This window comes from Petaurus breviceps, unplaced genomic scaffold (genome assembly GCF_028583685.1).
Source record: "Petaurus breviceps papuanus isolate PSGF00001 unplaced genomic scaffold, PetGlider_PUasm1.0 90763, whole genome shotgun sequence".
NCBI lineage: Eukaryota > Metazoa > Chordata > Mammalia > Diprotodontia > Petauridae > Petaurus > Petaurus breviceps.
In genome coordinates this window covers 7171406-7303681 of record NW_027187340.1, presented here as the reverse complement: position 1 = coordinate 7303681, position 132276 = coordinate 7171406, and the positions used below count along the sequence as shown (strand labels likewise).

General features: G+C 38.8%; 4 protein-coding genes, 1 long non-coding RNA gene and 1 pseudogene across 12 annotated transcripts in view; 4 read left to right on the top strand and 2 right to left on the bottom strand.

Moving 5' to 3' along the window:
• Positions 1-10608: 10608 nt before the first annotated feature.
• On the bottom strand, positions 10609-36785 carry PLEKHA3 (pleckstrin homology domain containing A3). Of its 2 annotated transcripts, XM_069068499.1 has the most exons (8): positions 36393-36638; positions 29383-29499; positions 22376-22531; positions 21041-21177; positions 19515-19679; positions 18412-18455; positions 15973-16085; positions 10609-11554 (listed from the first exon to the last, which is right to left on the bottom strand). In XM_069068499.1, the coding sequence occupies exons 1-8, from the start codon at positions 36430-36432 to the stop codon at positions 11427-11429; spliced, it is 900 nt and encodes a 299-aa protein (XP_068924600.1). In that variant the 5' UTR covers positions 36433-36638; the 3' UTR covers positions 10609-11426. The 2 variants fall into 2 exon arrangements, with proteins under 2 accessions (XP_068924600.1, XP_068924601.1); XM_069068500.1 differs by lacking the exon at positions 22376-22531 and having other exon boundaries at positions 36393-36785.
• A 3420-nt stretch (positions 36786-40205) lies between these two features.
• Positions 40206-54204, top strand: FKBP7 (FKBP prolyl isomerase 7). Its single transcript, XM_069068498.1, has 4 exons — positions 40206-40521; positions 42138-42289; positions 47607-47740; positions 53880-54204. The coding sequence occupies exons 1-4, from the start codon at positions 40310-40312 to the stop codon at positions 54039-54041; spliced, it is 660 nt and encodes a 219-aa protein (XP_068924599.1). The 5' UTR covers positions 40206-40309; the 3' UTR covers positions 54042-54204.
• Positions 54205-56867: 2663 nt separating this feature from the next.
• Positions 56868-81496, bottom strand: PJVK (pejvakin). Of its 5 annotated transcripts, none has more exons than XM_069068492.1 (7): positions 73037-73418; positions 70017-70086; positions 67870-68065; positions 65808-65949; positions 64211-64328; positions 57490-57588; positions 56868-57189 (listed from the first exon to the last, which is right to left on the bottom strand). In XM_069068492.1, the coding sequence occupies exons 3-7, from the start codon at positions 67989-67991 to the stop codon at positions 56894-56896; spliced, it is 777 nt and encodes a 258-aa protein (XP_068924593.1). In that variant the 5' UTR covers positions 67992-68065; positions 70017-70086; positions 73037-73418; the 3' UTR covers positions 56868-56893. The 5 variants fall into 5 exon arrangements, with proteins under 5 accessions (XP_068924593.1, XP_068924591.1, XP_068924592.1 ...); XM_069068490.1 differs by lacking the exon at positions 73037-73418 and adding an exon at positions 71023-72157; XM_069068491.1 differs by lacking the exons at positions 70017-70086; positions 73037-73418 and adding an exon at positions 78281-81496.
• On the top strand, positions 61832-63344 carry LOC138146543 (dicarboxylate carrier SLC25A8 pseudogene; annotated as a pseudogene).
• PRKRA (protein activator of interferon induced protein kinase EIF2AK2) lies at positions 72535-91337 on the top strand. 3 transcript variants are annotated; one of them, XM_069068496.1, is made up of 8 exons: positions 72535-72688; positions 73425-73594; positions 77393-77474; positions 81695-81773; positions 82836-82953; positions 84342-84436; positions 88489-88663; positions 90584-91337. In XM_069068496.1, exons 1-8 carry the CDS (start codon positions 72612-72614, stop codon positions 90736-90738), a joined length of 951 nt encoding a protein of 316 aa, XP_068924597.1. In that variant the 5' UTR covers positions 72535-72611; the 3' UTR covers positions 90739-91337. The 3 variants fall into 3 exon arrangements, with proteins under 3 accessions (XP_068924597.1, XP_068924596.1, XP_068924598.1); XM_069068495.1 differs by having other exon boundaries at positions 90581-91337; XM_069068497.1 differs by lacking the exon at positions 72535-72688 and adding an exon at positions 72994-73105 and having other exon boundaries at positions 90581-91337.
• A 36352-nt stretch (positions 91338-127689) lies between these two features.
• LOC138146542 (uncharacterized) overlaps positions 127690-132276 on the top strand; it is an 83833-nt gene continuing 79246 nt past the window's right edge. The window contains exon 1 of the long non-coding RNA XR_011164519.1: positions 127690-127806. This is a non-coding gene — a long non-coding RNA (uncharacterized lncRNA). The remainder of the gene's footprint in view (positions 127807-132276) is intronic.

Genomic DNA, 132276 nt, shown 5'->3' with positions numbered 1-132276 from the left:
CACAAGCTATACTGCATGAAGATTTCAAGGATGACTCTAAGCCCAGGGAAGGAGGGAAAGTACAGATTAATTGACCATGGTGGGTGGGAAAGAGAAGAGACATCCCTTTCCTGGGATAGAAAGGAAAGAGAAGAGGGGTTTCCTCTTCCTCCCCAGCCTGGCATGAATTCCAGAAAAATCAAAGCTGATACCTGAAATGAGAGGCGGGGAATTGAAATTTGAAAAAGAGAAGCCTTTATTGTGCTCAGGAGTATGAGCTTGGGGCAGATCAACCTAGGAATAAACACATTAAGTGCCTACTATGTGTCAGGCACTGCTTGAGGAGAGACAAAAGAGAGGCAAAAGCCCAGGAAAACTTACCAGACCAAGTTTAAATGAGGTCAGGGCTCTCCTGACTGTCCTTACTACTGTCAGAGGGTGGCAGCAGATCACTGGACCAGGAATACTTAAAAATGCAGAGAGCACAGGGGTAGGGACCCTGCAGCCTGGAGGCCACATGTGGCCTTTTGACCAAGTCCAAGTTTTACAGAACAAATCCTTTTATTGAAGGGATCTGTTCTGTGAAGTTTGGATTCAGTCAAAGGGTCGCACTTGAGGACCTATGGCCTCAAGATCGCAGGTTCCCCACTCCTGGACTAGAACAATCTCATCAACTTTGGAGAAAGGGGGAAGGAATCCTTGTAAAATTAGCAAACTTGGGGTAGGGATCATAAAGGTAAAGAGGGAAGAGTATGAGAATCCTGTGGATCATTTCAGCTGAAGAAATATATCACAGGATCTGGCTTGAAAAGGACGTCAGAGCCCTTGTAGTCCAGTTCACACCTAAGCAATAATTTTGTCTATAATATCCCCACAGCATTTAAGGATATCATTGCGGGCAAAAGCAAGACCTCCCGAGGCAGCCCATGACACTCTCCCACTTTGGGAAGGCTACTCCTTGAGGACAGGGTCTTGGTTTTGGGGGTCTTTTGGGGGGTGTCCCTGTCCCTAAGACTGACCACTATGTGTGGCATATTAGGGGCATAATAAATGCTCCTGATTGATCTATGAGCTCTATTGTTGGAAAGTTTTTCCTTGTATCAAGTCTAAATCAGCCTCTCTGTGACTTCCAAACAAGGCTTTCCATATGCTGGGTCAGAGGTGGTTTCTAGAGCTGGGGAGCATAGGAAAGTTTGTTTTTCCAAAGAGCCCCTTTCAAAAAAGAGAACCTATAAGAAAAGGTCGTTTCATAAACAAAAGATTCTGTACTGGAGGTAGGGGATGAGGGGTAAGAAAAATAAGAGCAAGGAGGAGTAAGAAAAAAGAAAGTGGCAGTACTTGGACTTCCTATCACAAAAGAGTCTTCCTTGTATAGCTGCATTCCTGTTTTTCTCACTTGGAATACCACAGAGAAAATTATGCCAACTCAAATACTCCAGCTAGCCAGCCTACATGAACCTAGCTTCACTGTCCTTGCCAAATTGCCTTTTCCAAGCCTTGTTTTAGCCACACACAAAAATGCTGAGAAACACAAGTCTCAATATTCAAAACCTCCTAGAAAAACTGTCACTTGTAGGCAGTAAAATGATGCCTTTAAACTTTGAAAAACAGCCTGTCTTGAACCAGTGAGACACAAAGAACTTTCCTTTAAAGTGGCTGACTTTGTGTATTTTGGGGCTATGGATTAAATAATATTCATACCAACATCTTTTCTTGTATCAAAACAATTTTAATGTGTATCCGATGAAGTCCTTCACTAAAATGCATAGAGAAAGAGTGCATCTGTATTTAAAAAAAAGCTGAGTCGTTACTCCTTTTTGAGTCATAACAAATGTTATGACTTTTTTTATTCATGACACAGCAGATTTATTAAATATGTACCCTCTCCCGCAACACTTCACATGGCTCAGTCCTACTAGATTTACAAAATTACTAAAATGCTTAAACCAGCAGAATTCTTATAACAAAAATTCTTTTTTTGCATTTGGAAGAAAAAGGGAAATCCTTCAAATTAGGAATAATACATATTGTACACATATATTTGAGTTTTTCATCAAGGAATCTGTATAACTTTGTCATCCTTATGTTCTGAAGATATGTCAAAGTGAAGGTTTCTCTTCATATCAACAATTGTACTTTGGGGTGTTTTAAGTTCCAGAAGGTATATTAGTACAAGTTTGTTAACATGTAACTGAATACAGAGAAAAAATTCTATTTTCTTAAAAAGTCAAATAAATTTAAAATTTACTCAATTTCCATAGAGTTAAACTATGTATGTAGATATAAATATACTTATACATATACTTCATCTGCATGAAAACATGAATTATAACTAATCAGACAAAATGATGTGAAGCAAGAAGAGTGAGAAACAAGCTGATGCTTTTAATAATTTTAATGCACATCTAGGAAAAAAATAAGAGCTGTTTGGAAATATCCATTTGCAATATTTTCTTCTAATTCCTGCTTTTATATTAAAGTTAAAACAAAAATGAGTATGGATTAATGTGATGAATAAATATCAATTGATATTTGAAAAGGAAAAAAATAGGAATAATGTTGCATGGATTCAAGAATCTTTGAAAAACTGAAATGAGTTAATGTCACAAGGAAACATGTAGGAGGGAAAAGCATAGGTGTGAAAAGTGGAGTGGGTTTCAGATACATAAAAGCCAAGCTATAGTAGCAAATCAATGTACAAATGATCTAAAATTGAAGATACAATGTGCTTTGTCCCCGATGATTATTTTGTTAAAGCAAAAAAATCCATGTTTGCATTTATTTTAGTTTCCTAAAGGCATCAGACAACAAAGGAGGTAGAGGGGAGTGGGTTCTGAAAAAGCAACTTAAAAAAGAAAAATAGATGTGGGAGGAGGAAAAAGGGACAGAGACAGAGAGAGACAGTGAAAGACAGAGACAGAAAGAGAGAGGCAGACAGAGACAGAGAAAGACAAAGAAGGAGAGAAAGCAATAGACAGAGACGGGGAGAAAGGGGGGGGGAGAGATAGTGTAGTTGGAAAGGCTCAGTTTGGAAGACACTAGAATGCTATTAGAGATTTCATTCTTTTTTCCTCTCTCTCACACACATGCTCTCTCTCTCTCTCTCTCTCTCTCTCTCTCTCCCTCCCTCCACCCACTTCTCCCCCTTTTCCCCTCCCCCCCCCTCCCCCCCCCCTCTCCTGCAGCTCAGGTTGTCAGAAAGGAAACAGAGGAAATGTGCCCAGTTTTGCTTAAAAAACAAAAAAAAGAGAAAATTTTAAATGAGACCCACATAAGTCTGAAATCAGAGAAGGCAAGAAAAATGGATGATGTGGTCTAAGTCTTTCCGAGTCTCTGAGCAGGTCCCCAAACTGGTTTAAATTACAGAAACTCATTTAATCTGAGAGGCACCCAAAAAAAGTAGAACACTCAAGCCAAGAAACACAGACACAATCCAGGACAGGAAAAAAGGTTCATTGTTAAGCCATAAAGAAACATCATCATATGGCCAGTCTGTACACTGGGGTCATTTGTATGACTCATGCCAGAGTCCAAGACACTTCCATGGCAATCATTTCATGGCCCATCATTTCAAACAGTAACCATCACTTGGATATACATGACCTAAACTGGTAATACCTAATGAAATACAAAAAGAAGGGGCGGCCAGGTAGCACAGCGAGTAAGAGCACCGGCTCCAGTGTTGAGAAGACCTGGAGATCAAATCCCGGGCTCAGACACTTAGCACCCACCCAGAAACACCTGGCCATGTAACCTTGAGCAAGTTACTTAACCCCAATTGCTTAGGGGCAGCCAGGTGGCTCAGCGAGTAAGAGTACCAGCTCCAGTGTCGGGATGACCTGGATCAAATCCGGGCTCAGATACTCAGCACCACACCCAGAAATAACTGGCCATGTAACCTTGAGCAAGTTACTTAACCCCGATTGCTTAAAAAAAAAAAAAAAAGAAACTCAGTCTCCTTAATCCAGTGCTCAAGCAAATCCTCAAGGAATTTAAAACTCTCCCCTCCCTAGCAAAAACTAAAAGAAATTTCATTTCTGTTGAGGGGTCATCTATGTGACTGTCACTTCTACATCCTCTTTCCTGACAGTGTCCTTTCACTGGTTCCTCTAGAGCACCAAGTCAACAGCCAGGATAGAAAAAGGTCTTCAGAGTTACACAGAGTATATAAGAGAAGGCAAAGTCAGAGAGGAGATGAACAAGGTTATTTTCATTTCTACTTTTAAAAATATTCACAGTTCATTTTAAAAAACAAATGCTAAAAATTGTTTTTTTCACATTACTGGGGAAAAAAAAAAACCTAAATAAATACCAAAAAAATATTCACAGTTCACATCAGTGGGTTCTCAGCATCTGAAAAGCAGAGAACCAGTATTACTAGACTGTTCTAACTAATCAGTGATCTATATGGACTTTTATTCTAGTCCCTGTTTAAAATGCAGCCCAATACAGTTAAAAGAAATAAAGTCAGATTATCAGGTTATCTATTTTTAGACATTTACCCTCTAACTTCTTACTTTAGGACCAAGGACTGAAGGACAATGGTAAAGCACTGTAAGCCAAGCTTCCCTCACTGTCAGCACCGAAGCTATATCAAGCCTGAAGATACTACAGAATGTCAAGATGATCTATCAAAGCCTAGCACCAAAAAAGTGAATGTATTAAACAAGAAAGCTATTTTATAAGTGTGACATTTTAATCAAGCATATGACCATCAAAGCTGGCAATGAGATTTAAAAGACTGTCACATAAATATTTGATCAAATTATAAAGTGAGAAAGCCAATGAGCTAATTAAAGACTCATGCTGTACCTACACAATATGAAATTTGTATATTTAATCCTTATCTTCCCCAGGTACCATTCTTATAGTCTCAATCCCCACATTCTTCTATCCCACCACCAAAACCCAGTCAAAAAAAGGCAGAACCCTACCCACCCTAAATGACGTGATTTCGGTGGTGGACTTATTTCATTCTTTGGAGACACTTTTTTTATAAAATGCATTAAAAATACAACTCAAACATAAAGTTATATGTGAGAGAATATTTTACAAATCATGATGGCAATTTTTTCTATCCTAACTGGAAGCATCTATAACAGTTTGAGGGCTGGGTATTTATTTTTCCTTAAACATTCATGTTAGTTACTCTGAGACCATCTTCCACAAGAAGTTCTATGTCGGGGTGGCCAGGTGGCTCAGCGAGTAAGAGCACTGGCTCCAGTGTTGGGACAACCTGGAGATCAAATCCCGGGCTCAGACACTCAGCACCACACCCAGAAATAACTGGCCGTGTAACTTGAGCAAGTTACTTAACCCTGATTGCTTAAAAAAAAAAAAAGTAGTTCTATGTCATTCTATGTCACTCTGAATAGCATAGGTCACCATCCTACTGGGTGAAAGGCAACAAAGGAAGAAGAGAAAGACTGTAGTAGCCATTGGTGCCAGAGTAAAGGGTCCAAACCTGTTCCAGATGCACAATGAAAAAAAAAATACAGATATCAAAGGATGGAGACCCTAAAATGGTCCCACTGTACTATAGAGTCAGAAGAAAATCAATGTGAATATGAATAGGGCTACAAGACTTTTTGCCATCTGACTAGCTTTTGACTGATTCTACCAATCACCTTCTTTACCCTTATATTCCTGACTCTGTACTTAGGATCAGAGATTTAGAGCTGGAAGGGGCAATGGATATCACTGATTCTTACCTCTGCATTTTAGAAATTAGGACATGGAAATCCAAAGAGGAGAAGTGACTTACTCAAAATCACACAAGCACTTGTGGCCTTCAAAACAGCAATACAAGCTACTAATTCAATAAAGATCTAGGAAAGAAAGGATCTGATTCTTCATGCATAAGAATCTCTAAATCATGCTACATTGTTCTTATTTTGTTCTCATTTGTTTCCAGGTGACCAAATTTAATAAGCCATGACAACTTCATATTGAGTATACAGATGTTTAAACAATCTCTACCCTGTTCTCTGCCCCAACTCCCCTCAAAAGTAAAGTGGGAAAGGATATCAATGACACTTTCCTTCCACCTTGAGGGAACTAATAAAAATTCAGGGAGAGTAGGAATTCATTAGATAGTCACAGATTTTGCAGTTCATCCACAATAACCATAGAAGTAGCTAGAATATATTACCATAGAAAACCCTCCCTTATTAAAAGCCACAGGAATTGCTTAATGCATTAAAAGAGCTGCTCTTTAGTTCATTAGTTTTATCTTCAGCAATTAACCTGACTTTTATTTCCCTCATCAATTCTGATTTTTGAAGGTAGGTGAATGCTGTCATTACTCATGTTAGCTCACACACACACAAACACACACCCCTAGAGTATGCATTAAAGTATTCATAAAAAAATAATAGTAACTCCTATTTTGGAATATCTATGGTAACATTTTTATACTTTAGGTCAATTTTCATTAGTAAAAATTGTCAACAAAGTTTTGGGTTTAAGAAAATCACGCTTTGACAGACACCAAGCAAATTCCATCCCATGAGAATTGACTTGGGTAGCCATTTTGATCAATTAATCAATAATCAATCAATAAACACTTATCAAACTATATGCCTATATGCCAGGCTATCTTTGAAGTGCTGGGGATACAGAAGAGGCAAAAGATAGTCCCTGCTCTCAAGAAGCTTACAATCTAATGGGGGAAAAAACATGCAAACAAATGCACATACACACACACACACACAGAGCAGGCCACATACAAGAGAAACAGCAAACACCTGACAGAGGGGAGTAACTAGAATTAAGAAAAGTTGGAGGGGCAGCCAGGTTGCGCAGTAAGAGCACCGGCCTTAGAGTCGGGATGACCTGGGATCGAATCCAGACTCCGATACTTAGCACCCACCCAGAAATAACAGGCTGTGTAACCTTGAGCAAGTTACTTAACCCCAATTGCTTTTATAGAAAAAAAAAAGTTGGGCTTCTTATAGAAGGCAAGATTTTAGCTGGAACTTAAAGTCAGGAAGGTCAGTAGTCAGAGCAGAGGAGAGAGAGTGTTCCAGGTATTGAGAACAGCCAAGAGGCCAGTTTCACTCGACAGAAGAGCATATGACAGGGAGTAAGGTCTAAGAAGTCTGGCAAGATAGGATGGGGCTAGGTTATGAACAGATGCCAAAGAGGACTTTACATTTACTCCTGGAGATGACAGGAGGCTACTGGAGTTTAGTGAGTATGAGGTAACACAGTCAGACCTGAACTTTAGGAAAATCACTTCAGTGGCTGAATGGAAGGTGGACTGGAGTGAGGACAGGCTTGAGACAGGCAGATCCACCAGCAGGCTAATGTAACAGTCCAGGCGTGAAATGATAAGGGCCTGCATCCAGGTGGTGGCAGTGTCAGAGAAGAGAAGGGGGTGTATTCGAGAGATGTTGCAAAAGTGAAAATGAGAGACCTTGACAACAGCTTGGATATGGGGGATGAAGACGAGTTCTGTTTTGGACAGATTGAGTTTTGGATGTCTACTGGACACCCAGTCTGAACTGTTTGAAAAGCAGCTGGAGATATGAAATAGGGGGTAAGCAGAGAGACTGGGGCAGGACAGGTAGATTTATAAATCACCAAAATAAAGATGGTAATTAAAATCATGGAAAAGAAGAGGGTCTAGGACATACCCTGAAAGACATCCACAGTTAAGGGTCTGTGCCAGAGCTACACTAAAGGAGACAGGGAAAAAATGAACTGTATTCCAGACAAAGAGGATAGTAATTGCAAAGGCACAGAGAGAATAGGTGGAATACTTTGTGTGAAGAATAGAGAGAAGGGCTACATTAGAAACTGTGAGGGACAGTAATGTACAATGAAACTGGGAAGAAAAAAAGCAAGATTAGGTTGTATAGTGCTTTAAAAGCTAAACAGAAGAGTTTCTGTCTTTTCCTATAGGCAACAGGGAAAGTCCATTGAGTAGAGGAATCATATGCTCAGACTGATGCTTAAGGAAAACTATTTTGCCAATGGTATGTAGGGTGGATTGGAATGGTGAGAGATTTGAGGTAGGGAGACCACTGAGGAGACCAACTGCTTGCAAAAATCTAAGAGAGACTTAGACTTAAGGTGGTAGCTGTGAAACCGGAGGCAGCATTGGATGTGAGAGATGTTGAAGTTAGAAATGGCAAGATCTGTCAGCAGACTGTGTATGTGGGCTGAGGGGAGTCCAGGATAATGATGAGACTATATGATCCATGATAAAATAAAGGCAAAAGAAGATACGGTATCCGTGTGGTAAAAGTTGAATTGATTGTATATGGAAATAACTAATACAATGCAGCACATTACTAGCCTATCACACAGCTATTTTTTTCAGTACCTTTTGGAAACTTATATTCAAAGTGCTAAGTGTAAAAACATTCAAGATGAATAAATGGAACTATAGATAATTTAAAGGTTCCAAGGCATCTGTTGAAGAATAATTTAGTATCCTTTTGCCTTAGAAATTCAACTTTATGAGTCACATGCGCTTTTTTTTTTTATACAAGTCCTATTTTAAGATAATACAGCATGGAAAAATTAACAAACTAAAGGCATTTACAAAAAGATTTGAAGTAGGGGTTCCTTTACCAACAGGCTAAGAGCTTCAGAGTTAACCCCTCCAGGGCTCTCAAAAAGCACCATTCCTAGGAAAAGCAAAAGATTACTGTGCCTGGCACCCATCTCCATGTTCTCCACTTGTATTGTCCTGGGAAGCAGTGTGGATTTGGAGACAGTGAACAAGGTTAAGTTTAAACCCTTGGTCCTGCCCCACCTTAAATAGCTTTGTGACCCAGAGTATATCATTCTTAAATGTCTCTGGGCCATGATTTTCTCATGTCTAAAGCAAGGAGCTCCTTTCTTCCAAGGTCCTTTCTAGTCCTACATCCAAGATCTTATGGTTTGGAATCACATGTGGTGGTTATAAAGTGTAAAGAAATCTGGCAGGTTTCAAAGAAGCAAGCCCTGACATGGAATCTACAGGAAACAAAAGTAATTAAGAACTCAAAATGGAAAAGAGTGGTGTGTGAACTATGGGGCAATGACATTACTTTTTACCTGGAAAAGGGGGGAGGTGGGGGCAGGAATCTGAAAAATGCCCAGTCCATTCCTCCAACCCAAAGGAATATGAAGCTTTTCAAGGGGCTACTCAAAATGCTGCTTCACTGGTAACAGCAGATGAAAAGTCCATGTAGAGAACACAGGACTGCTTTTTATGTGTCACCTAAGACTTCTAATTTCAGAGAACAAAAAAAGCCTCCCATCACAACAAAAAAAGCATATTTAAGAATTCAGCAAATATTTTAATAATAACTATTTGAAAGAAAAATGTAACAATCTAAAAAAGCTGGCTGAACAAACTTTTTTCTTGAACAAGCTTTTTTAGGAATTTACCTACCTGTAAAAATACAGGGTATCCCAAAAGTCTTAGTGCAGTTTTAAATTTTGTGGGTTTTTTTTTTTTAGCTTCAAATTGTACTAAGATTTTGGGGATGGCTGGTGGTGGAGGTGAGAAGAGAGAGAAAGAAGAAAAAAAATTTAAAAGTCAAAAGACATTTTACCACTTCAGCCTTTATGATTTTATTTATTACTGTCCAAGTATTTTGTTAAAAACTGATGTTAGTTTAACAGAGGACTTGTTTTCACATTTGAGGCATTAAGTGATACTTCGAAGATAAATGAATGAGCCTTCTCATACTGACCAGGGGAGTTTATCTACTGTTACTATTTGTGAAAAAATGTATGTAGACGAAAAACTGTCCTAACAGGAGAGACACTGTAAGTAGAGCAGAGAGAACCTAGACCAAGAAGTATCTCTGAGTTTCAATACTAGCAAGCATGCTCTTTGGGAACCCAAGTTTACAGAGAAATATTCAAACTTCACACACTAGAGCAGAAGGCAACTTTTAAATAGTACCGAAGCTAGGATACTGCCATACATAGATTACTGAGGTCCATTTTAAACCACAGAAAAGAAATGCAAATGACCTGCAAATATATTTAAGTATAGCTGACATAAACTCACTTAGAAAAAAAGCCTCACATAAAATTTAAAGGGAAATGTGCTAATCCATTCTCAGATCCTTAAAAAGGATGTGCACCATTTACATGTACCCTGTGATGCCCAAATAAAGGAAATAAAACTTAAAAATATCCAATAACTGTTCTCTTGGTTTAAAAAAAAAATGTTTTAGGGCAGCAAGGTGGCACAGTGAATAGAGCACTGCTAGAGTCAAGAGGACCTGAGTTCAAATCTGACCTTGGAAACTTAACACTTACCAGCCATTGTGACCTTGGGCAAGTCACTTAACCCCAATTGCCCTGCGTTCCCCCTCCAAAAAGACAAAAAAAAAAAAGTGTTACACGTCCAACACTCTAGTTAATAATTGTCTCCCCAAAGTTAATTGAAAAAACAGATAACAAAGCAAACACTGACAACATGAACAGTATGCATGAGCAGGCACTGCAAAAAAAAAGTATTTGTTTACTGATTCAATACCATTCCAAAGTAGTAACGTTAGAGAAGACCTTTTTCTATAAAAACTTCACAAATAAAAAACTTTTCTAAATAGTTTTTAGAGTTGAACACCTTACATAGCGACTCAGTGAGCTTAGAAACAAGCACAAAAACTCATTCCACAAAAAAAAAAAAAGAATTTTATTTCTGTTTTAAAATGAGCAAATTCACTGCAACATTAACCTCTTTTCTGGTACAATGCAAGTAACAATAAATGCACATCTTAAATCTGGTTGGTCACAAATCAGAATGCTATCCTCTCTTTCTGATGCAGCAGAAAGTAATAAATAAGTGAATATTAAATACTTCATATCAACAGTTTGGTATCAACAATTCAGCAGCGCCATTCCCACATCTGAAGAACAGCACAATCTGGTTTTATAAAAAAATACTTGATATGTCATGTCACTTGGGCTAAAGATATGTTAAGATATTATTAGTTGTTCCTTTTTTTCTTCAAGGAAGACAATGTGATCACTGTCCACCAGTGCAGTAACACATTTTCAATGGGGGTAAGTGACCAGTTGGTCCATGGCACAATCAAATATTTCACACCTCTGTCAAAATGAAACCTGTGCAAAAGGTTCCATGTTTATAAGCGACAATACAAACTGACGATGCCGTCAGTCCTTCACACTTTTTAAAAAAATATCTACATTTATCCTCATAAATGCCTGTCAAACCATTATTTGTTCAAAGAAAGAGATGCACATTCATATTGTGAAGTTATTAGGAAAATACTCTCGCAAATAAACTATATAAAGATAAAATACACTTCAAAGGTTTTTTTTTGTAATTGTTGGGGTTTTTTTAACATTATTCTATAAAGTGCAGAGAAATCCTTCTAAGTAAAGGGAAAAAACTACTCCCTATAACAACAATATAATTACAGCAGCTTTTGCATAGCAATACTTAGAGAAAGTTGGACACTTCAGTTTCCTCAGGAAGAGAAGGATGGAAGAACATCTTCCAATTCAGATCTTTTTTTGGACAAGGTTCTATTTTCTTCAGGAATGGTTGCTGATGCCAAATCTCCATTGAGAATATTTCTCGAACAGTGAACAGGTCCTATTAAGAAAGGGATTAATGCTTTAAAACTTCCCTTCAAAGACAGACCAAGATTAAGTTCATTTTTTTATTACTTAATGCTTCCAAAATGGTTCTTTCTAGACCACTGTAAAGATGGTTAGTCTCTTAGACAAATGTATGAAGTTACTTTTATTCTAAAGACATTTTTTTTAAAAACAACTTTTGTGCACATTTCCTAGTGAAATAACAGAATTTTAGAATTGAAAAGAACTTCAGACATCTAGTCCAACTCTATTTTACAAATGAGGAAGCTTAGGTCCAAAAAAGGTCAAATGGACCATATGGTAAAATGGTAAACTTAAAACTAGACTTCAAGCCATATGATTACGGGACTCAGAGCTTGAAGGGAGTTTAGATCCTCAGTTTAAATCCTTTATCCATCAGTTAAGATTACTACATACCATTTACAGGAAAGCAGTGTGAAATAATGGAAAGAATACTGCCTCTGGAGTAAGTATACCTGGGTTCAAAACCTGCCTGTATGACTTTGGGAGTAAGTCACTTAATCTCCCTGGGCCACAGTTTCCTCATTTGTAAAATGGCTGTGCTGAACTAGATAGCCTCTAGTAGAGTTCTAGATTATAATCCCCATAACAAGGTCTTTCACTGATGCTCCCAATGAATCCTGCCAGTGAACCCAATAGAGCACAATACAAAAGCTGTTATACACCACAAGAAGTGCAAATCCTTCTGGGCAAGAAGCTTTATGACAGTGGCTCTCCACCAATCACTCAGAAGTTCTGATAACTAAGAAGAGCCACTGGTGTGGTGTCCATTCTAACTGCAACCTACTGAGTCATTAATCAATTGTTAGCTAAAGTAGGTGCCCATGGCTAAGAGCTTCATCTCCTCTTCGACTACAGAGAAGTCTCAAGCTAGGCCTATATGGAGTCTGATATACCCAGGACTTCAGGAAAATGGATCTCAAAAATTTTAGAATTAGGATAGGAATGATCCCATCACTGAAGAAAAAAAATGGACTGCAACTCAAAGGTCACTGGGATACACAAGTAATGAAATCGTGACTACACAATCACAAATTATGCCATTGTGGAATGAAAATAAGGTTGCAGAGGGAAGTTCCATGGTAATTTTAGATTTTACAAATGTACAAAAAAAATGAAAGGACATATATTTTAAAAAGTGGCAAAAAAAGTAGAAACAAAGTTTAAAGTCAGGAAGGAGCTAAGGTTCCCATTAAGTACAAAGAAAAAGGGGTAAAAACATAAAATAGATTGGTATTAAAAATAGTAGGGATGGCACTGGAAGTAGTCCAAAAGAAACTGAACGGTAACCCACTTCAGGGATGATAAAGGAAGAATGCTTGCACATCTGAAGGCAGCTAGATAAGTACAGTAGATAAGAGTGCTGGGCTTGGAGTCAAGAAAACCGAACTTTAAAGCATTCCTCAGACACTTACTAGCCATACAAATCACTTAACTTCTTTCCACCTTAGTCTCTTCAATCTGGTAAATAAGGGGAACTGAACTAAGTGAGATCTAAGCTCCCTTTTAGCTCTGAGTCTCTCATCCTATGACCTGTAAAATTCTGTCTATACCATGAGTGAAGTACCTGAACTACACACAATGATTCAATAGACTCTTTTCATAGAACTGAACCATAGTTTCAGTGCCCTTACCAAACTCCTTAAAACTGACAGAAAATACTCAGCTTCGTGGCAATCATACAAAGACTAATGTCTATAGATTGGATGGACCAAGGTTATACTGTATGGTAACTGGATCATAAAACTTTAGTACCACTTAATGCTAAACAGCTGACATTAAGAGCAGAGTCATTTGGGGTCAATAAAACTTAAAGACTTGAAAGACAAACTATTTGATAAAGATCTTAAAGCCCAATCATGAGCTGACAGGACTAGATGTACTATTAGGATGTGCCTGAATTAGCAGGAGCAAATTCAGCTGTGTACCTACTAAACACGTCCATAGCAAAGACATCATGGTTTCCTTTTAGAGCTAAGAAAAGGAGGAAGCACAGTAAAAAAGAGGCAGGAATCAACAAGCTTTGATTTTTATGCTGACTCCACAACTAATATTGTCTATGTGGCTTCCGGCAAATACTTTTCTCCCTGTGATAACCTGGTGACGAGCATGGGCAGAGCTACCTCACGCAAGTGCTCTCCCTTACTATCACCACCTACCTGCTCTCTTGGAGACCGTACAAATATTGTGCTTCTTAGGGGCAGCCAGGTGGCTCAGCGAGTAAGAGCACCGGCCCCAGTGTCGGGATGACCTGGGGGATCGAATCCGGGCTCAGACACTCAGCATTCACCCAGAAACACCTGGACGTGTAACCTTGAGCAAGTTACTTAACCCCAATTGCTTAAAAAAAAAAAAATGTGCTTCTTTCCTTTCTCCATTCTTCACCGCTCACAGCACAACCCATTTCTGACCACTTATCCTCTCAACTCTTCTTCCTCCAGTTTTTATTTCTAATTCAGAAACTTAGAGATAGAACCATCTTGCTCTCCAATTCTACTCCCCACCCCGAACCTCACGATGTCCAATCTCCAGGGCCATCTAGTCCAATCCGTACTTGACTAAGAATTCCATCCATTATTACCAAAGAAATGGTCATACAACCTTTACTTAAAGGTTACTGGTGAATGAATCCCATTACTTTACAAGGCAAACCATTCCACACTGGGGAAGCTCTAATTGTTAAAGAAGTTTTACATCAAGCCTAAAATTTGCCTCTTTGCAACTTATGATCACTACTTCTCGATTTGCCATCTAGAACCAAGCAGGCCACTTTTAACTACTCACCTACATGATGGTCCTTCAAATACTTGAGGACAGTTATCATATCCCCAGGAAGTCATAATTCCTCAGGATAAATACACCCAGCTCCTCCCACTGGGCTTCATATGGCATGACACCAAGGTTCTTAACCATTCTGGTTACCTACCTCTGAATGCTATGCAGTTTATCCAAGTCCTTCCTAAAATACAGCTTCCAGAAATGAGCACAAGATTCCCAATGTGGTCTCATTAGGAAGAATACAAATTAGAGCTAGTCCATCTCTAGTCTTTGATGCTATGCCTCTCCAATGTAGCCTAAAATCAACCTAACTTTTTTGATTCACTGATTTTGCATTCAATTAAAACCCAAAGTTCTTTTTGGGACAATGTTACCCGACCATCTCTCCTCCACATTTTGTTTGTGGAATTAATTTTTTGTATTCCAAAGATGACTATATTTCTCCTGATTAAATTTTAGTCAATGAGTTAGCAATTCCTTCTATCTTTGTATCATTCTGCAAATTTAATAAGTGGACCATTAGTGCCTTTATCCCAGTCACTGGTAAAAGTGAAAAACAGTAAAAAGTCAACCACAGCTCTCTGAGCCACTCTAATTGAACCCTCTTTCCAAGGTGACAGTGAACATTAATGGATGTAACCTTTCCAACAGATGTGAATCCACCTAGACGTACCATTTTCTGGAACGAGTCCTGCTGAACTTCCCAAGCTGCACTAAGGAAATCACTCAAGTCCTCTACACATGAAATATGGAAGTGAGGGGCTCAAAATATGCTAAAAATTTTGGGAAAGGGCAACAACAACTGCTCTTCCAATTCACCAGGAGAGACATACTTTTTATATGGTACGATCAGAACTAAGAGGTATGCAGTATGGCATAACAGATAGATCTTGGAGCCAGAATGTCCTGGGTTCACAAAGTTCTGCCTCAGACACATATTGAATGAGAGAAGCTAGACAGCACAATGGAGAGCTCTGGACCCGGAATCAGCAAAGCCTAAAGTCAAGTCTGTCCTTAAACACTTACTAGCTGAGTAATTCTGGACATGTCACATTTTCTTCATCTGCTAAACAGGAATAATAATAATAGCACTAGTTCCCAGGGCTGTTGTAGGGATCAAATGATACAATATTTGTAAACTGCTATGTAAATTTTAAAGCTCACAGATAAAAACTTTAAAGTCACTGATAAAAGTGAGAAAACCACTCTGACTGAACCCTCCTTCCAAGACGGCAGCGAACAATCAATTAATAAAGACAGACTAAGATAATAAATCTCAGAGAAGATGCTGACCTGCCTTGGTAGAGGGAGACTCCTCATCAGGAAGTTTCCAATGAAATTACAAGCCACTTGGTCCCTCCCCTGTCAGCGTATTATGCTACGAACAGAGACGTTTTCCTCTAGACTTGGAATGCTCATTAGCTTAGTTCAGAGACTCACTTATGACTCATTCTTTTTCTTTCTTTCCCCCCAAATATTTTCATTTTTAAAAAATATTTGTATATGCAAAGTTCTATGACAATAAGTATCTTCACTTAACAGCATCAATCTGGGAGACCCAAAATGAGAATGCTAATAAAATCCAAAGGCAGTTACAGCTGCCTTCAAACTTACTATCTGTGTCTTCAGGGGGGATGTCATTGTAGTCTGTATCTGAGTAGGTCCTTCTGCGCCGTTGGGAGATTCGGTGAAGTGAAGGCCCTGGTTCTTTTACAGTGTGACTACTCCTACAAGGAAAGTAAGTTCATTCCCTTTAAAATTAAACAAATTCAAATCTCTCCAAGCTGACTTGAAGTCTTAAATCATTTCTGTTTAAGTGAAAGAGAAATCTCTTTTATATCAACACAGTTAACAAAAACAGCTTTCTGAGCTGAACTGGGTGGAAAATAGCCATCACAAAATCCAAGAACTTTTCTCTGAAAGAAGGCACTGTAGCCCTTTGGAAACCTTCAACCATAGCCTTCTGGTTTAGAATTCTATGTGAAATAAAGCTCTTAACTGAACAAGGTCTGTGGTCTAATTTCCCAATCACAGACAGGAAGATCTAACAGTAAATAAGAAGCAACAGTAAAGAAGGGATGGGAAGTGTCGAGATATCAGTGAAAGATGCTGGTGACAACCAACGTAGAGACAAAAGCATAAATCAAAGAAGAGGCTTCTAAACTTAGAGTTGAAAGGTCCCTGAGGCCAACATGAGGAAAGCGAGGCCTAGACAGACCAAATGACTCACGCAAGGTCACAGAGGCAGAGAATGGGAGGGCCAGGACCCAAACCCAAGGCCTCTGTCTCCAGATCTGACGATACCCTTCCCACTGCACTGTGACAATGGGGACACTGAGCCTGCATAGCTCAGAAGCTTCAGGAAATCACTCCGTTAAAGTATGATTATTAATATTCATAATGACCCTAAGTCATTAGAGATGAGTTATATTTCATAAATTTTGCCTAGTAAGAATGAAAATAGATTTTAGAAATAATCCCATCAAAATGTTTATTCAATTAAAATTCCCATCAGATACATTCAAAATAAAAGGAAGTGTTGGCACTTAAAAGTGAGAGGTGCACATAACAGCTGACTTTTTTAAATATTAATTTAAGTTGCTGAATTTCTCTTTCTCTTTTTCTTTTTTTAAAAAATTATTTTCTTAAAGGTTGGTTCTCTGGAAAGGCTTAGGGGAAGGATATAGGTGGAAACAAAGGTGATATAAAAACAAAAATTCAATAAAAATTTATTTTAAAATAATAAAAGGCAGAGGCTTCAGTTTTCTACAAAATGTACTTATATGGAACTACCCATTTCTTAACAATGCTGGCAAATAAAGCTTTAATTAGCATACTTGTTTTAGAATTTCAATTCTACACAGCTGACCCAGAGAAAGATCATTTTAAGCCAAAAATGTTACAATAATGGAACACCTAACAACTTACATTTTTGAGGGATAAATTTTACTAGGAGCAATCAAATTAGAAAAACCTAATGTTAAAAGCCTACATTCCTCTGCTGCACAGACCAATTTAAAAACCTGGAATAGGCTATTCAAGAAGGCTAAACTTCTAAAAAGAAATTTGCTGACAACTATTTAAACTAGTGTTTATTTTTAAACATACTTGAATTTTTCTCTCATTTTGCAGTTTTTCACCATGATCATTACTTCTTTTTTTTTTTTTTTTTGCTTTTTTTTGGAAGGCAGTTGGGGTTAAGTGACTTGCCCAAGGTTACATGGCTAGTTTTTGTGTTAAGTGTTTGAGGTCACACTTGAACTCGGGTCCTCCTGACTCCAGGGCCAGTGCTCTATTCACTTACCACCTAGCCACACCCATGGTCATTACTTTTTTACCTCTTAAGATGAAATACAATAAGCTACACCTCAGCTTTAGAGACCAGAAGCTCCAACCAAATTCCCACTGATCAATGCTTGGGATACTTGCAAGCACTTGATGAATTGTATAAAGCCATCAGCTGATAAATGGCATGGCTTCTCTGACATTTTACATACCAAATCTTATCAATGTCAAAAGAAGCAGGTGATGTAATGGACAGGACACTAGCCTTTGAAGTCAAGCTGACTTGGGCTTGACTCCTGTCTAGGACTCTAAGTTTTTAAAAATCTTTTCCTGGGCAACTTCACCTCCATGAACCTCAATTTCCTCATCTATAAAATAAGGTTGTATTTGATGACTTTTCAGGTCCCTTTTAGGATAGCTAGGCTGTGCAGTGGATAAGAGTGCTGGGCCTGGAGTCAGGAAGAGCTGAGTACAAATCTGGACTCAGCACTTAGTAATAGCATGACCCTGGGCAAGTCACTTTATTCTCTGTGCCTATTTCTTCATCCGTAAAAATAAGCTAGAGAAGGAAATGGAAAACTATTCTAGTATCTTTGCTAAGAAAACCCCCAAAAAGGGATTAAAAAGAGCTGGGCACAACTGAAAACGACTAAACAGTACAACAATAAGGTCTCTCACAACACTAAACCTATGTTCCTGTAGGCTTTCCCTGTACAGGTAATAGGGGGTGAGAATGAGTATGCAGGGAGGCAAAAAAGATAATTTTACCTCTCTGAGCTGTAAGAACCAGGGTGGCTGATGGAACGCTTCATCTAGAAATTAAAAGGAAAATTAAACAACATATAAATTAAAGATGCACAAAATAGGTCCAAAAAAGTAAATACCATAAATGTATCATTCGATTTAATTTTATTAAACCAACTTAGTTTAGAGACTGCTTGGGAAAGATTTTTAAAAATTAAATACTCCAAGGGAGCTATGATTTTATGAGGGTGGGTATTCTTTCCAATGATTCATGTTACAACCCAACTGTGCCTGCTCATTCTGTGCAACTCTTGTCTGTAGCCTGTCCTGGTATAAAGTATTTCGTCATCTGGGCATTGCCTACACCAGTGAAGTCATAGGTCCAGTCTCCATCCATATAAAATCTCCAAATAATTACCCTGGGTTGATAAAAATTAGGGGGACAATCTTAGTGCTATAATAGCATTGCTTTAACTGTGCTTATAGATTTCATTTTCGAAAGTATATTTCTAAAGCTGTACTGTACATTTAACATAAACCTGACAAGTAGTAGGTGTTTAATAAATACTTCTTGATTGAATAAAGAATAACTCACTACACAGGCCATTTTGGGGACTAAATCTCCAACTTAGCCAACTATGCAATATACTGGTCTGAAACATCATAGACTTTGGTTAAAATCCTTGCAAAATCTCTCCAAATCTCTTTTTCCAGGGGATTCTCAAAATGGCAGCAATGGACATTGTGAATGTTACCTTCTTTCCTTCGTGAAAATTATCTTGTACTATTTGGTGCAAAATTAAAGGTCCCCTTCTGATTTTATCTTACCTACTGGGACCAACTTTCAAATGACACCAAGTTTATCAACCCTGAAAGGACAACAAACCAACTGACCCTGCCAAACAATGTACTTTTTGTTCCAGAGATTCTAGATAATTTCAAACTGCAAGCTCACATCACTTGACACTTCCCCCAAGAAGTTTGTTTTTCATTTCTTTCTTAGTTGTACTTATGCAGAATATAGAACTCGTGCACATGACAATAAACTATGCCAAGAAAACTGACTGTTTTTTACCCCTCTAACTCTAAACAGTGAAATAATTCCATTGGGGGAAAAATGCTCCAACCATTTGAACAGGTGAAGGTGATACAGGAGAAACTAAAGGATCAGGATGAGGCAATTGAAACATCTCTGGTTTAAACTTGGCATTTGCTATCTTCACACATTCTTCGAGTGTGGTGATGAATGTGTTACATGTGGCACTAAGCAGAGATGAAGCTTCATTCATATTCTGAAAAAAAATCGACACACAAAGGTCAAAGTCAGTAAAGTCACAGACACATAAATTAATCTTGTTCAAAGGGGCAACGTTACAATCGAGGAGGAAAACATTACCTTCAATTAATACATTTAAAAAACTGCTTTGAGGGAACATTTTACTTCCAAGTACAGGGTGTCAGAAAATTGCAGCAACCTGTGGATAGGTAAGTAATAGCTGTCTCTTCTTGAATAAATAATATATGAATGAAACTAAATTCACAAATTTTAAAAACATGCTTTTCCTGTCTAGATAGTGGTGATCTGAAAAAGCATTAGGTAATAATTTCTATACTTCTACATAAAACTGATATAAACAAAAATAATTTTATAATTTCTACTGCATACAATCAAAAAAAAAATCTCAAATCAATTTTGACAACGAATCTTTATCGACAAACTGGTTCTGAGGCTGTTACGTGCAATGGCTTGGAAAGCCACTTGGGCCTACCAAGTCAAATACACAAACAAAATAAGCAAACAATCAAACACCTTCTTTATTTCTTGAGCCTTAAACCTGGTAGGTGCTTAACAATATTTTTAATTGAACTGAGTTGGGAAAAAAAAGATAAAACTCTCCTTTTCTTTAATCCTTGCTTTTTCCACTCCTACTTACAACAAATACAGAGGTAAACAAAAGCCACTCCTCCCTCCTCCCCCCCCATCCCTCTACTTAGAGAATAGTATGTGGATCCCAGTATTGGTCACATCATTAGCACATAATTATCATGTGCTAATTAACAAAAATAATAAATGTGTTTATTCAGTCATTAATTTAGTAGCCAGACCCTACATATTTAAATTCTGACACTTTTCTAACAATATTGTGAGGGGGACACATAAACGTTTATTAGAGTCATTTTCAGGAATATTCTCAGAAGCCACACAGAAAAATATTTTTTACCCAAATTATCAGATCATCTCTATGGGCAGATCTGCCTTCACCACAGAAACATGTTACCCCATGGATCCTGCTTTACTTTGGCTATGGAAGTAAAGTCTAAAACAATGGTTCCAACCTGGAGTCCACAGTTTTTGTATGATATCAACATACCAAGCTTTGTCATTCTGCTTTCTATTTAGCTCCAACAAAATATGCAATGTGAATGCAGTTACCACCATGTGGGGAACATGAATTATTTTTATAACTTAATTAAAAAGGATTCCCAATGGGGAATGAGTACCCAATGGGGATGAGAACCATGGCATTAGATGACTATATAGATGCCTTGCTACTCTGCTGTAGATTTGACCCAGAATTTCTTATTGGAAGGATCTCACCCACAAGGTGAGTCCAAATTTGATCAGACCTGCATAGAACATTACACTTAATACCTCTACACTGGGGGATGAATGACTGTCATCATGATGGACGAATTCTTGTATGGTATGAACTTGCTGCATTAAGAGGTCACAATAGAGGCGAAGTTCGGACATTTTGGTTTTCAGAGATTCATTGGTTTCACTTATTTCTGAAAGAAAAAGGCATATACATTAGCCTGAACCATTTTAACATTGTTGTTAATATTCTTTAGGAAACAGAATGATACAGCATCATAAAAATGACACTAGGCATGAATACTATAGCAAAAGGATTCTGAGATGCTGGAAATGGGGTACAGAGGGGAACTATTCCCTGATGATCTTTAAATACAAAACAGATAACCACTTTTCTGTCTGGAATACAATTTAGGCAAACTACCTTCAAAAGGCAAGAGAATGAACTACAAGAATGGTGGATATGTCTCTTGAGATAATTTACAATGGCACTCTCAGAAACCCACTCAAATCCTCATAACTTCTACATTCAATAGTCTCCTTCATTTCGACAGGGCCCTGCAAGCCCACCACCCAGTTACAACCACTGCTTACTCACCTGCTCATACCCCCCAAACCAGGAGCATAATATAAGAAGGAGAGGATGTTTGGGGAAGTATACATCCAGTCAAACTGGATGGTGCTGCTACAGAATTACTGGGAGGGGCCAAAATTAAGTAGAGGGAGCCAGGAGCAGCTGCAGGTTGGACTTCCCTTCTCTGGCAGCAGCCCCAAGCAGAGATGATAAGAACAGGTTTTGTGGAATCTGCCCATCTGATCTAATCTAAATCCCTCCTGATGAAATTCAAGCCCATTTCCTCATGTTCTGTTCTCAGTGAAAACAGAGAACAGTGACTAGTCACCAATCTCTGTAGAATTAATTAGTCCTTTCCCATTTCCAAAAGCCATTAATAATTCATCCCTTGGCTGTCTCCTTACCAGAGTTTTAAGAAATAACTTAAAAATGGACTTATAAGACTTCAAGAATCTGGGATTTTATTGGTGAGGGGAGATTCCTTCTACCTATAGGGGTTTCCTCCATACCTTGGCAAGACAGTTTTCATGAACTGCCATGGCCAAAATAAAAATTCATCCCTGTGGAAGTCAGCCTTCAGGCAATGGCCCTCTCTGCACTTATCTAGGCTGGGAGTCTGTCCATGAGACAACATTTGAAACTTTTCTAACTTAGCAGAAACTTAGCAGTGGTTACCTCCGCCCACCCTGGCTGGTACATCCTGCCTGCAAGAACATAGACACCACCAAGCCACAAGACTCAATTCTCTTGGAGGGGTGGGGGAATAGACAGACACAGACAGAGATAAATAGACAGAACCCATATTTATCTTTTGATACCTTTTTCCTTTTTTGCTCTGGTGTCTGTCAAACAAGCTTTCGCACTGCCCAGAGCGACTAGCCACCTCTGCCTCTCGGCAGCATTCACAGCTTTCATGTAGAAATGCTGCTCTCCCGGAATGATTAATTCCATTCTTGTATTGTCTGCCGGGTGGACTGTGAATGAGAACAAGAAACACTGGAAGCTGAAATAAATGAGAATACAGTTGTGCCTCCAGGAACAAACACTGAGGTGGCACAAAGCTCTTACAAGAGAACAGGGAGAAAGTACTGAGGAAATCTCCCCACCACACATGGCCACCCTTCAGCCAGCCTGGTCAACCTGAGGTGAGGAGAGAACTACTTAGAAGGATGAACCGAGAGGAAAAAGGAGAATGAGGAAGAGGCATTCTTGTCCTACCCTACACCACTTCTCCTTCCCTCTAACCTCTTTGGCTTCATTTCCTCATTTTCTAGATCTGGTCCCTAAGGATTAGTGAACAACAATAATAAAAGTCATGTTGACAACTGACATTTATATTGTGTTATTAGGTTTAGCAAGTGTTTTGCCTGTATTATTATCTCATCTGGTCTTCCCACAGCTCATCTGGTTTAATGGATCTCTGGCCTCCCTGAAGGTGAGAAGGGTAAGATGCTTCCCTCAATGTTGCAGGATTCATCCCATGTGGGAATGTCCCTACCCCTTACGATCACAGATCTATAGTTGGAAAGGAAGCCAATTACTTCAATTTACAAATAAGGAAACTGAAGCCCAGAGATGAAAAATGACTTCCCAAGGTCACCTAGGTACTAAGCATGAGAGGCAAGATTTGAACCCACATCTTCTGACTCCACAGTCAGTTCTCTTTCCACTTATCATGCCTTCTCATCCTATGGAGCTCTTGTCCACATCTTCCAAAGGGTCCAACCAACATGCTGGAGCCCCCTCTTCACATCACATGGGTCAACACGCTGTCAGTTAACCCTCCTCATCACGATGAGTGGTAACCTTCCTTGTCACAATACGAGAGGCCCACCTCCTTTTGCACCCATCCCTTTGATGACAGCTTTCACATTGTTCTTCAAGCATGCAATTTGTCATTCTTACTGTGCTGCAGCCTATGTACACCCAGGATGCATCTTTCCACTGCCCTCTGGCAGTCATCTTTTCATTTTCCACCAGCTGTACTCCTCTGCCTTCTCCATCATGCCCCTGGGGACTCATCATTGGGAAACTCATCATTCTGCAATATCAAGTTAGCACTGATACTCACATAGAATCAGTACCCTCTGCCCCTCTGACTGGAAAGCAGGGTGCTGAGCTCCAAAACCTCCACATACAGAGGGCCCAGGCCAGCTACTTCTTAATTTCCCCCCAGATACACTCTCCTTCAGATTTCTCCACCATGTTCTTCATCTTCCTTTTGAGTATTATCTTACTCCCATTAGATTGTGAGTTCTTTGAGGGAAGGTACTGCCTTTCCTTTCTATATTTGTTTCCCCAGAGCTCAGCACAGTGCCTGGCACACAGGTACTTAATAAATGCTCACTGATTGCCTCAGAGATTATGAAATTCCATGAGTCAGAGATACTGACTCGTACTGATAATATGACCCAAAACATTGCTGTGAAAAGGCAAAGATCTGATTCAAGTAGAAACCTGGGGTCACTGAAACCAACACGCAGATTCCCAAGTGCAATACAGCTCCCCATATTTTCTTCTTAATCAATTATGGGTCTAATTGACCAATATAGCTACAGGAGCTGTCCAAAGATATATATATAAGGATGTGATCAGCTCTGAGTTGTCCCTCTAACTGCCTATCATAGCCCTGACAGTGGGCATTCAATATCCACTTGGTTTCTCTTATATGGATACTTAGGCCATATTCTTTTGAATAACTTTTCATTTCATTTAGGAAATTTTACAATATTCCAGGGCTTGACATAATCAGTACAAAGTTAGTCACAAGCAGAAGAATCTAGATGGTCTCACCATCTATCAGGAAATAAACACTACCATTTATATTATCCCCACATTATAAGTAAGGGAGTCAGAAAGGTCAAGTGGAATCAAAAGATTTGGGTTCAAATTCTGACTCTGCCACTTACAATTCATATGACCCTGGAGAGTTCATTTTATTTCAGTTTCCTCTTCCATGAAATAAGGGTGTTTGGAGTAAATGATCTCTGTCTCCAAGTGCTACATCTGTGATTCTAAGCATCAGAAATCATTTCAAGCCCAGGAGCTGCCTAAGTCCAAACTCAATATTCTTTCCCCTAGGCCACACAGCCTTTCTTAGAATCCTTCCTGGGTCGCTGCATGAAAACAGCTTTAATACTTTGACTGGAAAACTGATGCTATGTCTCATATGCTATTTAGGCAACAAGTATTTCTTCTCTGCTGTGTGCTTAGCATTGCATTAACTTTAGGGTCAAGTACAAAAACTAGCAAAAACCAAAACATGTTCTGCCTTCAAAGCACTAACCATATACATATATATATATATATATATATATATATATATATATATGTGTGTGTATATAGTTAGTGCTTTGAAATATATATATATTTGGGGGGGGCGGCAATTGGGGTTAAGTTACTTGCCCAAAGTCACACGGCTAGTAAGTGTGTCAAGCATCTGAGGCCAGATTTGAACTCAGGTCCTCCTGACTCCAGGGCTGGTGCTCTATTCACTGAGCCACCTAGCTGCCCCCTAACCATATATTTTTAAGGAAAAAAAAAAACTATAACTCTTGAAACCATTATTCAAAATCATAGGTGGAACATATACTGCGAGAAGGAAGAAAGAAGAACGAATCCAAAGGGTTAGAAATGGCTTGGAAGGGGGTAAAGCTGACTTGACCTGCCTTGTTATGATAGTATCTATTGTAGTGACTCCTGAAAAAATTATCATTCTTAAAGTAGGTCAGTCACAACCATAGATCAATAAGCATTTATTAAGGGTCTCCTATATGTCAAGGCACTGGGGATACAAAAACAAAACAGTCTCTGCCCTCAAAGAGTTGACATTCTATCAGGGAAACAACATGTATACATACTGGCTGTCCTCCAGGTCTGAAGTTCTGTCCCTCCTTATCTCTGGACTTCTTATTTTTACATAAAAATGCCTCCTGGACTTGCTTCAGATCCAAGCTAAAATGATGATGATGATGATACACACCCAGCACTGATACAGTTTTAAAGTTGCAAAGCACTTTACATATATTAACTAGTCAGAGCCTCACAACAACCCTGGGAGGTGGGTGCTATTATTATCCCCATTTCACAGATGAAGAAACTGAGACACCAAGAAGTTAAGTGACTTGACTAGGATCAGCTAGTATCTGAGGCAGGATTTGAACCCAGTCTTCCTGAATTGTAATCCTGAGCTCAAAAATCCCACCTTCTGCAAAAAGCCTTTCTTAATTCCCATAAATACTAGAGCTTCCCCTCTGAGATTACGGCCAAATTTATCCTGTATCTATCTTGCTTGTACGTAGTTTTGTTTGCAAATTGTGTCCCCCATTAAACCATGAGCTCTTTGACAGCATGGGCTGTTTTTCTCTTTTCTTTGAAACCACAACACCTGGCACAGGGTCTGGCACATAGTAAGCACTTAATAAGAGCCCATAGAATTGAATCAACACATATGTAAATAGAAAACGTATGCAAAATTGGCATTAGGTGAGGTGAGAGACAGAAAAGGGAGAAGCAGAAGCCTGGAGATTAGAAAAGTCCTCATGTAGAAGGTGGTATCTGAACTGATCTCTGAAAGCTGTTAGCAGCTTTGGGAGGTCGAGGTGAGGGAGGAGTGTATTCCAGGCCCTGGTGGCAGCTGGGGCAGAGATAGAGATAGGGTATCCTGTATGAGGAACAGAAAGTGTGCATGCCATTATGACGAAACTAAGGATCCTTAGGGTACATTCTGGCTTCCAGAGTTGCAATCATGAGATTAAAACTCGATTCTATTCTCTAAAATTCCAAGAGAAGCCCACACATACATTGATGGTGCTGGAGAACAAGCTAAAACCTGTCTCATAGTCTAACAGTTATATTCTGTATTCACTTCCCAGTACATGGTGCATTAAGGTAAGGGAGATTTTTAAAAATAAGATTATTTAGTAAGGTTTTTCATAAGATGCAAAGTAGAATGTACACCTCCAGCGAGAATAGCACTTCTTTTTGCAATACTTCTTTTGAAGATACCCTCATAGTATAACTTTTTTAATATCCTCAATGGTAACAAGTTTTTACCTCTTTGGAACTGTTTGTGACACAAAGACATGACATGAACCATGCTATTGGAAAAATGGCACCAAGAGACCTGCTCGATGCAGAGTTGCCACAAACTTTCAATTTGTAAAAAAAATGCAATATCTATGAAGTGCAATTAAACAAGGCATGCTTGTAATTACTGTATAGTAAAGAAAGTACTTGACTCTAGTCAAGAGGGTTTGAATTTCAATTCTGCTACTTACCCTATCCAAGTGTGACCTGGACAAGTCATTTAACTCTTTGGGCCTCAGTTTCTTCATCTGTAAAATGAGGGAATTATACTAACCAATCTCCAACTTCCCTAGTTCTAGCTCCAAATTTATGATGCTCTATACAAATCCATGTAATAAAAAGCTCTCTGCTATAAAGGGTTTCTTCTATACTTTACCTTATAATTTTAGATGCCACCCTTTCAAAGGATTAACTTCAGTGTATGCAAGAACCTGTTCTTCCTTTCTTCCCTTCACCTATCCCCCCAATACTCCTCCACATCAAACAATCCATTTTTCTCCAACACCTCCGTAGTCACTACTATGAATACACTCTAGATATACTTACCCAATCACAGAGTGGACAGCCCAGGCAAGTGTCTAAGGCTCTTACCCCAAGCTTTTTATTAGTTGCTTTTTATTTACCAGAGACATTTAAGTAGTGAAGTGAATAGAGCCCTAGGTTTTTGAGTTCAAATCTGTCCTCAGACACGCACTAAATGGGCAAGTCACATAACCCTCTGTCTGACGCAGTTTCCTCACCTGTTAAAATGGTGGCACTAAGAGCACCTACCTCCAGGGGTTGTTGTGAGTGTCCAATACAATAAAATTTGTAAACCATTCAGCACAGTGCCCGGCACATACTGGCACAAAAAGCTTGTTTCCTTTCTTATTTCTTCCACTTATTCAGCCTCTGCTACCAATCACATGACATAGCCCATTCTGCCTCTAAAACTTACTACCTTGTGTGATCATGAGCAACTCACGGAAACCCTCATCTGTGCTTTAGTTTCCTCCTCTATGACACAGGGAGGAATAATGCCCAGAGGACATGGCTACTGTGGGACTCAAATAAGAGAATATATACAAAGCAGTGGTCAAACTTCCCAGTGTTCTATAAAAGGAAGTTAATATTAGTATGAACAGATCCCCGATCCAATGCCTCACTGGGGCATGGAAGTCCCTAAGGCTCTCAAAGACTACTCCAGCAGGGTTCAAGCTCAGGCAGCTTCAGCCACACTGGAAAGCGTTGTGAGTGCCTGCTTTCCCAGAAGAGCCTAGTTGAGTACAGAGGGGCTTATCCCGTGAAAGAGACACACACAAAGTGAGGTCACCTTCCCCTTGGCACTGAAAGTGGCAGAGCAGAGGAAAAGGGGGCAGAGGCTACTCAGAGTCACACAATGTTAGATCATCTATAAACATTAACTTAACTAGCTAAATGCACACAGGGTTTTTTAAATGGCCCCAAGCTTCTCATTGCAACAAAAGCCCATCTTTTTGACATCAATATTCTTTTGTTTGATGTTGGGAGTCATACAACACCACAGCCTTTCAAAGTTACAGGTCACTCAAAGGGCAATGGAGAGTCACAGAGTGGTTGTGGGAGGATGTAGTACACCACCAAGCAAGGATTACATAAAAGAGACCAACAACATCAGAGAAATCTGTGACTGAAGGAGGCGGTGGGCTGGTCACATGAGAGTGAGGGATAACTAAAAGAAAGACCTCCATTCACACTGGTATCCACTATATGTCAAGAGATCACAAGATCAGAGATCTAGAGCTGGAAAGAGGCTGAGAGGTCATCGAATCCAAGCTTCTCTTTCTACATATAAGGAAACTAAAGTTCATGAGGTTAAGTGACTTATGAAAGGTCAAAAGCCTAGTAAGAGTCAGAAGTGGGATCTTAATCCAGGTCTTCCCTAGTCTAACCTGAACACTCGGATCAGTCTGGCCATTTAACTGCCTCTATAAATCTACAGGAAGGCTCTTCGTGCTGGGTGGACTTGAGGAAGAACAAGGCAAAGGATGCATTACAGTGATGACAAGGGCATGGATGAGATGCGGTCTGCACCACTGGAAAGAGGACCCCATCTAGGGGATTACATATCCATCAAAGCATCCCAGCATCACCTATAATGTTAAGTTAATCTCTTGCTGATCTAGTTTTTCCTTCTCACTTTTCCAACAAGAATCCAATACTTTTCACAATCACTTACCTGATTTCAACCCTTTCACTTCTACACATCAAAATGAAGTGAATAACCCTTATTTTTTTTCCTCAGCACGATCAAATACATCATCTCTCCTCCAGAATGTGCACCATTCAAAAAAGTTTTTATTACTGCGTTCCAAGCAGGAACTCAGACTCTAGCTAACAGACCACTTCAAAACATGGGAAATTGTCCATTTCTTAGAGCTCAGCTTCTGATCTTTTTAGATGCCTATTGGCAATAAAAGAGAACTGCAGAATCTGAGTGGATGTAAAAATGTTACTTTATGAAGTTCTCCTCTGACAAAGCAACCAACTTTAATAGAAAGATTATACCATGCATTTTGAATTTCCATTCTAGATAAATGGAGAAGCAACAAAACCATGTTTAAGAATGCTTTTTTTGCTAGGGAAAAAAATGTTACAAGAATACTCCTTAAATGCCAAGTGAATTGGACAGTTTTCTCAACTTTTTGGATACACAGAAGCCCAATTCTTTCTCCACTTGTTGACTTAAATTTTCTTCTAATTTCAACTGTTCTCTTACCTTTAATTTCACAAACTGCCATCTTTATGCTTCCTTTGCTCCCTTTGCATACATCATCTTGTGAATCATAATAGGATAATATCCCATTATCTAAAACAAACCACCGAGGTTGCCAACCTAGAGGGAGCACAAACAGAAGAATGTAAGTGGGGGGCGAGGAGGGGGGAAGCATTTTCACCTTGGAAAGATACTGCTGGCAATCATTTGGTTTTAAATCAATCAATTTTTTTGCCTGTTAACATAGTTTTGCCCATTATATTTTACAGGATCCAGTTCTGCTTAGGTGTATACACCCATTTCCCCTTTCCCCTAGGTTGAAAAGATTTCTGTGAAATCTCAGGATGAATACGGGAATACATGTTGGTAAATTTTTTTAACAACAGTCTCCAAGTCTGTTGCTTACTGATATATTTATTTGAACAATATGCCTTTTCTCACAGCATAGCCTCTAGTGACATGTCCACACCTAAAATACAGCAAGGTTAGGATATTCTTTTATTCATTCATTCAACAAATATATTAAGTACTAATATATGAGAGGCAGGAAACTGCTATGTAGTGAACAGTGAGCTGGCCTGGGAGTCAAGAAGACCTGTGTTCATGTCCAATCTCTGACATATCCTGATTTTGTGGTCTTGAACAACTTAGTCTCTCAGAGTCCCAAGAAACACTTTAAGACAATTAAGACAACTATGGTAAAGGAAGCTCCCTCCTGATACTGATGAAATCACAGGACCAGTTAAAAAAATTAAATCACAGTGTGTTCAAAAATTTGTGTCATGCACTCACTATATTGGCGCTTAAGACACACAAAAATGAAATAATTCTTGCCCTCAAGAACCCTAGGGGGAAAGGAATACCTAGATGAATAGAAAACAGTAATCTGGGAGGTTAGGGCTCAACAACTAAGCAGACCAGAAAGATCATACATATGGAAAGTATTGTCTAAGAAGGCAGGAAAAGGAGACTGAGGCCAGGCTGTGAAGGGCTTTAGATGCCAAAGAGAAGAGATTGTACTGGATTCTAGAGGTAATAAGGAGCCACTGATAAGTGAACCCAGGAGAGCTGATGACAGTTTCAAGAGGAAAGAGAAGACCACCCTGGATAAGAGCCTTGAAGGACATCCATAGCTAGGGGATAAAAAATGCATGATGAACAAGCAAAGAAGACTGAGAAGGACCGTCCAGACAAGCAGGAGGAGAAACAGAGAAGTGTTACAAAAACACAAGAAAGAAGACAGGCTTCAGCAGCGTCAGAAGTTGCAGAGATGTCAAGGACAAAGACAGAAAAAAGGTCATCAGACCAAACAAATCAAGAGATCCCTGGTAAGCTGTGAGAGTGTTTTCAGTTGAGAGATGAGGTCAGAAGCCAGACTGCAAGAGACCGAGGAGTGATGGGAGAAGAAAAGGAAGCAAGAAGCATAAACAGCTCTTTCTAGTTTGTTGCAAAACGAAAGAAATATCTACAGGGTGCTCCAAAAGTCTTAGCGCAGTTTAAAGTTTTAGTGACCAGAATCAGAAAAACAAGTGAAAGTCTTTAAGGGAAGTAGAGGCTGGAGCATTAGCTAGAGGATGATTTAGGATATGACAGGGAGCGGAATGCCAGAGGACACAAAAGGGGATGGGATAAAGGATACGTGTAAAGGTGTTGGCCTTCATAAAGCAAACTGCCACCTCTTCAGGAGTAAAAGAGAGAACAGCTGATAATGTGAAGGGGTTTTGAATACAATGCGGGAAAGAGGGAATTCAAGGTGATGAATGGCTTATTTTCTCAATAAGGTGGCAAAGTCTTCTGCTGAAAGGAAGCAAGGAGGGCATAGTATAGGAGACTTAAGGAGACAAAGGAAGGATGGAAGAGCCTTGGTGAGAAGTGTGCAACGAGGACCCAGCTGAGATTAGATAACATTAATCTGTAGTCAATCCACTACAGGACTTTGGGTGACTTTCCTCAGTCCTGATTAGCAGCAAGTAAATAACAGGGAGAAAGTGAACAGATGCTATCAGATCTAAAATCCCAAATAAAAGACTAAGAATACCCCTTTCTTTCTCTCAAGCCAGATTCCTAATATATTCATTCAATTAATATTTATTGAGCACCTCCAGAGTACACAGCTACTAGATCCCAGGCCAGGAGGAAAAGCTGCTCAAGTGAAGCACAGTTTCCTTCTGCCCCCAACTCCCACCTGTTCCCATTCCAAATGAGAAAGTTGAGGTCACTGTGTTCCCTAGATGTTCTTCAAGCCCACTCTTAATCTACAGGCAGTTTGCCTGTTCCTGATCACTCTGTGACTATTAAATCAGAATACAATTCAGATCTTTCAAGTGTCCAGCAAAAAAAAATGCATCAATATGTAAAAAATGAAAGAAGTTCAAATCTTGGTTAGCTTAGCTACTGAAGTGCTAAACTGTTAGAACTTTTCCCTCCCAGGGCCAGTCAGAAACTAACAAAAAGTAAAAACAAACACTCCCAATCTCACCGCTAAATCTTTAGGCAAATGGTATCTCATCTCACTGATGGCTGGTAGTACCACATGAAAGAGTTGCAGATGCTACACTTTGTGCCTCATAAATCATACCAGCAGCAGGGAAGGTTCTTCTCAAGAGAAAAGTGAGGTGGTACCAACAAGATGCAAGCCGATTCAGGCTCTATGTCTGATTTTGCTTAATGCCGGTATAGTGGTAAGAACTGGGACAGCTAGGTAGTGAAGTGGATAGAGTGTCAGGCTTCCTGAGGTCAAATCTGGCCTCAAGACACTTACTAGCTGGGTGATCCTGGGTATATCATTTACCCTGTTTGCCTCAGTTCCTCATCTGTAAAATGAGCTGGAGAAGGAAATGGCAAACAACTCCAATATCTTTGCCAAAACTCCAAATGGGGTCACAAAGAGTCAGATATGACTGAAAAGTGGTTAGAATGTTGGCCTTGAAGTTAAGAAGAATTGGGTTCAAATCCTACCTCATTCACATGCTACTTTGTCAAGTCATTTAACCTCTCCTGGCCTCAATTCCTCCTCAATAAAATGAGGGGATTGAATTAGATAATGGCCTTTGAGATCCCTCCTTTCTACCTCTATAGGATTTATGACTTGTTATCCTTTTCACAGAGCAGAATTCAGAAGGTAGGGGTTGGTGTTTAGGTAAAATTACTTACATGTAAAAAAAAGTATCAAAAAACATTTTTCAAGGGGAGAGAAAACAGAGATAGTGACAAGATGGTAAACTCTGCCACTGTGCCAACCAACAAGTCCATAGGGCACAAATATAATTCTATAAAAACAAACATCTCTCTGTTCTTTTTCCTCATCTATAAAATAAGGGTGTTGAATCTAATGATCTTCAAAAGTTTTTTCTAGTTTCAAATCCTATCTAAAATCCTAAAAGTCATGCTCAGTGTAGCATTTTCCAAAATCCAGGCTATTTACATCTCTAGATACAACAAAGCTCATGTATTTCATTGCTAAAGCGGTCACTCCTACTCTCACATAAAATATTTGTTCATATTTTAGATAATATACTAAAAAAAAAAAAACCATACACACACACAAACAAACTTGGTTATCTAGTTTCCCAGAATACAGCAGACTCTAAAAAGACACAGGTGTCCTAGAAGTAGCAGTAGAAAAAAAAAATTAGGTGAAACCCAGAAATGAGATCTAAGTAGAAAAATTATAAAAATCAGAACACAGAGTTCAAAAAAGATACTAGTTACGTGCCATTTTAGTCTAGGAAGACTAGCTCACATCTCAATAGCTTCTTTTTTTTCCTCTCAATTGCTTCTAAGAGCAGAACAAAGCTGTAAGTCAATACAGTGATTGATGGTCATAATGGCTAACCTAGAGACATTCAGAAAAGGTTAATTTTGTGTTCCATGTATATATGCTACTTAAGAAATCAAGGAAGCTGGGGCAGCCAGGTAGCACAGCATAAGAGCACCAGCTCCAGTGTCCGGATGACCTGGGGGATCGAATCCGGGCTCAGACACTTAGCATCCCCCCAGAAACACCTGGCCCTGTAACCTTGAGCTAGCTACTTAACCCCAACTGCTTTTTTTTTTTTAAAGAAAGAAATCAAGGAAGCACATAAAAAAATTTCTATTGAGATAACACAAAAAGCTTAAATGCACAATCTTCAGTTATCCCAAATATGTTCAGTGAGGCACAGTCCAGTTCACAACAATATTATCATGTTGATACATGCATGCAGATATTAAGTGCTTAATAGATGTTTTTGGTTTGGAATGGACTGAAGGGATGCATTAAAGAATGCAAACATGTTCTGTGCTTTCAATTTACCTACTCAGTTTGAATAGCTATTCTCAGTGAGTCTTTGGTGGAAGTAAGCAGCAAAGGGCCCTAGGAAAAGAAGAGGGCAAACAATTGGAGCAGTACTAAAGTAAATCCATTTCTGTCCTGGGACACCGGAGTGTGTGTGCCGAAGAACACGTGCCTTTGAGCATACTATGTTACTAATGTACAGGTGCACTGTTTTACTAAAAGATATAGTCATCAAAGTGATTTCCTTAGACTTTACCGCAGATACAACTGTGGTCCTATTGAAACTACTAATCTCTAGAGTTCAGTGTATTGTGTATTAATTGTCCCTGTTAAGTATTTTAGGTAATACTCAATGTGACATTCCTATGAGCATCCGAAAGAGGATGATATCAATATGCAGATGGAAGAATGGATTCCCTATCTAGTCAATTTTTTAAAAAGAAGTTTTTTCAACTGGAGGAAACTTAAGAAACATTATCAAAATCCTACTCCATCAAAAAACATTTACAAATAACAATGTCAGTATATGAAATATTTTTAGTTATATACAGAATAGTCTGACAAAGGGTAACTTGAAATAATTTTTCAAAAAAAGAATCCTACTCTACCAAACAACAAATAAAGTTTCAGCAAATTTCCATGTTGTGTATTAGGATTTAACTAACTATTCTGGAATACATGATGAAAACATTAAAATATTTGTGGTTTTAAAAATCAACCAACAGACAAGACGAGAAAAATGACCAGTGAGAACATACTTACTGTCATTACTAAACTGTGTCTCATCTCAATTACAGAGTTTGCTAGGAAACTCTCCATTAAGTGGTTTCTAAAGCCTGGAGAATGTAACCAGCTCTGACACTTCAGGCCCCAGTACCAGATAACTCAGATTACAGCTGTGCTCTGCCATTCTGTTGCAAAGAAGTAAGCCTTTGCATCTTAACCACACAGTTACATCAAAACAGCCCAACTGTTCCATGGAGCTGTTTGGAAAATATCTGCTATTAAAAGAAACATTTCTTTTAGATGTTAATAGCTTGGCTCTTAAAGGAGAATAAAATACACACATACTTGGGTATAAATCCGGCCTTTACCTTCCAATAAATGGAATATGCCTATCTAATTTGGGGCAATCCTAGCTCAGTGTGGAGTTACACAGACAGACTTAACACAAGATTTGATGCAGAGGAGCTTAGGATGGCATAAGATTACCAAAGAACTTAATGCTTTTTTTTCCCCTGAAAGAAGAAATGGATGTTTGTCAAGATTCTAAAAGCCTTATCAAACTAACCTGAATAGCTGACAGCAAACTGAAACAACTGCAAACTTCAAATTCATTTCATTTTAAGGTTAGTCTAGATTATCTAGAAAATTCTTTAAATACCTAGAGACAATGCACACACCTGCTAGCCTCCCTGTTCTATTTAAAGGGCATTTCTAGGCATTTATTCAATTCAGTTTCATTCAGGAAAGACCCTCCCCTCCCCCAATCTCTCGTTAGAAACTAATCAGTTTGCTTTAGTACCTGGCCCTGATTCAAAGTCTAGCTAGTAGCCAGAATTAAAAGAATAAACCAAAGCCTCATTAAAAAGAGATCCTTATTTTAAAGGATGCTTAAGGAAACAACTCCAAATTCAAGGCTGCTGAAATCTTTAACTGAGGGAGGTTTATTTTTGTTGGGTTTTGGGTTTTGGGTTTTGTTTTTAGAAACACCGTTAATACTAAAAGCATTTCAAATGGTTTATCCAAAGTGGTCAAAAAAATTTTGTTTTTTTTTAATACAAACTTTAAAGAAACAAGGCGGCACACTACATCCAGATAATTCAAACATTACCAAAATGACAAATGTCAGTCATCCTTTGGAAGATGTAGAGAAGAGGAATAACAATTAAGACCGACCAGGTAGTGGTTACCTCCCTCCCAAAGAACTTCTAGCCCAGTTTCCTAGGAATTGACAAAACAAAGACCAACAGAAAAGGGGGGAGGGGGGAGGAGGCAAATAGGGGCTGACAAATGAGTTAGATAAGAATGACAAGAGGAAAAAACAGGCAAACAGATTCTAAGAGAGAAAAGAGTACCACCTACGATCTTCTACACTCCCATCTCCCCACCTCCACCACCTGCCCTAGTCAAGGACCGACACAAATAGGGGGGGGGGGGGGGGGTTCCTTGTTGCTTAAAGAAGCCTGAAGTTTTTTAAAGGCATGAACAATGGGGCTTGCATCATAACTGCAGGGAAGGGGAGAAGGGAAAGGAGGGGTTTGGGGAAAACCAAGGCAGGATGGCTTGGGGAGGTCCCGGATGAGAAGGATGGGCCCACAACTGAATCTGCTTTCCCCATGGGGCTTCCAAGACTGGCAGCACCTTTTCTCCTAAGAGCAACACACCTATCCTACACATACATGTGCTGGCTTCAAAACACCCTTTCTCCTAAGGCCATACTCATCTCACTCACAGTGTCCAGGCACGCTTCTCCTAACACCGTATCTCACATCCACACATGTCACAGCACCCTTCTAACACCATACTCCGCCATGCACACATATACACAAAACACACACACACACCACGCACTCCTCTCCCCGTCACACACGCACATTCACATGCCTGCTTCACAGCATCCTTCTCCTAAGCCCAAGCTTATCACGCACGTTACACAACGCTCTTCTAGAAGCACACACACACACACACACACACACACACACACACACACACACGCCCCGAGGCCCCTCGGTACCTGTGAGGTAATTGGTCCACTTGTACAGAACGCCCTCCATCCTTCAGAGCCCGGCGCCGCGCATCCTCCTCGCGGGCGCCCCGGGCTCGGCCTCCTCCTCTCCGGGCGCCGCTGCTCCCGCTCCGGCTGCCCCTCCCCGGGGCCTGCGCCTTCAGCCGGGGCGGGAGCGGCCGCGATCAGAGTCAGCCCCTGTGGAGGGGGCTCCCCGCTCCGGGAAGGTCTGCGCGGCCCCGGCCCCGGCGCCCGACAGCAGCGGCTGGGCAGCAGCGGGGCGCCGGCCTCGTCATTCCCCGCCGGGGCTCGGGGCTGTTGGCGAGCCGGAGCCTGAGCGTGCGCCGCCGGCAGCTGCCGCGTGCCCTGCTCCGGGCTTTCCTCGCCCCTTCCCGGCTCTCCCGCCTGCCTTCCCTCCCTCCTTCTTTCCTTCCCTCCCTCCCCTCGGGCTCCTCGTTTATTTTTCCTGACCCCGACGTGGCTTTTACTTCCTGGATGAAAGGGGCCGGCTCCGAGAGCGAAACCCCACCCCAGCGGCGGAGCCTGGGTGGAGGGGCCCCGCGGGGAGGGAGGGGTTCCCCATCCATCTCGCCGCCCTCCTCCCCTCCCCTCTCTCTCCTCCCCATCCCCCTGTTTTCTCTCTCCTTCCTTTGCCTCCTTCTCCTCCCTCTTCCTCCTCTACTTTTCCCCCTCCTCACCCCCTCCTCTCCTGTTCCCTCTCCCCTTCCTCCTCCTTTTTCCCCTCCTTCCCATCCCCTTCTTCTCTTCCTCCCTCCTCTTTCTCCTTTTTCCCATCCCAACTCCTCTTCCCTCTGATCCTTCCCCCTCTTCATTCCCCCCTTCCCTTCTCTTCCCCCTCCCTTTTCTCTTCCCATTCCTCTTCTCCTTTCCCTCTCCTCCTTCCCCTCCTCCTCTCTTCCCTCCTCTCCCCCTCTTCCCTCCCCTCCCCTCCCTCCTCTTCCTTCCCCCTCCTCCTGGTCCTTTCTCCCCCTCAAAAGAAAAGCAAAAAGCCCCAGGGAATTGGCATCTCGGCACTGCTGGCCCTCCCCGAAATCCCAAGGTCCCCGCTCCTGCACATCACTTCTGGCCCCAGCTTACCCAACCACAACCACAACAACAACACAACAATCTAGTATGCATGTAATGCTTTAAGGTTTGTAAAGCTACTTCACTTGGGCCACACCACAATCTTGGGAAACAAGTAGTATTTATCTTACCACCACCACTACCTCACCACCCCAGGTTAAGGGCAGCTAGGTTATCTTCCTGACTTCAAACGTGGCCTCAAACATTAGCAGAGTGACTCTGGGGAAGTCACTTAATTCTGCCTTAGTTTCCTCCTCTGTAAAATCTGCAGCATGAGCTGGAGAAGGAAATGGGCAAACCACTCCAGTATCTTTGCCAAGAAAACCCCCAAAATGGGATCACTGAGAGTAGAAAACAACTGAAACCGCTCAATAGTCTCAAATTAAGTGACTTGCCCAGGGTCACACAATTAGTGCCTGTATCAGAATTGGAAGTCAGGTCTTCCTTGGGACTGAAAAGGACCTCTAACTCCTTCATTTTATACATAAGAAAACAGGATGAATGTAAATGGCTTGCACAGGTTCACACTGCTATTAATACTTAGCAGTATTTGTGTCCCTGCACTTAGTACGATTGTGCATGGTCCCTAAATAAGCACTTAATATATGCCTGTTTTCTTCCTTCTTTAGAGCTGGAAGGGACCTCTGAGAATACAACCTCCTTGTTTCATAGATAAAGAAACGGAGCTTGAGAGATATGGTTTAGTTCCCAGAGACACAAGCTAGTGAGTGTCTGAGGCAGGATTCGATTCCAAATCTTCCTTAGAGAGGTGCTGGTCATCTCATTAAATTCCTTTTACTGATGAGGAAACCGTGGAAGAGAAAGGTTCTGTAGCTTTAAGAGGGTTCTCAGTTAGTGAGTGTCTGAAGCAGGACTCAAACCTTTCGCCACCTAGCGGCCTCTCTGAAGTATAATCTCTCTTCCATCCCAACTGCTTTCTCTACAATCAGGTTTGGGTTTCGATCAGACACTTATTACTGTGTGACGCTGGATAAATTACTTAACCGCTCTGGGCCAGTTTTCCCATCTATAAAACAACTCGATTACCTCCAAAATCCTTTCCAAGCTTTACTGCTCTTTTCCTAATTAATAGTGCTGACTTGCGAATTAGAGAGATGCCTTGAAGTGAACAAAAAATACTAGTGCCCTGAGCATTGATGCACGTTTCGTGTTCCTATCAAATAACTAGTTGCAAGCATTGAATAAGAACATTCTTACTGTCAGGTAATAAAAGCCTCTGGGAATGTGCCTGGATTTTATTTTGTTCTTTTCAAATGTCATTTAATACAAGTAAGCACCAAGTCACGATTTTGTTGCTTCTGTTGAATGAAATTGAAGATGTTTTCTTTATTCTCATTGTAAATTCCTCCTTTGTAACTTCCCTGCCTACTCTTGGGACCCTTAGGATTAGAGATTTAGAGCTGCCTAAATGGACCTGGGGCTCTGGGTCCTGGAGGAAGCGACCTCAGAGGCTATTTAATGCAAAACTTCTCATTTTACAGATGAAGAAACTAAGCGGCAGGTGTAGGTTAAGCCACTTGGCAAAGTCACTTAGGTAGTAATAAATCTTCGAAAGGTAGGATTATGAATCTAGGTCCTCCTTTGACTCCTTAACCAGTGCTCTTCCCAATCTAGACCTTTCAATTTTTTTTAACAGTGAGGAAATTGGGACCCAAAGAGAGTGATTTGCCCAAGATTACAGCACTATATATTATTATATACGTGGCATTATATGACTGGCACCTTTATTTTGACTTGTGAACGTTTCTGGGTAGGTGTCTTCTCTTCTCTCTACTAATTATATGGCTCCAGAACTGACTTTTGTATCTCTCTCTCCCAAGCCCCAGCAATAGCCATATAAGATATTAAGTGCTTGTTGGATTGGACCGAACTGAGAATTCCTCTCCATGCTCAGCAATTAGAGTCCAGTTCCTTTGCAAGGTGCTAGGTTTGTGACTTTATTCAACAGAAACCCACTGCTGGAGCCAGAGAAAATAAAGCAGCCTACCAGAGTGAACAAAACATTTAGTTTGGCTGGCATTCGAATGACCTCAAGTAACAAAGCTGAGATGTTTAATTGCACCCAGGTATCACCACTTATATGATAATACACCCAACCTCATTATTGGACTCGGAAAGGAACGGCTTAATGCTTGGTGGGGGGGAAAGCCCTTTAAGGAATGAGGTTCTGGTATCCGCTCATATCCCGCAATGAACAGGGTTCTTGCTTTCTTAAAAGCCTCCAGAAAATTACTAGAACCTTTCGCAATTCCATTCCCGGGCATAGCATTTTCAGTTGCTGCCCTTAAAGGGAGACTGAAACTAGGAAAATCAGACTGAAATAATTTCCCCTGGAGTCGTTATTTTCCTTTTAAGCTTTGAAATCAACGTCTGTAGCCAGCAACTGCACGGACCGCGGATCTCCAAGCACTTTCAAAATTTCACTTTCAGGGAGAGTAAAATTAATCAGAAGTCAGTCGGGTTAAGTCACACTTGGGAAAACTCTCCAAACTTGCAGCGTCTGTAACATTTTTCACACCCTCCTGGGACAATCCATACAAATGCATCCAATAAAAGGAAAGCGGAATTTAAGGGTGGTGAGACAATATTCTACTCTCTCGTGCCACCCAACCACGGTCAGACCAAGTTAGGAATGGGTTTACCCGGTACCCTGCGTCCGGCCCAGTCCAGACAAGCACCGCCCCCTTGGGGGTGTGACAAGACTCCGCCTCCAGCGCCCTTCTATGACGTAACAATGCCACGCGTCTAGATCCTCTTTAGAGGGGAGAAGAATAGAGGAAAGTGGTCCCGGGGATCTTTTGGAAGCAACTTCGGGAGTCATGCATTTTTCCTTTAAATGCGTTCTTTTTTTGCAGGCTTTAAGCTTCTTTTCTCTCCTTATTCAGGGACAAAAACTAGAGGAAGGTATGGATGAAGTGAAAATAGAAGTTTTGCACCTTCCAGAAAACTGTTCTCCCAAAAGCAAGAAGGGGGACCTGCTCAACGCCCATTATGATGGCTACTTGGCAAACGGCACCAAATTCTACTGCAGGTAGGGAACTCAGGCTGAACAACACCGTCGTCCAGATGTGTACCAAATCTGACCCTGCGCCCTCCGACATACTAATTATGTTCGGTAGACAGGGAGCAGGGAATGGAATCGTGCGTCCTTCTTATCAAATCAGACCAAGTTCTGCATTTATGCAAAGCCTGAAGATGTTACGACCAAGTGGTATCTAAAGAGCGAGATGATTCATTTTTCTTTATTTGATTAATTATTACTGTTAAAAAGTACTGAAAGATGGAGACGTAGGCCCAAGATGTAACCGTATCTGCTTTTTTTTTCTCTTTGTACGTTGAGGTCATTTCATCTGTACCAAAGAGTGTATATATTTATGTATATTGAACTATACATATATGTAGGTAGTGCACTATATGTGAGAGTGTTTTTCATAATACACATCCTTTTTTCCCCTGAAATGATTGTAGAGGATCTGAATACTAACAGTAGGAAGGTTCAGTGTTACTCCTTCAGCATTTCTTACTGGCGATTTCCGGAATTTTAGGAGGTATTTAGCAAGTTGTGCCCCTAGGGAGCACTATGCCCCAGACTAGGAGAATCTCTGTGGCTGCAACACAAGACTTGGGTATTATTTCTGTTTTTCCTTCGATAGGACCTCCCAGTCTCAATGTTATATCAATTAATGACTTGTTTTCTTATATTACTCAAAGTATTTTTTTTCCTCAAGTCATTCTTGAAATCTAAAAAAGGTGATGATAGGAGACAACAGGGGGGAAATCATGTTCTTCCTGTTTAGATGCTAACTGGAATTCTCTGAGGCCAATTATTATTCCATGAATTCAACCAATTAAATCCTGCAAGTATTTGTTAAGCACCTACTTAATATTTAAAAAGGTGCTTGGGAATATAAAAACATCAATGGCAGTTTCTGCTCTCTAGGAACTTAAATTATAAATGGAAAGATATGACAAATATAAAAATATAGGTGGTATTAAGAAAGGAGAAAACATAATAAATTGGGGGCTAGGGAAGATTAGGAAAAGTTTCACAGCTTCATTAGGAAAAAATTAAGTTGAGAATAAAAAGGTAGTTCCTTGCTACTAGTAGCTTTGGGCAAATTATATTCCTATTCTGACCCCATTTCTAAGGAAATTTAAGCTAAAACTATTTAGGAATACACAGTACTCCTATGTGCTCCCAGTGTACAAAATGGGTAACATAAGGGGTATGCTGGAGCCAGCTCAGTGTGGTTATCTAGAAAGCCAATTGTTAAATTTTTAATGTGAGCATATTTATTCCTTGGAAATGGCTAATGCAACCAATTATACTTCTTTTGTTGTTGTTGATTAGACTTTAAAAAGTGATGAATGGAGAAAATGTTAATGCAGATTAAACTTGAAAGTGTGTCCTGAGTACATTTTTAATTTTCCGTGAGACCTGGTTATTAAATATTAACCAGCACACCTCCAAGTATAGATTAACTAATGATACAGAGCTATTTAATATTTAAAATAGCATCTCAGTTCTGATATATATAGTTGATACTGTTAATTGTCTAACATTATCTCTATTATAGGTCTTTTACTTTCCATGGCATGACTTCACTACTTAAATATGTTCTTTTTTTCTTCTTTTTTTTACGATAGCCGGACACAAAATAAAGGTCATCCAAAATGGTTTGTTCTTGGTGTTGGGCAAGTAATAAAAGGCCTAGATATTGCTATGATGGGTATGTGTTCTGGAGAAAAAAGAAAAGTGACAATACCTCCTTCACTGGCCTATGGAAAGGAAGGCTATGGTAAAATACTTATTATTAAACTTGATAATCCTATTCTATTCTATTTCAGTTATATTTCAAAATGAATCATTAGAATAACTAATCATATAATTTTTCTGTTCTATAATGCTTAATTCTAGGTGCTTTATTATTTTTAATGTCCTCAGTACCTCATAGGTATGAATACTTCCACTCCTAGACAAAATTCATTTCTTCATGAGTGGCTTATGTGGTAACCAGCCTTCTGGATCTGAAGTCAGAGGTCCTAGGGTTCAAATTTCAGCTCTGAAGCTTGCTCCCCTTGTGACTTTGGACAAACTTAACTTCTCTGGGCCCTTAGTTTCCCAACCTGCAAAATGAAGGGAGTTGGTTGGATGAAAATCTTTAATGTCCCTCTGAATCTAGAGTCCTAATTTTATTTTTTTCAATGTCTATGCTGGTCCTCAGACAATAGACTTAAGTTGAGATTGTTTCATTCTTAGTCTGAATAAATGCTTAATTGATTGCTGAAAAAGCTTGGCTAGGACCTTGAGGTGCTTGCCACTTTTCCCTGGCAAAACCTTCAAGAACTAAGTGGGGTCACTGCTAGTCCACAGTGAGGCACTAGGGTTGGACCTTAGTGGAGGTGGAAATAATAACTTACATTTATGTAACCCTTAAGGTTAGCAAAATGCCGTTCCTACAACAGCCCTATGGGGTGGGAAACTATTATTATCCTCATTTTACATATAAGGAAACTGAGGCTCAGGAAGGTTGTGACTTGATTATGGTTGTCCACCTAGTGAAGGATAAGACAAGGATTCAGGCCTAAATATTCTTTTTCTTTCCATTACTCTTTCTTTGTACCATGCTGTCTTTCAAGATGAAAGTCAAACTTAAAAAATGAAGACAACCAAATATATAGGAGAGGATTCCCAGAGTCATTGTTATATCAGCAAGTCACTGACTTAACCACACACAAGAAATTGCTTTATAGAGTGCTGATTCAAATGGGCTAAAGTCTTCAGGGTCCATCTACATTTTTTTTTCTTTTTGGAGGGCAACTGGGGTTAAGTAACTTGACCAAGGTAACATGGCTAGTTATTTTGTGTGGGTGTTAAGGGTCTGAGGCCGGAACCAAACTTGGGTCCTCCTGACTCCCAGGGCCGGTGTTTTATTCACTGGGCCACCTAACCACCCCCATCTACTTCTTAATCCACCACAGAGAAGGGATGAAAAAGAGAAATGGACCTGATGCATGTAGACAAAATTCTAGCTCTCCCCAGTCAGGGAGAGGGCTGGTACAGTCCTAGAGCCATAGGGAACATAGTTCTTCCCTTCTGCCTTCTGAACTTCCAGAAGACTTGTCCAAGCTGGATTTGAAAGAAATGGTCTGCTGTGTGAGACAGCCATTGCTACATCCCTGGGGTGTTGACATTATGCAGTGTCCCAAAAGTCTTACTGCAGTTTGAGGTTATTAAAGCTTAAAATGGCACTAAGACTTTTGGGACAATCCTGTGTGACTACAAAAAAAGCAGTGACAGCCTAATAATCACAACCCCTGACACATAGGTGGTGTGCTGTCAACAAAGTTACTGAATTTTGAATAATAGTGTAGTTCACATGTATTAGAGAAGTGCTGGGACCTCATTCTGGTCACTTGTTTGTCCATTCTGTCTGTCAGTGAAAAAAGGTAGAGAATCATTTTCCTATTGCTATAGATTCATAGCAGAGACTTCAAGAAGTCAACTAACCTGTGTCTTGGATAGTCAAGACAAATGGACCTCTAAAGCACCTAGAGAGAAGTGTGTCAATATTTCTTCTCTCAGAATCTAATTGTCTATAGCTAACTCCAGCCATTCCAAATTTATCTTGGTTGTATTTGTCTATTATTTGGTCCCATCTGAACATTCAGCACCCCTTGAAAAAAAGGATTTATATACCAAGTTTTCAGTTTTGCAGAGACCTACAATGATGCACTTATTTAATATCATGTGAGGCTCGAAAAAAAGTAATTATGTTCGATAGGAATTTGAATCCTTTATCCAACAGAATCAAATTAAGTGATGCATTGTGCAAAAAATGAATGACGATACTAGATATTAGAGCCAAGTTACATCTAAGGAACAGTGAACTTAAAGGAGCAGAAGTGGAGGGGTGGCTTTAGTGCTTTATCCTTCAGGAGGAGCAATTACAGTAAGATACTCAGGGACTCTAGACACCTAGAAAAGGTGAGATAACTAGGAACTAACACTAAGTAGGTGACTGCCTCCTAACAGGCCTTTGGGCTACTGAGGAGTTGCACTCTGAGAAGCCTGACCCAAATACCACAGGTTTCCTTTATAGGTTAAAAAAATCCTTCCCCAGCCACATATGAGAACTTTATAGTTTCTTAATCTGACTCAGATACTCCCATAGTATGCTTCCATTTTGCCAGGCATTTCAATTAACTCATTCTTTGGATCCTGGGAGTTATAAAGGCTGGTGTCATTTTCTAATAAAATCTGTTCCCCTGGGGGCTAGTTAGGGTTTGGTTTGGGGGAGAAGTGGAAGAGTAGAATTTTTTGTGTGATCCAGTACTGTTTCTGTATCTGTGGACAAACTTAAGTAACCTAGATTCACCTGCTATAACCTGAGCACTTTGTATTCTTTGAATAAAAGGCTCTTTATAAATCTAACAGATAAACTTGAGTCCTTGTATTTAGTTCACAATGAAGAGGGGAAATAGCTAGCTTTCTTTAAAGTAATCTTTTTAATGACCTCTAAAGACTATTATTAACTTTCTCTCTTTTACTTTTCCTTCTTTTAATTATTTTTTAAAAAATAATCATTCTTAATTCAACATTTGTTAAGTGCTTACTGCATTTGAGGTTTTATGGTAGGAGCTAAAAGGGTCTACCGGGTGTCATCATGGCAGAATACATCTACTTCGAATGCAAAACAGCAGTATATGCAATCACTGCCTTTTCCCTAGGTTTGTTGAACTATTGTGGAACTTGCATTGAAAAGAGAAATAGCTTAGGAATCAGGACAGTGAGGTAGTCAATAAGTATTAAGTACCCATAGTGCCAGGCACTGTGTTAAGTGCTGGGGAAAGGCAAAAGGTGATCTCTTCCCTCAGGGAGCTCATAATCTAATGCAGAAGACTGAAAATAAATATGTACAAACTACATACAGGATAAACAAAATAATTAACAGAACTTCTGTTAATTAGAATTAACTAGAATTCAGTTTTGATCTTTGCTCTGCCACTAATTATCTTTGCTGACCCTTGAATAAATCACTTCTGGGCCTTAGTTTCCTTCTATAGAAGACTAAAAGTATACTTAGATAATCACATTGGTCCCTTTTGCCCCAAACATTGTATGCTTCTATGATATATAAGAAGATCACTGATAGAATTTAGATCTGGAAAGCTTAATTGACATTTTAAGGTTTGTACACTTAATAAAGTATGTTAAAACTTTGTAAACCATAAGAAACCATGTCTAAGGAGCAAGAAGTTTGTTCATAATTGTTTTGATTTATTTTTACAAAATTCATTACTATATATACCTAATCTCAGATAAAACTCTATGTTAAGGAAAAATTCAAAGGAAGCATTTTCTCTGCATTATCCTTGTCTTCTGCTATAGGGTATTCCAGCATGTCTTGAAATGCATGTGATTTTTTTTTAGGGCTTTATTTACCCTGTCTGTTCATGTGGTACATAGCATTTCTCAAAGTCTTCATGTTATAACACTACCATATGGACTTCATCTCCTAATGTCTGTCATCTGTACAGCAAATGCCCATAATCCTATATATATGTATTTATATATTCTTAAAATTTATTTAAAGAAAAACTCATTTTGGTAATACTTTACATGCTTGCAATTTTTATTCAGAAACTTGGCATGTTTGTGTATACACATGTGTGTATATGTATATATTTTTACATAATTAGCCTTGGAATTTGAGTTTTGAATTTTTTCTTTTGTTCTTATCAAGGAAGTTTTCTTCCTGTGACCAGGAGATGATAGCTGGACAAATTAGAAACATGAAAATGAGTTTTCCAGAAATCATCATTGACTATCTAGCTCTTTGCTTATAGGTCAGGTAAGCATGTTGTCACAACACTAACCTTTGCTATTAATTGCATGATGCATAAGTCAGATTTCTTTTGTACTGACTATGGCTCTCACTGCTCCCATTCTGTTTTTGTTTCTGGCTTTAATGTTCCTTTCTCTTCAGATTCCATAAACCTTTTAGCAAAAAAAATTTTTTTACAATAGAATACTTAACTTTCTCTACTATGCACATAATTACTAGTTCTTGCCGATAAGGAAGAGATATTTTGGCACAAGTGAATAGAAATGTCAGTTATTTCTTTGAATATGTTGTATTAATTAACTGAAATATATTGTCTCTTAGAAGAAACATGGTGAATGGAGTTCACTGGCCTTGTAGTCAGAAAGACCCAGATTTGAGTTTTGCCTCAGATACATACTAGCTGTATCTAATGATGGACAAGTTAACCTCTCAGTAACTCCAAGAAACTCTATGAATTATAGATATTCTGTAGGGCTTCTTAAACTTTTTCCATTCGAGACCCCTTCAGCACATCTTAAACTGTGGGTCACGACCTCATATGGGTAACTAGAGTATAGATTATAGTGACTAGAGTATAGCCCTTCTCCACTGGACTGAAGAAATTACCTTAATTCCCATTCTAATGGAATCACAGGTCCAGACCAGAAAAGAAAAGTCTGCTATCTAGGTGAAAACCTCATGTGCTATCAGTCAATAGATTGGTTCTTCATTAAGTAGTCACATTCCCTCCAAGATCTTTATAACATACATCATCACAAATGAAATCTCTTCATAAAATGTATAGATATTTTCTGGCACTCATTTTTTTTTCATTTTATATTGAGTCAGAGTCATGGCTAATGTTTATTTTATCCATATTTTTTAAGTAACTACGTAATAATTTAATTTCTAGGAAATGTCAATAATGCTGAATCTTTCTATGAATCTTATCTTGAGTTCTATATTTTTACATCTTTTTTTCTGCATTAGTTCTCTTTTAATTACCATGCTTATAACGATATTTAAAAATAACAGAGATGCCGCCAATAAGTACCAAATGAGTGGTGATTATTGGTTCTACCTTAATCAAAAATATTTGAAGTCTGTGATTCCTTTGAAATGTCATACTTTGGATAAAAATCATAAGGAAAATGCTTAAGAAATCATAAAAATACTAATGAAATATTTTAAAAAAAACATAAAGGCATCAATATTCATAATATTATTTGTTACTTCATCTTTAGCCAAAACCTCTGTTCACATTTACTTTTTTTGGTCATCTCCTTAGCACAAGGCTTGATTCCACCAGATACAACACTGATTTTCGAGATTGAACTCTATGCTGTGACCAAAGGACCCCGAAGCATTGAAACATTTAAACAGATAGATGTGGACAATGACAAGAAACTTTCTAAAATGGAGGTAACCCAAACAAAACCTAACGTCAGGTTTCACTTGTAAACCATTGTTTTAGCATGTTTGTCCCAAAGGGGGTTCCCTTTTGCATTTTAAACTCTAGCTTAGGCTTTCTTTCATATAACCTTCAATCCTGCATAAAGATTGATTTTGCATAATCCTACAAATTTCTTCCATTCCTTCTTTCTCTCTAGACTTGCTCTTGCCTGGTATCATGACTTCCAACTCCTTGATCCCTTGTTCTTATCTCAGGTCACCTCCTCTGCTCTTACTTCCCTTGTGTCTTGTGTTGACCACATGGCCTACCACTGTCAAGATTCCCTAGTAGCCATAATTCTAGAAGCCTCCATTCCCTTAACTTTCATTTTTTTAAAATTCTGAATAAACTATAAATGAGCATTTCATATATGTTGTAGAACAAGGAAAGGATTTTACATAAAACTGCAACTCTATTAATATAGACCTTTTTTTTTTCTTGCTATTTGGAGGGCAATTTGGGTTAAGTGACTTGCACAGCTAGTTTTTGTGTTGTGTCTGAGGCGGATTTGAACTCAGGTTCTCCTGACTCCAGGGCCGGTACTCTATTCACTGCGCCACCTAGCCGCCCCAGAGTTTTTTCTTGTTAAATATAATGAATTGAACATGTAACTTTCAGAGCTGTCCAGCTTGTTTGTGATTTTTTCTGATCTTCATCCTATTCTCTTCTTATTTGGGGAGCAGGGGGATCCCTATCTCCCTCTCATCTTCCCCTACTCCCTCATTATAAAAAAAAAATAGGGGGTGGCTAGGTGGTGCAGTGAATAGAGCACCAGCCCTGGAGTCAGGAGGACCTGAGTTCGGATCCGGCCTCAGACATGTAACACACACAAAAAAAACTAGCCGTGTGTCATTGGGCAAGTCACTTAACCCCAATTGCCCTCCAAAAAGAAAAAAAAATCCTTGTTATAAATAAGCAAAATAAGTTCCTACATAGGCCAAAAACATCCAAATCAAAAACAGTTCAATATGTGTTTTGATGAGTATCACTTCTATCAGGTTGTGGGTAACACGCCTCAATCAGTCTCTGGAATCGTGGCTATTTGTTTCATTGACCAGAGTTCTTCAATCTTCAAAGTTTTTTTTAATTTCAATGTGTGGTGGTTATTGTTACATAAATTGTTCTTCTGGTTCTGCTCACTTAACTCTGCACCATTTCATACAAGTCTCCCCGGTGTCTCCAGAGCCTTCTTTTTCACCATTTCTTATGACAGTAACATTCTTGTGTATTCATGTGCCATAATTTGTTCGGCCATTCCCCAGTTGTTGGGTATCCCCTCACTTCCTCAAATTCCCAACTTGATCATCCTCAAGCCTATTTTTGAAGTTGCTAAATCTGCTAATACCTCAGACATAGGGACCCCACCACCACCATGTTTCTTAGCTTTTACTCTAGGGATACTAACATTAGTGGAATAAGTCATAAAATTGTCTCATTCCCTTCCATATATATTTATGATATATAACTTCCTCATAGCATGCAGCAGTCTTTTCTTGTCAACTCTTAATGATTCCCTTATCTTATTCTTCACTCTGGACTTGTTGTATCCTCTTCCTCACCCCCCTCAAAGGTGGATACTTCCCAAATTGCTGTCCCACTCTTTTTCTCTCTTGCCTCTATATGTTCTCTCTGATCACAATCTTATTTGCTCACATAGATTCAAATTCTGCCTCTGTATAGATAATCCAAAATTTACATCTCCAAAGCTGCGCTTAACACTTGCATCTACAGTGTCGTTTATTATATCTCAGAGACCTGGATGTCTCAAAGGAACCTCAACTCAGCATGTCCAAAACCGAATATATCTTAACTTCAAAACTTGTCTTCCTTTTGATTTCACTATATCTGTCAGTAACACCATCACTTATCCAGGATCTCATATTTAAAATCTTAATGCTATCTTTTCCTCTCCAATATCCAAATAAATCAATGACATCTGTTGAGTCACCCCTCCAATATCCCTCTCACTGACTCCTTTCTCTCCATTCTTCCTGCTACCCCTCAAAGACAGGCCCCTGATTGCCACATAGACTATTACAATAATTTCCTAAATAGTCATCCTACCTGTGTTGTGCCCATTCCATTCCATTCTTGACAGCAATACCAGATTTGACTGATATTCATTTCTTTAGCCACCTCCTTTCTTTCTCTCACCCCCTTCTCCCACAGTCCTTTCATGATGTATCTAAGAAATCTCTTACCTTGGCCAATAGCAAATAGCAAGAAGGGAGTTAATTTCTCTCAACTACTTGGGTAGGGTAAGTTAGAACTTAATGGACACAGAATATGCCATGAATGGGACCACTGACCACTATGCTAGCTGTTTTTGTTAAATGGTTACTTTTATGCAAGCTTCTCTGATAATTCTATGCCATTCTCCTCAAGTCCTGTTTTAAAGGCTTAACACTGACAACTCTCCATCAAGAATCTTTACAGAGAAACTCCGATGGCCATTGGTCACCCATCATAATTCTCCATTGTTAGGGAAATAAAATATAGTAGTTTTCTAAAATGCATTAGCATCTCTTTGCCATGGAGTAGAAACAGGCTTCAGACATCTTAGGGGCCCCCACAATCCTTTTCTCCAAATTACAGTAGAGAGTCCCCAAAAGGTAACTGATTTAGCTGCAGTTTCCACAGATGTCATTGCCAAGCATAAAATAATATTGAAGAATGGTCTGAAATTAACAGTTAAGATTTCAAAAACTATCAGTAAATGAGTCATAGCATTAATAAGTAAGTGCATTTTAATTTGTGTGTATTATAAAATCAGGCCTAATAAAAATAATAAGTTAGCATTTAAGGTTTGCACAGTGTTTTATATTACTTTATTATATTATTTTATCCTACCCTGAAAAGTAGAAAAGCTGTTATTATCCCCATATTCTGAGACCTCTGCTCAGAATATTCATTTAAATCCAGTTATTTATATAGCCTCATAGGTTAAAAAAAATGCATTTGACCAGTTGTTATATAATGTTATAATCCAATATATGTAAAGCAGTTTGCAAACCTTAAAGCACTATATAAATTCTAGCTATTATGATTAATTATAATTGAATTAATTCAATAAATCTAATTGATTAATCCTAATGAAAAGCCTGATATAATGAATTTAATGAATTCAGGGCCTCTTTACTTACCCATATCTTTCTTTTCTTCCTAAAATATTATAGCAAAAATAAAACGGGATTTATTAATACGAGCCAGCAGGAAAGGGCATTCTTGCCTGTGGAAAGATTTGCTTGCTTTCTAAGAAATGACAATGTTATAAATTTTTTAGGACCTTGACCTTCTATTTCCTTAAAACAAACAAACAAGAAACTGTTCTCTCTGGTGTTCTAGGGTCACCCCAGAACATTCTCTTTCCTTCCTAAATGAGTTCAGTACCTGGCTCATAGTACCTCTCTCTACTTAAACTCCTGACTGCATATTAGGGGACTTAAACATACATGTCACTCACTGCTCCTTCAATACTCAACTTCCAAGTTTCTCATTTGGCTCATTTCCCTTGCCCTACTCCTCGACTTCACCTCAGCTATACGCAGAGATGGTCATACTCTTGATCTCGCCATCATTCAAATGTGTTCTGCTTCCATGATCAGGAACTCTGAAATGCCTTTATCTGATCATAATCTCTTATCACTTCATCTTTCCCTCTAACCTACCATCCTAATCCTGTTCCTTGCTTTCACTGTGACCTCTAATCCTCTCAGTTCTTGCCAAGGCCATCACCCCTGTACTGGCTCCATTCTCCTTCCTTTTCTAGACCCCTTGATGAATCAGTTCTAATCTGTAATATCCTCTACACTCTAATCTCTTGCCCCTTTGTCCTATCCCTGATCATGTCTTGCAAACCCCTAACCTTGGATTACTCCCACCAATCAATCTACCATTTTGTCTTCTGTTCACCTACTGCTGAACAGGGTTGGAAAAAAGTCATAACCATGTTGAGAGAGTCCATGATAAATTAATGTCACATAATCTCAACTTGGACCCTCATTGTAGCAAAGCAATTCTTTTATACCTCCTTAATACATAAACCCGCTTTTAACCTTCCCACAATTCTTCCTCCTACCCTCTCAATTGATGATTGAGATGATAATGAAATAATGATTAAAAAATGGTGATAAAAAAATAAGGTCACTCACTCCCTCTTCTCCCCTCCTAATCTCACATCACTCAGACATCTTCCACTGTCTCACATGAGGAAATAATGGCAGAGTTCGTGTTTTTTTTCTTTCTTTGTATACTTAGTGCTTAGCATAGTGTATGTATCTGATTAATAAGTGCTTGTTTGTAGATTAATACCCTTCACAACAACTTTATAAAACTATTCATAAAGAGGGGAAGGGAGACAAAGTCCTACCAATCCTTGGTAGGAGAAAAAAAAAAGAACACACCATTATTATGTGTGCCTGGTTGTTCAGCTGCTGCCTGAGAACAGCTGATGTAGCCCTCATAAAATCTTTATCTTACCACTGGATACCATACCCAGGACAAGTGGATGGACTGGCCACCTGTGCTGCTAAAACTGTCCTAGAGTTTCCCTGTAGCCTTCTGACAGTGCCCTCACAATTTTTCTTGCTCTCATTTCCTTCAGCCTTTACCACTCTTGCTTTCTAATAACTGCTACCTTTTCTTTAGTTGTGGCCTGAAGCATATGTGGATGACTTGCTCTCTATTTCACCTCCACCCAAAATAAAAGTTTATAGTTTTTAAAATAACTTATACAATGGTTTTTCATTCTATAATACTTCACAATAATCTGTCAGTTTCCTTGGGTTCTCTATTCCCACTCAGTGACTGATAATAGAAATTCCATATTCTAAAAGAAACTTGTTCTTGTTTGAAAAAATACTTTAAAGTGTTTACTCTTTATGACCCAGTGCTCACGATCACAATAAAAACTGTGACTATAAGTAAACCATTATGTTCAATCACAAAATATACCAAACTCTCCAGATAAAGGATAGAACTGAAGCATTTATTCAGACGCCAGAAAACTGAATCCCAAAACCAATATGCCAATTCCATCACAGTACCAGATATTAAGAAGCCATAATAACGCTGAGAGCCACAGCATCCTTCAGCCTTCCCACAAACCAATACAAGATCACTATCTACTCACAAACCTCTCCATCTCCTTGCCTGACCGTCCTTTCTCTTCCACCATCTGGCTAGCTCTGACTTATAGCTTCCTGTGGGCTCTGCTTCCCTTCAGCAAACACCTCCCACCACAAGCTCTATGTGACCACACTCAGTTTATTAGGGGGCAGAATTTATCTTCACAGCAGGGAAGCTTCCTGTGGGCTCTGCTCTACCCTTTAGCAAATTCCCTTCATCACAGGCTCCATGTGATTACATTCAGCCTATTAGGGGGGCAGAGTTAACTTTAAAAGCAGGGGAGGTCCTCAAACTCCCCTACAGGTCTATTAAAGGGGCAGGGAAGATCTTCAAATTCCCATTCTCATTACAATGACACATCCACAAGTAGGGAAATTGATAATGCCACCTACCGTGGCACTTGACAAATATGATGCAGATTCAAATTAATTTTACCACAAAGCCCAGATTGTGTTTTATTTATTGAATTTTGATTAACATTTTAAGTGTCAGAAGGATTGCAGTATATCTGCTTTGATAGCAGAGATTTTTCTAAAATGCTATCTTGAATTTTTAAAAAGCACTTTTAAGATGATTTTTTATTGTTGAAGTTGTATATGAATGTATATGAGATTTATCTTATTTGCCTACAATGCAGTTTTAACATAGAACATAGAAATTCAAGAAAAATATATAATACCATGAAATACATGTCATAAAAATCAACATCTTTGAAAAGTTCTAATATGAAGAGGTTTGGGGGATTTTCCCCAAACAAATTTCCTTTAAAGTTGACAACCTTAGGTTTCCTTTTTCGATGCTCCACATGGTAACTATCCTCTTATAGCAATGTAGTTTGGGACTTTGTAATGTCTACATTCCTCATTAAATTCTCCAAAGATGTAGTTTGGGGTTTCATAACGTCTACATTCCTCATTAAATTTGCCAAGATGCTTTACAAGATGTTTGTTTCAGCAAGTGTTCTTTTTTTTTTTAACATAGATCAATTATTACTTGAAAAAGGAATTTGAGAAAGATGATAAACCACGTGACCAGTCATATCATGATTCTGTGTTAGAAGATATTTTTAAGAAAAATGACCACGATCGAGATGGCTTCATTTCTTCCAAGGAGTATAATGTATATCAACATGATGAGCTATAGCATATCTTTCTAAATTTGACTGTCTTTTGTATTATCAACAAAAACATTTTTATCCAAATTTTGCTTACTTTTTTCCTATAGGCCACATTTTGATATCTTCAAAAATATTAATTTCTGAACATTATGTAAATTTTAATAATAAATTATAATGTACCCCCCAAAATAGTGGAAAAGGTAAGAATTCTATATTCTCTGTTTTATTTAGTAATGCCTGTGAACACAGATTTCATTATTTTGATGAAGCAGCCAACATCTCAGACTCAAAATTTCCAAAACTTTAACTCATCGTCTTTCTTTCTAAACTTGCGCTCCTTTCCAGCTTCCCTCTCTCTGTTGATGACAACACCATTCTTCTAGATATTAAATTTCAAAACTTTGGAATCATATTTGACTTTTTTTTCAAACTCTATATTCAATAATTTGCCAAAAACTATCATTTCTATCTCTGCCACATTTTTCATCTGTTCCCTCCTCCACTTCCACTACCACCCCCACCCCATCTCTTGTCCTATTTTACTGACTTCCTAACCGGTCTTTTCCCCTCCAGTTTCTTTCTCTTCCAACTCATCTTCACACAGTTGGTAAAGTAGCTCTAAATTGGCACATCACTCCCCTACTTAAAGACTTAGTGACTCCCATTTGCCTACAGAATAAAATATAGACTTGCATTTAAGGCTATCTACCCCCTCATACCGTGTATAATCAAGGACAAACAAAAATCTAGTATATACCAAAATATTCATTGCAATACTTTATGGTAACATAGAATTGGAAAGTGGTTGTCCATAGATTAGACAACGACTAAAAATACTGTGGTATATGAATGTAATGGAATACTGCTAAATATAAGTATTGTTAAGTGTTCTGTTCATTCATAATGAGCCTGAGGAATTCAGAGAAATATGGGAATATCCATAGGAACTGATGTAAACAAATGGAATCAAGAGGCTTAAGACTTAAGACAATGATTATAATAATATAAATGAAAAGATCACTAAAAAGAAACTGGACTCCAAATAACTGGGGGAAAAAAATGAAAGTCCAGGAAGACAGATAATGAAACCTTCTCCATCATGGTAGAGAAAGGGGGGACTAAGAGGACAAACATTGTACATGTCAGATTCATTTACTTTAGAAGAGATGTTTTCACTTAATTGTTGGTCTTTGCCACCAGGGGAGCTTCAGTCCCCTCACTGGGAAAGATTGAAATGATTGATGTAAAGACAAAAGGCATCAATAAAACCATTTTTAAGGACTCACTACCCTTTAAATTATGTTGACAAAAATCTAAAATATGAGTAAAATTTTCAGAAAATATAATTTTTGTGCTGCGCTCATTTTAAGATACTTCAGTATGCTTTTACTTCATGTCACCATCTTCAAGTAACTGGCTTTATACACTTTTCTAAATACTATGACAATAACCTCTCAAGAAATTGACTTACACTTATACATACTTTTATAAAATATAGTAAAAAAACAAACAACTGGATAACTTGTCATGTTGACTCTTACTTCAGCCTTCTACAATATATGGTATCTTCTGTGAAATGCCAAAAACAGTGTGATTATATAATCTTTCTTAATCTGAAGGATATGAAAATTGTATTGTTCCACAATGAATCACTCTAATTATCCAATACCTGCTGATAAAAATTAAAGTGGCTGAAATTACATTTAAAAGTTTTTAGTAAAGTAAAAAGGGCTATTTTGAAACCATGCTCTATATCCAAAGAAAGACGAAATTAAATTTTTTCTGCATAAACACAAGTACATTAATGTATTAGCACAGGTAATTGATATACAGTTGTTTTATGTCTCTCTACATATGGAGAACCTGTGGAGTAACTAATTTTGAATGTGTATTTTATAGTCAGTGTGGCATACTGAATAGAGAGCTGGCCTTGAAGCCAGGAAGAACTGGATTCGAGGCCTGTGTCTAACACCTACTGCTATGTGATCTTGCTCCATCCACCTGTACAAAATGCAGAGAAAGTGGTGACCTGCATCGGCAGAGGGAATTTCTTTACCTGGGAGTTGCTTATACCAATGAAATCACAGGGCCTGTCCTCATCCCTATGATTGTTTTTCATTTTGGTATTTTTCTTTTGTATGTCTTCTCTTCATATAGGTCAAGTGACAAAAAATTAGGGTCCGATAGATTTTGTTTGCAAATTCTGGATGCCTTGTAGTACAGAAAAATAAGACCTTCTAAACCCACATACATTAAAGCATTTTGTTCTTATGCATCTTCATGATAGAGGAAAAACAGAAGATTGGTCTTTGCAATAGTTTTGAAGTGGCAATAAGGAACCTTATAACCACAAAATTATAAAGCAGATACATATTCAATAGCAACAACCTACTTCCCAATCTCTAGTTCTTTTAATTCTGTTTATGAAAACTTATTCTTGGAGAATTCTTAATGTCCTTTCAATTGGATACTACAGTTAAACATATATGACTACGTTAAATTCTTAAAATTTTTCTCATTTTACCAGGCCATAAGTGGTGTATTTTTTTCAAAAAAAAGAAAACATTTCAACATTCAATTCATTAAAATGTTGAATTAATGTCATTAAAAATAAAACTGATATTCAGGGGAAAAAAATTTCAATTTTTGTAGAGTTTTCTTACCTTAAATGACAATACCACATTTTTGTAGTGACTATTCCAAATGTTTCTGAAACATGAAATATAAAGAATTTTGAGGAAAATTAAAATGCAAATATCACTGCAATTAATTTTTACCTTTCTTATATTTCTCATAATTAATCTACTCATTTGAATCCAGGTCATCTGAAAAAGGTTATGGCACAATTACACTTAAAAGTTCATCAAAGGCACTTATTTTATTTCATTCTCTTGTGCCAAATGTCAAAGCAGGGCACAGCGTGGAGCCTTACATACTTCTGTCCATTGAAAGAGCACTCAAAACATCCATAAACAGTTTCCCTCTTATAGTTCCCCATTCCACAGAGGACACAAGGCCCTTTTGGAATATTGTGATTGAGTAAATTAACTCGGACATGAGTCCCTTCTCTCAGAGAGAAATCAGTCATACTGAGGGGTTTATCATAGTAGTAATCTGAGAAGAGGTCATCCATGTAAAGTTCAGAGCGAGCAATGGCATCCATCACCCTTCTATCTGAAAAGGAAAGCACACAAAAATAAAGTGTTATTAAAGGTACAACAAGGAAAAAAGATAAAGCCACAAAAGACATCCTTTATAAATATGTCATCTAAAATTTAAAATACCTTAACAGTAAATTCAAGAGTTTTTATTATAATCAGGAATGAATCAAATTACAAAATTTTTAAATTTAGATTCTTCATTTTGATTAGAGACAACTGAATAGATAAGTTTATACATTAATGAAGAAGGGAAAATATGCATCCCAAATACCCTTTCAATTATGTCACAGATGATCAGTATCAAACGACATACTTCGTTCAAACAGAATATTTCTTAATCTGTAGAGTACTGCAAATGTTGTTGTTTCTTCTCTCTCAAATCCTCCTTTTGACACTGAAGTGACACAAAGGTCTATCAAAAAGAAAAAAAAAGCATAGCACAACACTATTAGGAAAAATAAATTGAAATTCAGCTTATCTGTAACTTGTTTGTATAGAGTTGTTTCCATGGTGTCTCCCCCATTCTATTGTAAGCTCTTTGGGAACAGGGACTGGGGTTTGTTTTTTCTTTTTTGCCTTTCTTTATAGCCCCAGCACTTAGAACAATGCCTCACATATAGAAGGCACTTAATAAACGCTTGGTGACTGACTTTCCAACTCTAATAAAAACATCCCCATCCTTTCTTATATCCATACTTACAGAAGTCCAAATCCAGCTCCCTGAGCAAGACTTCGTTATGTAAACAATAGGCTTTGGACTATTATTTGCTTCTCTGGTCTTCTGCCTATCACCTCCTCTCACACGATCTGTATAAGTCATTTATTGGTAATTGGGGAAAAAGAAAGCCACCAAAGAGCTAAAATAGATTCACCCATAATCTTATTCAGATGGTGTTGACAGACTATGATCACTAGGGGGCTCCCCTGCCTCAACCATTTGGATTTCATGGTTTTCTTTTTTTTTTTTTTAATCCAATTTAGGATTTTCTATAGCCCTAAAACTTTTGTAAAGTGAGCCCTGGCGGTCATTAAAAACAAAACAAAACAAAACTTCAGAGATTACAAAAATACACCACTTATTATAACCACAAATTTCTAATATTTATACACTGCTTCTTTCCTGGAGATAAATAATTCATATTTGACTATACAAATTTTTTCTTTTCAAAATGTTACATAGGATATGTAAAAAAAATGATCAAGCCAGGGAGAGCTACTTTAGAGGAGCAGGTGGATTAATACAGATTAAATGAGAAGCCAAACTGTGTATTAACTGAGTATCTACACAAGCACCCAAAAACTGTAAACTAGTAAACAAATGGTCAGGCAGCATTAGCAACAGACGTTTGGTAGAGTTCATCTGGCTATACCAGAGACTTTAAATATCATAATCTTTACATAATTTAAATATTATAATCTTTACATTTCTAAACAAAAATGACTAAGGAAAGTAATCAAAGAAAAGCTAGGAAACAGTTAAGGGAGAACCTATCTGCCCCTGAGGTGAATTTTCAATCCCATCTGATCCAAATGTACTCTTATCTTTGGGTCACTGAAGAACCAACACGTGGCTGATGAGACAAAAGATCATAGAAAATGGTAGGGGCATCTAGGTGGCAAACCAGCCCTGGAGTCAGGAGGACCTGAGTTCAAATTTCACCTCAGACGCTTAATTAATTAGCTGTGTGACCTTGGGCAAGTCACTTAACCCTAATTGCCTTGCCTTCCCCCCCTCCAAAAAAAAACAAAAACAAAAAAAGAAAATTGGAAAGATTCTACACAAGACTGGAGAACTACAAATGTCCCAGTTTTCAAAAAGGGGAAGAAAACAGAATCTATAAATAGGTCAGTGAGTTTGATGTTGATTCCTGGAAAAGTTCTAGAATGGATGATTAAAGAAGTGGTTGACAAATATCTAGAAAGGAAAGTAGTGATTACAAAAAGCCAGCATGGCTTCATTAAGTACAAGTCATGCCAGACTAATCTCAGTTCCTTTTTCAGCAGGATTACTAAATTAGTAGATGAAGGGACATAATCTACCTATGCTTCAGCAAAGCTTTTGAGAAAGCAGAGAGATATGGATCAGACAATAATATAATCAAAGAGATTCAGAACTAGGTGAATGGCCAGATTAATGGTTCAATGTCAAAGTGGCAGGAAGTCTCTAATAAAGACCCCATGGATCTGGGACTAGCCTTGTGCTGTTTAACATTTTTATCAATGATAAAGGTATAGATGGTATGCTTATCAAATCTGAAGATGACCCAAAGTTGTGAAGGATAGTTAATGTGTATCTTGACAGGCTAGAGCATTGGTTTCAATCCAACAAGGTGAAATTCAATAGGGATAAGATTCAAGCCTTAAGTACAAAAAAGAAATGAACCCCACAAAGACTGAGGCCTGGATAGAGAGTACGTGTTCTGAGAAAGATCTCAGGGTTTTAATGGACTGCAAGCTCAATGAGTCAGCAATGCAATGTGGCAAGCAAAAAGCCAATAGATCTTGAGTTTCATTAAGAAAGGCACAGCTTCCAAGAATAGGGAGGCTATAATCCCACTGTACCCTGCCTTCATCTGGGGTATTGTGTTCAGAGTTCTAGGCACTATAATTTTAAAAGGACATTGATAAACTAGAAAGTATCCAGAAGAGGGCAACTAGGTAGGTGAAGGGCCTTGAATCATGTTATATAGGGATCAACTAAAGGAATGAAGGAACTTAGCGGGGAAGGGCAGATGATAGCTGGATTAGAGTATTTGAAAGGGTGTCATGTGGATGGAAAATCAGACCTGTACTACTAACCCCAGCAGGCAGAACAGGAACAATGGGTAGAAATCACAAGGGGGCCAATTTGGGCTTGGTATTGGGAAAAACTTCCTAACACTTAGAGCTAGCTGTGCAAAAGTGAACAGGGTTCCCTAGAGAGGCAGTGCCCCCTCCTGGGGGGGGGGGGTCTTCAAGCAGAGGCTAAACAACCACTTGTCTGACATGTGATAATTGGGGCACTTCCTGTATGACTTGGACAAGATGATCACTGAGGTCCCTTCCAGCTCTCTGTAAAAGAGGTGGCTATCAGATGTACTTAGAGATGTTTAAAAAGGAGCAAAGGGGCTGCTTACAAGGTTCAATTCAATTCAATAAACAATCTAATGTGCAATTTATAGAAAGGATTGTACCGGGGTGGCTAGGTGGCACAGTGAATAGAGCACCAGTCCTAGAGTCAGGAGGACCTGAGTTCAAATCTGGCCTCAGACACTTAACACAAAAACTAGTCTGTGACCTTGGGCAAGTCACTTAACCCCAATTGCCCTCCAAAAAGCAAAAAATATTTAAATAAATAAAAATAAAAATAAGAAAGGATTGTACCAAGAAAGAAACAAAGATTACATAAAATGGCCCCTGATCTCAGTATCACTTGAAAGTACCTGAGAGGAAAAACCTGGACTTACATGAATTGATACAGAGTGAAGTGAGCAGAACCATTATACACAGTATCAGCAACATTGCACAATAATCAGTATGAACAATTTAGCTCTTCTCAGCAATGCAATGATCCAAGACAATTCCAAAAGACTCAATGATGGAAAATGCTATTCACAGCCAGAGAAAGAACTGATGGAGTCTGACTGCAGATCAAAGCATACTATCTCACTTTTTTTTCCCATGGTTCTTTTCTTTTGGTCTATTTCTTCTTTTACAACATGACTGATATGGAAATATGTTTTACATGATTGCACATACATAATCTATATTAAATTGGTAAGAGTCTTAGAGTGAGCATGATGAGGGAGGAAGGGAAATAATTTGGAACTCAATTTAAAAAAATGAATGTTAAAAATTATCTTTACATGTAAATTGGAAAAAAATAAAATACTATTTTTAAAAAGAAAGAAAGTACCTGAGCAGTGCAAGGTGCTATATGAGATTAGAAAGAACACTATTGACTAAGAAGTTCAAGGAAAGCATCCCGAAGAATGTGACATTTGAGCTAGGCTTTAACGAACACATAGGACTTCAATAGGAAGGGGTGAAGATAGCAATCTAGGATGTATAATAAAGCCCATATACAGAGGCAGGAAAAGACAGGATGGGTATAGATGTTGAGTAGTCTGGAGTACCTAAAGTGAAGAATATTTTGAGAAGATGGTAGTATAAATTAAGATTGAAAAAATTATAGCATTTAGAGCAGACCTAAGAGGCCATCTATCTCAATCCCTACATTTTGTAGATTTTAAAGAGCAATTTGGAGTAGGAAAAGGATGCTGAGCTAGAAGTTGTGATAGACCTGGATTTCTGGTTTTGATTAGCTGTTTTACCATGGGTAAATCACTTTCTCTCTCTAGACCTCAATTTAAATTGATATAACCATATATCTAGCTTACAGAATTATTGTAAGGAACAAATTAAATATATGCAGTCTGTAAACCTAGCTTTTTATCACATGGGAATATTTTATGCCACTATTGCTCTAAACTGAAGGAAAGCTGATTGACATATTTTTACCTTTTCATCCAAAACACTTAGGTCGTGACTAGCTCAGCACAGGAAGATTTAAACATTTATCAACAGTTTAAATTTAAACAATTAATGCGACTTTGTAGTGACCCAGCGGTGAGACCGCTAGGCAGCTCCCCAACCCGCTGGACAGGGACTCTGCTGCAGGCCTCGTGCCCCCGCCGCCTCCTCGTGTTTTCCTCTACGGCCCCGGGCACATAGTATGATCATTAGGTGTTCAGTTTCCCAACAACTTTCTATGGAAAATCAAGGGAAGTGGGCCATGGTTGCCGTGAGCAACTTTGAAGAGCGGGACACCTTTAGAGAAGCTTGATCAAGGTGCCATCATCGTGAGACCCTCCAGATCAGGACTCCGGCAGAGTTCTCTATCTCGTCTTGCTCAATCAGTGGAGGCTATCTTTCCATTTTTCCCCTGCCTCCTGGGAAGTAGCAGAAGGCTAGCATCGAATCATGGTTGGATTTAAGCCTACAGATGTGCCCCCAACAGCCACCGTAAAGTTCCTTGGGGCTGGCACTGCTGTCTGCATCGCTGACCTCATCACCTTCCCCCTGGACACAGCCAAAGTTCGACTGCAGATTCAAGGAGAGAGCCAGGGGGCTGTCCGAGCTTCTTCTACCACTGCCCAGTATCGGGGTGTCATGGGTACCATTCTGACCATGGTCAAGACTGAGGGCCCTGGCAGCCTGTACAATGGGCTGGTGGCTGGGTTGCAACGCCAGATGAGTTTTGCCTCTGTTCGAATTGGCCTCTATGACTCTGTCAAGCAGTTCTACACCAAGGGATCTGAGCATGCAGGCATTGGGAGCCGCCTCCTGGCAGGCTGCACCACAGGGGCTCTGGCAGTGGGCGTAGCCCAACCCACAGATGTGGTAAAGGTACGTTTCCAGGCCCAGGCTCGTGCAGGTGGCAGCCAGAGATACCAGGGTACAGTGGATGCCTATAAGACTATCGCCAGAGAAGAGGGCCTTCGAGGCTTATGGAAAGGAACTTCACCTAATGTTGCCCGCAATGCTATTGTCAACTGTGCTGAGCTGGTGACCTATGATCTCATCAAAGATGCCCTTCTGAAGGCCCACCTTATGACTGATGACCTTCCATGCCACTTCACATCAGCCTTTGGGGCTGGCTTCTGCACCACCATCATTGCTTCCCCTGTGGACGTGGTCAAGACGAGATACATGAACTCTGCCGCGGGCCAGTATGCCAGTGCTGGCCACTGCGCTCTCACCATGCTTCAGAAGGAGGGACCCCAAGCCTTCTACAAGGGGTTCATGCCTTCCTTCCTCCGCTTGGGCTCCTGGAATGTAGTGATGTTTGTCACCTATGAGCAACTGAAACGGGCCCTGATGGCCGCTCGCACTTCCCGGGAAGCTCCCTTCTGAGCCCTCTCCTGCTAGCTTTATGCCTTATTCCCCCCCTCCCCCCCACACACACACACTGAGTCCTACCCCATCCTGCCTCCTCCCCTCCCGTTTTATTTTCCCCTTATTCCTCTCCTCCCCTGCCTTAGCATTGAAGGAACTCCCCCCCCCCTTAGAGTTAGCCCCATTTAAACCTCCATCCAGCCTACTTCTGCCATTGTTGTCTCACTAAGTTCTTAAGCTCCTTACTTCTAATAAAGCCAGACCAGAACTCCCAAAAAAAAAAAAAAACAATTAATGCTTATTGGGTACCTATTTTGTGCAGAGCACCCACTTTGCTAGATATTATACAATAAAAGTACAGACTCACAGATACATCTGCCTAGTTTCATACCATGCTTAAGAAAAAGGAATATAAAAAGTAGATAAGCAGTTGTGTCAACCAACAAGTATTTTAAAATTATTTTTATAAAACTTTTAAAATATAAACCTGAGATTCACAGATTTAAGTTGAATAGCCACAAATGTCAAGGTTAGAAATAAATTTCCCTGAGAGTATTTATTTTATGTCCATTAAGTTGTTTGAAGTTGTTGGTTTTTTTAAAAATTGCTTTTTTGTTCTAGAAACCTGGAAATCAAAGCCAGCAGCCCTAGGCAAATATAACATAGTGTCTTTAAGGTTAGGAAAACCTCTCCTTTCTACATTTTCCCCTCATCTCTCCCTCCTACCCCAACAAACACACTTCCTATCCTTTAAGGTGCTCAGTTTTTTTTTTCTTACCTACCCACCCTCCCACCCCCTCCATCAAAATCTGCTTTTAGAAAAAGATTTTATAAAAGTCATTTGCATCCTAGTGTAACAGTTGTTCAACATGTTGCTTCTTCCAGTCATTTTTGACACTGACCTCTGATCGGAGGATGCAATACAATTGCTTTAAGATATAAAGCAAACAGGTGGCAGATTTTATGAGGAATGGGGGGTCCCCATACTAGCTAAAAGTCACCTACTGCCATTTCTACATAAGACTAACCCTTCTGGAAAGCATTACTTAATTTTAATGATTTCATTTTCACACAAAATAACTGCTAAGTAATTTCTGAATTAAAATAGTTTATTTGAAAAGCATAAATAAAAAATATCTCACAAACAGATTACTTACCAAAGGCACCATCCAAATAAATGAAAAGTTCAAAAACACTAAAAGCTATGGTTGTGTGTGCTGGAAAAACAATAGCTTTGTCTCTTCCCTTTGGGTTTTGTTCATCAATAATGTGAAACTAATTTTCAAAAAAGAAATAACATGTATTAGTAGGGAGTCAGGAATGAAAAGGAAATTCTTTGAGTGTGAATGAAATTTTGAAGGAATTGCATTTGTTCAACACTCTAGACATGCATGGTTTTTTAAAATTATCAGGATAATCCTACTTTTAAAGTAAAGAACCATCTTGTTTGAAGTTATTTGGCTCTTCTAGGAACAAGAATTCTCTACTTGGAAATGGTAATTTATCTCAAGGAAGGAACTACTTTACCCCTATTTCATTCACATTACTGTTAGATCTAATAACGTTAAAGCCAATGCAATAATAATTCGATCTAAGAGCTGAATCCTTTAGTCCCCCTCACTCCTTTTATATTTAGTTACAAATGCAAGTCAAATAGATTATTTGAAAGTTTCCTTCAGTCTCACTGGCCTACTGATGTGTGGAACTGTTCTAATGCTTTGAGACTTTAGGCAGTCTTCAAACATTACTCTAAACCAAAAGCCTGTTTGTGTCTTTCAGGTCAGTGAAAGTTCTAATTCATAGGTGAATGGTTTGTTAAACTAACCAGATTAAATCAATACTTTCCATTTCAAGTTTCAGTACAAACCAGTAGTCCCAAGCAGACAATGCTTCACTTTACTAAGATTTAGATAAAATTTAACTGAAACCTTACCTTTCCATTCCTAAAAATGCAACTCTTTTTAAATGAAATTAATCAAATCATTATTTATTATGCTTCACTAGATCAAGATAAAGAAGAATTACAATTGGCCTAAAGAATTAAATCGAAATAACTCTTTAAGGGTGGCCAGGTAGCACAGCGAGTAAGAGCACAGGCTCCAGTGTCCGGATGACCTGAGGATCAAATCCAAGCTCAGATACTCAGCACCACACCCAGAAATAACTGGCTGTGTAACCTTGAGCAAGTTACTTAACCCCGATTGCTTAAAAAAAAATAACTCTTTAAAATTATTTTAAAATAAAAATTTAAACTCTGAATAAGGTAAATTTGGTCACAAAAAATATTACCATAGAAAATTGTAATATTTTAGGTTCCTATAAACAACTTAACCTTAATCCTTTATTTTAAAAGTATAATCTGTATGACTAAAAAAAGAAAAACATACTCTTTGAACCAAACCACTACTTTCATTCTTGTAGCAATATTTCAGTGATTAAAGGATGGTTTTTTGTTATATGTACTTTATTTCACAAGGATGAGTATTTAAGCATCATTTAATTCACTGAATTTAGTATCCAAATTCTCTTGGAGATTTTTTTCAGAAGTTTGGCACACAAATAAAAATTCCAATGAAAGAAACTTCATATTTTCTATCAAAATTTTAACCAAAAAAAAATGCTATTACAACTATTCTTTTGTCCTACTACCACTAAAAAACTAGTTTCTGGCTTGAAAAAAAAAAATATATATATATATATACATATATATCACAACCTTTTAGTTAGTAAGAGAAGTCTTTTAAGGATATTTACCCTCACTGCTTCCCCACGCATTCCAGCATGCACAGATAATGAACACTGGCGTGTTGTTCTAATACTTTCCATGACCACACACAATACTGCCTTTCTACTACTCCTCGATTGACGGATTAGGCAGTGATCGAAGTTAATTTTTCTAAAATAAAGAAAAGAGAAATCCACAGGTACTTTTGTATTACCTAATTACATTTATTTTGTTTCTAATTATTCATAAATATGAAAGCATAAAAATGAATAAAAACCTTTCCTGTTACATAAAACAATTTGAACAAGCTTAAAAGGAATCAATATGACTAAAAGAAATTCAGTAGACTCTTTAAAAAGAGTTTAACTAACTACAAACCTTGGTTTTAAGCAATCAGACTGCTGTAGTTTGCTGGGAAAACAAAGTATACAATGTTTACCTATTTTAAAAAAAACAATCAACCCCCTATAGCCAATATTTCTTAAGTATAGCATAGTTAACAAACTACAGTTGCCTGTACTATATATATCATCTATATTCTGCTTGAATTGTCTTACCATAGATCCCTCATATCTTGTTTCTTAATTTTGAGGTTTTTGTTTTGTTTTGTTTTTCTGTAGTCTCTTGTGTTCCTTGTGTCTCTGCTTCCTCATCTGTAAAACGGGGATACTGATAGCACCTATCTCTGACGGTCATCGTAAGGATCAAATGAGATAATAATTGTAAAGTGCTTAGCACAGTGCCTGGCACATAGTAAACGCTATATAAATGCTAATTATTATTATCTTCATATAACTAGCATGGCAAATAGGAACAAAGTAGACATTTTCTTTGATTTTTGTTGCTTTTTCCTATAAAAGAATCCCTACAGGAAAATCTAATAGAGATGGTGCTCATCAGTATGACTCCAATGATCTCCCTTGTACTGCAAGTTAAGGAACTGCTGACTAGCCACTTTGCTTCTAGCACTGTGCTGACGTGGTACCTTGTCAGGTACCATGACATCACCTCTCCTTCCTAATTTTTTGGACTTGGACTCTATGAAGTGGCGAGGCAACATGGTATAATAGGGGAAAATGAGTTAGATTTAGAATCTAAGGAGCCTGGGTTCAAATTCTAACTCTGCTATTTATTACCTGTCTGAGCCTGGCCAGGTAATTTAATCTGTCTGGGCCTCAGTTTCTTCATCTGTCAAACTGAAAAGGTTGGAATAGAAGGCTTCTAATGTCCCTTCCAACTCTAGATCTATGAACCTATTAAATTTGTTTTTTGCAGAAATCTATGTGGAAGAACTTTTGTTATATTTGCACCCAAGCAGGTTCTTATATTCCTTCAGTTCCGTTCATCTTCCTCTTCAGAAAGTCAGTCAATAAAAATTGTTGTTATTGTTTCGTTTTTCAGTTGTGTCCAACTCTCTGTAACCCCTTTTGGAGTTTTCTTAGCAAAGATATTAGAGTGGTTTGACATTCCTTCTCCAACTCATTTTACAAATGAGGAAACTGAGGCAAAGAGTTAAGTGACCTGCCCAGAGTCACACAGCTAGCAAGTGTCTGAAGCTGGATAAGAATTCTGGAAGAGGAATCTTACTGACTCCAGGCCCAGCACTTTATCCACTGAGCCTTCTCATGCCAGGCAGGGTACTAAGCTCTATATGTATGGTCTTCAAGGGCAGGGATTGGGTTTTTTTGTTGTTGTAATTGTTGGGGGAAGGGGGCAGTGTTTCCTAGCACTTAACAGTGTCTGTTATACGGTAAATGATTAATAAATACTTACTGCTTGACTGATTAAGAGCCTACTATCAAATGACATGGAGATAAGTAGAAATCTAAAAGGGAATATTGTTAGGAAAGTAAGAGGTGGCATTTATCAAATATGGCCCTGAGAAAAGCACATTCTGTGGACAAATAAAGAATTTTTTTCAAACAATTTTTGAAACTCATTTGTAAGATTAATTGTAGCATTCTAAATTTAAACAATAAATTGCTTAGCTTTGTAAACTATAACACACATTTTAAATGCATTGTAGTAAAATTTGTAAAATTCAAATATTTAATTGGATTATTTAAATACATCAAAAACTATCACACTGACCTAGTAGTAAGCTCCTTGAGCAACGATGTCACTTCCACTTCATGCTTAGTTACCACACCAAATGAAGCTTTGACTGCAATAGAATCCGATCCAGCAACGTTAATCCCAACATCATTCACCATGTGATTTCCTCGTCTTCCATAGAGGGAAACATCTGATTTATCTTCATAATTCAGTAATTGGTAGGAGGAGATACCTTTAATAAAAGAATATTGTTGTGTTTTAAATGTCTATTACCCACCTACTATGATTATTTTAAAAGTACAACATTAAAGAACTCCAAGGTTATAAATTATAATAGTAATGGCAATGATTTAAACCAAAATTTCAAAATATCAATTCCATTTACAGTAAATTATTCAATTAAATAATATTGTTCTTTTCTTTGTACTCAGGAAAACCTCCCATGAAAAAAGATTAGAGGAGTAGGGCAGTGGGAGTGTTTTATTTTAAGTAACAATCTGTTGTTAAAATACCAATTCAAACTCCTCTATGTTTCAAACAGGTCGAGAAAAATTCAGTTAACTAACATAGGCTGCCTCTATATATCAACAACTTAAATGATAAAAACAATAACAGTATCACAATAATAAGTAGTGGTAGTAGAAATGATGATATGATAATTAATCCATTTCAAAATGCTTTTGCTTCTACATAAGCAATATGGCCAGTGTAAGCAATATGGCCTAGCATATTAGTGCTTATTTGAAATTAGGCTGTTTCATTTTCAGTCATGTCCAACTCTTTGTGATCCTACGAGGAACTGAGATAAACAGGGTTAAGTGACTTGCCCATGGTCACGTAGCTAGCAAGTATCTAAGGCTGGATTTGAACTCAGGTCTTCCTGACTACAGGCCCAGCATCCTATCACTGTGCCACCTAGCTGTCCAAAGTTAGGACAACCTGCATTCAAATTCTGCTTCTATATTCTTATGATCTTTATGTTGTTGTTCAATAATGTCTGACTCTTTGTGACCCTTTGGACTATAGCATGCCAATACTGTATATAGGGTTTTCTTGGCAAAGATGCTGGAGTGGTTTGCCATTTCCTTCTCCATGGAGAGCAAACAGGCTAAGTGACTTGCCCAGGGTCACACAGCTAGTATGTGAGGTCATATTTGAACTCAGGTCTTTCTGACTCCAGGCCCAGCTCTCTATCCACTGAGCCAACTTAGCTGCCTCCATAAGTTTAATGTAATAATTTATAGTATCTGTATGATACTAAATAAATAATTGAACCTCTGTGTGCCTTATGCAGTTTCCTAGGATTTATTTACAGTGTCATAAATAAGGAGTTCCTTATGATAATGAAATCCCTTTCATCATCTGATTTAGTGCATACCACAAACTTAATGGGATAACAAGACAGGTATCATTCCCATTTTGAAGTTGTTTAGTATGTGAAGTAGCTAGGTGATGTAGTGATAAAGCCCTGAATTTAGGGTCGAGGACTAGTTCAAACTCTGCCTCAGATTCTTACCAGCTGTGGCTAGTAAGAAATGGCAAGGCATTTTATCCCCTCTTAGTCTCAGTTTCCTTACCTATAAAAAAAGATAATAATAGCACTTACCTCACAGAGTTCCTAGCAGGACCAAATTTTTAAAAATATGTAAAGTGTTTTGTAAACTCTGAATCACTAAATAAATGTTAGCTAATATTATTATGAAATGAAATGCAAATTGATTTGGCAAAACAGCGTATTAAAAATTCAATGCAATATACATTTATTGAGCACTTACAATGAGCCAGACACTGTGATAGTAAGGAACACAGGAAAATAAAAATGAAAATTGTTTCTGTCCACAAGAAGTTTACCATCTACTCAGTGGTGGAGGGAAAGATGTAATAGTACAGATATAAGCAAAAACAAAGCAATAGGGAGAGGTAGGGGAAGACATACCAGATTGAGAAGATCCAATGCATTTTAATAGATTTGAAAATGTTTTGAGCTCCTACTGGATGTGACACTAGGTAAATTTAAAGCATTCTTTCTGTTACTAATATCATTACACCTATTTCAACAAAAAATTTGACTATCAATAAAAATCATGCTACTCCTATAACATGCTATCTGCATTTAGGCTCCTAATACAGTACAGATAGTAATTCTAAAAACAAGCTTTTTAAAAAACTATTGAAAAACTTACCAGCTGAAATTTCTCTGTCTCCTAGGAGAATATCATTCAGTGTGAAAGGTGTTGAAGTAAATTTAGCTCTCTGTAACAAAAAGCATCTTTTCTTTTTAACCACAAGGCTCAGAGGTTGATATTTGTCAGCTTCACTAAGGCTTGGAACAGGAACTAATCTCCCTCCATCTCCAACTTGCTTAACAAAGCTCTTGGTAGCAGCAGCAAACATATTAATATAATATTAATGAAAAAACACTTCATCAACTGCAACTTCCAGATACTGAATCCATATTCAAAAGGTTAGTATTTTGAAGAAAATTACCATGCACAAAACTATATCAAGGATGAATTTTTAAATGCAGTTATATACTTAATTAGAAAAGCAAAATAACCTGTTTTCACTAACTAGTTTCCAATGTGCAGAACTCACTGCTCCCTTTCAGCTTCATGTACTCAACATAATGAATTATACATCAAGTGTAAACTAATATACTAAAGGTAAGACTGAAGTGCCACCCTGCCATTCTATATGACTAAAAAAGCTAACAGAAGAAATTGACATTAAGTGGCAGTAATGTCTTTTGTTAGAGTCAGAGCTAAGGAAATATGATCAGGGTAAGGAGGCCCAATACAGTATCAGTTCTGAAGGATACATTGGCAAAACCTGAAGATTAAAATGACAAGCATTAGCTCTAGATACAATCTTCAGTGGAACCCGTCCAAGGAAATTCCTTTACAAGTTAATGATGCCAATTTTGGCAGTAAGTTATGCCATTTTGAGCAACAGAAGAATCATCTGGGAGCAATTTAAAGACTCCAATTTTCTTATGTATCTCATCTTACCCTCTGCTGGGCAAAAAAAAATAATAATGTAGGGGGACTGTATCCATATTAAACGAACACTTTTTTTTAGCATACAGTGGATCCTTTTATTGAAGAGCAGTCCCAAGATTCATAGTCTAACCATTTCGTATGAGATTTTTACTCTTTGGATTGATGCTTAAGTAGACTTAGAATTAAAAACCTGGTTATAAAAGGGGCTCTGCATTTGTTTTCCTCCTTCAGTTTATTCTTGTTTTCCTAGTTCAGGGTTGAGGGAGGGTCCGAGGTGAAGAGGTGAGACCCAGGAGAAAGCATTTCCGTCCAAGCATCTGGGGCCAGAAGGTACTATCTGTGATAGTCCACTACCAGGACACAGCCCAAATGTAGAGGGATGGTAAGGACATGAGTTGATGAGGATTTTAAAACAATGGCTATCTTCTTTGGGACGACTCAAGAAAAGTGCAGTCTTGGTTTCAAAACCTCTTATAAATCGGGGCTTAAATGCACTCTGTTCAGCCTCAGGTAATAAAAACGACAGCGACGACTACATGGATTAAAAAAAAAAAAAAAAGGAAATCCCTTTAATGCGGAAGGTTTGGGATTTCTCCACGGCTTTGTCGGTTGCCCCAGGAGCCGGGCTTGCGAGCGCAGCGGCACCGAACGCGGATCGAGCAGGGATGCCGCCTGCAAACCCCAGAGCAGAAGAAAGAGGAGGGGAGGGTGAAAAGTGACTCATTAGAAATGGGAGCGCGCTGCAAGTAGGGACCGTTTCAACCTTCGGACTCCAGCTCGGCGTGTGGCACAAAACGGCACTTGTTTTATGGACGCCCTTCGCTGCACCAGCTTTGACATGACGTCATGCTGTGCGGCCGGGCAAGCCCCCAGACTCCCTAGAGCCCAGAAGCCGCTAAGTTATCCGGTTCGTCCTCCCTGGCTTTGAGGACCCCCTGGGCTCGGGACATCGTCTGGGACTCGGGAACACGCTGATTATACAGAAAAGGGAGGGCTCATTTTTTAGTAAGAGGATTATCAGTTGTCATCTGGACATGCTTCCATCCCCCATGGGGAAGGAAAGCTTCCGTGGGATGGGAGGAAGGAAGGAAAAGTGTCCGACTGCGTGTCCACGGGAGGCCCCCTCTGGAGGATCTTGGGGAGAAGGGGTGCCTGGGTGCTACCACTATGGCGGCCCTGACGCGCCCTCTCCTCAGGCGGGGCAAGAAATGCCCGGATAGAGGATAATGACCCCGCTCGCGGGCCGGCCCCGCGGGCCCGCGGCGGGAGACGTTGTGTGAGTGACCGCACGCAGCACGCGCTCGCGGACTTGCAAAGGAAGGTCAGTTTGGAGGCTGACGTCTGGGGGAGCCGCTAACAGAGGAGGCTTGGCTGCTAGGAGAGAGCGCCGGGCGGGGGGCCCGGGCCGCGGCGGCGGCGGCAGCAGGTGCGGGCGCGGCGGGGGGAGTGAGGGGGGCTGCGCCATCGGCTCCTCCTCTTCTCCCCCGCCCCCCGGAACCACAACAGGGACGCGGAGGAGGAGGGGGGAGGAGGAGGAGAAGAGGGACAAGAGGCAGCTGAAGCAGAAGCAGAGGAGCAGTAGCGGAGGGGGAACGGGAAGCGACCACCACGGCTACCGCAACAGCGACAGCGACGGCGGCTCCGGGGGCTAAAGACGCCCCTCTCGGGGACGGGCCGCCCAAGGGAAGGAGAGCTAACCCCCGGCCCCGAGCGCCCCCCGCCGCCACCCCGGCGGCCCCAGCCCCGCCGCCGGCTCCAGCCGCCGCCTCACGGCCAAGCATGCCCCAGGGCGGACTCCAGGGCGGGCTCCAGACCGCGACCTCGCCGCCAGCCCCACCGGACAGCGGCACCTTCAGGTCAGTCCGCGGGCGGAGCCCTAGCCGGCCGGACCGGCTCGTGGGACACCTGGTAGGGCCTCTCGAAGAAGGAGGAGGGGAGGGGGCGAGAGAGGACGAGGAGGCCTCCGAGGTGCCTTCTGGGTAATAGTGCCCCCTCCCTCCTCCTCTCCCCCTTTCTTTCCCTCTTCCCCCTCCCCTCCCCGTCCCCCATCCACTTCTTGGAGCCGGGAGAGGCCCCGCCCTCCAAGGGTTCTCCTTCCCTCCCCCATCTTCCCCCACCCCCACCCCAGGGACTGGGCCGTGGGTGGGTCAGGCTAGAAAAGCTGCTGCTGTCGCGTCCCAGAAGCCCCAGGCAGCTCGAGTTACCTGAACCCTGATAGGCTTGAGAAAGAGGACGCCCGTGGTGCCTTGGAGAGCTTTTCGTTCCCTGAGCAGGTGCTACTGGAGCCAGCTTTTTGGGCTCTCTCTGACCCTCTCTAACCTCCCCCCTCCCCCACTTCTCCTGATCCTTGCTGCTGCAGCTGCCAGCAGAAGAAATTGGAGAACACCCCCATTCCCCGTGCCATCTTCATTTTTCAGAACTCAGAAGAAGTGCAGCCACCTAGTTTTCTAGTTTTAAGAATGAGAAGTGAATTCCCTTCCATTAGCTTTAGGGACCCACTCGACAACTTAAACATTTCTACTTTCTTGCCCTCTCCCACCCGCACACACACCCCTTTGGCATTTCTAGCCGACAGCCTTCTCGTTTATGCAGGTTGGGGAAAATGATCACAGCCAAACCTGGGAAAACACCAATTCAGGTGTTACATGAATATGGCATGAAGACCAATAATGTACCCGTTTATGAATTTGAAAGAGCTGATGGGCATGCAAATACGCCAAGTTTCACCTTCAGAGTGACCGTTGGTGATATAACCTGCACAGGTCTGTATACACTATTTACCCAACTATTAAGAGCGTTGTCCTGAAGATTGGCAGTAATGGCTTCTTTAGGAAGATGCCCTAGGGAAATACTGAAACGGAAGTGTCAACTTCAGTCAAAAGAAAGACTTCTTAAACTTTATCCCCTTTTTCTCCTTTTCTCCCTCCCTTTTACCTTCCCCCCACCTACCTTCACTAGCCCAGCTTAAGACATAGTAATGGAGTCTTTCAACTCCAACACCCTAAGATATCTCTTAATGGTTCCATTAGGCGACGTCTGAGAGTCAGAATTGGAGAGGCTTTGAAGATGACTAGGTACTCTTAAGTAGCCCTGGGGACTAAGATAGTTCTTAACCGTGTGTCTAAGCTTACAGCCCCTACCAGTACCTTGATTTCCCATTTCCCACCCCACTTTGCAACTTGTTAAACTCAAGGGAAGGTAGATACGAATTCACTTCACCATTGCAAGACACACAGAACCTTAGAAAGTCCTTGAGCTCTCCTAGATCACAGTAGTAGAAACAAGCATATTCTTGTTTATTTACCAAGTTAGAAGCTGGCCCAGCGAAACTTCTCATTCTGTATCCAAAGAAAATAAAGGCAAAGAACTTGGATAATTTACATGTGAATTTCCCCATTTGTTAAATATGAATATTCTGTTCTTTCCAGTCATTAACTTCTTGAACATGGAGCACAAACAGATACATTACATTGTATTTGAAAAAAATATAAAAGGATAATAAATCCAAATGGAATAGGGAGGTTTTGTGATCTGTTCATCTAAAAACTAAAGAGGTCACAGTTTTTGTTTTCTTCCTACTGAAGTGAAGCTACATTTCATATTCCTGAAATGTTTGATCTCTGGTGAAAAGGCACATGGGTGAGGTAGAATGCTGATCCCTGATAAGAACAGAGAAGGAATAATCACTGTCTCTCAGCTGGGAATTGGGGCCAAAAAAAGAGAATAGAGTTTTGGAGAGAAAAGCAGCTTTTAAGTTCATGTAGTCTAATACCTTCATTTTATACTTGAGGAAACAGGCCCAGAGATGTTATGTGATGAGCCCGAAGTCGAACATTAGGTAGCAGAGTTAGGATATGCATCCCAGTACTCTGACTCCAAACCCTACACACTTTGCACTGCACCATGCTGCCTCCTGTGCAAAGCCAAGCAACCAATTTGTAAATCTACTTAGCAATAAACTAGTAAAGCAGGAACTTCGATTGGGAATCTATGTTAAAAGTAACCAGAAGCTTAAAATCATTTTCCCCCCTCATTACTGTATGAAGCCCTCATTGTGCGACTAGGGGAGTTACTTAGAGCTTAACCAATATGTGCCTCAGTTTATTAATGTGTAAAATGAAGATGAAAATGTTTATACTACCTGCCTTGTTGAATAAAACTGAGTTTACTCTGTCAAACACAATATAAACATAAGAGCTATTATTAGTAAATGTGTTCCATATATGAACCAAAGAAATAATAAAACTATTTCCAGTAGTCTTTATTTCTGGGATATTGTTTATATATACCACAAAGAGTCAGCATAGCATAGTAGACGGAGGGTTAGGAAGCTCAGGGCTCAGGTTTTGCCTTTGATATGTATTGGCTGTGATACTGGGCAAGTTGTTTAATTTCTTCCTGCCCTGGGCAACTCGATAATATTTTTTTTAGTATAGAGTGTTGTTTGGATGGAGTTGTTTTTGGGTTGTTGGGGTTTTTTTGGCTTTTTTGGGGAGGGCAATTGGGGTTAAGTGACTTGCCCAAGGTCACATGGCTAGCTCTTTTGTGTTAAGTGTCTGAGGTCGGATTTGAACTCAGGTACTCCTGACTCCAGGGCCAATGCTCTATTCACTGTGCCACCTAGCCGCCCTTGATGGAGTTTTCTTACTGGAAATTTCCTTTACTAAAGAAATTATAAGTTTGGAACTATATACATAAAAGATAACAAGCTCATTTTAAAAAACAGTAGTTTTGTTTTTCCCTCAGTACAATTTAGACCCAGGACCAGAAATCTACAGAGTACCTATAAATGATGACTTCATAACTATGTTGACTGAGTCACTCCTTCCCCCCACCTTTAACCCACCCTTGTTCCACACTCACCCCATTTTACTGGTAAAAATGGAGGCTGTCTTCTTGAAATGCCTTAGGTTGAAAGGAACTTAGAGATCCAGTCTAATACCTCCATTGTGCAGAAAAGGAAACTGAGGCTCAGAGAAGAAAAATGATTTATCAGAAGTAGCAGCCATGTTGGAAGCCTTGAGTCTTCCTTGATTTCCTAAGCAGAAACTTGTTTCACTACATTACTCTGTCACCCCTAAGAGAGGGTAAAAGTTAAATGTACAACATTTTATTCATTGCTGCTTTCTGAAATTAGAAATAGACTCTGGCTTCATCTCCCTACCCACTTTCTCCACTCATAAAGTGAATATAGGTTGACCTTAAAATGGGGAAGAGGTCACTCTCTTTTTCTCTTGCTTTGAAAGAGTACCATGATACCCTAATTATAATCATTGTAGGTACACAACTTTTAACTGGAGTTTGACCAGAACTATGCAGCAGACTAGATCAATGATAATTTTGCTGTTAAAATATTTTCATTGCTGAGTGCTTTAAAGGAAAACCTACTCTTACCACGGTATACCAGGCTAGGCTATATTGCACAAGTTTAGGCTTTTCTGCTATAACAACACTGGTGTTCTCCCTTTCATCCAGGTTTAGAGAAGAAGTGAATATGTTTAATACTTCTGAGCATGAAATATAACCTCTTTTTAATCATTTTACAGAGTATTTATAATTTTAAAATGTCATTTTGGTGTATACATTAAGTATGTAAGGAAACCTGTTCTAAAATACATTTTGGTAGTTATCATCTCTCCCTCTCTCCCATCCCAAAGAGTGTCCTTTGTAACAATTTTTTAAGAGAAAAAAAATCAGTCATGTTGTAAAGAAGACTTAGAACCAAAGGGAAAAACCATGAGAAAGAAAAAAACAAAGGGGAAAAAAGAAAAATAGTATGCTTCAATCTACATTCAGACTCCATTCTCTAGTTGGGGATAGCATTTTCCATCATGAGTCTTTTGGAAATGTCTTTGTTCATTGCATTGCAACATTCATTTTCAAATGTTTTGGGGTTGTAGAACTTTCCGTTTACCTTTTCTTTTAGTCATCATGTATATTTTCCTGGTTCTGCTTACTTCACTTTGCATCAATTCATGCAAGTCTTTTCATGCTTCTCTATATTTATGTTTGTCATTTCTTACAGTACAATGCTATTCCATTGTATTCATGTACCATAACTTATTTAGCCATTTCCCCAGCCAATGGGTATCTACAAGTTTGGGAAAACCTTATTTTATTATATAACTTTAGAGGCATAGGGGGCAGCTAGGTGGCACAGTGAATAGAGCACCGGCCCTGGAGTCAGAAGGACCTGGGTTCGGATGCAGCCTCAGACACTTAACACAAAAACTAGCCGTGTGACCTGGGGCAAGTCACTTAACCCCAATTGCCCTCCGAAAAGCAAAAAAAAAAAAATTTAAGTTTAGAGGCAACATGCTATGTGGATAGAGTACTGTATATGGAGTCATGAAGATTTGGATTCAGAGGATCTACCTCACAAGGTCTTTGTAAAACCAAAATGAGATGATGTATTTAAAGTATTTTGCAAGATTTTAAATACTACATAAAAATAAGTAATAATTTTGCCATATTTCCCTCTTGCAAATTGAAGTCATTTGCTCTTGTCAATATTCTCTTAGATCATGTTGCCTTTTTCTTTTTAATTTTTCCTAATACAGGTGAAGGTTCGAGTAAGAAAATGGCAAAGCATAAAGCTGCAGAAGCTGCCATTGGCCATTTGAAAGCAAATGCAAGTCTTTGGTGAGCAACAATTTTTTTTTTTTTGCATTTTTCAGCTCAGAAATATTGCTGAGGCAAAAATCAAAGTTTGAGTTATGTTTGCAAAAGCAACAGAATGAACTATTGTATTTAATCTGGAAACGCCTTTTTTAATGAAAGCTCTCATACTTCTGGGAGGAACTTTAAGAATAAGTTACTAAATTTAAGAATGAAATTTAAATGAAAGCTCTATTGATCTAGACCCATTTTTTTCCCAAGTAGGACTTACATCATTGTGGTAGATATCCAGTTATTTCTTGATACATTCTTTGATAGACTAATATTTATCATTACTGTTTTATAGTATTAAAACTAAGCATTTTCATGTAGGAAACATATTAGTAAATGTTAGCAGCTAAAACTTCTAGGGTTCTGGCGTGAGAGACTTAGGCAATAAATATCCCTCTAAATCTACAATTTCTTTTTCATCACTGGAAAACTATGTATCATATATGCCTCATTAAATAATACAGGTATTATGAAGTATATATTAATACCAAACCTTTGCATATTATTGAATTTTACAGTAGTTTAGCTGGTAAAATAACTATTGGAAAGAGTTTTGAAATCTAGGACATTGTTGTCTGGCTTTTTTTTTTTCTGCCTTTGACATACTTGTCATGAGGATATAGAACTGGCTGGACTATGAATCACCATGTATATCACATTTTGAGGTAATCCCTTATTTATACCAAAGAATTAGAGAATATCAGAATTAGAAGGGACCATAGTGACCATATAGTCCTACCCACACACAGAAAAAAAGTCACCTCCACAATATACCCTACCTTTAGTCATTTAGCCTTGGCACGAAGAGCCACAATTAGAGAAATCTTTGGCATTCTGAGGAAGTCCATTCCACTTTTGAATGGCTTTTGTTCTCAAGATGTTTCTTCTTACAAGCAGGCGTTTGCAACCTACACCCACAGCTACTGATTCTGCTGTTTGGGGTAACCTAACGGGGGGACAAGTATAATAAGCCTTTCATGTATTTGGAAGACAGTTGTCATGACCCTATATGGGGTTGTGACCCACAGGTTAAGAAGTGCAACTGGTCATCACCAGTTCCTTAAACCTGTCCTTATCTGGCAGGAAGTTGAGGCCTAATTCACCATTCTTGTTCTTTTGATGTTCTTCAACTTATCAGTATCCTTCTGAAAATGTTATACTGAGAACCAAACACAGTATTTTTGATGTAGTTGGGTCAAGGCAGAATATAGTGGAACTATTACTACCTTATTTCTAGAAGCTGTACCTCTCTTATTTTAGCCCAAGATCTCTGTAGCTAATCTCTGGGCCTCTTTAATTCATACAAAAGATGCTATCTAGTTCTAGTTGATGCCTGCGTCCTGTTTAGGTTGTTATAGAGACTTTCCCTTCCTCTACTTTTCTACTATGGAGTTTTGGCTTGGCCATATTCCTATTCTTTCCTACTTTAAATCTTAGAGAATCCCTAGAACTATTACCATAAAGACACTATATATCAGCACTTGTGTTTGATATTCCAGAATAACAAAGATCCTTGAGTCCGGGGATCATATGTAATTGATAAGTACTAATTTTCAAGACTTGCCAAATAGTTGCCTGGCTTTTTTTTTCCCTGCCCTTGATGATTGCCATTTTATTTCTGTGCACCAAAAGGTCACCACCATAAAATGTTCAGTGTATTTGGTGCATTGTAAAACTGAATGGCATTATAAAAATGTGTATTCTGGGGCGGCTAGGTGGCATAGTGAGTAAAGCGCCAGTCCTGGAGTCTGGAGGACCTGAGTGTGGTTCCGGCCTCAGACGCTTAACACAAAAAAAACTAGCCTTGTAACCTTGGGCTACTTAACCCCAATTGCCCTCCAAAAGGCAAAAAAAAAAAAAAATGTGTATTCTGTAAGATTTTTCCAAGTGATGTTTTAGATAACCAGGGAAAAATAAGCCAAAAAACACTATTTTTGTTTCATGGCAGCTAGAAGGGGAATTGTCAGGTTATAATCAGGCCTAGAAGGGTTAGCCAATGCCATAATTTTCCTTTTTAATAAAAATAATTTTGATAATTTCAGATTACTGCATTGTACACGAACATGTATAATATGACAACTCAGACAAAGTTTGAAATCATGCTGGCAGTCAAAAAGTAAAGAGGAGATAGTATTATCTGAAATCTCAGTAATCATAAAAGTTGCCCACCATTTGCCAAACTATGTGCATGCAACTTAATTCAATAATATATTAGTTCTGGCTTTCTAAGTAATATAGTGTTCTTAGATACCTTCTTCTTAAAACTAAAAAAGTCAGTCTCACCTATTTTAAATCCTTAACCGTACTTTCAAAAACTTAGTCTGCTTTGTGCAAAGCATAGTATAGCCCCATACTATGAGACTGTTTAATCTAGACATTTTTAACTAAAAAAGAGATACTAAAAACATGTTAGCAGATCATCTCAATTAAAAGTTTATTGAATATTTAATATGTCTGAGGCACTGTTGCAGGTACTAGAGGCAAGGTCCTTGCCTCATGGATTTCCCAATCTAGGAGGGAGAATTATATACACATATAACTAAAATAGAAAAAATAAAATCGATCCTTCCCAAATTAACTTTATACTCTGAAATTTTCCTGCCAGTTTTCCACTTGTTTTGGCAACTGTAGCAATACAATAATAATATGATACTCACATTATATAGAACTTGGCAGTGTGTGAAGTGTTTTCACAATATGGCGTCATATGATTTAAGTTACACATCTGTGAGGGTAGGCAGAATAATCATCATCCATATTTTTTAGGTAAAGAAATAAAGTCTCAGAGAAAAATAAATTACTTAACCATATGATGAGAAAGTATCTGAGCTAGGTCTAGAAACTGGATATTTTCAGGTTCTTGGTATACTGTACATTTCTATACTAGTCAGTCTTTTTCATATAGGCCTACCATAGAAGAAATCCATTCAAATAAGTTGCTACTATTTTATTAAAACAGTTGTTCTCTGACAGCTGGCCAAAATGACCTACCAATGTCATATAATTGTTCTTCTGCCAGAACCAGTGAGACTCTTGCTTATAATCAGCTCTCCATTTGTGCTCTTTATTTCTATATTAGTTTCCTTTTTATAGAACCTTCAGCATTTAAATAAATTTTCTTATGATTCAGGGTTTGTCCTAAATGACTTTAGTGAAGTGTTAATGGAATATTTTTTCTCTCTTAAATTAAAATTCAAAATTTGATTACATGTTTTGAAGGTAAGGGTTTCTTCTTCTGATTTAGTTCCACATCTATTTGCAATTCTTATATGTAGTTAGGTTTGAATTTATAAGTTTATTGTTTATATTTGTTTAAAAAAATAGTATATATCTGAGTATGAACTTGGAAAATTCACTTTCATTTTGGTATTAATCGATAATTTTCAAAGCAACCAACAAGAGGCATTAGTTCTCAAGTAATTTTCTTTAAACAAAAAAATCTAGGTTCTCTATATCATTTTTAAAAATCGGTATCTTCTCCATACCAGATTTAATTTCTATTACTTTAAGAGAATTTTGTAGTAGAGGTAGTCCCCCATTCATAGACTATACAAAATTGAAAATTACATTAGATCATGACTAAGGGTCAGTCATTCACTATATAATGGATTTCTTGCTTTAGAATGCTGCACAATTTATTTTAAAAGTAGACTAGTTAATTTAGTCTGTTAGATTTACTAACATTTGGTTTACATAGAGATTTTAAGGACTGCATGTTACATAAAAGTACACTTCTAGTGGATGCCTTTATTGTTGCTATCAGTAGAATTGATTCATAAAGATAATGGTAATGACCTGTTACAAGGCTGGCAAACTATGACCTTCGGGCCAAATTTTAAATTATTTTACTTAAAAATGTAAAAAACCATTCTTAGCTTATAAGCCATACAGAAACAGGTAGCAAGTTAGATTTGGCCTGTGAACTGTATATAGATTGCTGACCTCTGACCTGACAGAATGCACCTCTAGACCAGAGGATAGTAAACAAAAGGTGTGAGATTCGAATTTTATGTTTAATTTTTCATCAATTAATATTTGATATAAATTTGATATACACCACAAACAAAAAAGGACAAAATTAATAAAAAGAAAATTTCCTGTGTCGCATATTATACATTCAAAATAAGTATGTCTCTTTAATCATATTTGAGAAGTTATTTCTTAATTCATAATATATCTTTAAAATAATTTAGTTTTGCAGTTGCAGACCCAATGGCTCCTGATCCTTCCAAGCAACCAAAGAATCAGGCTAATCCTATTGGCTCGTTACAGGTATGTTGTGTAGTTATGTTTTTCATACGTAATATTTGTCTTCTAATAAAAGATGTAACAATGACTTTAGCGCAATTGTATTGCATAAAAAAGGAAATGAGTATTTTAAAATAAAATGGTAATATGTATTGTTTCCAAGTTACTTTCATTAGATGTTACAAAACTGACTTGAAATGATTATTCTATTTATTATGTCTTGGATTTTCCTCCCATATACAGTATCTGCCTTTGGTTTGTGGAATTCTCATTTGAGATCAACAGGACCCCTGTGCACATGGGTAGAGTGTTTTATATTTTAAGAATGTTTCTTACCACTTGTGACAGAAGACCTCTTTCTACTTCTGTTGTAAGAGAAGCCATCATAAATAGTCCAGACCAGATAGCATAGGTTGAGGAAAGGGAAGTAGAATGCTTACTTGCTTATTCTGCCAAAAATAAAACAACCTGCTTTGAATTATTGCATGCAGATCATCCTTCTTACAGATTACCCATGCATTCTATTGACCAGTTACCCACCCCCATTATCTAGATGGTCCTGTTGAATACTTTCTTCCCTTCTATGGACTTTTCATTTTTTTTTTCTCACCTTTTGCAACTTCACCAAAGCTCTTTCTTTGTTTTCTTTGCTCTGCCCCGTTCTCATCTGAATGCAGTTGTTAGCCAATTATGGGCACAAAAGTCTACAGATACGAGGGGAGAAGCCACAAGAATCAGTGGCAGTGAGTTCCTCTAGACATCCTCTCTAATGTTCTATAAGAGGCTTTCAGCAGCCTGGCTTCTCATTTGATTTGTGAGATCTTGGTGTGTATTATGATTAAATGGAAGCACTCCATTCACAGGAGGGCATTGCTTCTTTGTTGATATTGGTGGACCTTATAAAATATAAAATGTTAATATGTCTATGTGAAAATAGGTGAAATTCCTTCATTTTTTTTTTGTTGCCAAACATCATTACTTTGTTACTTCTTTATAATAGAAATGGGGGAAAAAGAGATTATAATGTTTTTATTGTAGTCATTACATAGATGAAATTATAAAAGAAGCTTTTCCACTGTTTTGTAGGAACTGGCTATTCAGCATGGCTGGAGACTTCCTGAGTATACACTTTCTCAGGAGGGAGGACCTGCTCATAAGAAAGAGTTCACCACGATTTGTAGACTTGAATCATTTATAGAAACTGGTATATATGTTTTAATATTTTAACATGCTGTGTCAAAAAAGCAAATTGTTACTTTTATCTCCTTTTAAATTTAAGTATATCTTAAAAGTATGCTTCGGCATACTTTAGTAAATTATGATAACTAGTATTAGCTTAAAAACTAAATTATCATAACATGCCCAATGGCATGTATCCTGGGCCTAAAAGTAGCTATGCCTTCTTCTACTTGCAACTTTTTAATGCAGCTTGAGTGCATTTAGTTGTATGCAAATGTTTTCATAACTCTGCAGAGAATATCTAGATCTAAAGGGACAAGGTAGTATTTCTAAATTAAGAGGATAGTGAATTTTTTAAAGCATATGAATATTTTGTACTTGAAAGACCAGCATCATTTTGAAGCAGATATAGACAAATACTGTGTACCTTTTTTTTAATATGCAGAGAGAAGAAATAGTAAGTCTTTTTCAGAATCTCACCATTAACTCCAGAAGTTAAAAGGACTCCAGGGGAAGGTTGAGATTAACAAATGAGAAGGTGGGATAGGAAATAAGATGACAGAAAAGGAAGAACAAGGACATGAGAATAATGTTTTCAATTTAAAAGAAATTAAGCTTTTAATCCTATGTTGAAGACAATAAGAAAAAATACGTAGAAAGCTAGTAAGATTATACTTATTTTTTTTTATATTTATTTTCTCATACATTTGAAATAATTTTTAAAGTGGCCCATTAATTTGAAGTTTGGTTAAATATTACAATCAATTTCTTTTTTTGTTTTGGTTTTAATTTAGTATTTTATTTTTCCCCAGTTACATGTTAAAAACAATTTTTAACATTTGTTTTGAAAACTTGTAATTCCAAATTTTCTCCCTCCCTCCCCACCCCACCATTGAAAAAGAAAGTGTTATATATGCTACAATCAATTTCAAGGAAATAAGAACTTCTTTTAATGATTTTCTGATCTTAATTCCATACCTTCATACTCAAGGAGGGGGGTGATACACAGTTTTAAGTTTGTTTAAGACAGGCAGAGATAGGTCCAGAAGAATGAGATTATAATTTGCATAGACCATTGCAGATTGGGAAAGTGGTTAGAAATAAACCAGTATAACTCACTAAAGAGAAGTACAGGAAGAATCTGCTTGTTGAGAAAAAGTAAATAACATAAATGTAGAGGACATTTATATGCAAAAGTAAATAGAGAACAGTATACATAACAGGTTTACCAGGTATCTGCAACTTAACGGTAACTAAAGAAAGCAATCATGAAACCAGGATGAAATTATGTGAACACGTAGGCAACATAAGACAGTTGTTCCATTACACAGAAACCCATTCTTTCATAATTCATTTAGTCTCCCTTTGTGGACATTAATTCTTTTTAAATATTTTCTATCATATTTTCTTTAGGAAAGGGGGCATCAAAAAAACAAGCCAAGAGAAATGCTGCTGAAAAGTTTCTTGCCAAATTCCGTGAATTCTCACCTGATAACAATGTTTCCTTAGTAAGTAGCGATTGGGTTTTAATGGTGTCGATATGATCAAGAATCTTATTCTGTAAGAAACTGTATTTTCATTCTGTGTAGATCAGTCAAGCCTTTAGTCCTGTGAAAGGACATTGAGTTATTTAATGACTACCATATATCTAATTTCAGCTATCTTCCAGATACATACAGGAAGGATTAAGTGAATATGAATCAGAAGTTGTCAAACTAGAGCTTGAGGACCAAATCTGTGCCTGTTTCATATGGTCTGCAAACAAAGAATGGTTTTTATCTTTTTTTAATACAATAAAGCTTTGTTTTAAAATGTAAAAATCGTTCTTTGTTTATGCCAAAGCAGACCCCTGGCATAAATGTCTATAGTGTACAACCAAGAAGAAAGGACACTGTTGCTGCTACTGATAGTTAAGTCACTAGCATCATGTTTCAGTGCAGAAGACCTCCCAACAATGACTGTAGCATGAGAGTCTTTCCTGTAGTATGGGTGCTGGGTATTTTTGTTAAGAGAATCACAAAGAGCTTTGCTAAAAATAATATTACCATGAATTTCTATAGCACTTCACAGGTTTTAGAGATCTTTCACATATATCATTTCATTAGACTTTTACAACAGTCCTAGATAGACAAAGGAAGTCTTTTTCTGTCTCACTAGGCTCAGGTAACAAGGTTAGGTGTTGGAAGCCTTCTGGGACTTTGGCATAAACTCTGCAGTGGCCTGGCTAAGAACCAGCAGTAGTGGAGAAAAAAATAAAAGCAATGATCTTGAAGTGAAGACAAGGATTTGAATCCAGCCCATGATTTCTGAGCCTTGGGAAGATGCTTTGCCATGAACAAACGTGACCTATTTTATGGTGCTCATACCACTTTTGGTTATCCCATCTATTGTTTAGGTAGTGGAGAGAGGAAGGAACAGTCTAGTGATTTAAAAGCAAGTTATGGCCATCAAAACCATCAGGAAGGAAAACACAAGTTAGCAAGATGATACACTAGACAAAATAGCGGGCCTAGATTCAGGAAGATGTGAGGTCAAATCTATCCTCTGATACAGACCAGCTGTGTGACTCTGGGCAAATTATTTAACTTTTGTTTGCCTCAGTTTCCTCATCTGTAAAATGGGGATGATAATAATTAGCACCTACCTCCCAGGGTTATTGTGATGACCAAATGAGATACTTGTAAAGTGCTTAGAACAATGCCTGGCACATAGTAACCACTATGTAAATGTTAAATAATATTATTTATTATTACTAAATAGACCCCAACCCAGAATTTCACTGTTTGGGCTTGTGATTGCTGGGACTCTGTTAACACCAGTACTGCAAAAATCCTTTGACTACAATAAATCAAACTCTTGATTTCATGTCCACCATGTGATCCTATCATGTAAAAGTATAGTCACTTTGTAGTCTACCTTGGTCAGACCCACATCAGGAACATTATGTCTAATTCTTTGGGTGCCACATTTTAGGCAGGTAATTGACCAGTGTGTCAATGTATGTATAGATTAGTATAAGCCAACATTGTGAAAAGAATCAAAACCCTTGTGCCGTGGTTACTTATTGGGGATTTATTGTAGAGAAAATATCTACATCTGATAGGAAATTGAGCTAGAAAGCCACTAAAGTTCTTTCCAACTCTGGGAGTCTATTATCATCCATTGTGCAGATGAGAAAACTGAGAATCATAGAATTTCAGCTGGAAGGGACATTGAAGACCTGGTAGTCCAGCCCTCTCATTTTACAGATGAGGAGACTTATGCCATGAGAGGTTAGTGCATTACCCTCTATCACATAGCTAGGGAGGAAGAGCTGGAGCACACTCAGAACCTCTGACTCTTAAGTAGAGAGCTCTTTTTTTTTGCCTTTTGGAGGGCAGTTGGGGTTAAGTAACTTGCCCAAGGTTACATGGTTAGTTTTTGTGTGTGGGTGTTAAGGGTCTGAGGCCAGGGCTGGCACTTTACTCACTGCACCACCTAGCCGCCCCATAGAGAGCTCTTTCACCCCAGTATTGCCTCTCTGTACTCAGTGAGTACACGAGATGAGTACCTGGTAAGTGGGGAGGCATTTTAAGTACATTTTACAAGTGAATTAAAGTAAGGCACAGAGAGATTAAGATAATCACAAACATTTATTAAGCACCTCCTGTGTGCCAGGCAGCGATAGGCACTGATGATACAAAGACCAAACCATCTCCCCCCCCCCCAAAAAAAAAAAACGTTCCTGCTTTAACAGGCATCTACGCATCCAGATAAATATAACATGTACAAGATCATTTTGGGAGGTGGGGGAACGCTAGCAGCTAGTGGGATCAGGAAGGAAATCATACTGGAGCTGAGGTGTGAAGGAAGATAAGGATTCTGAGAGGCATGGGAGCTGGGCACGTATACTAGAGATAAGGATAACTTTCATTATAACTGGTTTCCTTTGTAATCTATGTATTTTATTTTCTGAATTTTAAATTATTATTCTGAAAAGGAGTCCATAGACTTCAGCAGACTTCTAAAGGGCTACATGGCACAGAACAGGTTATGAATTCCTGCCTTAGAGCATAGGAACTGGAAGGGACTTAGAACATGGAACATAGGGCACTAGTCTTCCTCATGAGCTACAGAGCTTGTCTAGAGGGAGTTTGGTACAGTGGAAGAAGCCTAAGAGATTTGGAGTCAGAGAGATGTGCGTTCAAATGCCACCTTTGTTATTTACTATTTGTATCATCTCAGGCAAGTTATATAATCTCTTTACTCTTTAGAGCTGCTCACTTGTAAAATTAGGAGATGGAAGTAAATGGTGTTTAAGGTCTGTTCTAGCTCCAAGTGTTTGATTCTGTGATCTAGTCCAGCCTCTTCATTTCACAGATGAGGGTACATTGGTCCTATGTCACTTGCTGAAAGATGCTAAACGTGTGAATTGAGAGCACAGCAAGGAGGTTCCCCAAGGGCACCTTGAGGATGGATGAGATCATAGAACCAGTGAGACTATTCCCATCTGACTATTCTGCCCTTCCCATTCACTTTGTACTTCTAGGAATCATCAAAACTAGGGGTGGAGAGAATTGTAGAGCGATTACTATCCGGAGGTTTGTAGAGGTCTCAGTTTCCTTATTTTATGGCAAAGGAAACTGAGGGCATGGAAGGCAAAGGAACTTTGTAAAAGTCAAACAGGGCTCAAAGAAGGTATGTGATTTGCTCAAGGTGACAGTTAGTAACTGTTAGATCTGAGACTAAAACCTAGGTTTTCTGATTTCCCTCATCCAGCATTTTTTCCAGTAAAACACAATGGTTCTCAAGTGAGTTGACAGTTATCTATGCCTATATTTGGTGTAGGGGTGGGGAGTTATGGCAGTGGGTGATAATTTTAGGCTCATGGTAGATAAAGGTTTTTTTTTCATTGTGGGAGTAGTTGCAATGGTTTTATTAGAACTAAACAACCTTTAAAAAAAAAAACAGCCTAACTGAAAATAAGGTAATGTGTTCTCTACAGAATGCCTACAGAATTAGACCAGACAACTTAGCCATTTCACTTTTCATTTTCCACTGCTTGAATGTACCTTACACTATTGAAAGTTTTCTGGTGGCCTACACTCTCACATCAACCTTTCCCTGGTTCTTTTCCCTCATTTTTTACTTAAATCTAGATCAATTGTCAGGGATGGGTTAAAAAATAAAATGAATAGGGAGAAATCAGCCTATGAGGTCTAAAGGATATTAGTGCAGTGATTAATGTGAAAATTATGAGAATAGATTATTAAACAGGCTCAGATTATTTGCAACTTTGTGACATTTCTGAATATAGCTCTAGGAAAATTCTAATGAAAACCATTCACTTTTTAAAAAAGTATTTGCACTGATTTTTGTTACACAAATATTTTATTAGCGTATTTCAATATAGTTGTGTCTGCCTCTTGTTATCTATTTTAAATTGAAAAGTTATAGATGACCCAGTTTCTGATTAAAATGCTTTTTTTTTTGCAAGGTTACATTTAGGATAGTTCTTAAATAAATGTTTTTGATCAGAGTGCAAGTTGTCTATAAGTCTAAACTTTCAAATGTTTTTCAGGCAAATGCACTAGGAAGTACTATTGGATGTACTTGGAATTCTCTGAAGAATTCAAATGGGGAGAAAATAACTTTACTGAGAAGAAGCCTACTCAGTATTCCTAATACAGATTACATTCAGATGCTTGGAGAAATTGGAAAGGAACAAGGTTTTGAAATAACATATTTGGATATAGGTAAGATTTTCTTTTTAGTCAATTTCCAAAAAAAAAAAAAAATTCTTTCTTGATTTAGGAAACTAAAGTATAGATTTCTTGGTTAGAGTCCAGTCATTTCTAGCATTGATTTAGGGTTCATGCACAATACTTGTACAATAACCAATAAAATAGTATTATAACATTTTTCTACCCCATTACTCTGAGGGAGGAACAGGGACAGCTTTAGACTGTCCCCACTCACCTTGACTTAAAACTTTACTTTGTCTTAGTCCTTGACTTTTTATTGTAATTACTTCATGATACCTATTTAATGTCTTTTTTTTATTTATTTGACTTATAACAGATGGTAAAGAACTTAATTGTTCACAATCACTCTTAATCTGATTAATTTTGATGGGAAGTGAGCAGGACTTAGAGCTGGAACTTGATAATCAGGTGTTCATAATAACCATGAGAAAAGATGATTTGTAAAACTTGAGATGAGGATTTCTGGTTTTCTGTAGCATTTTGAGGAGACACAAAGAGTAAAGAACGCATGCTGCCTTTCTGTCCTAATAATGCTGCCCACACTACAATAAATATTGCTTTGAATGAGCCTAGAAATGAAGCACAGATATTGGGTCAAGAAGGTGTGTCATAAGAGACTATCTCTATGTAGACTGTGAAAAATAATTGATTCATGTTTATTTAAGTTAAAAAAGAAAACAGTTGAATTTTGTTAGAGTTATGTTTTAGCGATGCAGTTACTTTTGAAAAGCTTCTCACAGATTTTTAAGCAAATTTACTAATTTCCATATTTCTTATTGAATTCTTATAAAACTGCATCTGTTATTGGATGAAGAGGCTAGCGACATGAAAACCTAGATGTAAGAACATTGGAAAGCCTCTTTTCCCATTAAATCACTCTATACATTAAGACATTTCCTTCTACACTAAGGGTCCTTAAGCTGGGTTCTGTGAATTTGTTTTTGAAAAAAACTCTTTTTATACCTTTACTTCAACTGGTTTCCTTCCTAATTCTTTATGTATTTATGCATCTAAAAACATTCTGAGAAGGAGACTGCCAAAGGGGTCTATGACACAAAAAAAGTAAGCAATACTTGCTCTAAATTGAGTACAGATGAAGTAGTATGACTGAAATCATACTGATTTTAATAATCATTCTGTCATATACTTTTTTTCTTTCCCCTTATTTTATCCTTTTTCACCTACTGTAACTGATCAGAAGGCCTGCCTGCCTTCTTGCTTCAGGGTTATACTTTACCTCAAATATTTGTGTGTTTTTAATGAATCTTTTAGCTAGGCTGGTCCTCAGATGACACACAGTCTGTCAGATACATTCAGCAAGTATTTATTAAGTACTTACTATGGTAAGTATTTATTAAGTACTTACTATGGTAAGTATTTACTGTGGTCAGAGTGTCTGACCACTCTACTGGCCCATATTTTAAGACTTTCCAATTTAGTAGGATGTAACAAGGTTTTCCTTCTAATGGTTTTTACCTTCAAGAATCCAGGATTACCTTCATATTACAACTAGTCATAAGAATGGACTCTCCACTAAAGTGGAGATTCAGAGATTGTAATCTTTAAAACATTCATACACACAAAAAAATGCATATGACCAAGGGAAGTGTTGGGCTAACTCTCCCATTTTCATTTGCCCAGATCCAAATGTCAATTACTGGGCATCAGCTGACATCTTAATAGAAAGTACAGAACTTTCTCTTTAGTTGTACTAGGTAGAAGAAAGGAAGTCCTGCATTTGATGGAGTTGAGCTTTGTTTTACCCTGCAGAATGAGTGGCAAGAATTAATAAGGCACCTTAAATGTATTCTTGCTTATAAGATACTCTTAATTTCTTAAACTCAGGTTTCTCCATTATTGATATGAAGTATGTATGATGTGTCAGTAATAGTAGTTTATCTGTTTCAGAAGAACTGAGTGTGAATGGACAGTACCAGTGTCTTGCTGAACTTTCAACCAGCCCCATCACAGTCTGCCATGGTTCTGGGATCTCCTGTGGCAGTGCTCATACTGATGCAGCTCACAGTGCCCTGCAGTATTTAAAGATAATGGCAGAAAGAAAGTAAACTTGGAGTAACTTTAAGAAAAATCCTTGAGCAGCAGTAGCACATAAAAGGAGTTTTTTTCCCCCCAAGTAAAATATTGACTGTAATGTTTAGCTTGTGTGATGTTTCTAAATCACTTTCATAGAAAACCATCAGACTGCAGTTTTCATTATATCACAGCAGTGGTTATGAATTAAGCTCTTTTTAATGGCTTCAACTTTGTATTGTTTTCTTGTATTTATAAACTTTGTATCATGAAGCAGAGTGTAGCACCTAGTACAATGCCATGCACACAGTAGGCAGTAAAATAAGTATTTCTTGTTTATAATGACGATGACAATGATGAAATAAAACTACTACTGAGCAACAATTTTTACTGGTGCTTAAATCCTTCCTCACACAAAGCTTAGTAAAGGGTTTTCTAAAAAACCCCTTTATAATGCTAGTGTTGAGGGACAGGACTAACACCGGCCTTATAGGCTAACTGTTATATCAGACTTATTGCATGTAGTTGTTAAGTTTCAGGGGACATGATTTGACCGCAGTATATACGAATCCATGTAATAAGGAGCTGTATTATAATGGGGTTCTACTGCATTTTATTAAAAAGCTACTGACTTGATTGTTCTCTTTAATTCTTTCTATTTAATTCTGCATATTAATTACAGTTTTATAATTTTTCATTTAAAGGCTCACCCTTCCATACATATGCTCAGCTTGGATATATCAAATGTGAATGAAGACCTAGTAATGACTGCTAGCACCAGAAATTCCACTTCCCTTTCCGCATCTGCCACCTGAACTTTAATTTCTTCCACTTTGTCTTCTCTTAGTCTCCACCTAGTTCTTTTGACACCTTTCACCTTGTCTCAGGGTAAGGGTTTGCAGTGGCAGAAATAGTATTGAAAAGAGGAATACAGATTTCTTTAACTGTTCCTCCCAAAGCTCTCACCCCTTCTCATTCTCATAACTCCAAAACTGTTCTTTTGAAGGTGTCACCAATTCTTATCTCATCTCCTTTGTCTGCCAGTGCCCTGTTCACTTCATAATCCCCAAACCAGGTTCTGTGAGCAGCAAATACCTAGGATAACCCGAGTCTGCATTTCCCCTGAAAGGTAGATGACTTTAGTCCTTTGTCTATCAAGCCTTAAGTTAACAGTTGTGTGACTTTGTTTTTCTGAGGTCTCCAAACTGGAAAAAAAAATGACGAGTAGAAGCAGGGCATTTTTACTTCACATTATTGTTTATTTGGAAACAATTAATCAACATTTAGCCCTTCTGTCAGACTGCTTTATGACATGAAGGACCTAGATGCAATGGGGAATGTTCTCACTTTGTTGGCTCCTATCCCACACCAAAGAAACCTTGGATGCTTGCTCCCTCTCCCTCTCCCCCTCTCCCCCTCTCTCCCTCCCTCCCTCTCTCTCTCTCTCTCTCTCTCTCTCTCTCTCTCTCTCTCTCTCTCTCTCTCTCTCTCTCTCTCTCTCTCTCTGTCTGTCTCTCTCTCTCTCTCTGTCTCTCTCTCCTTCAGTAACTTTAAGACCACTTGAAAGAAAAACTCCTAAAATTAAAGTTTAATTAAAAGGTTAGAAAAAAGTACAACAGATACTGAAAAATATATCTCTTTGGTGAGTAACTTGTCTTTCTTTCAAAAGTCTATCTAGCATCAGTCACTCATGAATAAGCAGATGCCTTTCATGCTTGTTCTCAACTGATGTTTCCAGATATGGCCTTTGATGCAGTGAGTAGTTTTTCTTGTCAGCTGACCATATCAGGCATTGTTCCTCCATTTAGCCACTGACAGTTCATATCTCAGCAAATGACATTGGGTTTTACCATAATTGGTGCACCTGTAACTCAGCAACCCATTACAACTACTATGTTCTCCACAGGTGGCACCAAGATATTTTCAAATATGGTCAGATCCACCAGAGGCAAATCTTACTGAGTTCTGTTTTTCCAATGGCATTGGGGGAAAGTCTAGACATTTCCCTGACTGGCAGACGAGTTTTACCAGTGTTTCCTTTTCTGGCTCCTGCCAGCTTCTATTTTTACACAAGTTTGCTAAGGGAGCAGGACCATGCTATTGCCTTCAAAATTCCACAAATCCAGGTTAACATACTTTGATTTCAACTCTTGATGTCCTTTCTTTTTCCTTCTATGTTGGGAAGGATGTCACCCATTGGAGGATGCCTCTCTAACCTACTCAAGAGCTAGCAAAGCATTATTCTGTAATTATTTCAAATCCCAAAGAATCCAAGGCATAATTATCCAAATCACACCACTGTTAGCAGCAGCATTTAATCATGGAAGATAGGAAAGTTGTTTGTTCACCAGCCTTAACTTTAAAAGCACTATGCAAGTCTGTATGCTATAGTGGGCCAGGGAAGGAGAGGAACCATAGGCAGAAGTATCACAGTATGAAATTTAAAAGGAAAACAGGCAGGTTTTGCTCAGACTTGAATAAGAGAACAAGTGAATGAGGTAAGATAATCCAGAACTGAAAAAGTTTCCCAAGATATTTATGCTGGAAAGAGACCTTGACTTTGTACCGCCATACTCCTGACACTATGGAACCCATGTCTCAACCCTCTCTTGCCACTAGTCTCCATTCCCGTCCTCTACTTTGGTTCAGTTTCTGATCAGCTAGAACTGCTCTAGACTATGGGAACCACAATCAGTTACCTGAAATTTGTGATTAAGCTGCTTCTGTGACCAGCCAGGTAGTACATGTGTATGGAGAGGAACCTGTCTCTGAGCCCAGTGTACCAGAGGAAAATGTATTTCTCTTGCAATGAGGAGAAATGGTATTGCATTTCTCCATTAAAATATTTGTATAGATGGTAATTTCTGTATTGTTATCAAGATAGTATTTACTGAAATAGTCTTACAGGGATTTACAGGTTGAATAAGTCTTTGTGGGCTAGCCTAAGAATCTAAGCATTAGGCATAACATTTGTTTTTAACAGGATCTATGCCTTTGTTGGCGTATAGGGAAACTGGGTGAGAAAACTCTACCAATGCAAATCAGCAATTCATCAGTAATTTTTAGTCTTAGAGAGTTGACTGGGATACTGAAAGATTAAGTAAATTGCTTAATGTATGGTATGTTGGAATGAACCTAGGTCATTTTAACTGAGACTCACTCTCTGCATATCATGCTGACTCTCATGAGAAATGTTTTCCAAGTTATAAACAGTTAATTTACAAATGAATTTTTAGGGCACAATGAAATTGAAGCATAATAAATTGAAGATTTCCATAAATTCTATAGTGGAATAAATATTATTCTATTCTGTTCTACTTGGATATTTTGATGGATTCATAATAATCTCACTGGGCAAGTCACTTAACTTCTCTGGGCCTCCATTATCTGTAAAATGAGAGAACTGGACTTCATGGCCTTTAAGGTCCCTTCAAAGCTCTAAATCAATAATCCTGGGGATCATCAATTCAGAGAATACATCCATGCTTTCTTCTAACATGTTAGAAAGCCTTTGTCTAGATATTTTAAGATTTCATAGATACTATTCATGCATTCAGGTAAACCATGTTATCCCTCATTCTCATTACATGACAGGCATACCTCCTTTTATGGTAGAACATGTTCTTAATCAGGCACTAGGCCCTGGAGAACTTAACCTTTTCAGTCTTGGAGCTCTTGCCCAAGGGCCCCTGCTATCCTGAGAAGTGAACATCTCATTCGTTCTCTACATGTAGTCTGTCTCCAATCATTTTACTGTCTCCCCTGCTTTGCAGTTCTAGAGCCATACTCAAATGAAAACTGCCAATGCAATTGTATGTCAGTTTACTCCCCTATACCTCCATTCACTACCCTTGTAGCTTTCTTATCAAAGACACCAAGGCCATCACCAGTTGACCTGACTTTTGTCTTGCCTCTGGCCTTCAATGACTCATGAAGAGAGAGTGAGGCTGATGACTTTATGCAACTCCACCTCACCTAAACCCAATTGACCTTCAAGTCAAGACATCCACTGGAGATCCTTTTTGAAGACAAACAACAGCAGCTTTCCAAATCAAATGCCCATCCTAGACTGTTATTTCAAATTTGTTATCTCCCTAGAACACAAGTTCCTAGAAGTGAAGCACTGTCTTTTCCTTTGTACTTCTAGCACTTAGCATAGTGCTTGGCACATGGTAAGTATTTAATAAAAGTGTTTTCATTTATTCATGTCTTTTATTCCAGAACTTCCTGTACTCATTGGTGGTAATATGTTACAGGCTCTCTCCATTGTCCTTTAGGTCACTTTCAATTTTCAGTCTTTGAAGACTGTAGTCTTCCATGACTTGCAGTCATCTAACTGCAAAAACTTACTTGTTTTTAAAGATTTTTACATCAAAAGACTATTTCTTTGTAAAGGAAATTTAATTAAAAGAAAACGAAACAAAATAGACAATTAAATGAAGTAACCAGTTCATCTTGAAAGTAATCCTTTTAATAGGAACTTTATGTTTTTAACACTTGATATGATCAGAATTTAATGCTATCTTAATACTACCAGAACTTAAATGCTATCTTGACTTCTGATTGTTAGTGCTTTTTTGTTCAAAGTAAGGTAATTTCTAAAAGGAAATTCTTTTGGAGATTTCTCCAGTAGGATTATAGAATACTGGTGTTGATTATGATACTGCAATAAAGCCTGCTTTTTTTGTGTGTAGGAGAAAAAATAAAGTGTGTTGGTGTTGAAAACAAGGTTTGTTTTATTTCTATTAGGGAGCATCTTGGGATCTATGATGGTGCCGTACAGTTTCCCAAACTTGATCTAGTCTTCTCTTCAAATCTAATCCCAAGTCATCTATTTGTGTAGTAGCTATCCAATTACCCAAGAAAGTACTGATTAATAAACTCAATCAGCTGCCCAGTCAACTACATGTCATAATCTGGACAACTTTTATTCTTTACCGACTTTTTTTTTTTTCTGTGTGGATTACTGGATTTATCTCTTTTTGCATGGACTTTAAGGAGGCCCTATTATTTTCTGAAGCTTGATATAATCATCCCATCATTCACAGATAGGATCAGACGCCTCACCAAGGCAGATTTTCCCCTCTGGTTCTGAGACATAGGTGCTTGCTCTGGGAATTACTGCTGGGAGCTGCTAATTTTATCCTTCCTTCCATTTGGATATCTCAGAGGAACAGCTCAGGATCATTTGCATAACCCAGAGCAGATGCCCTGGAAGAATCTGAAAAGGAAGGACTAAAGGGGGAAGAAACAATAGATAGTGAAAATTTCTGACCCAAGTAGGAAGCACAGCATCCAAACACTGGAAAAGAGAGGCAAGTAAAGGTCTTTGGATTTCTTATGAGATACCGTATGAAGAATGGAATGTGAGAAGCCCAGTTTAAAAGGTAGGTTTACATAGACCAAAGTGGCTCTGGTAGACATTTCTGTATGGGCCCTCTTCATTCATCAGTGTGGCCAGTACCTTGGTTCTTTCCCCAACTCCTAAATGATGATTCTGATCAACACCCGGTTACTTTTCAACTTCCTTACCTGCCATGATCTTTCTCTTGGCTCTTCCTTGGTCACCCACACTAATGGTCACACTTTAGGTCTCCCCATCACTCAAAATGTACCACCTCTGTGGTGTTAAAGCCTGAAGTTCTCCTTTCTGATCTCAGTTTCTTGTCCCTCTGCCTCTCCCGCCTTTTCATGCCTATAGAATGTAACTTCTTTGAAGGTAGGAACTGTCTATATTACCAAGGCCTTGGAAGAGAGTGGGCACTAATAAGTGCTTGTTGACTTATTGATTTATTATATTTTATTTTAAATTAATGTAATAAAGCATTTCTATCATATAGTACAATAAAAAAGACGATTGCCCATGAAACTGCGAAATCTACTATGCACAACTTGCTATTCCTTTCAAGCATATGAATATACTGGTGTAATGGGAATGTAAATTTTAAAGATCTTCCCTGCCCCTAGGCTAAAGTGCACCTGGAGCTTGGGGTGGGAGGCTTGTTTTTCAGTAGATACTTCTTGATTGGCCAGTGAGTCAATAAGATTGTTACATTCTCTGAGCCAGGAGAAGGCTATATAAGCCCTGATGTGTAGCTTTGTTTTGGTGTTCACTTTGAGAAGTGTTCTGTGATTTGATCTGGATTCTGGGAACCCCGTCGGCTTTGAGAAACCCAGATGTTGATTTGTTATGGATGTAATGGTTGGACAGTTTGGAAACTGTCTACTTGATCTGTTTCTCTGTCTTGATAATTCTGTGTATTCTGAAGTTTGGGGTGCTGACCTTTTCCCCCTGAACGAGGTAAACTATATATGTTTGACTGACTAAAGTAAGCTTGTTAACCCATTTTGAGTTGCTTTCCTTTATCAAAGCAGATCCAAGGACCTGTGGTGGCAGCAACCCTGGGGATGCTGGGGTGCTTGCCGCTACAACTGGCTTCCAGTTTTTAGATCCTGCCCTGTTCTCCCAGTTTATCACTTACATCCTGACCTGATTTCCTTATTTTATCATTTTGACCCTATGGTTCATTTGTTGATCCTCCTTTGAATTCCTTGGACTTTCGCTCCACTCTTCACAGGGCCATCTCCAGTCATTCTGATGAATGTCTGGCCACTGGACCCAGATGGCTCTGGAGGAGAAGGTGAGGCTGGTGACCTTGCAGAGTCCTCCCTTAGTTGAATTCAATTCACTCACAAATCGTGGCATCACCTTCCTGATGTCATGGTTCTCTTCAAGAATGAAGGGCAAACAACAACTCTTCACAGCCCACTCATCTACCCTGGGATGCAATCCAGCAGATGCCTTCTCCTCTCCTACCCCCAAGTAGCTAAATGGGGGAGGGGAGGGAGTTACAAAATCATGGGCCCCGGGCCCACTCATAAATTTAAGGTGACTTCTCCTGGGAGTCTTGCTGCTATATCGCAACCTTTTTCATTCTTCTTTGACTAACTTCCTCTACAACTGTTTCAGTGTTCTCCCATATAGTCAAATCTCCTGCTCTGCATTATATTCTACTCTCTTAGCAGATGATCATATTCATTCATTTTCTGAGAAAAAGCCTTGACCTCAAAACAAGGGTGTGCTGGAACAAGCTTAAACTGGTGAGCTGATTATTAAATTTTCAGTGTGAGCATTTACAACTCTAAAAGTGATAAACACTACAAATCAGGGATGGTTTGGTTGATTTTTTTTTATAGACTTAAAAAAGTGATGAAGAAAATATTAGCATGGCAGGTTAAGTTTAGAAGTGAATCGTGTCATTTTGAGGGGAGTTAATTGTTAAAACATTTACCAGGACACCCTTGCCTCATCTCCTCTGCTAGTTTGCCCCATTTCTCATCCCCCCTCTCTCTAATCTTCAATCTTGCCCAACCTACGAATTCCTTCCCTGCTGTGTACAAACATGCTCATGTCTCTTCATCCTTAGAAAACCTTCCAGTAGCCCTGCCAACCTCTCAAGCTACTGCTGTCCTATATTTCTCCCTTTTTTCACTGCTAAACTCCTAGAAAGAGTGGCCTACATTCGCTGCCTTCACTCCTTCAACACCCATTTACTCCTCAATTGCTTGCTCTCTGGCTCTTTACCAGCATCACTCCACCAACACTATTCTCTAAAAGATCAATCACTTCTTATTGCTAAATCAGACATCCTCTTTCCACCCTCATCTACTTTTCAAAGTGTAGCATTGGACACCATTGACAACCTTCTCTCCCCAGTCAGTGTCTTCTCTTAGCTTCCATAGAATTAATTCCCCCCTGGTCTTTTGTTTTGTTTTGGTTTTTTGCATTTTGGAGGGGGAAGGCAGGGCAATTGAGGTTAAGTGACTTGCCCAAAGTCACACAGCTAGCAAGTGTTAAGTGTGTGAGGCTGGATTTGAATTCAGGTCCTCCTGACTCCAGGGCTGGTACTCTATTCACTGTGCCACCTAGCCATCCTCTTCTTACTTTTTTGACTGCTCCTTCACACCATAATGAGAAATCTAGCCCGAATTAACTATGAAGAAAGTTGCCATCTGCATCCAAAGAAAGAACTGAAAAATGTATAAAATAATTATATATATACACACATATGTATTTGTGTCTAATGGTGGCCATCCACAGAGTGGGGGGTAGGGAGGAGGGAAAAAACATTACATGATAATTTTGTTGTATATTTAAGAGGTGTCAACTGGCCTGAACCAGCCTTTAACCTGTGGGTGGAAAGAGCCAAATAGAGCAGGCTAGAAGACAAGAGTCAGGAATCAAACAATTTCAAAGTGAGGGAAATGGCTTGCAAGCAATGAGGCAGATTAGACACCTGTGCTGGGGCCCTGCCTCTAGTAGTATGGGGAGTATGGGGAGATCTCAATACTTATACCAATGATTATGAAGTGAGCTGTAGCCCTCACAATGAGGGGTAATAGCAACAATGTGATAAGTTTGCTTCATAGCAAGATTTCATGACTGGAACATGGGTACCTGTCCAGAGCTTGTCCGAGCTCAGAGAACACCTGGCTATGCAATAATTATATGATTTTGCTAGAGAGTGAGATCATCCAGAGAGTGAGTGCAAAGGATTATTATGCTAAACTCAGGGCACACCTTACTTGCTGGGCCTTCGCTCTGGAAAACAGGGTGTCTCTTAATATTTTGACAAAGAAATGGAAAGTTATACATAGTAGATTTGAAGTTTCATGTGCAATCATCTTTTTTTTAATTATACAGTGTTATGGAAATGCTTGTTTTATTCCATAAATTTAAACAAAATAAATTTTTTTTTTTGCCTTTTGGAGGGCAATTGGGGTTAAGTAACTTGCCCAAGGTTACACAGCTAGTTTTTTTTTTGGTGTGTGTGTGTTAAGTGTCTGAAGAAGGAACCAAACTCGGGTCTTCCTGACTCCAGGGCTGGCACTTTACTCACTGCGCCACTTAGCCACCCAAAATAAATTTTTTCAAAAACGGACTTCGAGCATGTCCAATATCGCTGGCGTGGAACCAACCCATGAGGAGCTTTGGAGAGCCTGCTTCCATGCATGCATAGTGGAGGGGCCTTTCTGCAGTTCATTCAACACCAGCCCTTTTAGAGTCCATGCAAGTATCCTAAGACTGTGTCTTACTCACCTCTACAATATCATTCTTCATAGTGATTTATCCAGACTCCTCTCTCTTTGCTCTTGCAAAATTCTACCTTTATCACATTTGTGTGCTCATTATTTTCATTCTATTAGACTGAAAGCTTTCTGAGGGATGGGACCATGTTGATTTTAACCTTCTACCCAGCATTTAGCCAAGTCAAGTCAACAAGCATTTATTTAGCCTTTACTATATATCAGGAACTATGATAATTGTTTTGCATGACTGCACAACATTGTTTTGTATAACCTATATCAAATTGCTAACCTTGTCAATGGGAGAGAGGGAGAGAGGGAAAGAATTTGGAACTGAAAATTTTTAAGAAACCAATGCTAAAAATTGTTTTTACATGTAATTGGGCAGGGAAATAAAATATTAAATTCAAAGAAACTGTGCTAAGGACTGGGCATACAAATAGAAGCAAAAAAAATTAGTCCCTACCCTCAAGGAATTTATATTTTAAAGGGGAAGACAGTACAGAAAAGATAGCTGGAGTTGGGGGAGGAAGGAAGGAGAGGAAGGTAGGGTAGGTAGTATAGGTAACTGCAAGAATGTGGTGGCAAACCTTAAAGTCAAAAAGAAATAGCTACTTTGTCCACATTTGAACTCAGATCTACAGAGCCAGTGCTCTCTATTCACTACGCCACCTAGCCACCCCACATACTTTCATTATCATGCCGTGGTACTTCCAATATCATATTTCCAAGAAAATAATTAATAGGAGAAATATATCAATACATTTTTCTCAAATACAAAACAAAACAAAAGAATGTGGTGGCAAGTCCAAGGTCAAAGTAGCTCCTAAAGAGGAATGAATGCTTAGCAACAGAGCTTTGTAGGTAATTTGTTGCTTCCCTGACCCTTTTTAACCCTTCATAGCTCCAGAAAAGCTATGGGAAATGAGCTTAGTGGACAAACCCTAGAATAGGAGTCCAACTTCTTTGTTTGGGTTGGGTTTTTTTTTGGGGGGGGGGCAGGGTGTTATTTTTAAAAATTTTATTTATCTTACTCTGAACTTAAGAAATAAAACAAGCAATTCCATAACACAATAGAATAGGAAAAAAAAGATGATTATACATAAAACTGCAATTTTATTATGTACAACTTGTTATTCCTTTTAAATATGTAATAAAGTTATCATGTAACTTTCTTTTTTCCCCCTTTTTTCTTCCCCTTTAGAGATGGCTACCATTAAGCACAAATTTTTACATATATGTGTATATATGCACATATATACACACATATGTATAAAATATATAATATAATAATTAAATATATATGCAACATTGCATATATACTGGTAGGCAGGACCAATGTGATAAAAATGACAATTTTAGATAAATTCATTTATATATTCAACTTCTTTGGCTATAGTAGCTCATATTCAGAGAACTATGTCTCACTAAATTGCAGTGTGTGTGTGTTTCTCTCCCCATAGTAACTTAAAAATAGCCCTGCCTCTCTTGATGTTTACTGTGATTTGCATAGTCCTAGGTTCTTGAGGTGGAAATGAGGTGGGGAACTCCATCATTACCTTGGTAATAATTTTATTGTCTTTGAACATCTATAGGGGCTCATCTTCCAACAATCCTGAGGCTGTATGGGGTGCTGAGCAGAATCCTGGACTTGGATTCAATCAATCAATTAAATGCCTACTATGTGTCAGTCACTATGCTAAGCACTGGGTAGACTAAAAAAAAAGCAAATGAAAGTCTACTCTCAAGGAGTTTACAATCTACTGATGGAAATTAGAAGAAAATATATACAAAGCAAGCTACAAACAGGATAGATTTGTTGTTCTGTACTCTTTGTAACCTCATGGAATGATACTGTCCATGGGGTTTTCTTGGCAAAGATACTTGAAGTGGCTTGCCATTTCCCTTTTTGGTGAACTGTGTCTAAGGTCACATTTGAACTCCGGTCTCCCTGACTCCAGGCCCAGCACTGTATCTGAGGAAGTACAGACTTGGTAAACCCCTCACCCCCCACCCCCACCCCACTTCCCACTTTTGATCCTATCTTGACCCTATTCTCTCTGTCCAGGTGCTGGACCTCCAGTCACCCCAGCCTAATGGACACTGCCATCAAGATCCTCCCTAGACCCCTCCTCCAGTCACCATGTACTACTTGGCCACTCCTAGATCCCTCCCACAGTCTTTCTCTATATAAGATCCATCTTGTTCCCATTAAACTGTTCAGATTCAAACTGGCCCACTTGCATTAGTGATACCAATGTTTGGATTCCTTAAAAATCTGGCCAATATGGCGGATCTTTAATAAACCTTGTTTTTCTTTGGCTGAAAGGCCTGGATCAAATTCATTTAGTCAGGACCCTCGTATCGCTATTTTGGGGTCCCAGCACCCCTAAACCTCAACATATCCACTGAGTCATCTAGCTGCATCGTAAACAGGATAAGTAGGAAATAATTAAGAGAGAGAACACTAGAATTAGGAGGGGTGAAGGAAGGCTTCTAGGAAAAGAGGAGAGTTTACTTGGGACTTAGAGGAAACCAGGAAGTCAATAGGCAGAGCTGAGTAGGGAGGGCATTGCAGTCTTGGGGGTCAGCCAGGGAAAATGCTGGGAGTGAAGAGGTGGCCTGTGTTGTTCTTGGGGAGTAAGGTGTAAGAAGACTGGAAAGGTAGGAAAGGGCTAGGTTATAAAGGGTTTTGAATGCCAAACAGCATTTTGTATTTGATCTTGAAGGTGATAGGGAACCAGCCTTTGGAGTTTACTGAGTAGGGGAGTGATAAGGTTGGACCTGCACTTTAGAAAAATCACTTTAGCACTGGGGTATAGAGATCCATCTTGCCCTACTGGAAAGTCGGAGGGGGAATAGGGGAGGATATAGGAGAGAGCAGATTGGGGGAGGGGTAAACCATGGGATCACTGTTTTGGGGTGCATAGGGGAAAGATGGGGAGAAAATTTGTAACTCAGAATCTTGTGGAAATGAATGAGGTACACTAAAAATAAACATAAAATTTAATTTAAAAAAATTTTTAAAAAGAAAAATCACTTTAATGACTAAATGGAGGATAGATTAGAGTTGGGAAATACTTGAGGTAGGTAGACCCACCAGCAGCCTATTGCATTAGTCCAGCCTTGAGGATATGAGAGCCTGCACTAGAATGGTGACAGTGTCAGAGAAAAGAAGAGAGTATGCAAAGGAATTACTCCCAAGTCCCTAGACCAAGTCTCAGTTTTTTTAATGTATAAAATGTGCATAATAATAGCACTTATCTTACTGGGCTTTTGTAAGACTCAAATGAAATAATGTATGTAAAGTGTTCCACCTGGGAAAAGTTTGAACTGATAGTAAAGTGAGCAGAACCTTGGAGAACATTGTACATAATATTGTGTGATGATCTACTCTGAATGATTTAGCTGTTATGATCAATACAATGACCTCAGACAATTCCAAAGGACCTGTGACAAAATATGCTTTCCCCTTCCAGAGAGAGAACTGATGAACTCTGAATGCAGACTGAAGCATATTTTTTCACTTTCTTTTACTTTCTTACTTTTTCTTGTTCTTTTTTTTTCTTTAAATGACTTATGGAAATATGTTTTGCATGACTTCACATGAATAATTGATATCATATTGCTTATCTTCTCTATGGGTGGAAGAGGAGCAGGAAGGAGGGAGGGAATTTGAAACAAATTTTTAATGAATTTTTTAAAATGATTGTTAAAAATAAAATGAAATAAAAAATAAGTTCTGCAAATTTTAGTCTTCTCTGTATGTGAATTATTATTATTATTTCTGCTGATTTTGCACAACTATCATCTTTTTTGTGTGTGGTTATTTCTTCTTCAAGTACATACCAAATCTCACAATGTATCAACTTCAGGGACCAAGGACCCCTTTTCCAGCTCTCCAGCCTGTCACCTTGATATAACATGCTTACCCTAATATAGCCTTGAAACAAAACTAACAAGATTATTACAAGTACCACCAAGTGACTTCAAGCCCTTGAACCTGAGTTAACTTTTGACTAAGTATCATTCATTTGTCTTTAGCCATTTAAACATGTTGGCCATGGATTGTGACAGGTTCTTAGTTAATACAGGTTTGTTGAATTTAACTCTATTGAATAGTAAGGTCTCTAATTTGGATCCCATTTATCAGTCATCTAGAAGAGGGAGTATGCAATGAAATCTTGAAAGCTGTAGGTGATATTGAATGCTTTGTTTTAATAAGATGCCAAGCTATAGATCTTATAAAGATCTTAACTATAGATGACTCTCCTTGTGGCTAACTCCAAAGCATTGCACTTAGGGACAAACAACCTAAATATATATGGACTTTTAGAGTGAGTGCTGGGTTGTCAGGAAGGAAAGGAGAAAGGGGGCTGGAAGTCATAGAATCACAGATTTAGAAGTACAAGAGATCTCAGAGACCATAGAGTACAACTACCTCATTTTATTTTATTTTATTCTATTTTGATTTTTGGAGAGGGGAATCTAGGGCAATTGGGATTAAGTAACTTACCCAAGGTCACACACAAAATTTAACATTTTTTGTTAAATGTCTGAGGCCGGATTTGAACTCAGGCCCTCCTGACTCCAGGGCTGGTGCTCTACTCACTGTGCCACCTAGCCGCCCCACTACCTCAATTTACAGATGAGGAAATTGAAACCCAGAGAAGTTAAATGACTTGCCTAGGGTCACACAGCTAATGTGAGGCAGGATTTGAATCCAAGTCCAGTAGTCTATCCGAGGCATAATTGTACCATTTCTGCCTCAGTGTCAATGACTATTCCTTTAAGACATAGGTCCTGCATACTATTATGGCCTTTTTCTACTGCCAAAAGTCTTTAAATGCTAGATGTCAATCAAAAGAATATTAGAAATAAACATAAAATAAGATCTTACTCTTAACAGTTCGAGTAAAGATTCAAGGGAAAGCTATATTGCTAACACTCAAAGAACTTACCAAGGGGTGGCTAGGTGGCACAGTGAGTAGAGCACCAGCCCTGGAGTCAGGAGGGCCTGAGTTCAAATCTGGCCTCAGACACTTAACACAAAAACTAGCCATGTGACCTTGGGCAAGTCACTTAACCCCAATTGCCCTCCAAAAAGCAAAAAAATAAAAAAAAAACTTACCTAATTGTAAATATTGATATCAAAACAAAGGATACACATGCAAGCATGTGCCCATCTTAGCCATTTGTTGAATTTGTTGAAATCTGGTGATTTATTATGTCACACACAACTTCCAGGAACTGGCCAGCCCTGCCCAGTGCATTGCCCACCTAAGGATACATTCCCTTCTTTCTTTAGTGACTAAATCTGTATTTCCCACAAGGAAGCTGTTCCAACCAACGCAAACAGGCATCTGCTCTTCAGTTCCTAGTTTTAGAGCGTTGTCTGGGAACATGGAGGGGCAGCTAGGCCTGGAGTCAGGAGAATCTGAGTTCAAATCCAATCTCAGACACTTAATACTTGTGTGACTCTCGGAAAAATCACTTTATCCTGTTTGCCTCAGTTTCCTCATCTGTAAAATGAGCTGGAGAAGGAAATGGCAAACCATTCCAGTATCTTTGCCAAGAAAACCCCAAATGGGATCACAAAGAGCTGGACATGACTGTAGCGGCAAGCACCCCAAGCGTCCCCAGGGTGGCTGCCCATACAGGTTCTTGGATCTGCTTTGTTAAAGGAAAGCAACTCAAAATGGGTTAACAAGCTTACTTTAATCAGTCAAACATATATCGTTTACCTCATTCAGGGGAAAAAGGTCAGCACCCCGGACTTCAAAGTATACAGGCAGAAGTATCAAGACATAAACAGATCAAGTAGACAGATTTCCAAACTGTCCAACCATTACATCCATACCAAATCAACATCTGGGTTTTTCAAATCCGGGGGGCTCTGGACAACAGCTTCCCAGAATCCAGATGAAATCACAGAACACTTCTCAAAGTGAGCCCCAAAACAAAGCTACACATCAGGGCTTATATAGCCTTCTCCTGGCTCAGAGAATGTAACAACCTTATTGACCCACTGGCCAATCAAAAAGTTATCTACTGAAAAACAAGCCTCCCACCCCAGGCTCCAGGTGCACTTTAGCCTAGGGGCAGGGAAGATCTTTAAAATTTACATTCCCTTTACAATGACTGAACAACAAATGTGCCTTCTTTCTTTGAGTAATCCAAATGCTGTCAGTGCCTTCTAAATTTCCTGCCTAGGTCCAAGTCCCAGTCACCAACCACAGATCTGGCTTGTCTAGTCATTCCTTCTTAATAGCTTTGTGAGAAAGGTAGGAAAATGGGAAAAAATTTCAGAAGGCATAAAAAGACTGTTGATGAAAAAAATATTGACCTTGAAACCTGAGAAATCTTTGATTTCAACATATATCTCTAATCAAAAACAAGTATCAAAACCAGTAATTAGAAGGAGCATCCAATGGATTTAATACTGGAGAGAATGTTAGAAAGGTGAGAGGCCCCACTGTAAATATGTGCTTTCCTTTTTGGGTTGGTTTTTTTTTTTACATTCTCCCCTATGACCAGATGTATATATTATCTGTACAACACTATTTTATTATAAATTCAGATATTGTTAGACATATTATTCAGCTATTATTCAGATATATATTAACCAACATTACTAGTTCCTATATATAAGATCTAGAGTTCTTTACTTGGATTTGAAAGCTTGATTTATATTTTATTTCATAGCAAGTATTGTTCTGGATGCCACATGTTCATAGCCAGCATAGCACAGGGTTGGGTGAAATGAGCCTAGAGGATTGGGGGAAGGGAAAAAATTCCTTCTCCCTTTCCTCTATAGCAGACCTGCACAACCTTTGGCCAGTGGCCCTGCACCAAAAAGGATTTGGAGAAAGAGGGGTGGCACCGTGAAAAATGTAGAGGATGTAACTATAGCTCAGGTCATCCTCAGTCTCCAAGGTTATTCTCAGAAGGAACTAATAGGGCTCACTGACCCTTTAAAATAGCGTGATTAAGACGTCTAATACCCTTGGGCTGGCCTGCACAACATACAGCTCAAAGGCTGCTTTGTTGAGCTGTGTGTTGTGTAGGCCTGCTATACAGAAATCCAAGGGAGAACTGACCAAGCCTTCTCAAGCCAAGTGCTCAACAGAGAAAGAGATGTAATCATTTGCTCTCCTACAAGTAAGAAAATCCTCCTGAGTCAGTCACCATTTTTTAACACAGGATATAGGGGTCAAGAAGGACTGATTCATAATAGCGAAGCCAGCATGTTTCCCACTTGCAGTAACCAGAGTTTAAAACTAGCTACAGTAAATGCTCTAGTGGAGTAAATGTTCTCACATGGCTCTCTAGGTCCTCAAGTGAGACCCTTTGATTGAATCTAAACTTACAGAACAAATCCCCTTAATAAAAGGATTTGTTCTATAAAATTTAGATTTAGTCAAAAGGCAATACCCAAGGACCTAGAAGGCCACATGTGGCCTCAAGGCCTCAGGTTTCCCACCCTCCAACCTCCACTACAATTTATTTAAATACAGGCACATCTTTTGAGTGAGAAAGTAAGCAGCCTAGGTAAGGCCTTACGTGTTGTACATACATTTAACCAAAGTTTCAAACAAGGATATAATTTGCATTTGTAGTGTTGGGGTAGCAATGAAAGATATTGCTGGAGAATGTTAATGGTATTCCTAGACAGGAGTCAGGAGACCTGGTTCTGATCTTCCACCTAGTGCTGTGACTTTATGTAAGTCACTCACCCTCTCTGGGCTTTAGCTTACTTATCTATAAAATTCTAGAGTAAGACCATATATCCTCTAAGGTTGTCTTTCAGCTGTAATGTTCTAACCTGGAAAATAATGTAAATCAAATATTTTACTTCACTCAAATAAAATAATCTTAAGGAAGCAATAGGCCAAGAACAAAGTCTGTATCATTTATTCTGATGGGGTGCTTGGACCCCAGCCCTAGAACCATATCTTTCCCCAGTTCAAAGACCCTATCTCTGCCAATAACTCATGAGTGGACCCAGTGAGGCAAACTATCTCTCTCTATTACAAGAATGAGATAAACAAGACTATCTTGTACCAGAAGAACTATCATGTACCGATTCCCACCTGATACAATCCAGAGGTCAAGCTATAGACATCAGTTCCCACGGCTATCTTATTACAGATGTCAAAGACCAAAAACAAACCCCTTAAGCCCCCCTCCCAGGGTTTCCAGTAGTAAATGATGCCTGCACCCAACGTACAGGAACTGTATGTTCCTTTTTGCCCTGTACCACCTAATTAGCATGTGTAGCACACTATTCACTGAAATTTTTCTGTATAAGCTTTAGCATTACCCTATTAGGTTTTGAGTTCACTAAAGAGTTCCACCAGCTTTGTTAGTGTTACAATACACTTCTGCCACTTGACTGGAAGACAGCTTGAGTCCTCAAATTCTTTCCAGATGACTCTACCCTATACCTTAATAGTTTTGGGGTCCCTGCATCCCTAAACCACATCAATCCCATTATTTTTTAAGCATCAGTATCAGCCTTAGGTGAGATTGTAAAGTAGCTGAACACTCCCTACCTTTCTTTGGCTATACCATGTCTGGCAGTCTTAGAATATTGGAATTGGGAGTATCAACCTGAAATTTTAGTGAAAACAGTCAGTACAACAAAATGGAAGTCTGAGAAGTTGCAGCTCGTGGTACACGACAGCAAGGTGCTGGAAAACCCAAGGAGGCGGGAACTGGGAACAGGGTTCATATAGGGTACTATGGCAGAGAGAATGACTAGGTTGCAGGTGGGAGGGGTTAGGTATCTCACTATTGCACCAGATGATTTGCTTTGTATACCATGCAAAAGTCTGTAAAGAAATCTTGGGAATCTGGGGAGGGGAGAGTTTGGGAGATTTACTAAATAATCAGAGATCTAGTCAACCCCAGGCAATTCACTGGCCTAGGAATTGAAACCAGGTCAGGATCAGTCAGTTCTTAGTCAATTATGTTTGTCAGAAGGGACTTTAGAGATCACAGAGAAAGAAACCTGTCCAGGTGAAATGACTTGCCCAGGGTCACAAGGTAGTAAATAACAAAGCTGGGATTTGAAATCAGGTCCAGATCCAGCATGCTTTCTACTACGCCGCACTGCCAATCTCCTTGCTTGGCAGAAGAGAAAGCCAAGACTTGGAAAGATTTTATATGTACATATATATTGTTATTGTCACAGTACTTCTTGTAATGGATCAGACTTGCCACCTTAAAAATCTGAGTCCTTCAGCAAGTTTGGATTAGAAATGACAGCTAGATTAATTCCCCATAAATAATCCAAGGGCACAACTCTATGTGGAATCAATAATGCCAACACAGCCTTTTGGATGTTTAGCTTTCCTCCAGGCAGGCTAAAATATCATCTAGCTAAAGAGACAGTACATTCGGGTGTATCCTGAATCATCATAGCTTTCAAAAAGTGTAATCCTGGACCTTGAGGTATTTGCCTGCCTTATGTGGAGTTTGTAGCCTGAAGTTTTGATTAATAACAACAACAGTAGTAGTAGTAGTAATAAAAAAATTAAAATTTGCACTGTGTAGCACATTAAGGCCTACAAAACCAATATTATTTCATGTAATCCTTACAACAAACCTGGGAGGCAAGGACTATCATTATCTCCATTTTACAGGGGAGGGAACTGAAGCAGACAGAGGTTGTGACTTGCCCAAGGTAATATAGCTGGTCTGTAGTCTGAAGCCAAATCTGAATTTAAGTCTTTCTGGTTTATCAACTGTGCAGCCTGATCTCCTCACATAGAAATCTACAGCTTCTCTTTGCATTAAGAAGAAATTCTTAATTTTCAAAATGGTTAGATTACTGTCAATCTTTTGTCAAGATTGTGTGGTATAGGAGAAGGTACTTGGATTAGGACTCAGGGACTTAAATTCTCATCCTACCTCCAGTAATTACTAGCAGTATGATTTTGGGTGAGTCACTCATCTCTTTAGGCCTGTTTATTTTTAAAATGAAGTTGAACAAGAAGATATTGATACTATTACTGTTACCATTATTTTTAACTAGATGGGGGAGGTGGTATAGTACAGTGGAAAAAATGACCTTGGCCAAATCCCTTAATTTCACTGTGTTTCAGTTTCTTTTCTTTTTAAAAAAAATCTTTATTTTTTAACATTCATTAAAAATATTTTTTTAATTCCAAATTCTCTCCCTCCCTCTGGCCCTTCCCCCACCCATTGAAAAGGCAAGCAATATGATACCCATTATAGATATCAAGTCATACAAAACATACTTCCATATTAATGTTGCAAAAAAAAAAGGAAAAAATAAAGAAAATGAAAGACAATTTGCTTCACTCTGCACTCAGAGTTCATCAGTTTTCTCTGTGGAGGTGGATAACATTTTTCATCATGGGTTCTTTGGAATTGTCTTGCATCACTGTATTATGAGAGTAGCTAAGTCTTTCACTGTTGATCATCCTTAAAGTCTAGTTGCAGCCTGAAGTTTTGATTAATAACAACAATAGTAGTTTCTCCTGAAGCCATTTCAAAAAACCTTCCAGAGCCATGTGACCTTGGGCAAGTCACTTAACCCCAATTGCCCTGCCCTCCCCCCTCCAAAAAGCAACAAACAAACAAAAAAACCAAAAACCTTCCAGGGATCTGTGAGCTTATTGCATAAGTACTCTCACTCTGTTCACATTCTTCCTTTTTAATTTTAATTCAATTTTCTTTTCTTTTCAGTTCTGAATATTCTTCCTCCTCTCCTCTCCCCAACCCTTCAAAAATAAAACTCATTACAAATATATGTACTCAAGCAAAATATATATATTCCTAAATTAGCTATGTCCTACACACACACACACACACACACACACACACACACACAGAGGTATGTTTCAGTTTGCACTCTGAGTCTATCACTGTGTATCTGGAAGTGGAGACCATGTTTGATTATGAGTCCTCTGGGACTGTGGCTGATTCCAATGTGTTGATCCCCATTCCTTAAAGGAGAAGAGGTAACTTCTAGCTTACAACAATATCAGCAGGCTTGACTCCATAACAAATGGTAGTGGAAAAAAAGACCACCACAACTATTAAATAGTGAGCAAATATATTTATAACCAAGCAAATAGTGAATAGAAATTGGAGAAGCTGTACAGATTAGGATATACCCGGAAAAAAAAAAACAACATAGAATGAATAAGCTCTCCTACTGGAAGCAAGATATCTTTGCTCAAACAAGACAGGGGCCCTGGATGATATTACCCTAAGAGAAAACTCCCAGAAGTCTCTAGGAAGGCAAAGTGGAAGTAGGGACCTATCAAGATTCCATAGCTACTCCATGTCTCTTCCCAAAGTCTGTCTCTTTCTCCATGTGTCCAGAGGCAGTCTCCTAGACAGTCTAGAACCATATGCATGTCTTTTCTCAAAGCAGCAATGAAGAATATCTTTCCTCTTCAGAGCTCTTGGACCAACTAAAATTGTCATAAAGGCATGCAGTCTAGAATCATCACTCTCTCCACCACTTAGGAGTATCATGCCTAAACAGGAGCTCACAAAATGATTCAAGCTTGAACCCCTGGTTACATAACCGTCTACAGCTAGAAAAGGCTTCAGTGGCCATTGAGTCCTAACACCTCATTTTCCATGTAAAGTAACAGTATCAGGAAGGTTAGTTATTTTCCCAAGGTCTCATAGGTAGTAAGTAGCAGAAGTGGGGTTTATTTGAACCCTCTTCCTATGACTCCAGACCCAGTTCTCTTTCCATTTTATTTGTGTAATTCCTCATGTATTTCATAGGATCATAGATACAGGAGATTATAGAGGACATCTAGTCCAAGTCCTCCTTTGGGGATAATGAGGAAACAGCCAGAGCGACTAAAAAACTTGTTCAAAATTGTACAGATAGTAAGAAACTGGGCATATAAAAGGGCATTGTAGGGGTGAAGTGGGAAATCAGTCAGTTAGAGAAATCCTGAACAGAGCTAAGCATTGGGAGGTACCATCTCAGACCAGATGAATGACCTAGAGGGAAGGGTAGGGACTCCCCACCCTTCCATCATGCATTGGGAAAGGGTCAACAATTCCCTACACCCAAGGTATTCTGAATTCTATCAAGTGAACATCCTCAGTCTTTTTAATGAGGTGTTAATAGCTATGTCCACATCTTCCAAAAGGAGATGTAACTAAAGCCTCTTCACAGTTGGCCTCTGTTTTCTAGCAAAACTTAACGACTTACTCTTTTTCATCTCTAATATTTCTCCTCTAGTGTTTGCACAGAATCATTCCCCCACCTATAATGTAGACTCTCTTCACCTCACCCTCATTTCTGTCAAGTTCAAGTTAAATGCCATTTCTGATCTGAGGTTTATTTAGATTTCCCAGATACAGTAATTTTAAAATATTTACATCCCTCAGATACAATAATTTTTTTTGTATGTATTTTTCTGTGTATATGTTGTATCCTCCCTCCTATGTAAGCTCTTTGAGTGTAGGGACTATTTCACTTCTGTTTTTGAATCCCCATTACTTTCTTTCTTTCATTCATGAGTTGCCCAGGGTCACACAGCTAAGTATCTGAAGTCAGATTTGAACTCACCTGCTTCTGACATGAGGTCCTGCACTCTATCCACTGTGCCACCTAGCTGCCCCTTATTATATCTTTGATACAGGGGACTAACAGCAAGGAAACTCCCTTTAGCAATGTAGATCAGTACCTCCTTGCAATTTATAATCCTATGTAAAGACTGCCAGGTGTCCCTGAGAGGTTAAGTGACTTACGCAGAGCCATGAGGCCAGTATATATCAAGAGAAAGTTGTATTCATGTTTTCCTGACTATAAGGCTGGAAGGCCTGCATTCAAATCCAGTCTCAGGCATTTGCTAGCTGTATGAGCATGGTCAAGTCACTTAACCTCTATATGCCTTAATTTCCCCATCCGTAAAACAGGTCCTGGGCAGCTAGGTGACTTTGTGGATAGAGTACTGGGCATGGAGTTAGGAAGACTCATCTCCTTGAGTTTAAATCCAGCTTCAGACATTTACTATGTGACCCTGAGCAAGTCACTTCACCTGGTTTGCCTCAGTTTCCTCATCTGTAAAATGAACTGGAGAAGGAAATGGAGAATCATTCCAGTATCTTTACTAAGAAAACCCCAAAAGGGGTCACAAAGAGTTGAACAGGACTGAAAACAACTGAACAACAACAACAAAATAGCACCTATCTATCAGGGGTGTTGTGAGGATAAAATGGGATAATATTTATAAAACACTTTGCAAACCTTGCATAGTCATAGAAGTGCTAGCTAACTTCCCTATTACTGTGCAAAATTGCAGACACCTAAGCACAAGAAGAACCAGATTAAAATGTATTTGGGTAATATTTAACAAAACAAATAAAAATACAATGGAATACAGATAATGTTAATATGTGGTTTTCTAAGATGCCATAGGGTTATGTGTAGTTTGTTGTTTTTCAGTTGTGTGTAACTCTTAGTGACCCCATTTGGGGTTTTCTTGACAGAGATACTGGAATGGTTTGCCTTTTCTTTCTCCAGCTCATTTTACAGGTGAGGAAACTGAAGTAAACAGGATGAAGTGACTTGCCCAGGGTCACACAGGTAATAAATGTCTGAGGTCAAATTTGAACTCAGGAAGATGAGTCTTCCCAACTCCAGGCTTGGAACTCTATCCACTGAACCATCCAGATGCCACATTGTGTGGTTTGGTGTTCTCCATTTCTATTTTAGTTTGCCACCACTAGTATAGAGGGTACCATCCTCCCAGGCACCCAGACTAGGACAGTCTAGGTGTCCTCCTGGACTCCTCACTCTCTCTCACCCCTATATTCACTCAGCTGTCAAATCCTTTTCATTTCTACCTTCAGACATATGTCCTTATTCTCTTCCTTCTCTCCTCTGACATCGCCACTCCCTGGTCCTGATCCTTATCACATCACACCTAGGCAATCATAGGAGCCTTATTTTTGGTCTCCCTGCCTCAAGTGTCTTCCCACTGTAGTCCAGCCTCCACCCCACTGTCAATTTGATCTTCCTAAAATTCAGGTCTGACCATGGCACCCTCCTATTAATAAATTGCACAGGCTCCCTGTTCTCCCCCAGGATCAGATGAAAAAGATTTTAAGATCCTTCATAACCTGGCCTCTTCCTGCCTTTCTCTTCTTTTTACACTTTACTCCCCTCCATACACTCTTATGAGCTAAAGGTCACTGGCTTCCTTACTCCATCCTTTGACTGGATATGTTCATTGACTATCCCTCTTGCCTAGAATTATCTCCCTCATCCTATCTACCTTCTGGCTTCCTTCAAGTATCAACTGAAGTCCCAACTTCTGCAAGAAGTGGGAATTTCTCAGTTCTCTTTATTCTTAGTACTTTGATGTGAGATCACCCCCAATTTAATCTGGGCATAGTTTTTTGTATACACAGTAGTTGTGTGCATTGTTCCTTCAGAGGAGAGATTTTTTTCTTTGTATCTCTAGTACTTATCACAGTGCCTGGCATATAATACGTGCTTAATGCATATTATTACCCTTTATTATATAATGTAACTCATAAATTATAATAATAATTATTATTTATTCACTACATGCTGCTATTCCTTATAACTGCTTATTGAATGAAAATCTCAAAGACCTCATCATTTAACCTCTGTTAGGTTACTCCAGCTTATTCATGGTTTATCCCACAATGAAGAAGGCAGGGAAATTGTCTCATGGAACTAGAAGGCAATGACCATTACCAGTACCACTGACAAGGGCACCAACTTCTGACTCCTTCTGAGTCTGTTTGTAGTCAACCTATAAAAGCTGAGCTAGCCCAGGTTTCTGGGCTCCTATTTCTAAGCTGGCCTCATCAGGAGGGAGAACAAGAAATCAAAATGAGAGCTCTGAATGGCAGAGTGGTGCACCTTTGGGGTGTTTGGTGACCTGAAAATTTTCAACTTGTGACAGGGTTTTCTATTTTGCTTGTCTCTGAGGAGTCTTGTGCTGTAGAAAGTATTTCAAGATATTAGTGACCTTAAGTATGGTATATACTTAATGTATATGATACATATAATAGGGATGAACAGGTGTTTGGGAAGACTAGCTCCTCTGGTGTAAGTGCTGCCTAGCCCTTATTCATTCGCCTTTGGTGTCTACTCAGCACTCAACTCTTACCTGTGGCTCCAAAAAGCTGTAGCATGCTCAGCAGTCATACTCTGGTAAAACCCTCTCCATAGACAGGCTAACCCAGGTTGAGAATAACCAGCAGGCTTCAAATCCATTGATGAGTCAAGCGATGTCTATCCCAAGCACATGAAGACTTCCCCAGTGGAATGGGAAGATGAAAACAATTTGTTCTGACAGTTATGAAGGTGGCTGAAGCAGGCTCTGTGGAGTACTTAGAGCTTGGTCAAATATCGAAGACCCCAAGGTCATCCACTGCATCCAGGGCCATTGCCAGTCACCTCCACTTTTGTCTTGTCACTGGACTTTGATGATTTTGGAAGAGAGAGTGGGGCCGACCACTTCAAGCAAGTGCACTTCACTTAAAATCCAATTCACTTACAAGTCAAGATATCATTGGTCCTCTTAGAAAAAGAAGACAAGGGGTGGCTAGGTGGCACAGTGAATAGACCACTGGCCCTGAAGTCAGAAGGACCTGAGTTCAAATCCGACCTCGGAAACTCAACACAAAAAAACTAGCTGTGGGCAAGTCACAACCCCAATTGCCCTCCAAAAAGCAATCAATCAATCAATCAATAAATGAATAAATAAATAAAAGAGAAAGAAGACAAAAATCATAACATACAATAGGTTGTAGTAGAGATGATATTATGTTACAATGTCATTAACCCGTGCTTGGAAACTCTTCCTGACTCCTTATGCTCTTAAGCATGCTTATTCCAGAAAGCACAGGCTTCTGTGTCAAAGGTAAAGGAATCCTGATCAGGGAAAGGGGAGAAGGAAGAAAGAGGAATTAGAGGTAGAGTATATTAAGGGAGGAATTAGTCCTAAGTAAAACAAACTCTAATAAGGATGTACAGCAATATTTATAGCTTTTTTGAGATGGAAAAGAATGGGAATCTGAGTGGGTGCTCATCAAGTATGGAGTGGTTCAACAAGTTATGGCATGTAAATGTGATGGAATACTATTATATGATAAGAAATGATGATGAGGATGATTTCAGAGAAACCTGGGAAGACAAAGTGAAGTAAACAGAACCAGGAGAACAATTTATATAATAATAACAATATGGTTAAGCAGTTAGGTCGATCTTTGGATAGAGCACTGGGTCTAGGGTCGGGAAGACCTGAGTTCAAGTGTGGCCTCAGGCACTTACCAATTGTGTGACCCTGGACAAGTCACTTAACTTCTGTTTGCCTTAATCCACTGGAGAAGGAAATGACAAACCACTCCAGTGTCTTTGCCAAGAAAATCCCATGGACATATGGTCCATCAGTCACAAAGTGTCCTACACGAATGAACAACAGCAACAGGGTAAAAAAGACAAATAATTTTAAAAGAATTAGGGATTCTAATCAGAAAAATTAGCAGCTACAATTCTAGAGGTTTTAAGATAAAGCATGCTACCCACCACCTGATAGAGAGGTGAAGGATTCAGAGTGAAGAATGAAGCATATATTTTTCTAGACATAGTCAATACAGGAATTTGTTTCATTTGACTATACACATTTCTAACAGGTGTTTTGTTTTTCCTTTATTTTCAATGAAGGAAGGAGGCTAGAGGAGGGGGTTAGTGTAGGAGAGAGAGAAGGTAGATTTTTCATGTTTGAAAAAAAGTATGATTGAAAAAATAAAGGTTTTCTGATACCTAGAGAAAGAAAAACAGTAGAGACAAACAAGGCTAAGTTGTGCAGGAATGATAGATTCACTGCTGGATAGGGTCCCAAAGGAATGAGAAACAGGTCTGGTAACTTTTGATGGGGAGAAAGGGTGATAAAGAAAGATCATGAATTTTTAGAGAGCCTGCTCTGGAAGCCCTGAACAGTCTGGAGGTAACATGAGACACCGTTCTTATGTTTCATTTCTTTAGGACTTTGTATGCCCCAAGGAATTGATCATTCCTGTTAAGTACAATACTTCTTTACTCCTATTCTCTCAGCACTCCCGTCCTTTTCCCTCTATCAGGTCTTGAGTCTCACATAGCCTATATAATATGGAGCTTTGAACTACTGTGGGAATGGTGCTATTATAAATACACAAATTAAAAATAAAGGACATAAGATGATAGACACTATCTGCATTCAGAGACAGAATTGATAAACAAAAGTATGTATAGAATAATTTTCCATGTATATGTATTTGTGTATAATGGTAGCCATCTCGGGGGGGGGAGAAGGGAAGAAAAAAAGAAGAAAAAAATTTATATGATAACTTTGTTGTATACTTAAAAAGAATAGCAAGTTGTACAAGGTGGATTTGCAGTTTCATATGCAATCATCTTTTTTTTTTAATTGTAATACTTGTTTTATTCCATAAACTAAAATAATAATTTTTTAAAAAGAACTATTGTGGGCAAACTCTACCTTTCCTTTCTGTGTGTATGTGTGTGTGTAGCAGCAAGCACCCCAAGCGTCCTCAGGGTTTGCAGCTACCACAGGTTCTTGGATCTGCTTTGTTAAAGGAAAGCAACTCAAAATGGGTTAACAAGCTTACTTTAATCAGTCAGACATATATCGTTTACCTTGTTCAGGAGAAAAGGTCAGCACCCTGAAACTCAAAGTATACAGGCATAATTATCAAGACAGAAACATCAAGTAGACAGATTTCCAAACTGTCCAACCATTACATCCATACCCAGTCAACATCTGGGTTTCCACATTCTGGGTTTTTCAAAGCCGGGGGACTCTCAACATCGGCTTCCCAGAATTCAGATTAAATCACAGAACACTTCTTAAAGTGAGTCCCAAAACAAAGTTACACATCAGGGCTTATATAGCCTTCTCCTGGCTCAGAGAATGTAACAACCTTATTGACTCACTGGCCAATCAAGAAGTATCTACTGAAAAACAAGCCTCCCACCCCAGGCTTCAGGTGCACATTAGCCTAGGGGCAGGGAAGATCTTTAAAATTTACATTTCCATTACAGTGTGTAAGCAGTTGGGGTTAAGTGACTTGCCCAGGGTCACACAGCTAATAAGTGTCAAGTGTTTGAGGTTGGATTTGAATTCAGAGCTGGTGCTCTATCCTTTGCACCACCTATTTGCCTCCAAAACACAACCTTTTCTTGAAAGTTTCTTTTGGCTTGTCTTGTTAACTGAAACTTGAATACATTTTCTCCTGAAGTACCCATTCCCATCTCCACCCTTGCCCCTTACCCTACCCTATCCTGAGTCCTCTCCAATAGCTGCTCCGGTAGAATGCATTTGCTTAAGAGCTGAGTGAAACTGACCAAGTCCAGGTTCCTGGATCCAAGAATCACCTGATGCTGACCAGATATTATCACTCCCAACCTTTGATTATTTTGTAAATGTTCCAAACTCTACCCTCCCTTCCAGATTTTTCTAAGGACTTTTGGCTGTAATGTAAAACAACCTACTTTACAAAAACAGGCAATGTCCCAACCACCTAGCCCCTGCAGCTCCTCTTCCCTCAGCCCTAATACTTTATAAGAACTCTGCTCCCAGCCCCCTTTTGGGGGCTCCCCAGCCCTGGTTGCTGAGTGGTACCCTCATTGCATCTTCTTTGCCCTGACTAAAGATCATAATTTTTGGTATACTAGCTACCTTCTCTTTAATTCAGGGTGACACTCCAACTTCCCTTTCTCACCTAAAGACTGACTCACCTACAGACAAGGGATTATCCTTTTTAGCTTCCCAGCTCACCTTTAGTTGCAATGCTTATCTCGCTAACATAGCCTCTCTTCTTTAGAATTTTGTATCATTCCTCATCCAACTCTCTTCACATTCTCATTACTATTATCTATTGTCCCTTCCTTATAATCTTGCTTTCTTCTTTGGCTTTGGTGTCTTGCTCACAGAACACTTCACAGACATCACCCTCAGTGAATTCCAATGATCACATTGAAAGAAAAATTGTTAATATCAGTTGTAATATTACCTGCCACTCCCTCTTAATGATCCCAGTAATGGCAGAATTCCTGTAATATCCTTTTGTATCTAATCCACTCTCCATTAGGTAGAGCTGAGCCACACCCTAAGTCCCCACCCACACTAGGACCTTTCTTTGTAAACAAAGCCAACTTGAGCTCCACCAGCTTCCAAAGTAGTTTCTATTGAGATTCATGGCACACAGGGCAAAAACAGCCGGAATGAAATGGTTTTCCTTGTTCAGATTGCCAAGGGTAGCCAGCATCTTATGACCAGTCCTTGCTACCTAATGTGACCTCATCCCCCCCTTTCTCCTAAAAGCCTAAGAACCTTCCTGGAGGTCGCCTGGTGGGACACACCCCTGCCATCTCAATTAAAGACACTTTATTCCTCCACTTATGAAGTTGATTCTTTTCAGGACTTGACAACATCTACAAAATATCATTTTCACAGTTTATTGGTCACCATCTCCACTCCACTTTAGCCAATTACAGGCACAGGGACTCTGGCTGTCACCTAGAATTGCTTCATTTCTAAGTGCTAGAATTGGGAGCTCCCTTCTCTGACCACAACCTCCTCACCTTCAACCTTTTTTTATCCCTAATCAGTACTGGACTTGTTTTTTAAGTTCAGCATGATCTCTCATCCCTCAAATCCTATTTATGCTCCCAGGCAATCAAGTTCTTTATATATATTTATTTTTTTTTATTTTTTTGCTTTTTGGAGGGCAATTGGGGTTAAGTAATTTGGCCAAGGTTACATGGCTAGTTTTTTTGTGTGGGTGTTAAGTGTCTGAGGCCGGAACAGAACTCGGGTCCTCCTGACTCCGGGACCGGCGCTTTACTCACTGCACCACCTAGCCACCCCTCTTTTCTATTTTCAAAAGAGGAAGTGACAGGAACCTTGGGAGGTAGTGACCACACAATTTTAGAGTATTATAATAGCTAAGAGTCAGAGAAGAAGTATGATATAGTAAATAGAGAGTTGACCTTAGAGTCAGGACACATGTGACCCTTGCAAATCACTTAACTTCTCAGTTCCTGAAATAACTTTTTAAGATTGTAAACTGGGGAGCCATTGCTTATGAGGAGCTCTACACAAATGAAATCACAGTTTTGGTTTAAAAAAATAAATAAGGAAAGAAAATAAATGAGGCCATGGACCAATATGCACCTAGATTTGGGTAGGGCAGATTTCAGAGTTCAGAAAAAGATTAGTGGGATCCTCTGATAAGATTCTAAAAGGGAAGTTGATTCAAGAGGAATAAGTTTTTCAAGAATGATATCCTTATGGCATAGTCAATTATTCTAATGGATGAAAAGGAGTGTCTGAAAAAAACATTTTAGATACAAAAGCTCTTGCTGAGAAGCTTGGGTTTTAAAAGAACATGTATAAGGGATGAATAATAGAAAAGAGAAAAAAATGAAAAAGAATGTCACTATCCTGTAAGAACACTGTAAAGTCAAGCAGGATTTGAGATGAAATAAATTCTATAGACAATAATATATCTTGTTTATACGTAGTTGTTTGCATGCTGTCTCCAAAATCAATAAATATTTATTAAGCACCTACTATGTGCCAGCCACTGTACTAAGCACTGGAGATATGAAAAAGAGGTAAAAGACAGTCCCTGTCCTCAAGGAGCTTACAATCCAATGCTGTAGCCAATATGCAAACAGATATATGTAAAGCAAGTAATATACAGAATAAATGGGAAATGATTAACAGAGGGAAAGCACTGGAATCAAGAGGGGTTGGAGAAGGCTTTCTGTAGAAGATGGAATTTTAGTTGGGACTTAAAGGAAGCCAGGGAGGTCTGCAGTAGGAGTGGAGGAGGGAAAGCATTCCAGGCATGGGGGACATGCTGCTGCCTCACAGCCTAGCTCATCTTAAAATGGGAGCTCCTGAGGAGAGGGAAACTTTTGCCTTCTTTTTGTATCCTTTGTGCCTCACACACAGTTCCTGACATATAGTAAGCATTTACTATATGCTTATTGACTAATAAAAAAGGTCACTTTTTTTCCTTTTTAGCTATATTAAAGAAAAAAAGGAAGACAAGAAAAGAACTATCGCTTTGGGTGGGGGAAATGGGATGAGGAAAATGGATGATGGAGAGATGGCAGAACTACTCAACTCCTATTTTGCTTTTGTTCCTTCTACCATAGATAATGGTCTTCAAATTGGGAAGAGTATAGTAAAAATGTTAATAGGAATCTGAAACCCAAGATAAGTGAGACAGTATCTGTTCTTAGTGAGTCTAAGTCACTTGGAATGAATCATTCAATCAATTAGTCAATATTTATTAAGTACCTACTATGTGTCAGATATTGTACTAAGTACTAGTGATACAAAAAGAGGTAAAAGGAAGTCACTGCCCTCAAGGAGCTTACAATCTAATGGGAATTATATCCAGGATAATGAACAAACATGTGAATGCAAATGCTGAAACACATTCAGTGGTGTTTAAGGAATCATAGTGAATGAGATAAAAAGGTGCCACAGAACCAGGAAACAATAACATTTTCTCCCAATTTTAAAAGAGGAGGACAAAATGGCCTTTTCAAACTATAGACTCATAATTGTGGGTCCAAGGATTCCTACTATCAGTGTTATCCAAGAAATGGGAATGCCCCAGTATCCAAGGATCCATGTCTTTGGTAAAACCAAATGTTTTCCCTGTTTTCCATTACATATAACTTAACAAATGAATATTGTTGTTATTGTTTCAGTCATGTCCAACTCTTCATGACCCCATTTAAGGATTTTTTGGCAAAGATACTGGAATGGTTTGCCATTTCCTTCTCTAGTTAATTTTACAGATGAAGAAACTGAGACAAACAGGGTTAAATGACTTGCCTGGGGTCATACAGTTAAGTGTCTGAGGGTGGATTTGAATTCAGGAAGATGAGTCTTCCTGACTCTAGGCCCAGTACTCTATCCACCATGCCATCTACCTGCCTCAGACAGATTGAATTCTGGTTCCCTAATCCTTGGACTAGCTATTCCTAATAGCCCAGAAAGACAGGCTTGGTTTCACAGGTTCAGTTCCGGGCTGCCTCATGACACAGAAAACACAGGTGCAGACACTGATTTGGACCTCAAATGGTAACAAAGACTTTCAGGAGACAAAGAAATTACAGAGCCTTTGAAGGAAGGGAAGCCCACATGACCAAAATGCTGCTTCTACCCATGATGAGGAATCACTCACATTCACTGCCTTGTCTCACTCTCTAAAACTGTACTCTGCCAGTCAGACTCATGGCAGCCAATGTCTAATTGTGGCATGAACGTACACTTGGATTCTTGACATTAATGCCAATAGAGCACAAGCTGGGTCAGCAATGGGCTTGGTCCTATTTGCTGTCTGAGGGCTCTTTATTCAGATTCCTTTCAGTGTTCTGCTATGACTTGTTCACCTGCATTCCTTCTACCCTTGCCTCTGTTCAGATATTGAATTTCAGACTCTCTCAAGCCATCTCACTGACCTCTGGACAGTTCAAGAGATCACACAGAGAACTACAAGAAGAATTTTGTCAGAAATATCATTTAGGGATTATATACTATGCCTTAAAAAAGAGTTGTGTCTTCATGTATCAAATATTGATATTTACTATTTTCATCCTAGGCAGGAAAGCTAGCTATGTTAAGCAGTCATATTGCTTTTAAGCATCAGTTTAGAACACTATATAAAAAACAGATGGACCTGGTAGGGACCCTGGTAAGTAAACCCTAAGAAAATAGGCCAGGGATGTTGAATCTTACAGATTTAAGTTTTTATTTGATAATGTGTCATCACAAACAGTCCAATCACTACTGTGTCATCAACTTCTGACTTCTCTCATTGTCCTCCATTTATCAGCCAGGTTGGCACAATAGAAAGTATACTGGGTTTAGAGACAAAAGGTCTGGGGTCAGAGACAGGTCTGGGTACAAATCCTGTCACTGCCACAGAATTTGTGTCTGTGCAACTTTGGACAAGTGACTCAAACTTTCTGTGCCTCAGTTTCCTGATCTTTTAAATAAAAGCATTAGATGCCTTCTAAAGTCTCCTCCAGTTCTGAGTCTATGATTCTGACCTTATGACTACCCTGACTCCCTATGGAGAGGTTTCCCTCTAGAAGGTTGGTCAATAAGTAATGATATGTTTTGACTATGGCAACTCACGAAGACAATAAAATCATGGATATTTTTGATAAACCATTACATTAACAGTCATCTACAGCTTAAATCCTTAGTTTAAAATTTTGTGAACCTTTACCATTATTATGGAACTGTTGGCAGACATACCCTATACTAGTAAACTCCACATGTGCTTGTACTTGCCCACATCCACCTGGTCTCAACAATCTTCAACTCCAAGGCTGCTAACAGTATCCTCACTCCTTGGGATACTTTTCTTCATCTGTCTCCAGGCAAGAGGGTGTGAGGGGATGGGTATGCTCGATTCGAGTGCCTTTGATGGAATTTTGTTGCCAGGTGGAGGTGAAGGACATAATAATCTCCCTTGTGTGCTCATTGTGCCCACATCCTTTTTAGTCCACGAAGTACTATCACATTTCTCAGTACTGACAACTGGAGGTGACAGGAAAGGCCTCATGGAGGGGGTGAAACTTGAATTGATTTAAATGGAACTATGGATTCCAGGAGGGCAAGGATAAGGAAAGTGAGAATTCTCTGCACAAATCCTCTGCTCTAGTTCAACTTGGTCTGATTATTGGCTCCCTAAAACATTGTCTAAATTCTGTCCTCTTTTCCTTTGTTTATTCTATTTCTGTTGCCTAGAATATAATCCCCCTGGAGTCAGGAGAACCTGAGTTCAAATCCAGCCTCCAACACTTGACACATACTAGCTGTGTGACCTTGGCCAAATCACTTAACTCCAATTGCTGCCTCCCTCATTCCTCCAAAAAAAAAAAAGTATCAGAGACAGGATTTGAATCCAAGTCCACTAACTGCAGGGTCAAAACTCTTGCTATTATACTATATTACCTTGCACACTGTAAGTGCTCACACAGTAGGTCTACTGGTAAGGTGTCAATGGCTTAGCATGTTATGTATCCCTAATAATTGATGATGGAACTTTGATGTATTTTGGTTTTGAGCTGCTCCTGTTACACAGAACTTTAAGATAAACAAGGATGTATCAAAACCATATGTACATATTTTCACACAATACACATACACACATATGTACATACATATATATGTGTATTATGTCTCTTTATGTTACATCTATTTATAACTATCTATGTATGTATCTTGTTTTTGTTTAGCTGTTTTTCAGTACTATCTGATTCTTTCTGAAGCCATTTGGAGGTACTAGAGCAGTTTGCCATTTCCTTTTATAGCTCATTTTACAAATGAGGATCTGAGGCAAACAGGGCTAAGTGACTTGCCCAGGTTCACACAGCTAGCAAGTGTCTGAGGCTAGACTTGAACTCAAGAAGATGAATCTTTCTGATTTTAGGCACAGCACTCTATCGATTGTACCACCTATATATATATATATATAAATTTCTATTTATATTACTTAGATATTGTTCTCACAAAGCAGAGAATGCTAGAGACTAGCCAAGTGAAGAATCAAGTTGATTTGTTGTTTTTATCCTAAATCAATGATTTTTTATGGTAATAAAAAGTAATTAGGTTTAATAGTAACTTTTCTAAGGGGTTTCTGTTCAAGAATTGAAATTCATTTAATTTGAAAAGTCACCAGTGTTTAATTTCTCAGGTTAGAATGAATAATTTTGATTTGGACCCTGAAGGAGGCTTTGAACAGCAGAAAGGGAATTTCCTGTTTCTATTCAAGGACTGCTCCCTCTTTTCCTCTCCCCCCCACCCATGTATTTGGGAAATGTTTTGCTTCCAACACGCTAAGTATTTTGAGTCTGAAAATTGGGTCAGAAGAGTCCATGGAGTCATTCTACAGCTGTGCCTTTGAGAATAGCCTCAGCCCACTCCTTGTTTGATATTAATAGCCTTATGAAATTAGTGTTTTTCTTATTTATCTATTAATGTTTAGTCTTTTAGCAATATCAAAAAATGTGAGAGAGAAAAGGGGCTGTTTCTTTGACAGGGAGGTGGAGCAACTTATGTGTTTCATGTCTGTAGAGCACTTTGAAATCTTTAAAGTCCTATGTGTCAGCAATTATTCTTATTCTTAGTATTTCCTGTCTATATCTTTCATTCTTTGGTAACTTCTTTTTATTGAAATCATACCTATTCCATACTTTTTCCATTCTTATTATTTCACTTTTCTCTATTTGTTTCTTTCTTTATTGAACATCTTTCAATCTGGAGAGATAGGTGAAAGGAAGTTGAAGTATGACTTCTTTTAGTTTTAAAAAATTTAATAGTATTTTATTCTTTTCTTTTTCGGAGGGCAATTGGGATTAAGGTCACATGGCTAGCTTTTATGTTAAGTGTCTGAGGCTGGATTTGAACTCAGGTCCTCCTGACTCCAGGGTTGGTGCTCTATTCACTACACCACCTAGCCACCCCACAATAAGTTATGTTTTTAGCCTGTGACTTTTTTTTCTTGCTTTTTTTTTTGGAGGGCAGTTGGGGTTAAGTGACTTGCCCAAAGTCATACGACTAGTAATTGTGTCAAGTATCTGAGGCCAGATTTGAACTCAGATCCCCCTGACTCCAGGGCGGGTTCATGAGTCTTTTGAAATTGTCTTGGATCATTTTACTGCTGAGAAGAGGCAAGTCAATCATAGTAGATCATCACATAAATGTCCCTGTTACTATGTACAATGTTTTCCAGGTTCTGGAGAGCAAGACTTCTTATTACAGTGGCAGGGACAAAAATATAGTTGGGAAAAACTTGACCATTGTTATTACCAAACATTTACCCTATCTTGTCTTGGATACATTGTTCTTGTTCTCATTTTTCATATATTCACCATATCAGCAAATATCCTGCTTTTCCCCTTTGCTCAGGAAAAACTGAATATAATTTTCCACACTGCTGGGGAGACAGGCTGTTAGAAAGCTGTAAATAATATCTGTTTCACATAATAATAATAGCAACAACAATGAACATTTCACACAGTTCTTACAATTTTCAAAGTGTTTCCTAACAAATAAAGAACTGTACCATCTGCCAGGGATACAAAGAAAGGGAAAAACAACTGTGTCCAGCAAATTATTATTATGATTACTATCTTCCAGATAAGGGAACTAAATCTATTCGAAGTTAAGTGACCTGGTCCTTTTGATGATAATCAAAACTGGTGGAGGGAAATGTATCTTCCCTTTGCAAAATGACTTGCCAGATGAGATTGTTCTCACATTCTTTGAGGTCAAAGGAAGACATTAGGTTGAATAATTAACTTTGCAACTTGATTTTCAGTAATTTTTAAAGAAGGCTGCAATCTTGCCTTCTCTGTGGAATATCAAGTAAGCATTCCCTTAACATCTGGGTCATATTTCATACTTTGCTTTTTTTTTTTCTTTTGAATGAGCCATGTAGTAGAAGAAGGACATTTGAATGTAAGTTTTTTGGTGAATTATCTTTTGTGTTTCTCCTCAGCAAAGGCCATTCACAAATCTGTCTCAGAGGAGAAGCAGATTCACTCTGACATCTTAAAGCAGTTAATATCTCTTGGCTAATCATAGTCCTACTGGACCCTATCTTGGTAAGTTTTGTGCACAAGTTGTGGTTAATTGTGTTTTTTCATCTCTGTCTTCTGTGAGTTTCAATTATCATGATTTTGTAGACCTGATGGACCACATTTGTGTTTATTTTTCTTTTAAAAAGGGTTCTGGGGGGCAGCTACATGGCCCAGTGAATAGAGTACTGACCTTGGAGTCAAGAGGACTTTAGTTCAAATCCAGCCTCAGACATTTGACACATTTACTAGCTGTGTGACCTTGGGCAATTCACTTAACCCCAAGTGCCTTGCCCTCCCCCTTCCAAAAAAAGAAAAGAAGGGTTCTGAAGTCATCTATAACCCAAGACCACTGGTGTCAGTGGTATGTTGGAGCCAGCTCTAACCAGCTTGGGAAAACTTGCTAAATTTTCATTGTGAGCATTTACATCTTAATTTGCAACCCATCAAGGCTTGATTTATCATTTTGCTGATTTTCTAGACTTAACCAAGCTTTAATAATGCAGATTAAACTTAAAAGTATGTGAGCATACTTTTTTTTTTTCTCCTGGGACTGTTGTTAAACATTTACTAGTACACCTGTAATTGTGCTATAAACATCGCTTGAAATCAGCAGGCATACAGTGGAAGGCTCAAATGAAATCATTATCAGATGGAGGCCTGGTTACTGGAGGTTAAGAATAATAACTGATATAGCACTTTAAGCTTAACAACATGCTTTACATCAATTTTCTCAGTGGTGTCAAACTCAAATAGAAATGGGACCACTAAACTTTACGTGAGGATTCCTGCAGGCTGTGTATTGATTAAGAAAATCACATGTTAATATTCTCTACATTTTCTTGTTATTTTTATAATAAATTTAGTTCATTTATTTTGTTAAATGTTTTCCCAATTACGTTTTAATCTGGTTCTAGATTCACCTGGGAGTGTTGTGTGCCACACATGTTCTTCCCCTCCCACCCCCAGGGTGTTTGACACCCCAGAGTTATCTAATTTGAGCCTCACACAGCTCTGACTGGTGTTCTGAGAAGGTAATTGCTGATATGGCCACTGGTTCATGCTTCGATAGTCTAATTTGGGAGTGGGATGTTCCAAAGGGATTCTAGTTATGACCACACATGCTACAGCTACAGGGCTAGGGTCCAGGAGCTTCTAAGTAACTGCTGTGTTTCCAAGTTACCTCAGACACCCCCCACCCCCATCTTTCCCCACTGCCCCTCTTTCTCATGCACCACATTATACTGCCCATGGATTTTTCAGTGGACAGAAGATTTGGTGGCCTTAGGATCCCATGTCCTAGGAAGGAATCTTAATATGGTGATGTGAGAGTCAGCAGGGAATAAATATGGTGAGTAAGGGATTTATTATGTGAGTAAGGGATATGGCCCAAGGTTATATATCCATACACACACAAACACGCGCACACACACACACACCTTAAAAAGATATGTGTAGATGCATATACACATATCTTTTTAAGGAAAGTAAATACTAAAGATCAGACAGCATTTATTTTTGAAAATGAGTGATTTTTGCCCCCTCTGGTTGATTTCTCCTTCATTAAACAAACTATTAAGCAGAGAGAATGAGATAGGAAAGTGACTACACAGGCTAAATGGGGAAATTGCATTTTTAGACATCAGAGGAGTGTTTTCCAACGGGAACATGGAAACGTGGATGACACTGGTTGCTATTTGACCGTACTCTGGCCTGCAAAGAATGAGCAGAGGCAATATTTTTAGCCCAAGCCAGGGTGGCTGTTACATGCTTATACATAGACAGACAGCTGGAGAGAAGGAAAGGAGATACTTAACAGGTGCACCACACTGATGTCAACTGTGGCTAGAGATGATCTTTCTCCAGACTATATTAATAGCTCACTGGTACTTTATGACTACAAGAGGAAATAGAATATGGTGGAAAGAAAGCATAGGTTTTTGGAAGCAGAAGACCTGAATTCAAGTCCCAGTTCTGGCATTCACTTGTTATATGACCCTGGATAAATCACATATCACCTCTGTGGCTCACTTCCTTTATCTGTCTCATCCTTGCTTTACCTACAACATAGGCTTTTTGTGAAGAAGCTGTTTTATAAAAAAAAAAGAATTCTCACAACAACATTGTAAGAGTAATAATTAACTATATATCTATATCAAACTTTATAATTTACAAAATGCTTTCAGTGTTTTATCCTCATTTTACAGATGAGGAAAAAGTCTCATGGAAGTTGTGACCTGACCAAGTTCTTCCACGCTGTGATCTTGGTAAAAATCACATAACTTTCTCTAAGCCTTCATTTCCTCATCTGTAAAATGGGAACAATATACTGAAAGTCCTTTGTGAAGTGAAAAAGTGTTATATAAAATCAAACTATTACTGAATCCCAGGTACTCTTTAACTATACCACACTGGTTCTATATATGAATTGATGCCCATCCATGAATAGAAGACAGTAGTATCATTATCATTATTAATAGGAGTATCACTTACTAGCTGTGTGACTCTGGTTAAGTCACTTAACCCTGTTTGCCTTAGTTCCTCATCTGTAAAATGAGCTGGAGAAGGAAATGGCAAACCCTATCCAGTATTTGGAGGAAAACTCTAAAATGGTATCACAAAGAGTTGGATACAATTGAAAATGACTGTACAACACCACCACAAGTATCATTGCGAGTCTGTATCTCACAGTTGTAATGGGGGACATTGAAAATTACCTAAACACATACAGTTATAATATTCTCATGCCATATGCTATAGTTTATGGTAGTGAATTGTAACTATTATGGTAAAGGTTACATGTGGATTTCTATCACATTGCTTTAGAAATAAAATTACCAATGATCTCTTTACAGATATATATATTTTATCAATGTCTTTTGTCTTTACATGTCTTCCCATGTCATTCAGAATGAACCTTTTCTTAAGTAAAAACATTTGATTCAGAGATCAAGCTTGATAATCTATATGATAAGGAGTTCTGGTTCACGTGGCCAACAAGATGGAAGACCAGACATTTTCTCGGATCCTTCTGACCTCTCAGAAATTCCCCAAATAAGAATTATGTGCAAGATATAAAGTAATTGCAGCTGTTCCCTACTAGTAGACTGAGACACCAAGGGTTCTAACCACCTGATGAATGAACAGCAGAGAAGGCTAATCCATCATCCGCTCCCTTAGGACTCTCTTTCCTACACTCCCCTATGTCATGGCATGGCAACACAATGGAACCCACAGGCTTGTACTCTGGGACCCACTAGGAGCTTTCCTTGCTGCTATTGCAGCCTCTACCAGAATACTCTGCTGCTGCTCTCGTCCTATCATATGTAGCGACAAGCAACAGAACTAACCTTTGTTTGTAAAGAAGAAATGGAATCATAGAGGACTGAGACCAATGAAAATGAATTTGCAAGCATGGAAGGAGACTGAGACAACTTTGAGGGCCACCCTTGGGGAAATCTAGCATCAAAAAGGGAAGGAGTCAGAAAGTGATAGGAGAATACAAGGAGAAAAGACTTAAACTACCAAGGATCTCAGGAGAAAAAAATTCAGTTAATAATTCTGAACACAAGCAGATAAATCAATAGGGAAGATATTAAGACAGAATGGAAGATGGCCTACAGGACAGTCAAAAGAAGTCCAAACATTTCTGAATAAATATCCTGAGACAAAAGAAAATTAATCAACACCTGATAAGTCAGAGGACCCTATGAACTTTCAAGACAGCATAGAAACACAGTAGGTTTTAATTTAATGGTTCAAGAGAGAAACAAAAATTAATTCGTTTTTATAGTTGTGGGGATTTGACATAACTTTTGAAAACATGTGTCTTTTGTTTGGGCAGGTTAGAAAGAGATTAAAATCTATGATTTGATTTGTGATGTCTCCTTAAAGCGTAGTTTTCTCCTGCATCTGGGGCTACCTCCAGTCATCCTGATCAATATCTTGTCGCTGGACCCTGACGGTTCTGGAGGAGATAGTGAGGCTGGTGACTTTGCACAGCCCTCCCTCACTTAAAACCAATTCACTTGCAAGTCATGGGATCACCTCCCTGATGTCATGATCCTCTTTGGGAACGAAGGACAAGTAGCAACCTCTGTGAGTTTTCTGTAATGAAAAAGTTAGTGAGTCTGTCCTTTCAAACAGCTCGCATTCAAAGGATGCTTTTTATGCTGCTTCTTGGCTATGTAAAGATGTAGATCATAAAGTTGAATGTACAATGAAGGAAAGTTAAGTAGCTGAACAAACCTTCTCTGTTGTAAGTAGAGTATTTTGGGGGATTAAATTAGTAAATTCAGACATTATGAATAATTCCTCAAATGGTACAAATTCAAATCAATCTTTCAGTCTCCTAAGTACCTATTTAATTAGGTTCAATAGGGGTGTGTGGGAGCCAGCTCATATCATCAGAACAAATTGTCAATTTTTTACTGTGAGCATTTATACCTCAGAAACTCTACAAAATTAGGGCTTGACTTATTGTCTTGTTGATTGTCTGGACTTAAGAAAGTGATGAAGAAAATATTAATGATGCAGATTAAATGTAAAAGTATAGTGTGTGTCCATGTTTTGTTCCCTCTTCTCTGAGAGCTGGGTTGTTAAACATTTACCAGCACACCATGGCCCTAGGCCCTTTCAGACTTCAGCTAGTGAAGACTGCAGGAGAAGAATCAGAAGAACTTAGGCTGAAGAAAGAAGAGGAAAAGGAAGATGAATTGAGATTTGGAGAACCTGGGAAATTTTCCATAAGGCCAGAAATTAAATGGGGTTGGTGAAACTCTAGGAAGTTGACGGAGGAAAAAGAGGACTTGAACTAAAGAATAAAAAAGCCTGGAGGAGGAGGAAGAAGAAAAGGAAGAGGAGGAGAAGGAGGAGGAGGAGGAGGAGGAGGAGAGGAAGAAGAAGGAGGAGGAAGAGGAGGAGGCAAGAATTCTAACAAAAGGAAATGAGGAAAAGGAGAAACAGCAGACGGAGAAGATGAAGGACTCAAGGTTAAGATAAAAGAGAAAGACTTGTTGACAAGAAGGAAGAGTAGGTCTCAAGGAACTTGGCAAGGCAAAATAAGTAAGACAAAGCAAGAGGTTAATAAGTAAAGAGAAAGAAAGTTGAGTATGGCTATCAAATAAAGGGACAGCTAGGTGAAAAGGATGTTGATAACTAGTTTCAGAGGAGAAGAAATAAGTGTGTGCCAAAAAAGTTCTTGGGGTGGGGGGTATTAGGGAGAGCAGCAAAGAACTGAACAAGAATGAAGTCAGACCAAATCTGCAGAGGCCATGCATAGCCTATGTGGTTTATATTTCTGCCACAGTCAAGGGACTTATCTATGCTCAAAGTGAAGGATGTCTCTCCTCTAGAAGAGAAAGTAAAGGAACTTAAGAAACACCTCTCTACTTTCCAGAATATCAGAGAGAATATAATATTCCTTTAAAAATAAATGGAAATAGAGCTTTAATGTAAAAAAAAGTGGGGGGGAGGATGTGAAAGAGAGGGGGATACTGACCCTGTAGCAGGAGTTTGGATGTAAGAAAATGACGCAAAGAAGAAAAGGAAGGCACACCTCTGACCTCACAAAACTAAATAATAATTAAGGCTTTTCTTTAAGAGGAGGGACACTGATCTTCTGAGGAGAAAGAAGCTGCTTATTCACTAAGGAATGATGAATGTTATCAGATATGAAATCATCTAATAAAGAAAATAGAGAGAAGAAAAAGATAGTTGTGGTTGGTATATCACTTTTGAAAAGTACTGGTCACTGGTTTTTTTTTTTTTTTTTGACTTAGTAACAATAGAGAGCTCTCCTGTCCTCTCAAGGTATGTATCC

What these genes read in the sequence shown, in the direction of transcription:
- PRKRA (XM_069068495.1), top strand. Translation starts at nt 72,612, where the DNA reads ATGCCCCAGGGCGGACTCCAGGGCGGGCTCCAGACCGCGACCTCGCCG. An exon ending in AAAGCAAATGCAAGTCTTTG is followed by an intron (nt 77,475 to 81,694) that starts GTGAGCAACAAT and finishes AAAATAATTTAG; the next exon opens with TTTTGCAGTTGCAGACCCAA. An exon ending in AATAACATATTTGGATATAG is followed by an intron (nt 88,664 to 90,580) that starts GTAAGATTTTCT and finishes TATCTGTTTCAG; the next exon opens with AAGAACTGAGTGTGAATGGA.
- PJVK (XM_069068489.1), bottom strand. Translation starts at nt 70,227, where the DNA reads ATGTTTGCTGCTGCTACCAAGAGCTTTGTTAAGCAAGTTGGAGATGGA. An exon ending in AGACAGAGAAATTTCAGCTG is followed by an intron (nt 68,066 to 70,016) that starts GTAAGTTTTTCA and finishes CTTTTATTAAAG; the next exon opens with GTATCTCCTCCTACCAATTA. An exon ending in CTCAAGGAGCTTACTACTAG is followed by an intron (nt 65,950 to 67,869) that starts GTCAGTGTGATA and finishes TCTTTATTTTAG; the next exon opens with AAAAATTAACTTCGATCACT.
- FKBP7 (XM_069068498.1), top strand. Translation starts at nt 40,310, where the DNA reads ATGCATTTTTCCTTTAAATGCGTTCTTTTTTTGCAGGCTTTAAGCTTC. An exon ending in GGCACCAAATTCTACTGCAG is followed by an intron (nt 40,522 to 42,137) that starts GTAGGGAACTCA and finishes TTTTTACGATAG; the next exon opens with CCGGACACAAAATAAAGGTC. An exon ending in AGAAACTTTCTAAAATGGAG is followed by an intron (nt 47,741 to 53,879) that starts GTAACCCAAACA and finishes TTTTTAACATAG; the next exon opens with ATCAATTATTACTTGAAAAA.
- PLEKHA3 (XM_069068499.1), bottom strand. Translation starts at nt 36,432, where the DNA reads ATGGAGGGCGTTCTGTACAAGTGGACCAATTACCTCACAG. An exon ending in CAGAGCAAAAAAGGAAAAAG is followed by an intron (nt 21,178 to 22,375) that starts GTATCAAAAGAT and finishes TTTTTCTTTCAG; the next exon opens with AAATAAGTGAAACCAATGAA. An exon ending in ATTCATCCCCCAGTGTAGAG is followed by an intron (nt 19,680 to 21,040) that starts GTATTAAGTGTA and finishes ATTTTTTTTCAG; the next exon opens with AATATGAATGAAGCTTCATC.